Here is a 144,179-nt window from a genome sequence, read left to right as displayed (position 1 = left end):
TCATCATGAATGCTACTATACTCATGGTGTTAATAGAAAATTAATGGCAAGTGCAGTACCTACAATATTTCCATCAATAATGTCAAATTCTGGAACTATATTACCAAGTTCCTCACAACATACAGATGTATCTGAAGTTGTACCCGAAGCTTCTACTTCATCCTCTATTAATTCCTTTTTAATTAAAACTAGACCACGTATTGACATCTGCCATGCATGTGGACACCAACGTAACATTACAAAATCAGACACATCAACTAATACGGAAATTATAATTACCCAAGATGAATATACTCAATTCAATCCTTATTATGGTACTTTGAGTGCCAGTGTTCAAACGGCAAAAAATTTAGGAAAGCATAGCAAGAGTACTTCATCTCATGATTTTGTTAAAAAGAATGAAAAATATACATGGACAATGGGAGATTAGTCCTCTGAAACTATGATTCAAGACAGTACTGGATTTGGAACAACACAAACCAGTCTAAATAAGGCAGATAACATATTTTAGTGATATTGATGTAAACACTCAATCTGGACAAAAAGAATAGTTAGACAAGGAACAAGATATACTTAATAAATATGTAGTTGCCAGATTTTCAGGGTTGGATAAATGTATTGAAAGTTTTTTTTAATCTTTCTCTTTATTATTTTGCCACAGGACAAGCATAACTGAAAATAACAATGTAAGTCTAGGTGGAACTTAAACTATACTTAACATATAATGTCTCAAATAACAGATTACACATAACATAATAAAAAGAAGCAAAGAAACACTTTTTCATTCATATATTTAACATATATTTAACATAGAATTTATCATCTCTGTAAAATCTCTTTATTTACTGAAATAGAGTTCCATGGAATAAGCAGGGGGAAACAAACCATCTTAATTTCCAGTCCATACCTCTGGGAACCTGCCATTGAAAATATTTTGTTGAAAATTAGATTTACGGAAAATGAGGATCAGTTGAATCTGTGTCCCGATTGTCATATTTTGGATGACTCCCTGCCATTTCTCAAAGAACTGTTTTACCTGTGTGACCTTATAACTATTCAAATTAAACTGTTCTATTATTATCTGAGTCTATATCTGTTTAATAAACTCTGAAATGTTTGGAGCATGTTTAGTTTTCCATGTTCTTAATATCAGTTTAAGATCTACCAGTATTGCCGTGTTGATCAATTTATTATTGGCGAGGTTGCCTTCCGCTTTAAATAAAAAAATATGTTTGGCCTGAAGTTGTGGTTTGTGTTCCAAAAATATATTAAGCCAGAATTCAACTTTATACCAAAATTGTAAAATCTTTGACAGGACCAGAAACCATGCAAGATGCCTAATTTGATTTGCATCTCGAACATACTTTATCTTTTTTCTGTACCATTTTGCAATTTTATAAGGGGGTTAAATATACAGTATATACTAATTTTATGTGCGACTCTTTCCATGTCGTTGGAGTATTAGTTTTATCCATCAGTTTAAGACTTTGCTTAAAGGGACAGTCAACACCAGAATTATTGTTGTTTTAAAAGATAAATAATCACTTAATTACCCATTCCCCAGTTTTGCTTAACCAACAGTTATAATAATACACATTTTACCTTTAACATAGAGATTGGAGTTATCCACATATCCAATTTGTTTTTGCATTCCTCAAAAAAAACATGGAAAATGTATATATAAATGTAGTATATACCACTATACAGTTTTTTTTTTTACTAAGTTTAATACCCAAACATTTGATTTGATCTATGTTACGGGAACTTCCCAGACACAAAGATATAAGCAAATACTTTTATTATATATGTCAAATACCAGGTTAAAGTACATACACCTAGATTACGAGTTTTGCAGTAAGATGAAAAAGCAGCGTTAGCCGGGTCTAACGCTGCTTTTTCACTACTGCTGGTATTACGAATCTTGCAGGTTTAGGGTCCCCGCACACTTTTTTGGCCTTACTGCAAAACGACTTATGTAAACTTTGTAAACCCTTTTTTTTATGGGACTTCCATAGCGCTGGTATTAAGAGTCTGTCCTGGGAGGCCAGAAAGTGAGCGGTACACCCTATACCTCCAAGATTCCTAACGCATTCTAAAGTCAGTAGTTATGAGTTTTACACTATAACGCCGTAGCATAAAACTCATAACTAAAGTGCTAAAAAGTACACTAACACCCATAAACTACCTATTAACCCCTAAACCGAGGTCCTCCCGCATCGCAAATACCAAAATAAATTTTTTAACCCCTAATCTGCCGCTCCGGACATCGCCGCTACTATAATAAACATATGAACCCCTAAACCGCCGTACTCCTGCATCGCAACACTAGTTAAATAGTATTAACCCCTAATATTCTGTCCCTAACCTCGCCGTCACCTACATTATACTTATTAACCCCTAATCTGCCGCCCCCAACGTCGCCACCACTATTCTAAATGTATTAACCCCTAACACCCTCTAACTAAAATATAATTACCATAAATCTAAATAAAAATTAATATTATTACCTAAATTATTCCTATTTAAAACTAAATACTTACCTATAAAATAAACCCTAAGCTAGCTACAATATAACTAATAGTTACATTGTAGCTATCTTAGGGTTTATTTTTATTTTACAGGCAAGTTTGTATTTATTTTAACTAGGTACAATAGTTATTAAATAGTTATTAACTATTTAATAACTACCTAGATAAAATAAATACAAAAGTACCTGTAAAATAAAACCTAACCTAAGTTACACTAACACCTAACACTACACTATAATTAAATAAATTAACTAAATTAAAAACAATGAAATAAATTAAATTAGCTAAATCACAAAAACAAACAAACACTAAATTACAGAAAAAAAAAATAAATTACAGATCTTTAAACTAATTACACCAAGATGGTGTCCCTTAGATTCCGATTGGCTGATAGAATGATTGGATAGAATGATTGGATCAGCCAATAGGATTTTTTCAACCTTAATTCCGATTGGCTGATTTGATCAGCCGATAGGATTGAACTTCAATCCTATTGGCTGATTGGATCAGCCAATAGGATTTTTTCAACCTTAATTCCGATTGGCTGATTGGCCAATCAGAATCTAAGGGACGTCACTTAAAGGTACCTTCATTCAGTAAGATGACTCCGGAATGAAGAGGATGATCCGCGTCGGATGTCTTGAAGATGGACCCGCTCCGCGTCGGATGGATGAATATAGAAGATGCCATCTGGATGAAAACCTCTGCCCATCTGGAGGACCACTTCGCCCGGCTTGGATGAAGACTTCTCCCGGCTTCGTTGAGGACTTCGGCCCGGTTGGATGAAGACTTCTGCCGCTTCCTTGAGGATGGTTGTCCAGTCTTCAGAACAGTAAGTTGATCTTCAGGGGGTTAGTGTTAGGATTTTTTTTTTTTTTTTTCAAATTAATTTTTATTAAGAATCCATAATACAGAGAAACCAGCACAATATACATACAAAGTTATACAATAACGGGCATTTGGACAGTGCTGCGGGGGGATACAGGGTCACCCCGTGTTTGAAAGGTTCAACAGTAGAAATCATGTATCTTGGATTCTCATTTTAAACTTTTTCTTCTTCTTAACACAAGAAATAAAAAAAAAAAAAGAGAAAAAAAGAAAATGATAAAAATTAATAATAAAGATAAACAGTGTAATTCTAGTAATTTCAAGCAATTTCAACCGCCGTTGTGCCTTAGTGCCTCGCTCATATATAAACAGCTCCATTTAAAAAGAAAACTAAGATAGAAGTATAATCATGAACTGTACACCTAAGAGGGTCCTCCCTGTGTATGTGGCAAATCCTATATCTCTAATCGTTATCAAGTGGCGTGTGTTGGTATTTGATGCTATTAATATAGGTTTCCCAGGTCGCTTGCAATTCAATGAATTGCTCACGTTTATCATGTAGGTAAGAACCATATTCTTCTAGTTCAATCAAATCCGTGTATGGAGGGAATTTCTGGTGATCTCCAATTTTGTGCCATCAGTATTTTCAGACTGTTTGTCATAATTTTTAGAAGGGGTTTATGGTGGGAGAGGGGCAGTTTGATTGGTTTGTTTAGTAGCCATATTAGTGGATCAAGTGGGAGAACAATATGAAAAATGGATTCTATCTCACTGATTATAGATCGCCATAGCATATTCGTCCGGGAACACCACCACCACATGTGACCCATACCACTGCCTACATGGCCACAACGCCAGCATCTGTTGGATGATTGTGGATAGAGTTTGTGTAACCTTTTGGGGGTCAAATACCATCCATGTAGTATTTTATAGTTTAGCTCCTTAATGGATGCTGATGTGGAAGCAGATTTGGTGTTATGGAAGATGTTTGCCGCCGTCTGTGGGGTAATGACTATCCCAAGCTCCCTCTCCCACATCTCAATGGAACGTGGGAGGTTGCCTGGTGGCAGCTGGGTGAGAATATTGTAAATATGTGAAAGGCTATGTTTAACTGGTGGTAAGGTGGTGTATACTTTCTCAATGTTGGTTAATGACCTAGTCATGTTTATGGATTGTTGGTGTGTTGTGATGTAGTGATGTGTCCGTCTGTATGTATACCAATTTTTAGCCCAGCTGTAGCCTGCATCTACTAATTGTTCTTGGGATCTTATTTGTTCGTCACTAGTGAGTTGCATGAGTAGGACCTCTTCGTCTTTTGTCTGTATTTCTGTGTTCCTGACTGAGGATAATAGAGAGAACTCGCTGTTATGAATGAGTGATGTCAGTGGGCCTGGACAGGAGGACAAATATGGATTGGTCTTATTAGTAGAGTCCCAAATTCTTAATGTTTCTTGTGTAATTGGGTTAGTAATTTGTTTACAGATTAGGTGGAACATAGGGTTCCAGCAGATAGAAGGAAGGTTATGGCTCATATTTAGGCTCTCTTCTAGAGAGATCCATCTCTTGTGATCTCTGTGGATCCTCCAGTCCAGAATTCTTTGGAGAAATATGGACCTTCGGTATGAGTCGATATCTGGAACTCCCATTCCACCTTGGGTTATTGGTCGTGACATTATGTTTTTGTTTATCCTAGGGGGGCGTCTGTTCCAAATAAATGAGCTAAACAGCTGTTGCATCTGTGTAATGTATGTACTAGGTAATTGGATAGGAAGTGTCTGCATAATGTACAACAATCGTGGGAAGATGTTCATTTTGATTGTATTAATCCTCCCTAGCCAAGATAAAGGTTTCCTGGTCCAAGAAGAAAGGTCTCGCATTAGGGCATTTTTAATGGTGGCATAGTTTAATTTGTATAGCATATCAAGATTATCTGCCAGGTGAATCCCTAGGTATTTCAAGGAATTTTTCTGCCATTTGAACGGGCATATTTTTGTAATTGCATCTTCCATTTGGGGGTTTATGGCTACACCTAGCATTTCAGATTTACTCTGATTAATTTTGAAATTGGAGAGGTCGTGAAATATCTCTAGTTCCTCCAACAGGTGGGGTATAGACTTCCCTGGTTCTGTTAGGGAAAAAAGGATGTCATCTGCGAAGAGTGACATCTTGAATTCATCTCCATTTATTCTTAGACCATGGATATTTTTATTTAATCTGATTTTAGTCGCTAATGTTTCAATGAGGCAGGTAAAAAGCAAGGGAGACAAGGGGCATCCATGCCTTGTACCGTTTGTGATTTGGAGTGGGGGTGACAGGATTCCATTAAGAGCAATTTTGGCGCTGGGTTTGTTATATAACGCAAATATTCTATGAATTGTTTTTTCACTGAGGCCAAAGGTCTGTAATGTCGCCTGTAGAAAAGGCCATCCGACTCTATCGAAGGCCTTTTCAGCGTCAGTGGAAATCCAAATTGAGGGGGTTTGGGTCGTTTTAGCATGCCATAATAAGTGTAGGTTTCGCACCGTATTGTCTCTCGCCTCACGGTAAGGTACGAAGCCCACTTGGTCTTGATGTATAAGTTCAGGTAGGATTAAATTTAGTCTATTGGCTATGAGCTTAGCATAAATCTTAATATCGGAATTCAGAAGGGATATCGGTCTATAGTTTGGGATTGATGTACTAGATTTGTTTGGTTTCGGAATCAGCGATATGGTAGCCTGTAATGCTGGGGGGGGGAAGGGTTTATCTTGATCTATACTATGGAAATATGCCAAGAGATGTGGTATCAAGAGGTCTTTGAAAGTTATATAGTAAGCATTACCAAACCCATCTGGCCCCGGGGATTTCCCAGCTTTCAGTGACTTAATCGCTAGTTTGATCTCTTCTGCTGAAAAGGGTGCATCTAGTTTGGAACTTTGTTCTTCACTAATTTTAGGTAGGCTTAATTGTTCTAAGTAGTCCTGAATAGCTACACTCGTCGGTGGAGGTATGTCAGTAGATAGATTGTATAGAGAATTGTAGTAGTTCCTAAAGCTATCCGCTATGTCTTCAGATGTATGTCGGTCTTTCCCTCTATCGTCTCTAATATGTAAAATGTACCTGTTAAGAGTTTTCTTCCTGAGCTGTCTAGCCAAAAGTTTACCCTGTTTGTTAGCCCCCTCATAGTATGTTTTTTTGAGGAAAAGCGCCTTGCGTTTGGCCTCCTTCCCTAGGTAGCAGTTGAGTTGCGAACGTTTATGTTCTATGCTTTCAAGTAGAGAGTGGTCTTTAGGGAACCTTTTGTGTATGTCTTGTAACTTAGTTAAGTCTGTGAGTAGGGAGGCTAAGTAATGTTGCTGTTGTTTCAGTTTGGATGCTTTCAAAGCAATCAATTCACCCCTGAGAACACATTTATGGGCATTCCAGACATGCTGCTGGCAGATATCAGGTGTACTGTTTGTTTTAAAGTAGTCTTCAATAGACTTTGTTAATTGGATGTGTGTCAGTGGGTCTTTTAAGAGGGATTCATCCAATCTCCATGTTCTTGAGTTGGGGGCATGTGTAGGGAAATCAAAGGTGCAGCTGATCATGGTGTGGTCTGACCACGTTATGGGATAGATGATTGAGTTTCGGGCATACGCTAGACTAGTGACATCTGTCAGCAAATAATCTATTCTGGAATAGTTTTGATGTGGATGGGAATAGAAAGTGTAATCTTTTGTAGTTGGGTGATGGAGTCTCCAAACATCATGTACAGCTAGGGAAGTTAGTTTGGATTTAATTAATTTCAGAGTCCCATTGGGAACCGATGACTTTCCAGTGGAGCAATCCACTGCAGGGTCTAGGGCGACATTAAAATCGCCGCCCACGATCAGGGTACCCCCGGGACACTCCAGGAGCTTATTACAAATCTGATGGAAGAAACCAGGATCACCTACGCCAGGGGCATAAATATTAGCTAAAGTTATATGTTTATGCTTCCAGGTCCCTGAAATTATCAAGTATCTCCCTATTTTATCTTTATGGACCGATGTCACATGGAATGGGACGTTTTTTCCTATCATTATGCAGACTCCATTGCGTTTGGAACTATTAGAAGAAAAGTAAACAGTGCCAAATTTCTCAAAGGAGGCACGGGGCTCCCTTCCTATTCTAAAATGAGTCTCTTGTAACATTACAACATCACAGCAGAGCCGTTTATAATCTTTAAAGGCAACGGATCTTTTTTGTGGGATGTTAAACCCTTTGACATTGTGAGAAAGTATTTTAAAGTTAGACTTATCTTTCATCTTTAACGGATTGTGGTAGAAATGAAATTACAGATGTCATGTACAGATCAGTTATGTAGGTCATAGCAGTTATGAGCGGTAACAACAAATAAAAGGCATGAGGCATTACACATACGGCAGGTAGAATCACATCAACAAAAAAAAAAAAAAAAATTATAAACAAAACTAACTGAAAGTGTATTTCTAAAACTATACACCTTGACTAGGGAGTACCTGTAGTTGCATAGTGCTCTTGATGGTTATACGCATGTTATTTAGAGGTTTCTGGTAGAGACCTGTAGGAGGAGGGTTAAAACGGCGGGAAAGATAAGGGGGAAGGGGGGTGGGATGAGGGTGAAGGTAGGTAGGGATAGGACTGGAGCTTATCAGACATATGAAAATGAAACAGTGCCTCTCTATCATAAATCTAGTGTTCCAAGTTGGTATTAACTGTTATCAATTTAACATACTTTATGAGAATTAAACCTAAAGATGTCCAGTATCAATGATACTGGCTCAAACAGTCTAAACAGCAATAGTGAGTCAACAGTAGCAGCTGCTATTCATCAGCTTTCTATTTCTTACCCAGCACCCACGATCTGGAACAGTCCAAGAAAAATAAGGTTAAGGGTGTCATCTCAGCAAGAAGTCCCAGCAGCTGAGGGACTATATCTAGACCCAGATGGTCAAATAAGGTATGTCAAGTGTCCTGCGGGCACGAGGGGCCCGGGGAAGGAGCATCTGTTTTCCTTCTTTTAGGTTGAGCTCTATTCCATTTAAGCCGTTGCTCCCTGGGATGTTCTTGCATGGTATCTGAGTGTCTTGTTGTGGACTCTAAGATGTTGTCAGCTGGGGGTTCAATGGTGATGTTCAATTTCTTTGTCACGGTATCCAGGTCTTGGAAATTCTTGTATATGATCTGTGTGCCATTGTGGTTGATAATCAAGCTGAAGGGGTAGCCCCAGCGATATCTGATGTCATGTTCTTGTAGGGCTTTAGTGAGGAATCTAACCTCCTTTCTCCTCTGTATGGTCTGTGGGCAAAGGTCTTGGAATATTTGTAGGGTATGATCCTTAAATGAAATGGATCTTCTTGTTCTCGCCACTTGCCAAATTTCTTCTTTAGTTGTGAATCTTAAGAACCTCATGATCACATCTCTGGGTGGGGCTGGAGGTTTGGAGGGTGGTCTAAGTGCTCGATGAATCCTTTCAATGTCGTCTTGTTGCAGAGGGGATGATCTGGGGCGCAGGGATTGGAACAGCTCTCTGACATATGATTTCAATTGCTCTGGAGATACCTCTTCAGGGATTCCCCTGATCCTAAGGTTGTTCCTTCTCCCTCGGTTGTCTAGGTCTTCTAATTTTTCTTGCAGAGACTGCACCATGGAGTCTTGTATGGAGAGCTGTTGTGTATTTGTGCTGACTATAGAGTTAAGCGTCTCTTGCCCCTCCTCTATGTAGTCAATTCTGGAACTCATGTCGTTTAAGTCTTTCTTTAGCTCCCTCATCTCTCCTTTAATAAAGGATTTTAGCGATTCAAAGTCTGATTTGGAGGGGAGATCCGCTATTTGTGACGGCAAGGCCAATAGGGATTTGTATTGTGATGTTGAATAATCTAATTGCGTCTCAAGCTGAGACTGTTCTTGTGATTGGGAAGTCTCTGTAGAGTTAGGATCTGAGGGGTGGAAAAAGGTGGTCACAGATGGTGTGGACATTGGTAATTTGGCTGCCTTATCTGGTTTAGGGCCTTTACGTTGTGACATTTTATAAGCCTCTGGAGATTGCAGATTAGAGCCGCCTAGAATCTCCTCTCTTTCTAGCAGCACTATAATGTAGGTATTAAGTGAGAGGCTCTTGTTCAATGTAGCAAGTTAATCAGCCTTGATGTGTATTAAAGTTCTAAGTAGCTTTATAGTGAGCTACGTGTTATCCTCTGTTCTTCAGGCCTTCTCAAATTATAGGTCTAAACTGGCCTCTGTCTCGTATATGTTTTATAGTGAATAGTCCCCAGTGTATTTAGGCTTGATTCTTACCCTCCGGTTTTCATGCACAGGGTTTATGTAGTCTCACCTCTGTGTTGCGGCAGGCTTTTCTCTGTTAATTGCAGGTCCCACGTGTGCGGTACACACGCAGCGCAACAAAAGCGCTTCCAGGTCTCCCCTGCAATCCGACACTCTAACCGACCGGGTCCACCGCAAGGTCCCTTGAATATATATGCAGGCTTTTAGGTACGATGTGTGTCCGGTTAGGCTCAGATAAATGGAGCCGTCACTTAAGATGTATCGCTGTCCAAGATGGCGACCGGGACCTTGTTAGGCACTTGGGTTCCTTCTTTTTAGGCAGGCGGGAGGTGGGTAATGCCACAATGAGAGGGTTTACTCTGCTCCGGGTCTCCTCCAGGTTATAAAAAAGGTGTTGTTAGGTAAGGTCGGGGTCTCTACCATATCTCTATTAGTTAGTTGAGCTGCAACTCTAACGGAGCTTTACACAAATGCAGCCATGTCCCAGCACGGCTTGGCTCCGCCCCACAGTGTTAGGATTTTTTAAGGGTGTATTGGGTGGGTTTTATTTTTAGGTTAGGGTTTGGGCCTGCAATAGAGCTAACTGCCCTTTTAAGGGCAATGCCCATCCAAATGCCCTTTTCAGGGCATTTCTGTAATTTAGTGTTTTTTTTTTGTAATTTAGCTATTTTAATTTATTTAATTGTTTTAATTTAGTTAATGTATTTAATTATAGTGTAGTGTTAGGTGTTAGTGTAACTTAGGTTAGGTTTTATTTTACAGGTAAATTTGTATTTATTTTAGCTAGGTAGTTAGTAAATAGTTAATAACTAGTAACTATTATACCTAGTTAAAATAAATACAAACTTGCCTGTAAAATAAAAATAAACCCTAAGATAGCTACAATGTAACTATTAGTTATATTGTAGCTAGCTTAGGGTTTATTTTATAGGTAAGTATTTCGTTTAAATAGGAATTATTTCGTTAATTATAGTAATTTTATTTAGATTTAATTTAATTATATTTAAGTTAGGGGGTTGTCACGAAAACCTCAGGATTTAGCTAAGAAGGGGTTAATTCTGTGAACTCAAAAACAGTTATTTGTTTTCAAGAAGAATTGTAACTTTTGTTTTCTTTGAACTGCCAGGCGTTGCCTAACTAGCCCACCAAATGTTAGTGTGTATGCATTGAGTCATAAAGTCACTGAAGCTCTTAGTCACAGAGATACACAGTATAAAGTTTATGGCTTAAGCTGTCAATAGAATGCTTGATGCAAAACAGGCCCTTCATTACAAAAACTGACCAGGTCACAGACAGGACATTGGTATATTATGTACATATGTGGGTTAAAACTGTTATAACCGCAAAGGAAGGTAAATATGACAACCTATGGCATATTTGATATCAAACCGATTCTCCCAATAAAACTAAAAGGTTTTAGATATGTAAATATAGAAATTTCTTACCTAGCAGAAATTATACTGGATTGTATAATTTCAGGCAAGAAATTTAGTCTATTGAAGGTCATAAAGACAGGGGGGTTTCTTAGCCTGCCCAGGAGGGTGTGGTTAAGCAACCTGATCTCTGAAAAATAGGTTTAAGAATCTTATCTCTTAACAATAAGATTGTCATTCTTACAAGGGGAGCTGCTGTACAGAAGTAAGGAGCCATCATTTTCCTGCCATCCCCGGGCACAGAGCTTGAATCTAGTAAAGTATTCAATTCTGTTTTTCTCCTTTTTATTTTAAAACACTGTTTGCGTGTGTAATTTTATTTGTAACAACTTTTTATTAATAATGCATTGTGCATAATATTTTTGGCATAATAAATAATTCCTTTATTAAGTTTGGCCTTTGTCTAATAATTGAACCACGTTACTGAAAGAGACTGGAATATTAGAACTGTATAATTTAGGTTATTTTCTGCTAAATTGTATTTCTAGAGTTAATGTGTAAAGTCTGGGTTTTTCCTTAGGATTTTCCCTTTAATAAATTTTAAGTTGTGGCAGTATTGGAGCTATAGGATTTATAGTTTATTGTGGGTGGCATTAAAAGGGAGTGTTGGGCATTTCTCTTACGTCTAGTACAGATTAAGGGAGTGCGGTTAACTCTTGCACTCACTAAACTGAATCACAAGCTTGCCTGGTGTGGCTAGATTGTGACCTATTGGTGGCCGAGAGGGGGGCTGATAACCCTTTCTGTGCCAAATAAGTGACTGGCGCAGGGTTCGATAACCTTAGTGCTTGTGGATTTGCTAGTGTGAAAATCCCGGTACTAAAAGAAATTGTTTCTTACAATTTCCAAAGGCTAAAACTCAGTGCATTATATAGTCACACATTGCAAACATCCCTATTCTCTGTTTTTCTTTTCTATTTTATTTTTGCTATGGAGGCATACGAGCAGCGATCTAGAGAGACACTTATACTCCTATGCCAGGAGCGGGATATTCCAATACGTTCAAAGAACAAAGATTTACTAATACAAGCTCTTTTTGAATATGATAACAGCCAAATCACACCAGTTAAAGTCCCAGGAGAGATGTCTGCAGCTGTGGGCGGTGATTCATCAGGATCTGGGGATCCATTGGACTGTTATTTGCAAACTGTTCTTAAACATATGGGCTCAGTGGATGCAAGTTTGCGCATGGAACTGAGTTTTATGAAAGACAGGCTGCTGAACGACAGTCTGCTGTGGCTGAGAGACAGGCGTCTCTGGCAGCTGAGAGACAGGCTGCTGAAAGACAGGCTGCTGAACGACAGGCGGAGAGAATCGGCTACAGCTTGCACGGTTGGAGAGAGGGATGGTCTCACCTGTTGTTAGTGAACCTAGAGACCCCCCTGCTCCCAGAGTGCGTGCAGAGAATTTTCCCACCCTGGAGAAAGATGGAGATGTGGATGTATTCCTGCGTAGCTTTGAGAAAGTTTGCAGACAATTCCAGTTGCCAAGGGAGCAGTGGGCCAAGTACCTTACCCCTGGCCTGAAAGGTCCTGCACTGGAGGCGTTTGCTGAACTACCCCCAGAGTTTGATCAGGACTATGATTCCATTAAAGCTGCACTACAGTGGAGATACAATCTTACTCCTGAGGTGTACAGAAAGAAATTCCGTTCTCTGCAGAAAGGTTTGTCAGAGTGCTATATTACAGCTGTTGGGAACTTGATGACAGCCTTTAAACAGTGGGTCAGAGTATTAAACGTTGCCACTATGGAGGAGCTGGAAGATTTGATGGTGAAGGTGCCCAGCCGGAGTTCAAGAATGGGTTTTAGATCGGAAGCCCATAACAGCATTGGAAGCTGGCGAGCTGGCTGATTTTTACACAGCTAACAGGTCTCCAGAGAATGGGAGGAAATCCTTTTCTAAGGGGGGATCCACCTGTAAAGGAGCTGCTGCACGACCCCCCTTCACAAAGCCTGCTGTGCCTTTATCCAGTGTGTCTGCTCCCTCTGGGAAAGAAGTGGCGAGTGCTGCATCTGGGCAGGGGGATACCCGCAGATGTTTTGTTTGCAACAAAGTGGGCCACATCAGCTCCACTTGCCCAGAGAGGATTAACTTGGGGCAATCAGCTGGAGGGAGTAATCCCTCAGAAGTACCAGCATCGGTTTTGTTTGTTACCTGTCCAGAGGAAAACAACCATGAGAACTTGCAACCTGTGACTGTTGGAGATAAGGTAACCTTAGGGCTAAGGGACACAGGTGCAGAAGTGACTATGGTGCATCCAAAGCTAGTGAACTCTGAGAACATTATCCCTGGAAAGACTCTAGCAGTTAAAGGGATTGGGGGAATGAAACTTGCAGTGCCTATGGCACGTGTATATATTGATTGGGGAGTGGGGAGAGGTTTAAGAAATGTGGGGGTATCTGAAAATATTCCTAATGATGTTTTACTGGGTACTGATTTGGGTAGATTGTTATCTCTTTATGTGCCTGACAATGCTACATGTGACCTAGTGACATTAGTTGCAGACCCTTATGTGGAAAGGGCTGTGTGTAAAAATGCTCAGAGACATTATGACCAGGAGGGAGGACAGAGTGCATGTGTGCGCAGGGCTGTGCCTGAACTGGGGGTGTCTGTGCAGAGAGGTGAATCTGTACAGGGTGAGACTGATGGGGGAGAAAGGCAGATAGACTGTGTGGGTCTGTCTGTGCCTGAACCAAGTTTAGCTGTACGGGAAGAACTTGTCTGTGAGATAAAACAGATGAGGGGTGCGTGTCTGCCTGTGATTGAATCAGTGGATTCTATAGAAGGAGGTGAGATTGACGGGGGGAGAATGACTGGGTGACTGGGCCGCTGGATGTGTGCCAGTCTCTGCCAGGGACAATTCCGTACCCTGTGAAAAGACACAATAGTTGGGATAAATGGCAGAAGGAAGATGTGTGCTTGTCTGCACCAGTTTCAAAAGGATCCCAGATTCTGTGTGATTATGCAAAGTGGCAGACTGACTGTGAGAGAGAGCAGGGGGGCAAACTAGCCCACTCTATGACAGAAGCAGCAAAGCCACAGATTTCAGAGTGTGTGGGGGAGGAGGGTACAGGATACTCTTTGAGGGACCCCCAGAGTGAGTGTGAAAGATTGTGGGTGACAGAGACCCCAGTAACCTCAGCTGTGACCTATAAACACAAAGCACAGGCTAGGGGACAGAGACTGACACAGACTGCAGGCACAGGGGGGAGTACAGAGAAGTGTATTTACACAGCCCCACAGTGCCATTCAGCAAATACACTGATAGATGTGCAGCATCAGTGTCCCCAGCAGGCTCAGCAGTTAGAACCCACAGTGAGGAGGAGGGGGGCTGTTAGTCAACCCCCTACCAACCATAACAGAGTGCAGGAGTACAGGAATTCTACTCCAGTGGGAGGGCAAAAACCTATGGTAGTTAAGCAGCAACTGACAGCACACAATCGGCCAGATTTAGAGTTTGGCGTTAGCCGTCAAAACCAGCGTTAGAGGATCCTAACGCTGGTTTTGGGCTACCGCTGGTATTTAGAGTCGTGTAGGTAAAGGTCTAACGCTCACTTTGCAGCCGCGACTTTTCCATACCACAGATCCCCCTACGCCAATTGCGTATCCTATCTTTTCAATGGGATCTTTCTAACGCCAGTATTTAGAGTCGTGGCTGAAGTGAGCGTTAGAAATCTAACGACAAAACTCCAGCCGCAGAAAAAAGTCAGTAGTTAAGAGCTTTCTGGGCTAACGCCGGTTTATAAAGCTCTTAACTACTGTGCTCTAAAGTACACTAACACCCATAAACTACCTATGTACCCCTAAACCGAGGCCCTCCCGCCTCTATTAAATTTTTTTAACCCCTAATCTGCCGACCGCACAACGCCGCCACCTACGTTATCCCTATGTACCCCTAATCTGCTGCCCCTAACACCGCCGACCCCTATATTATATTTATTAACCCTTAATCTGCCGCCCCCAACGTCGCCTCCACCTACCTACAATTAATAACCCCTAATCTGCCGACCGGACACTATAATAAATGTATTAACCCCTAATCCGCCTCACTCCCGCCTCAATAACCCTATAATAAATAGTATTAACCCCTAATCTTCCCTCCCTAACATCGCTGACACCAAACTTCAAGTATTAACCCCTAATCTGCCGACCGGACCTCACCGCTACTCTAATAAAAAAAAAAATAATAATTTTCAAAACAAGCTTTATTGATTTGTAAAAATAAAAAAGCAACATTACATAGGTATAGCAATTTTCACAAAGGGTACATTACATTGGGAAGATACTTTCTGACAAAAACCAAATTAACCCTTCTATATTCCTTGAACTTCTAAGTGCTAATATTTATCATGACTGGAGCAGGATATTCCTATCTGCAAATTGAATGTCTTCGACTTCTTTCAGTATTGTTCTTGAGTTTGCTCCAACGAGTAGAAAGACTTGTTGCATATATATAAATTCACAACTTTGGTATAACATGTTCATTGTAGCTTAACCCCTTAATGACCACAGCACTTTTCCATTTTCTGTCAGTTTGGGACCAAGGCTATTTTTACATTTTTGGGGTGTTTGTGTTTAGCTGTAATTTTCTTCTTACTCATTTACTGTACCCACACATATTATATACCGTTTTTCTCGCCATTAAATGGACTTTCTAAAGATACCATTATTTTCATCATATCATATAATTTACTATAAAAAAATGATAAAATATGAGGAAAAATGGAAAAAAACACACTTTTTCTAACTTTGACCCCCAAAATCTGTTACATATCTAAAACCACCAAAAAACACCCATGCTAAATAGTTTCTAAATTTTGTCCTGAGTTTAGAAATACCCAATGTTTACATGTTCTTTGCTTTTTTTGCAAGTTATAGGGCCATAAATACAAGTAGCACTTTTCTATTTCCAAACCATTTTTCTTCCAAAATTAGCGCTAGTTACATTAGAACACTAATATCTTTCAGGAATCCCTGAATATCCCTTGACATGTATATATTTTTTTTTAGTAGACATCCCAAAGTATTGATCTAGGCCAATTTTGGTATATTTCATACCACCATTTCACCGCCAAATGCGATCAAATACAAAAAATCGTTCACTTTTTCACAAATTTTTTCACAAACTTTCGGTTTCTCACTGAAATTATTTACAAACAACTTGTGCAATTATGGCATAAATGGTTGTAAATTCTTCTCTGGGATCCCCTTTGTTCAGAAATAGCAGACATATATGGCTTTGGCGTTGCTTTTTGGTAATTAGAAGGCCGCTAAATGCCACTGCGCACCACAAGTGTATTATGCCCGGCAGTTAAGGGATTAATTAGGGAGCTTTTAGGGAGCTTGTAGGGTTAATTTTAGCTTTAGTGTAGTGTAGTAGACAACCCCAAGTATTGATCTAGGCACATTTTGGTATATTTCATGCCACCATTTCACCGCCAAATGCGATCAAATTAAAAAAAAACGTAAAATTTTTCACAATTTTAGGTTTCTCACTGAAATCATTTACAAACAGCTTGTGCAATTATGGCACAAATGGTTGTAAATGCTTGTCTGGGATCCCCTTTGTTCAGAAATAGCAGACATATATGACTTTGGCGTTGCTTTCTGGTAATTAGAAGGCCGCTAAATCCTGCTGCGCCTCACACGTGTATTATGGCTAGCAGTGAAGGGGTTAATTAGGGAGTTTGTAGGGAGCTTGCAGGGTTAATTTTAGCTTTAGTGTAGAGATCAGCCTCCCATCTGACACATCCCACCCCCTGATCCCTCCCAAACAGCTCCCTTCCCTCCCCCACCTCACAATTGTCCCCGCCATCTTAAGTACTGGCAGAAAGTCTGCCAGTACTAAAATAAAAGGGTTTTTATGCTACTGTGTAGGATCCCCCCCTTAGCCCCCAACCTCCCTGATCCCCCCCAAAACCGCTCTCTAACCCTCCCCTCTGCCTTATTGGGGGCCATCTTGGGTACTGGCAGCTGTCTGCCAGTACCCAGTTTGCAATAAAAAGTGTTTTTTTTTTCTTCTGTAGTGTAGCTTCCCCAACCCCCCCCCCAGACAAACCCCCACCACCTTGCTGATCGTATTTTTTTTTGACATTTTTGACATTTTTTATTTTCAGCATTTTCTGTAGTGTAGCGGTTCCCACCCGCCCCCACCCTCCCGTGCACGTGCGCACGCCCGCCCGTGCACGCCCCAGCCACCCCCGCCCACGATCCCGCCCCCCTTCACATAACCAAGGCCATCGATGGCCACCACCCGCCTCCCGGTCCGGCTCCCACCCACCAACGCAGCAAGCCACCGATCTCCGGTGCAGAGAGGGCCACAGAGTGGCTCTCTCTGCACCGGATGGCTTAAAAAGGTTATTGCAGGATGCCTCCATATCGAGGCATCACTGCAATAACCGGAAAGCATCTGGAAGCGAGCAGGATCGCTTCCAGCTGCTTTCCACACTGAGGATGTCCAGGGTACGTTCTCAGGCGTTAACTGCCTTTTTTCTGAAGACGTACCCTGCACGTCCTCAGTCGTTAAGGGGTTAACATCAGAATTAAATTGTCTTAACATTAAAGCACTCAGCATTTTTACCACATGCTGCTGAGGTTTGGAGGTTTCTGACGTTATGACCCAGATGGGCTTAAAAAAAGAGGGTAAACGGAGAAGTATTGACGGTAGAGAAAAGGAGAGTTGTGGGTAGGAGAAGTAAGAAGAGAGACAAGAGGGGAGGGAGAGAAAAAAAAAAAGGGGGGGGGGAAGGAAGACGGGGACGACGGAGAAGGGCAGGACCATGTGTTTTAAGGATTCTGGGGAGAGGGGGGAAAGGAGGGGTGATGGTTAGTTACAAGGGAGTGGAGATATGAACCAATGAGGTGGGGATACCAGGCCTAGGGGCAGGCTCCGCCCCCGAATGATTTGGGCAGTGTTCCTATGTGCTAAACTTTTGGTTTCCTTTAAAATTTCGTTAGAACCCTTTGCCCGACCATGTCAATGTCATGATCTCATGTGTGGCTAGTCTGCCTGTCTTAAGATAGTGATATCTTTCAAGCTTCAACAGTTCCTCTTCCCTAGCCCTCCACTCTCGTATATCTGGCACCTGGGTTGTCTTCCAGTGCCTGGGTATTAGGCCCTTCGCACTGTTTAGCATGAGCAGCAGAAGTAGGTACTTATCCTCTCCCGTCACTTTAGGGAGTCCATGATAGATCAAATAGGATGGTTTTGGAGGGATAATGACCTTTAGTACTCTGCTCATGTCTCCCAACACCTCCTCCCAAAAAGATTGTATTTGTGGACAGTTCCACCAGATATGCAGGAGGGTTCCCTCCCCACCACAGCCCCTCCAGCAGCCCCCACTTGTGTGCGGATAGATTCTTTGTAGTCTATGAGGGGTCATATACCACCTGCTGAGCAATTTGAAGTGGGCTTCCTGTATTCTCATTGACACTGAAGCTCTCCTGGCCCTATCAAAGATCTTGAGCCATTCTCTATATTCTATCTCCTGATCTAGGTCTACCTGCCAGGCCTGAGTGTAACTCGGGAGAGAAGATTCCCCTTTCAACAAGAGTATTTTGTATATCAGAGATAAGATGGGTCGGGGTTTGGGACATTGTGCAGAGAGTTTCAAATAGTGTCCTTTGCCTCGTGAGCAAGGCTCTCTCTTTGTGTGTTTTGAAGTAGTGTGTTATCTGTGCCATTCTAAACCAGGAAGCAAAAATATCTGGGGCCCATTCCATCAACTCTGCATGTGTTTTGAGCCTATCTTGATGTATTATGTTGGACATGGAGGCTTCCTGGAGAGTGTGGTGCGCTCCCGGAACATGTGGTGTGTTTTCTATTCCCAGATCTGGGTTGTCTCGAACTGGAGTGTTTGGTGAGTGATGGGAAGAAAGCTGCGGGTTTTCGCTAAGTAGTCTGTCCCATGTCGCAAACACCTCTTCCATCAGGGGGTACCTCTGTACTGCAGGAGGGCGGTTTTTAGCAGAGACCCACGCCAGGGCTCCCGTGTTGTTGCGGTTCAAGACCTCATTGTCCATCTGGACCCAGGCCTTACTGCGTAAGTTCTGGGTCCACTCGACTATCCTCTGAAGAGAGATAGCTCTCTGGTATTCCTTCAGTAAAGGCCCCCCCAGCCCCCCCCCCTCTCTCTGGGCAGATAGATGGTCTGCTTTCTGATTCTGGGTTTCACCCCATTCCAGATATAAGACTCCATGGCTGTTTGTATTTGTCTAATGTATGGTGTGGTTGGGTGAATCGGGACTGTCTGCATCACATACAGCACCCTCGGCAAGATGTTCATCTTGACCACCCCCACCCGTCCCATCCATGAGATTGTTTTATTTTTCCAGTTGTTTAAATCTCTGATTATGTCTTCACAGATGTGTTTATAATTAGTTTCTGATACCTCGCAGATGTCAGAGGAGATTAAAATCCCTAGGTATCTGATGGACTGTTCTGCAACTTTGATGGGACAGTCCGCATAGTGAGCAGCGAACACCGTGGGTTGTTCTGTAATGTTTAATATTTCTGATTTCTGGGGGTTAAGCAGAAAGTTGGATACTTCTCTGTAGGCGGAGAATTCCGACAGTGCCTCCTTAAGTGACCTAGGGGAGTCGGTGTCAGGATTTAAGTCTTGCCGTATCCTGTAAGGCAAGGAATTTATTTTCAAGAACCTCAACTGCTGAGTTAAAAGGAATAAACTTAAAATAGTATGTGTGTTGTTCAAAGAATGCTGGGAATTATCATTAATTACTATCAGAGTAAAAGATAGTCCCAGACATCATAGTTCAGTTATTAGCAGGGGTTAATGGTGATTACACTACAGCTGCCACCTGTGAGTAAACACTAAACAATTGCAGCAGTGTAACACATAGAAACCCCAGTATGGATACATAGAAAAATATAATTACAAACTAGTTTGGAATTTCAGTAGTACAGGCAATAAAAAGAGATCAGGCAAAAGGCAAAATAATAAGTAACTAACTTTAGTGAGTATTTTAAGATAGCTAGTTAAAGTTGGCTCAGATAGATTTAGCAATTGCAGATATATATGATAAACAAGAGTCTGGTATGCTCATATTTGATTTGAGTCACAGGAGAGTGAATGTTAAGAGCAGGTCTTACTTGAGAAATTATTAGAGGGTCCGCAGGAATTAGGAACTTGCAAGTCCTGGCAGTCTGGGAGACAGTGCAGCTGAACTGTGTGTTGCTGCTGTGTGAAGCAGGATGGCGTGTGACGTCACCGCTCTGTGAAATCCGGAACTGACAGGCAAAAAAGGCAGAGGCAGACACAGTTTGCAGAGAAGATAGGCTTGGCTGTAGCAGTCCTATAGCATAAGACTCCAATACTAAGCAACTAGGAGAGTGTGGTAAGGAGTTATATAGGGCTGAAGCAGGATAAACACTCCCATATTTAAAGGGACATGACAGTCGGATAGCGTCAACAGAATATCATCTGCATACATCGAAAGTTTATGCTCCGTCCCCCCGATCCTTAATCCCTTAATGGTCGAGTTGGCTCTTATTTTGCTCGTCAGGGCAAACAGCAATGGCGAGAGGGGGCATCCCTGCCTAGTTCCGTTTTGGATCTGAAAGGTGTTCGATAGCGTACCGTTGACCCTAATTTTGGCATTAGGTGCCGAGTAGAGTGACATAATCACATTTATTATGCTGGGTCCGAATCCAAACTTCTCGAGGGTATGACGCATGAAGGGCCAACTCACCCGGTCAAATGCTTTTTCTGCGTCCGTTGAGACCAGGGCGAGTGGCTGTTTATGGTTGTGGGCGTACGTGATCATCTGAAGGGTTTTGAGAGTGTTGTCTCTCGCTTCTCGGGCAGGTATAAACCCTACTTGGTCAGTAGAGACCAGGTTTGGCAAGAGCTTATTAATTCGCGATGCTATAACCTTGGCCAGAATCTTCACATCTGAATTTAAAAGGGATATAGGCCTGTAATTTTCGGGTTTGTCGGGCGGTTTCACGGGTTTGGGGATTACCGTAATGTAAGCTTCTAACATGGAGCGTGGCAGGATTGGGGAGTCGGATAGCGTGTTAAACAGTTTCATCAGAATTGGGGCTAAGATATCTGCATATTTTTTGTAATACTTGAGTCCAAACCCATCCGGTCCGGGGCTTTTACCGGTGGGGAGGTCTTTGATCGCTTTTTTGATTTCCAGTGTGGAAATGGGAGTATCCAGTGCCTCCCTGTCCCCCTCTGTGATCTTGGGGAGGGCTACCTCCTCAAGGTATGCTATGATTTTCCCCTCCTCCCGTCCCCCTCCCTGGTGTGCCTCCGCTTCTCCATGTACTTGTTTGAGGTTGTATAATGAAGCATAGTACTGTCTAAAGGTGTCTGCTATCGAGTCTGCGTCTGATTTGATATTACCCTCTTTATCCACTATCTGATGCACATGAGATTTAAGCTGTTTGCGAGCTAGTGCCCTGGCGAGTAGCTTTCCTGCCTTATCCCCCTGCTCGTAGTAGAGTTGTCTCAGCTTTAGTGCTTGATTCTGGTACTCTTCCTGTAGGAATTGCATGAGTGTCTTTCTAGCTGTGGTCAGTGTTTCGGTATGTGCCTCATCTGTTGGCTGTGCTTTGTGGTTTGTTTCAGCATTGGCTACTTGTGTCAGCAGATTTTGGTAGTGTTCCTTTCTAGCCCTTCTGAGTCCCTATCTCCTTTTGATGAGGAGGCCCCTGATAGTACACTTGTGTGCTTCCCAAATAGTGGTAACTGGTAATTGGTCATCGGTGTTGTGACGAAAGTACTCCAGGATAGCTCCGCTCAGTTCTATGCCAAACAGAGGGTAATCCAACAGGGTGTCCTCTAACCTCCACATATAAGGTGTCACTGGCACAGTGGGCCATAAGATTGCGCACCCCACCGGAGCGTGATCCGACCATGTGATCTGATGTATGTTACTACTTCTAGTGATTGTTAGCCCTATTGTGTCTTTGAAAAGATAGTCTATCCTGGAGTACTTCCTGTGGGGGTGTGAATAGAAGGTGTAGTTCTTGGCCGCGTGGTGGTGTGTCCTCCAAACGTCATATAGACCTAGTTCTGTCAGTGAGGTATTGATGTGCTTCAGTGTCTTGTGGGGGGTGCTGGAGAGGCCATCAGAGGTGTCCAACAAGGGGACAAGTGATGCATTGAGGTCCCCTCCCACATACAAAATGCCCACCTTAAGCTCTTGTATTTTTCGGATGACTTTTGGCAGAAAGAGGTGCTGAGAGTGATTGGGGCAGTAGATATTGGCTAGGGTGATAGGCCTATGATATAGGAGCCCCGTGACCACTACATATCTGCCTTCTGGGTCTTTGTATGCCTGTATGACCTGAAATGGCGTTTTCGCGCTGAACAATATTCCCACCCCGTTCTTTTTTTTGGGACCTGACGCGAAAATAGCCATAGGGTAGCGGTGAGAACACCACTTTGGTTCATGACTGACTGAAAAGTGCGTTTCTTGTAAAAGTATAATATCCGCACCCATTCTGTGCATATCCCTAATGAGTATGGATCGCTTATTAGGACTGTTCATCCCCTTTACGTTTATTGTGACAAGCTCTATAGGGCGCGGTCTATTCTGAGTTTGTGCCATGGTGTGTGTGTAGGTTTGCAATTGTTCAGGGGGCCTGGAGGGGTAGGGAAACGAGATGGGAAGGGAGGTGAGGGTCAATGAGAGAGAAGGAAAAAAAAATTAAATGGGAAGGGGGAGAGGGAAAAAGTGAGTATGAAATGAGGTGAGGGGGCAGAGTAGAGGAGAAGAGTGGGAGAGGGTGTGAGTTAGTAGAGAGTCTGGGATGGGGGAGGTGAGGAATTAGCAGTTTAGGGGGTTAGTTCCCTTTGTTCTGGAGAGAAATTGGCAAGAAAAAGGAGGGGGAAAGAAAAGAAAGGTGTACTGTGCCAGACGTCAATAGATAATTAACTGACTCTAACTAAACAGTTACTTCAATAGGTCGGGGGGTAGTTGTCCCTGTGCTTTCGCTATAAACATAAACATTTATAATTAACTTAGTAAATTAACGTTCTCTAGTTACGCAATCATAAACAGCATATCAAACCATAACAGTAAACGGCATATGAAGAAAGAACTCCAAGCAGCAAATATTGAAACATTGCCTTACATAACCTGTTTAAACCTATATCCCATCGACAGGCCCGCATCCGCACATCTTGTATCACTCCCTCCCCAAACTACTTCTATGTATATCCTCACTGATAGCTCTGCCCTCCCAGCCCCCCGCACCCAATCCAGCGCTGAGGGCTGCGAGGGCAGGCCCCCCATCTCTGTTTTCCATGTTATATAGGTGGGTGCGCTTATGAGGAGGAGGTGTGTTAGGTCATGAATCTTCTGCCTGTTCCCTGTTAATTGACTGGTTACATTGTAAGTATATATTTTATCTGATAATACATACCCATGCTATCTAGTTCTAAGCATAGTTATAAATATGAAACATCAGATAAACATTGACATCTCTTATCATATGTGCCACATACGACCTGCAAGCGATCCAGGCAGCACCAGTTCTGTCGCTACAGGTTACTTATGTCTTACAGCTAAGAATTCTTCTAGTCTCTTTGAGTTTTGTTCACTGTGCTAGTGGCTGGCGGTCTTCAAAGAGGGGCCTCCTCTGGGCCCTGCGGTTGTCATCACCAATGTACTGTGGAGGGGCAATGTGGATGCCCAAGGCTTGGTTAAAGCTGGGTAAGTCTTCTATAGACTTAAGGACATGTGAGATATTGTTCTTTGTTGCTATCAGACAGGTGGGGAAGCCCCACCTATATGGGATCCTATTGTCCTTAAGGACTGCTGTAATAAACCTCATGTCCCTTCGTTTTTGCAGGGTTGTTGGGCAAAGATCGGAGTATACCTAAGATTTCGGATCCTTTGAATTCTATCGGGTGTTGTGTTCTGGCGAGTCTTAGAATATCCTCTTTGTCCTTAAACGACAGCATTTTCATTATGATGTCCCTGGGAGGGGCTCTGCTTGGTGGCTTAGGCCTCAAAGCTCGATGTGCTCTTTCTATCTGTACATCTGAGGCAGAATCATCCCTTTTTAGGTGCCTGACGAATTCCTGTATGTAGCTCTGCAGGGCAGGAGGGTCGACAGCTTCCGTTACTCCCCTGAGCCGGAGGTTGTTCCTCCGGCTCCTGGTCTCCAGATCCTCCACTCGGTCCATGAGAGCCTGCACAGTGCCATCCTGGGCCTGCAGACAGCTGTTCTGGTGTTGCAGATCTGAGCTCAGCGTTTCCTGTTTCTCTTCTATCATAGTGACCCGCTGATCTACAGCTTCTATGTTCCTTTTAAGTTCTCCAAACATAGATTTAAAGTCCATCATGGCCTCTTTAATATCCTCTTTAGAGGATAGATGTTTTATATCTTCTTTTGTGAGGTAGGGGGAGCTGTGTGCCTGCCCCTCGGGTTCATGAACCTGTGCCATTGTTACCTGTCTTGCTGTGCTCTGACTCCCACCTCCAGCTAATGTTGTAGAATCAGATGGGGTGAAATAGTTCTCCATAGCTGAGGACTGTGCACTTTTTGGTAATTTGGCGGACCTTTTGCTTGACATCTCTTATTGCAATGCTGTGTCTTTATCTTTGTCTTTAGTTAGGCCTGAGTCCCAGTGATCCCATGCAGCTCTGAGTGAAGCAAGTCTCAATGCGCCCCCGTTAGGTATTTTATCTTGTCTTCTGTATCAAGGCAAGATGGCCTTGTCTATATTAATTTGCTTGCGGTATGTTGGGGCTTCTAAGTTATGCCCTGTAAAGCACTGCAGTCTTTCCTCCCCAGCCTACGCTTGTGTACTGTTAGTTCTTGGCAGTAGTGCAATAATTTTAGTTATAGTTATTAGTGGCCTTAGGTATCTGTAGTGTATAATAGTTAGTTTGGCCTTTCTTACATAAATTGCCCACTGATGAGTGCCTCGCTCTCTGCTCATGTTCTCCTCTGCCCCCCGTGCAGCGTGTGGTTGCGATGCGCTCTGGTCCGACCACGTGGGTGCGGCCTAGCGGTGCGGCACTTCGTTGCGTCTGTGTTCAGATAGCCTTTTGAATTGGTGGCTCAAGGGACCGCAGCCGTGTAGGGGCAGGAGCGCCAGATGTGCTGCACAGGTGCACTGCAAGTCTCCCGGTTCGCTCCGGGCACTTTAGGCTGTAGCGTTTGCGGCGTATGCCGGGGTGAGGGCTAACTTGCTGATCCGCTTGCTGTTCACTTCAATTTAGGGTCCCGGTTGCCCCTCTGTTAGATCTGCTGCTATTAGCTTTTGTTTAGGTCAGCATGAGAACGTTAATTTTGAGCGAAATTTTTAGGGGACTACAGAGCTCTAAAGAGATGCTGCCATCTTGGATCGCGGCTAAGCTCCGCCCCCACTCTAATAAATTTTTTAACCCCTAAAGCTAATTCTAACCCCAACACCCCCTAAGTTAAATATAATTTAAATCTAACGAAATAAATTAACTCTTATTAAATAAATTATTCCTATTTAAAGCTAAATACTTACCTGTAAAATAAACCCTAAAATAGCTACAATATAAATTATAATTATATTGTAGCTATTTTAGGATTAATATTTATTTTACAGGCAACTTTGTAATTATTTTAACCAGGTACAATAGCTATTAAATAGTTAAGAACTATTTAATAGCTACCTAGTTAAATTAATTACAAAATTACCTGTAAAATAAATCCTAACCTAAGTTACAATTAAACCTAACACTACACTATCAATAAATTAATTAAATAAAATACCTACAATTATCTACAATTAAACCTAACACTACACTATCAATAAATTAATTAAATACAATACCTACAAATAAATACAATTAAATAAACTAACTAAAGTACAAAAAATAAAAAAGAACTAAGTTACAAAAAATAAAAAAATATTTACAAACATTAGAAAAATATTACAACAATTTTAAACTAATTACACCTACTCTAAGCCCCCTAATAAAATAACAAAGCCCCCCAAAATAAAAAAATGCCCTACCCTATTCTAAAATTAAAATAGAAAAGCTCTTTTACCTTACTAGCCCTTAAAGGATTACTTTCTGTTATAATTTTTAAGCTAAACAACTAACATATTAAAGTTAATAAACATTAATTAAAACCTACTGACCTATATTTTCTCCAAAACGAAGTTTCATAACGTTCTAAAAGTTATGTTTTATTCGCCGATGATGTCACGTTATCCTGCCCACTATTTTCAGCACTGAGTGTTCAAAATACTTAAACCAATAACTTTGTGTTTAAAGCGCCATTTTGGAACCTAGGTATTGTAAACGGATTGGTACAGAGCAAAGGATACCCACGGAGTGGGTTTGGAAAACAATTAAATTTGCAGACAAGATTTCTGATATACGGTAGAGATATGTTAATGAAATGCTATTGAGAAAAAGCGTATTTGGGGTAGTTAGTTAGTAACAGGCATAGAAAATATTTACTTACAGTTGCCCTTTAAAAGGGCCCTTTGCGGGGCATGCCCCAAAGAATTCAGCTCTTTTGCCTGTAAAAAAAAACATACAATACCCACCCAACATTACAACCTACCACCCACATACCCCTAATCTAACCCAAACCCCCCTTAAATAAACCTAACACTAAGCCCCTGAAGATCTCCCTACCTTGTCTTCACCACGCCGGGTTCACCGATCCGTCCACCGAAGTCTTGATCCAAGCCCAAGCGGGGGCTGAAGAGTGACGTCCATCCTCCGGCTGAAGTCTTGATCCAAGCGGCGGCTAAATTCCATCTTCGGGCAGAAGTCTTCATCCTATCCGGGCAGAAGAGTAGATCCGGACCGGCAAACATCTTCAACGAAGCCGCATCTTCTATGTTCTTCCATCCGATGACGAGCGGCTCCATCTTGAAGACCTCCGGCGCGGATCCATCCTCTTCTTCCGACGACTAGACGACGAATGAAGGTTCCTTTAAGGGACGTCATCCAAGATGGCGTCCCTCGAATTCCGATTGGCTGATAGGTACGTGAGACATCTAGAGATCCCCCCCCAGCTGCCTTTTCTGCAAACACTTGTAACCCTTCTCCTCCCCGCTCAAAGTGTTAATAGCACCGCACAGGGAAAAAAAAAAACGTTATCCCTGCTGCGGTCTGCTTGTGAAGACTGTTAGCTTAAAAGAGATGTGTGTGGGCGGAGTTCCGGGAATTGCCGATTCCCATTTTTGAAAATCAATCACCATTGCCAAATTAGACACACAACCAACCAGTATAAGCTTTCACAGTAGTGTTGTAAAAAAAGAACATGAAGGGTGAAGCTAGCGCGTGCACATTCACAAAATTTTTTTTACAGCCTGGGCGTGGGCTTCAGTAGAGAGGGGGGGACCGCCTCAGTTTTCAGCAGCGCTAGCTTCAGCCATCATGTTCTTTTTTTTAAAACACTACCGTGAAAGCTTATACCGGTTGGTTGTGTGTCTAGCCGGGGAGGAGAAGGGTTACAAGGGTTTTTCTGCTATTATTAACGTGCATCCCTGGCTACACACTTACCTCAGTCGCAGAAGCAGACGTTCTGGCGGCTAAAAGTAACAAATTAAGTTATAAGCAAAGCATCTAATATAATGTTTCAATTTGATGAGCAGCAGCCAATAATGTGAAAGTAAAAATGTGCCGGTTGCTATGCATAATAATAATAATAAAAAAAAAAAACCTGTTGAAGAAAATGAACTGGCCATTCTTTCTGCGATATTATCGCAGATCGCACTATGTTCTGCCTTGGGGGTAAAAACAGACAAAAAATGTCAAATGATCAAAAAAGTCTCCATTGCAATGACTAATTACCACTCAGTTGACACTAGCACATTCAAATCAGTAAACGAGGACTGCTGGAACCCTGTACAGCAGACATGTTTCGTGCTTCGACAGCACTTGTTCACTATATATATATAAATATATATATATACACACACACACATATATATATATATATATATATATATATATATATAGGAAGTGTGCAGCTGTTGCTGGATCATATATTGTCTTGAAGAAGGGCCACAAATGGGTCGAAACGTTGACATCTACAATTAATGTGTAATTGACTTGGAAATAAAGATATACTGTTTGTTGCTACTATACAAATCCTGTGAGTGCCCTCCTACTTTTGTACATTTCTATAAAGTTATTTGAGGATAGCACCCAGGACGTGATTGCACCCGTGTGGAAGGAGTGCTGCTACACACACACACACTAGGAATATATAAATATTGACTTTTAAATTTTAAGTCGGTGACAGTTATAAAGTATAGAAGCTCCAGCTCTGACAGTGAATAGGTGAGTGACACTAACACATCACATGATACGTTCTGCAATACAGCACAACCCAGGTATTAACTCAATAATAATATACTGTATCTGCTCTGCATTACACAATGCATAAGGTTTCAGTCACCAGTCTTTAAATAATTACAGACTGCACCAGGCAGTATTAGAGACTCCGCCCTGTACGTGCCATTTCATTTACATGAGAAGCAGAGAGAGTGAGTCAGTGACACACAGTGACAGAAGAGTGGATAGTCTGCAGAATGTGGTGCAGTAAGTTAACGTGACATAGTCATGTATACACCATGTGCAGGCCTGTGCTATGTTGTTTTCTAATTAACAAATGAGTGCTTAATCATGTCAGTCACTGTATTCCTTCCTTGGTCAGACAGTGCAGGAGTGTTTGTCCCTTTCTCATTTTAAGTGTAAGTTGTCATGATTAACAGATTTTTTTTATTGTGTTAGATGTTGCAAAAAAAAGAAGGAAAAATTAAATGTATAAAAAATTTTGCAGGGGGGGGGGGGAAGAGGGGCCCTTCATGGATTCTTGCACCGAGGCCCTGAGGTTTCTAGGTACGTCTCTGCCTAGGTAACTTTACGTATGTGAGCTCCATGTTATCTATATGAAACACATGAACTAACTCCCTCTAGTGGTGTAAAACTGTCAAAATGCATTCAGAGGTGGCCTTCAAGGTCTAAGAAATTAGCATATGAACCTCCTAGGTTTAGCTTTCAACTAAGAATACCAAGAGAACAAAGCAGAATTGGTAATAAAAGTAAATTGAAAAGTTGTTTAAAATTACATGCCCTATTTAAATCATGAAAGTTTTTTTGGACTTTATTGTCCCTTTAAAGGGACACTGTAGTCAAAAATAATTTGGTCATAGTTCAATAGCATACATTGAAATAAACACATTTGCAATGGTCATCACGTTTTAAATATAAACCGTTTATAATATATTAGGCTATGAAATTGTATTTTTTCCAAACCCACTTACTTTCTATCCGTTACCGATTTCCAATCCTGGATGACAACTCCAGTTGGAAGATGGCGACTCTTCGATGCGATGCGCATGCACGAGCTACAGCAACATCATTGAATACATCACCATATTATTTTCAGTTAAGGGTAAGAACACACGCTCAATCGATAGTGGATCCGAAGAACTTGCTGCGCAGTACACATAAGTAGCTAGCGTGTGAGCTCTTCGAGAATCTCCCTAGAATTAATGAGCAACTAAGAAAACAATTTTAATGTATACTTTGTAACACACAATTCGATATACTTTTATAATAATTGAACAGTATAATAAAACAGAATCTCCCTATAATGGACAAGCAAAATATATGATTTATACCAATCAGCTAAATCTTGAAATAATTCTATTAAAATATATATTCTCATATTGATGTGAAAAATATTTTTAATATTAATTATTACAAAATGATCAATAACTGCATTAATCAATTTTTTTAATAAACAATTCAATTGCAGAGTAATATATTGAATGTAATGGGGAAATTTTGATATTTTACAAATAGCAAACTAATACTGGACCGCTAGCATTAGAAAAAAGCCGAGAAGTGAAAATACTCAGAATGGCTGGAATATCTATCTAATCAATTTTGATTTAAAATGCGCATGTGTTATTTAGAATCATGTGTCTGTAATGTCGGCTTCTGTGCTGCAATATGCACATGCGAGAGTACCCAAATCCAATTGCGCATGCAAATATTAATGAGATGCAAATACTAGCCATCTGATTGGCAAGTGTGTTATAGCGTGGACGGCCCTTATTTGAGGGTTGGATGAGGTGATGTCATGGGGATAAAATAAAAATGTATTTTACTAATAAATGGAGCTTCGTTTCAACACAGAATAAGGTACATTTGTTTTGTTTTAAAACTGTAATGTGAAAAGTATGGTCCGTTTTGCATAAAAAAACTAAAAGTTAGTAATTCTTTAAGTATGAAAATCTCCAAAAATAGTTGTAAAAAACGTTTTCTTGATATGTTAAGTTATGTACAACTTGTTTTACATTCTACTTTGGTGTAAAAGCGATAAAACAGAATTTATGCTTACCTGATAAATTACTTTCTCCAACGGTGTGTCCGGTCCACGGCGTCATCCTTACTTGTGGGAAATATCTCTTCCCCAACAGGAAAAGGCAAAGAGTCCCAGCAAAGCTGGCCATATAGTCCCTCCTAGGCTCCGCCCACCCCAGTCATTCGACCGACGGACAGGAGGAAAAATATAGGAGAAACCATATGGTACCGTGGTGACTGTAGTTAGAGAAAATAATTCATCAGACCTGATTAAAAAACCAGGGCGGGCCGTGGACCGGACACACCGTTGGAGAAAGTAATTTATCAGGTAAGCATAAATTCTGTTTTCTCCAACATTGGTGTGTCCGGTCCACGGCGTCATCCTTACTTGTGGGAACCAATACCAAAGCTTTAGGACACGGATGAAGGGAGGGAGCAAATCAGGTTACCTAAACGGAAGGCACCACGGCTTGCAAAACCTTTCTCCCAAAAATAGCCTCCGAAGAAGCAAAAGTATCAAATTTGTAAAATTTGGCATAAGTGTGCAGTGAAGACCAAGTCGCTGCCTTACATATCTGGTCAACAGAAGCCTCGTTCTTGAAGGCCCATGTGGAAGCCACAGCCCTAGTGGAGTGAGCTGTGATTCTTTCAGGAGGCTGCCGTCCGGCAGTCTCATAAGCCAATCGGATGATGCTTTTAAGCCAAAAGGAAAGAGAGGTAGAAGTCACTTTTTGACCTCTCCTTTTACCAGAATAGACAACAAACAAAGAAGATGTTTGTCTGAAATCTTTTGTAGCCTCTAAATAGAATTTTAGAGCACGGACTACGTCCAAATTGTGTAACAAACGTTCCTTCTTTGAAACTGGATTTGGACATAAAGAAGGTACAACTATCTCCTGGTTAATATTCTTGTTAGAAACAACCTTTGGAAGAAAAACCAGGCTTAGTATGCAAAACCACCTTATCTGCATGGAACACCAGATAGGGCGGAGAACACTGCAGAGCAGATAACTCTGAAACTCTTCTAGCAGAAGAAATAGCAACCAAAAACAAAACTTTCCAAGATAGTAACTTAATATCTATGGAATGTAAAGGTTCAAACGGAACCCCTTGAAGAACTGAAAGAACTAGATTTAGACTCCAGGGAGGAGTCAAAGGTCTGTAAACAGGCTTGATCCTAACCAGAGCCTGAACAAATGCTTGAACATCTAGCACAGCTGCTAGTCTTTTGTGTAGTAAGACAGATAAAGCAGAGATCTGTCCCTTTAGAGAACTTGCAGATAATCCTTTCTCCAAACCTTCTTGTAGAAAGGAGAGAATCTTAGGAATTTTTATCTTATTCCATGGGAATCCTTTGGATTCACACCAACAGATATATCTTTTCCATATTTTATGGTAAATCTTTCTAGTTACCGGTTTTCTGGCCTGAACCAGAGTATCTATCACAGAATCTGAAAACCCACGCTTTGATAGAATCAAGCGTTCAATTTCCAAGCCGTCAGCTGGAGGGAGACCAGATTTGGATGTTCGAATGGACCCTGAACAAGAAGGTCCTGTCTCAAAGGTAGCTTCCATGGTGGAACCGATGACATTCACCAGGTCTGCATACCAAGTCCTGCGTGGCTACGCAGGAGCTATCAAGATCACAGAGGCCCTCTCCTGTTTGATCCTGGTTACCAGCCTGGGAATGAGAGGAAACGGTGGAAATACATAAGCTAGGTTGAAGGTCCAAGGTGCTACTAGTGCATCTACTAGAGTCGCCTTGGGATCCCTGGATCTGGACCCGTAGCAAGGAACCTTGAAGTTCTGACGAGACGCCATCAGATCCATGTCTGGAATGCCCCATAATTGAGTTAGTTGGGCAAAGATCTCCGGGTGGAGTTCCCACTCCCCCGGATGGAATGTCTGACGACTCAGATAATCCGCTTCCCAGTTTTCCACACCTGGGATGTGGATCGCAGATAGGTGGCAGGAGTGATCCTCCGCCCATTGAATTATTTTGGTCACTTCTTTCATCACCAGGGAACTCCTTGTTCCCCCCTGATGATTGATATACGCAACGGTCGTCATGTTGTCTGATTGGAATCTTATGAATCTGGCCTTTGCTAGCTGAGGCCAAGCCCTGAGAGCATTGAAGATCGCTCTTAGTTCCAGAATGTTTATCGGGAGAAGAGACTCTTCCCGAGACCATAGTCCCTGAGCTTTCAGGGATTCCCAGACCGCGCCCCAGCCCAATAGACTGGCGTCGGTCGTGACAATGACCCACTCTGGTCTGCGGAAGCTCATTCCCTGGGATAGATGGTCCAGGGTCAGCCACCAACGGAGTGAATCTCTGGTCTTCTGATCTACTTGAATCATTGGAGACAAGTCTGTATAGTCCCCATTCCACTGTTTGAGCATGCACAGTTGTAATGGTCTTAGATGAATTCATGCAAAAGGAACTATGTCCATTGCTGCAACCATCAACCCTACTACTTCCATGCACTGCGCTATGGAAGGACGTGGAACAGAATGAAGAACTTGACAAGTGCTTAGAAGTTTTGACTTTCTGACCTCTGTCAGAAAAATCCTCATTTCTAAGGAATCTATTATTGTTCCCAAGAAGGGAACTCTTGTTGACGGAGACAGAGAACTTTTTTCTATGTTCACCTTCCATCCGTGTGATCTGAGAAAGGCCAGAACGATGTCTGTATGAGCCTTTGCTTTTGACAGGGACGACGCTTGTATTAGAATGTCGTCCAAGTAAGGTACTACTGCAATGCCCCTCGGTCTTAGAACCGCTAGAAGGGACCCTAGTACCTTTGTGAAAATCCTTGGAGCAGTGGCTAACCCGAATGGGAGGGCCACAAACTGGTAATGTTTGTCCAGAAAGGCGAACCTTAGGAACTGATGATGTTCTTTGTGGATAGGAATATGTAGGTACGCATTCTCTAGATCCACGGTAGTCATAAATTGACCTTCCTGGATAGTGGGTAGAATTGTTCGAATGGTTTCCATCTTGAACGATGGTACCCTGAGAAATTTGTTTAGGATCTTCAAATCCAAAATTGGTCTGAAAGATCCCTTTCAGACCCATTCCTTGTTCCTTTATTGGAACTGGGTGTATCACTCCCATCTTTAACAGGTCTTTTACACAATGTAAGAACGCCTGTCTCTTTATTTGGTTTAAGGATAAGTGAGACATGTGGAACCTTCCCCTTGGGGGTAGTTCCCTGAATTCCAGAAGATAACCCTGAGAAACTATTTCTAGTGCCCAGGGATCCTGAACATCTCTCGCCCAAGCCTGAGCAAAGAGAGAGAGTCTGCCCCCTACTAGATCCGGTCCCGGATCGGGGGCTACTCCTTCATGCTGTTTTGTTAGCGGCAGCAGGCTTCTTGGCCTGCTTACCCTTCTTCCAGCCTTGCATCGGTTTCCAGGCTGGTTTGGGTTGTGAGGCATTACCCTCTTGCTTAGAGGATGCAGAATTAGAGGCCGGTCCGTTCCTGAAATTGCGAAAGGAACGAAAATTAGACTTATTCTTGGCCTTGAAAGGCCTATCTTGTGGAAGGGCGTGGCCCTTTCCCCCAGTGATGTCTGAGATAATCTCTTTCAATTCTGGTCCAAATAGAGTTTTACCTTTGAAAGGGATGTTAAGCAATTTTGTCTTGGATGACACATCCGCTGACCAAAACTTTAGCCAAAGCGCTCTGCGCGCCACGATTGCAAACCCTGAATTTTTTGCCGCTAATCTAGCTAATTGCAAAGCGGCATCTAAAATAAAAGAGTTAGCCAACTTAAGTGCGTGAACTCTGTCCATAACCTCCTCATATGGAGTCTCTCTACTGAGCGACTTTTCTAGTTCCTCGAACCAGAACCACGCTGCTGTAGTGACAGGAACAATGCACAAAATGGGTTGTAGAGGGTAACCTTGCTGTACAAAAATCTTTTTAAGCAAACCCTCCAATTTTTTATCCATAGGATCTTTGAAAGCACAACTATCCTCGAAAGGAATAGTAGTGCGCTTGTTTAGAGTAGAAACTGCCCCCTCGACCTTAGGGACTGTCTGCCATAAGTCCTTTCTGGGGTCGACCATAGGAAATAATTTCTTAAATATAGGGGGGGGGGGGACAAAAGGTATGCCGGGCTTTTCCCACTCCTTATTCACTATGTCTGCCACCCGCTTGGGTAAAGGAAAAGCGTCGGGGTGCACCGGAACCTCTAGGAACTTGTCCATCTTGCATAATTTCTCTGGAATGACAAGTTGTCACAATCATCCAGAGTAGATAACACCTCCTTAAGCAGTGCGCGGAGATGTTCTAATTTAAATTTAAATGTCACAACATCAGGTTCAGCTTGTTGAGAAATTTTTCCTGAATCTGAAATTTCCCCATCTGACAAAACCTCCCTCATGGCCACTTCAGATTGGTGTGAGGGTATGACAGAACAATTATCATCAGCGCCCTCCTGCTCTTCAGTGTTTAAAACAGAGCAATCGCGCTTTCTCTGATATGTAGGCATTTTGGATAAAATATTTGCTATGGAGTTATCCATTACAGCCGTCAATTGTTGCATAGTAATAAGCATTGGCGCGCTAGAAGTACTAGGGGCCTCCTGCGTGGGCAAAACTGGTGTAGACACAGTAGGAGATGATGTAGTATCATGTTTACTCCCCTCATCTGAGGAATCATCTTGGGCAATTTCATTATCTGTGGCAGTACTGTCCTTACTTTGTTTGGACGCTATGGCACAATTATCACACAAATTTAAATGGGGAGACACATTGGCTTTCATACATATAGAACATAGCTTATCCGAAGGCACAGACATGTTAAACAGGCTTAAACTTGTCAATAAAGCACAAAAAACGTTTTAAAACAAAACCGTTACTGTCTCTTTAAATTTTAAACAGAAAACACTTTATTACTGAATATGTGAAAAAGTATGAAGGAATTGTTAAAAAATTACCAAAATTTCACCACAGTGTCTTAAAGCATTAAGAGTATTGCACACCAATTTTCAGAGCTTTTAACCCTTAAAAAAAAAATTTAACCCCTATACAGTCCCAGCTATAGCCTTTGCTGTGACCTAACCAAGCCCAGAGGGGAATACGATACCAAGTGACGCCTTCTAGAAACTTTTCCAGCTACTTTCAGATCCTCACACATGCATCTGCATGTCTTGCTCTCAAAAACAACTGCGCAGTAATGGCGCAAAAATGAGGCTCAGCCTACAACTGGGAAGGCCCTCCCTGACTGGAAAGGTGTCTAACATAGTGCCTGCCGTTAAAAAACGTTCCCCAAGTTTATAAATGTGAATTATCAGCATAAACATGTATAAAATGCCCAAATAAAGCAATCGATTTAGCCCATAAAAGTGTCTACCAGTTTTATAGCCCGTATTAAGCCCTTTATTCTGTTTGCTTGACTAAGAAAATGGCTTACCGGTCCCCATGAGGGGAAATGACAGCCTTCCAGCATTACATGGTCTTGTTAGAAATATGGCTAGTCATACCTTAAGCAGAAAAGTCTGCTAACTGTTTCCCCCAACTGAAGTTACTTCATCTCAACAGTCCTATGTGGAAACAGCAATCGATTTTAGTTACTGTCTGCTAAAATCATCTTCCTCTCACAAACAGAAATCTTCATCCTTTTCTGTTTCAGAGTAAATAGTACATACCAGCACTATTTTAAAATAACAAACACTTGATAGAAGAATAAAAAACTACATTTAAACACCAAAAAACTCTTAACCATCTCCGTGGAGATGTTGCCTGTGCAATGGCAAAGAGAATGACTGGGGTGGGCGGAGCCTAGGAGGGACTATATGGCCAGCTTTGCTGGGACTCTTTGCCTTTTCCTGTTGGGGAAGAGATATTTCCCACAAGTAAGGATGACGCCGTGGACCGGACACACCAATGTTGGAGAAACATGGATTAGTCTCTTTCTTTATTTGCTGAAGAATGTAATGCCATGAATGTAATGTCATAAGTATTTGTTAAAAATTATTTAAAAAAAGAAAATGAATGCATAGTACAAAATAGTTTTAATTCACATAATTTAACATTCTATATTACAATCTTTAAATGTTTAATGTCCTTTTCACCCCTATGCTGCTGAACCATTTCACACCCTGTGCTGAGCTGTTTCTGAGCTTTTAGATGCTGCTCACATTTAATCACTACTGAAAGTTATTTTCAAGTGAGACACCCACAAACTATATATTGTTTTTTTCCCAGCAGATTTAAACTATACTATTATTTTATGTATTATGTATGTATATTCCATGATGTGTGAGAAATCAAGAACAAAATGTGTGAACAAATGCATATCTTTATTAAAATTTTAATAAACATAGTTGTAAACAATACAATATGAGTTATTTCTGACCTGTATAGTCAAAACTTTTGTGGATCTATAATTGTATTAGGTAATCTTTCTAAAATAAGCAAAAATACATATTAATTCAGTGTTTGTTTATAGAAATTAATAACTGAAAATCGTAATTAAAAAATAAATATACTTTTGTTATATTTTAGGGTAGGAGCTAATCAGCAGCGGACTTAGAGCCCTAGTGCAAAATAGTTTTGGGACCCCCCCAAAGATAACTCAGTAGTAAGCCACAGTTATAATATACATGCTGCTCTGTATAAAGATTTTGAGGATATTTATATACAATTTGCACTTATAAAAGGCTCCTCTGCATTAGTATTCTGCAAACACCTATTTATAGACCGGCTACTATGATGCCACCGCCGCCACTCCTGAGGCTTATCCTAATCCAGATAAGGCTTTTGGAGGAACTACTGATATTAACACAGAGGCTCATCTTGAACAGCTACACACCTGGTCAATGTAACTTCCAGCTAGAAAAAAACCCTGACATCCCAGTGATCATCTGACAATAATTATTTCTACAGCATCTACATTTTAAAGAAGGATTTATTAACATATAAATAAGGGCCTTTGAGGATATTTCTACTGCTTTGATTTGCACATGAAACTCAAATAAATGCACATTTAATTTGTGCCATATCACTTGACTACTCAAACCTATATAGGGACCCCAGATACCCCTGTGGATGAAAAACACTCAGTACCACCTCATAACCACTTGAGATGCAGAAGGATCTTTAAACAGCGTCAAGAGCTTGTAGACCAGAGGACCAGAATCATCACCAGCCTTATAGACATTGTACGGATGATGACTTTGTCTCTGCACTTAAGAGGTTAAGCTCTGATTTCCTTTAATATACATTTTTTGATGTCTAATAAGATGTGATTTCTGAATAAAACATTTTCCACAGTGAGAACATGAAAATGCTTACTTTCATGTATGAATTTTTTGAAGCTTAATAAGATCCATTTTCCGAGTAAAACCTTTCCCACAGACAGAACATGAAAATGCTTTCTCTCCTGTATGTGTTTTCTGATGCATAATAAGATTTGCTTTAGAAGTAAAACATTTCCCACACTCAGAACACGAAAATGCTTTTTTCTCCTGTGTGAATTTTATGATGCTTAATAAGAGATGATTTCCGAGTAAACCATTTGCCACATTCAGAACATGAAAATGCATTCTCTCTTGTATGAGTTTTTTGATGATCGATAAGATTTGCTTTCCGATTAAAACATTTTCCACAGTCAGAACATGAAAATGCTTTTTCTCCTGTGTGAATTCTGTGATGCCTAATAAGATCAAATTTCTGCACAAACCATTTCCCACACTCAGAACATGAAAATGCTTTCTCTCCTGTGTGACTTCTGTGATGCTTCTTAAGAGATGATTTGTGCGTAAAACACTTCCCACATTCAGAACATGAAAATGGTTTCTCTCCTGTATGTACTTTTTGATGATCAACAAGATTTGATTTCCAAGTAAAACATTTCCCACAGTCAGAACATGAAAATGCTTTTTCTCCTGTGTGAATTTTCTGATGCTCAATAAGACTTCTTTTCCGAGTGAAACATTTCCCACATTCAGAACATGAAAATGCTTCATCTCCTGTATGAATTTTCAGATGATCAATAAGACCACGTTTCCGAGCAAAACATTTCCCACAGTTAGAACATGAAAATGCTTTCTCCAATGTATGAATTTTCTGATGATCAATAAGACTTTTTTTCTGAGTAAAAGATTTCCCACAGTTAGAACATGAAAATGCTTTTTCTCCTGTGTGAATTTTGTGATGCATAATAAGAGATGATTTCTGTGTAAAACATTTCCCACAGTCAGAACATGAAAATGCTTTTTCTCCTGTGTGAATTTTGAGATGCGTAATAAGAGTATATTTATGAGTAAAACATTTCCCACAATCAGAACATGGAAACGCTTTTTCTCCTGTGTGAATTTTGTGATGCTTAATAAGATTTGATTTCTGAGTAAACCATTTGCCACATTCAGAACATGAAAATGCATTCTCTCCTGTATGAATTTTTTGATGATCAATAAGACCACGTTTCCGAGCAAAACATTTCCCACAGTTAGAACATGAAAATGCTTTCTCCAATGTATGAATTTTCTGATGATCAATAGGACTTTTTTTCTGAGTAAAACATTTCCCACAGTTAGAACATGAAAATGCTTTTTCTCCTGTGTGAGTTTTGTGATGCTTAATAAGAGAGGATTTCTGAGTAAAACACTTCCCACATTCAGAACATGAAAATGTTTTCTCTCCAGTATGCATTTTTTGATGATCAACAAGATTTGTTTTCCAAGTAAAACATTTCCCACAGTCAGAACATACATTTCCCATGTGGCTACTTTGATTTTTAAAAAGACTGAAAGAAGCATTTGCAGTCTGACCATCAATAGAATTACTGCAGTTTGTGAATTCACCTGTTGATAGGAAATATGAGAGTAAAGTTATTTATTATTGGCATATTTTTTTTTCTTTTGAGAATAATTTAACTGTTTTGAATAATCATCTGCCACAAGGGTAAAAGACAGGTTATGACCCTAGGCCTTTTTTTCAATCTTCCATGCTAAGGTGTAAGGGAAGTTTACTGGACATTAGGGTCTATTTTTAAGAATGACTCTGCATTCTATATTTGTCAATCCCTAAAATAAATAGAAATTTATGTCATTATTTTTTATCTATTATTTTCTTTAAATGCATGTAGAGCTTTTAAAATTGTGTTCATAGATAATGTTAGTAATGCAATTATTTCAAATCCAAACCTATTCTTTATAGCTATTGCTTATGTGCGCTTTTTAGAATGTTGGCTTTATACCACGTCCTTTACCTGTAATAAAAATCAGATTTTCATTTAAAAATTAATGTATAATATTTAAAATAACTATGTAGTGAACATGAACAAATAAATATTTCTGGAATTAATTTATTAATTTTTTGGAATGCAATTAAAAAATCATGCTGTTAAAATGATGTTCACATAACATGTAATTAATAAAATCCGTCACAAAAGTATATTATAAATAAATTATAACTAGTTATGGAAAACAGATAACCAATATGTATTGTCCTACTTGAATGATTCAAAAGCAAGAACCAACAATACCCATAGGGGAATTTGGTGCAGACCCTTAACGAGCAAATAAAAAATTTGGTAAAAGAACATTCAAAGAGGGTACACTACCCCTCTTCACAAAGTAAGGGGATTCAGCAAGAGTATATAGTCTAAAATTATTTGTTTTACAGAAAATACCTCCAATACAAAATATGGGTGGTACCACCATGCCTTTTAGATAGATATATTACAAGCATACCATAGATAACGAAACACATACCAATATATCACTTTTAGTTCTCAAACAAACCTAAGCGTCCATATTTAAAGCCATTATAGAGCGTAATGTTGCAAAGTCCCACTTCAGGGAAATGCTATGAGAGAAAAGCATTCCAAGTAGAATATATGTAAATGCTTTCATGAGCCAAATTGTGTATAGTGAACATATCCCAATCACTATGCAGGTATAAACTGACCGCAGTTATCACTGCTCATAAAGTGCCAACTGCATATTCAGCTGAAATCCTTATCTTACCGTCCCAAGTAATGTGCTGCTGCCTTTACCATACCTCCGAACATTAAGAGAGAACTCCTCATCTGGTCCCAGGTGATTACAGCCTCAAACACATGGAGGGTCTGCCCCCTTAGAGACGCATGGCCAGCTGTTTACATCCAGCCGAAGCATCAGTGTAACAGGATATTCTTCTTATCCATACATGCCTGCTACTGCTCACTGTGTTCTAACATGCTTAAAGGACCAGTGAATACAGTAGATTTGCATAATCAACAAATGCATGATAAAAAGACAATGCAATAGCTTTTAGTCTAAACTTCAAAAGAGTAGTTTTTTTCTGCCAAATTTCAAAGCTATGTATATTTCCACTCCTCCTGTATCATTTGACAGCTATCAGCCAATCACAAATGCATATACGTATATATTCTATGAATTCTTGTACTTACTCAGTAGGAGCTGGCAACTCAAAAAGTGTAAATATAAAAAGACTGCACATTTTGTTAATGGAAGTAAATTGGAAAGTTGTTTAAAATTGCATGATTTATCTGAATCATTAAAGGTTAATGTTGACTTGAGTGTTCCATTAAGCAAATAAAGGTGATCACCCATAGTAATTTGCAATCCACAAATGATATCGCCAATGTGACGTGCATTTCACTACATCACAGTATCCATACTGGAGCTTTATCAGAGCTAATACTAGAAAGTTCATCCTCATTATTTAAACCCTTTTCCTCTTCCTGCAATTTCCAATGTTCTGCCATTTAAAGTGAAAGTACATATCCAAAAGGAGGCTTACACAAAGTTTACAAATGTTAAATATTATTTTATTCAGACATTGTGGAGCTTACTTTTTCATCATATTATCAAGACAGGCAATTGCCCATATCTAAATAGATACACCAAAATCATGAAAGAACGCGCATGGTTCAACTTGTCATTTAAGCTTACAAGATCTAGTTACCGAATTAAATGCCTATCTAGCCTCTTTTTGTAAGGCACCCGTCCATACTGTTCCCTTTTTAATCTTAGGGTCTCTAGTAACAATTGCTAATATTACCAAACAGACAGTAATTTGCCCGTATCTAACTGCATGGCAGAATTATAAGAAACATGCATAATCCAGCTTATCATTTAGACCTAAAGAAGACCTAGTTCTTAAGTTAAATATCTATCTTGCTTCTTTTTGTAGCAGACATTACCCCCCTTATTATTAGGGTCTCCAGTATCAATTGCTGCAAATTTTAAAGAGACAGTTTCACTATGATAAAAGGTAGTCTAACCATATTAGTGTCCCTTTTATGTTTAATGTCATCCCTATGTTCTTGAATCCTATATTACATGCAAAATTTGTTTCTTCCTACATAGACGCAAGGTCAGGAACAGTGCAACAAGTATACTACCCCTATAGAATTACAATTAAAAAAGTGTCATATCATTTCTCAATGCTCTAACAACCATTCTTTGTGTAGGTGGTCAGGGTTGGGTCTCTCTGTAGATCTTCAAGGCAGTATCAGTTCTTCTTATATACCCAACTATATCGCACTCCGCCAGAAAAAATTCCAGGACCCGGCGGCAGCTAAAAAGACTGTTCTAGATCATTTTTCTCAGTCACGTAAGGTGTCCAATCCCGAGAGGAAGGATGTCAGTGAAAGCCTTGCTGAACAAATTTCCCAGCTCGAGTTAAAGTTAGCAGATGTAGAGGACAGAGCCAGAAGGAACAATGTTCGGTTTAGAGGTATCCCAGAGACGGTCACCACGCTCTTCTAGGCCCCTTGGAGGGAAATATCCACGCCATGGAAAGGGCCCACAGGGCTCTTAGACCATGATCAGTGTCATCCGACAGACCAAGAGATGTAGTGGTATGTTTTCATCACTTTACCTTTAAAAATCGCTTAATGCAGGTGGCCTACAGTAAACCCACTCTTCCTGACACCTTGAGACATACAGCTCCTTCCGGACCTCTCCTCCCACACTCTTCAGCAACGGAAGCTCTTCGCCCCAATCACTTCCCAACTTAGGAAGGCTGGCATTAAGTACAGATGGGGTTTCCCCACTAAACTTATTGTGACAAGGGACAACCAGACTCACATAGTGCCCTCCCCCTCCATGGGGGGGTACTCTCCTTGCTAATTGGGGACTCCAAGCTGCCCCGGAAAATCAAGAAGGAGCCCGCTCCAGGTTGTGGGTTTCGGCCCCGGAGTGGTCTATCAAGGAACAAAGGCCGAAGCGCCCAAAACCTAACCCCCCGACCACATTCAGAGGCCCCAACCCTCACCCACCTGAAGTTGTGTAGATACCATTTTTTGTTGGTTACATGTTAAAATACCGTTAGATTGCTTGTCTGATGTTATGTAACAGTCTTAGTTAGAGTTTATACATTCTCTAGTTTATTGTATTTCATAATTTTTTCTGTGTAAAGAGAGCGGGGCTGTTCACACTGACCCCACCGTTGTTTAGGTTGTGTTAGCACCCCCCCCCCCCAACATTTGGTGCCCATTCTAGGGCCCTTCATAAGCGGACTATTTTCGCCTGCTTTTCCCCCTTTTCCTCCCATATCCCTCTGCCCAGTCCCTAATCCCTCCTATACTCCCCCCGCAAAAGAGCGGTAAATGGCCTCCCCCAGGTTCCTGACCCATAACGTCAGAGGTCTGAATACTGTAGGTAAGAGAAGCCTCCTACTTAGATCCCTATGCCATCATGGGGCTGATGTGGCTTTCCTGCAAGAGACTCATCTCCTGGTTGACTCCCCCCCTATACATACTGGTAGAGACTTCCCAGTTTTTGAGGCTGCCTCCTTTACTAAGAAAGCTAGGGGAGTGGCTATCCTCGTCCACAAGAGGGTGGCTTATGAGCCCCTTCTCGTGCTCAGAGACCCTCAGGCTAGATACCTCATTCTTGTATGCAATTTTGATCATGTCACATACGCCCTAGTTTCAATTTACCTCCCGAACTCGTTACAACCAAGGTATTTAAGGAAAATCCTTTTACAAGTAGATAAGGTCAAACAGGGAAATGTGATCCTGGCAGGTGATTTGAATATGGTGTGGGACGGGAAGCTAGATAGGAAATTGAGATTGCCCAAGAGAAGCTCTAATAACCACGACCCGATTAGTCGCGGATTTAGAGTGCTCATGACCCAGTTTAACTATTTTGATGTTTGGAGGTCCCCCAAGGATAATGGAAAATACAACCATACTCAGAGGATACAGCTGTTCTCACCCATGTTAAATTGTACCTGCTGAGACCTAATTCACATTCTCAGTTGAAAAGACTGTTGGCTCAGATAAACAGCACATGAGAAGCAAGATCTCAGCTAAACAAATTATGTCCAAATCCTCATCCTTAAAATACACAGATCATATTAAAGACATCTATGTGTATATATATTTATATATACTGTGTGTATATATATATATATATATATATATATATATATGTGTGTGTGTGTGTGTATGTATGTATGTATGTATAGATATGAAACAGTAACATATTAGATACATATTTGCTGAGGTTAATGAATAAGCTGTATGGTAGCTGTATGGTAGACATATAAATGTTGTTTCAAAATGGTAACTTTTTTTTTTTATCTTACAGACAGCAAGATGTCCTATGAATATTAATCATAAACACAGATATATAGGGATATTTCCTATTTTAACATAGAAATTGATAAAATACTGATGTTTCATATTAAAATAATCAGGATGAATAGTATGACATGGTCCAATACACATGGAATATGTGACTTATTAATACTATATTATGTTGAATATAAACAATATAAGGAGATATTTGAATGTAGCAAAAATGAATGGTAAGACTATATTGCTGGTTGTCTGCTACCTAGGGGATTGGAATTGGTATGACAGCCAAATAAATTGTCTATTAGAACACATGCAGATCCAAATAGCCAATCAAATGCTCAAATCCGTTAAGGACGGACCAGGGACAAGCTCCAAGGGCCAATCCAAGACAAGCACCGTGGTCGTAACCAAAAACAGATCACCAATGAATAGATATAAGAAAAGCTGAATGCAAGGAGAAAGGACAGTCTTTTTTTTGTCTGCTTACACTGGTGATTGAATAACTGGCTGCCATACTTGGGGACACAATCACTTTAAGTAAAAAGCTAAGACTAAATTCTTGATCTATGCAATAACCTTTCTCCATATGAGGTGATCTGAAAATACATGAAAAAGATTGGAATACTAAGTTGGCTCATGTTTGTAATGTATGACTGTTTTTTATCTTAAATATTTTAGGCAAAGGTATTCTAAGACTATACTCAAATTGCAGTTAGTAATTTTAAAAGGGTACTTTGTATTTTAGCTTGCATTCATAGTCCTGTATAGTTTTAAGCTTGTCTTTTGTATGTTAAGTCATTTATCTTTGCAAATATATATATATATATATATATATATATATATATATATATATATATATATATTAGAATTTGTCTAAATTGTAAATGATTAAGAATTTATTTTAGCTTAGATAAATTGGCATAGGAGTTGGTTGTTTGTTCAAATAATATATACAATTTCTGATGTTTTAAATTGTAGTTATATAGGATTAGTTGGGGCTAAATAGTTTAAGCATATAATTCTGGAGGTTAACAAATCCTAACCTTGGCATCTCATTGTGATATTTAAATGCAAATCTGATTTGGGAGATTATTGTGAATAAGGTAATTTTTATGATCTTTGCATAGCATATTATAACAGTTTAAACATGTATAGTTTGATTCATATCTGGTTTTCTATAAATATAATCCAATGTGTCTATAAATTTTAACTAATATAAAGAATTTACATTAATTTTATTTTTTTGTATATGCATTTTTATTGGGGGTTTATTTTAAAGAATAATTATTAAATATATTGTATTATAACCCAGCCATATACTGACAGTCCTAAACGCACAGTAGCTGACCATTTTAATAGCAAGTTCCAGATAGACAGAGATGGTTCAGATCAGGATTCTAGAGACTCTCAGTTTTCTTGCATAGGTCAAGCAGATTTTGAATCCAAGTCAGCTCATAAACCTGCGGGATGAGGCTTATCTGTGATGGAATCTTTAAAAGAATTATCTGCCAAAATGGACATTCATTATTTTTCTCTTAAAAGTGAAATTTGGAATTCTGCTGCTAAGCTTGAAAGAGACCTCAATGTTCTTGGAGAAAGGACAAGCACCATTGAGAAAAAGCAAGAGGATCTTGCAATTGATCTCGCCAATTTATTATTGTATGCTTAGACATTAGCTGAAAACATCTCCGATATGGAAACAAAATTGACGGACCTGGAAGATAGGTAATGCCAAAACAATATTAGAATTAGAGGGATTTCAGAAGAAGTGTCTGCTGCAGATCTACCTTCACATCTCCTAGGTCTATTCAAAGCTTTACTAGGGTCCTTTCAGGATATAGAGCTGTTAATTGATAGAGCCCACAGGGCTTTGAGACCAAGATCAGCACCTGCAGATGCACCAAAAGACATAATAATTAGGTTGCATTACTACACATTTAAAGAACGCATCCTGGGAGCAGCCTTCACTGCTAAAGAACTTCCCGAGGTATACAAGGATATACAAGTTTTTCCAGACCTTTCTTCACATACGTTGTCTAAAAGAAGATCGTACATGCCTATTACTCAAAGTTTGAGGAAAAATGGAGTTAAATACAGATGGGGATTTCCTGTTAAGTTGTTTTTCCAATATGATGGTAAAGTGTATACCATCACCAGCTTAAAAGCTGGTCTGAAACTGCTGGAATCGTTAGGCCTACACAAAGCTCCTTCTAATAATGCAACTTTAGCCAGTGAAACGACAGGTCTGAGAGTAGCAGCTTCTGAATGGCAGCCTTTACCTGAAAAGAGCTACTACTAATCCCAAAAGAAGAGGCTCCCCACAGTTACAGAGGGATAACAGCAATGGGCCTAACGTTTGTGTGTCAGATGTCCATATAAAAGTATAGTAATTTCTGGCCTCAATCTGTGACTCTTTTCGAACAGTGACACATAGCCAGATAATATGCTCACTTGTTTATTAGGCTCTAGTTAGTACCATGTTTATTATGTTTAAAGTAATTTAGTTTTTTTTTCCTTCCCTAGGATAATGGACATTCTATTTTAGTGCAAAGACTGCAAGAAGCTCCGAAAATAAGTTAACCACATAGTAGATTTATTTTTGATTATAATGGCACAGTATTCACATGAGATAATAAATGCAAACACAAGGTGCGGTGATTTTGAAAAGTAAAATATAATTGAATTCTATGTTCTTACAAAGATGTCAAGACATTAGGGAAAGGATTTATTTGATAAGTAAATAAGTAGCTGTTTATTTCTTTTAGAGGTAGCGTAATCTGAAAATTATAGTTTTGACATCTCAAGGTGCTCCCCTATGCAAATTCCCCCTATTTATCTTATTAGTCTAATCTTCTGTCAGACGACGATTCTGCTAAGGTCCAAATTAGAGTACAATTTCCACATTTTTTTTTTTTTTTTTATTTAAATCCTCCTCTCCCCCATTATTATTACTCTCACTATATATTACACAATTATAATTTATATTTTATTATTAGTATCAGTTAGGCCCAGTTAGATTGCTGGGTAAATTTCCTAGCGGCTCATGCCCGCTGAATTTAATATTTCATTTCCTAGAGGTATTCCGAGGTTTCATTTGTCTCGTTATTTAGGAACTTAAAGGGACAGTTCACCCAAAAGATGTTTTATTTTTAATTCAAAGTACGTGATTAGTTAACTATGACAGTCAGAAACAATAAATACAAATGTTTACCTTCAAAAATATTTTTTTTAAAAATAAACTGAATTTCAACAGGCTAGTCTATACCCTTTCTTGCTGTTTTAATATGTACGTTTAGCCCTAAGTTGCCTTGCTGTTGTGACCCGCCCTCAAAATGATGTCACCCAGCAGTGTGAACACAGACGAGCACTGAATAAAAGCGCGTCAGTGTTCTTCTTTGCATAGTAATTTTGCTTGTGCCCAGAATTTTGCGCAGTCTCAGAAGGCACCCCCCTGCACTTCAGTATCATCTTTATTCTGAAGGTAAGATGATCACTGTTAGTAATGTGTATTGAAACGGTCAGCAGTGTATTGGGAATTACGGGTATAAGTGTATAGTAAATTACGATGAGCAGTGTATAGTAAATTACTGTCAGCAGCAGTGTATAGTGAATTACTGCCAGCAGCAGTGTATAGTGAATTACTGCCAGCAGCAGTGTATAGTGAATTACTGCCAGCAGCAGTGTATAGTGAATTACTGCCAGCAGCAGTGTATAGTGAATTACTGTCAGCAGATGTGTATAGTGAATTACTGTCAGCAGCAGTGTATTGGGAATTACTGTCAGCAGCAGTGTATAGTGAATTACTGTCAGCAGATGTGTATAGTGAATTACTGTCAGCAGCAGTGTATAGTGAATTACTGTCAGCAGCAGTGTATAGTGAATTACTGTCAGCAGATGTGTATAGTGAATTACTGTCAGCAGATGTGTATAGTGAATTACTGTCAGCAGCAGTGTATTGGGAATTACTGTCAGCAGCAGTGTATTGGGAATTACTGTCAGCAGCAGTGTATTGGGAATTACTGTCAGCAGCAGTGTATTGGGAATTACTGTCAGCAGCAGTGTATAGTGAATTACTGTCAGCAGCAGTGTATAGTGAATTACTGTCAGCAGCAGTGTATAATGAATTACTGTCAGCAGCAGTGTATAATGAATTACTGTCAGCAGCAGTGTATAGTGAATTACTGTCAGCAGATGTGTATAGTGAATTACTGTCAGCAGCAGTGTATTGGGAATTACTGTCAGCAGCAGTGTATTGGGAATTACTGTCAGCAGCAGTGTATTGGGAATTACTGTCAGCAGCAGTGTATAGTGAATTACTGTCAGCAGCAGTGTATAGTGAATTACTGTCAGCAGCAGTGTATAATGAATTACTGTCAGCAGCAGTGTATAGTGAATTACTGTCAGCAGCAGTGTATAGTGAATTACTGTCAGCAGCAGTGTATTGGGAATTACCGACACAGCATGCAGGTTTTCTCTCATAGCCCCCACGTAACGCTACTTATGCCCAACCTGGAGAGCTGTTGCTTATACATGGTGTACTTTTATTGTTGATACTTAGACTAGCGGTGACTTAGATAGAGATAGATATTGTCAGAAAACCATCAATAAAACAAAAAACCCTTACATATTCCTTCTTAGTAATGTGAAACATACGGTCAGCAGTTTATTGTGAATGTCATACACAGCTTGCAAGTTATTTTATCTCACAGCCCTCAAGTAACGCATAAAGCCCTCTGAGATGAATGCTGTGCTTTATTGAGGTGGAATGTACTTATGACATGCAGGTCAGTGTCAAGAGTTTATGTGCAAAGCAATGAGCAATTCCGGAGCAGCATACAGGAACGATTGCTGGAGATTTATGCATTTGTGTTTTGCACCCCTTGGAAACTCTGTTCACTTAATAAGAACACTTTCTTTTAATACGGCATTGCAATGCCTGGTCAGTGTAAGAAAGTGCATGCATTTATTGTGTGACAGGAACTTGCAAGGGACACAATCGTTATTGTTCTGCAAAGTGACTCTCTGTGCTTTATGCTGCTCTGATATAAGTTACATTGCACATCCTCTTTGATAGATGACACAGACCTGGCCATAAGTACATTTCACAGGGTCCTGAAACACTGTACTAAAAACCTCTGCAGATGGCTATGTGGGCAACATGTAAGCTCTGAAGGCAGAAGGAGGCTTTGCTGTCACCTACACACACAAATACATACTTATACAAACACATACACACACACACATATACATACACACAAATACATACATATACAAACACATACATATACAAACACATACACACACACACATATACATACACACAAATACATACATATACAAACACATACATATACACACATACATACATATACAAACACATACATATACACACATACATACATATACAAACACATACACACACACACATACACACACACATATACACACATACATACATATACAAACACATACACACACACATGCATACATACATATACAAACACTCACACACACATACATACACACACATACAAACACACACACACACACACACAAATACAAACACACACAAATACAAATACATACAAACACACAAATACATACAAACACACACATGCCCTATATTATGTTTAATTAAAAAAACAAAACAAAAAAAAAACAATATTTTCAAAGTATATTTATAATCTCATCATAGCTATGTAATGAAATTGAAATATTTGTTATACTTATGTTTTATATACTGCACAGTTAGAAGGTGACCATTCTGCTATTTGTATGGTAATACAAATTATACACCAATGGCTAATATTCAAATCAGGATTATTATAGTCCCATCCCTAATAAATAAATTGTGCATTATTGGACAGGGGTTAATAATAGAATAATGCCAAATACTGTGAAAAATATACTAATATAATGTTAATTTATTTATTATCATTTCAATGGCAATGGATGATAATAGAAGCAGGATAATTGTTGTAACAAATATATAAAATGTGCATTGCTGGTGCACATAACAGAATCAGGCTTATTATTGTGCTGTGTCTCATAAATAAAATGGAATTTTTAGGCTAATGTGTAGTGTGCATTGTAGAATACTTGTCGTCTTTTCACCCTTTGTCTATGTCCCTACTGTTTCAGTTCACACACTGCTTTCCTATTGTGTAGTGTTGAATCAATTCAATCAACATTTGACAAAGCCAAACTTTGTGTCTGGTTACAAAAATGTCTATTCACCTTAGGCCCTAACATGTCTGGACTTCAGAATATTGTGTCTCTATACTTATAGGTGATGTTTTATAAATGGGCATGACTGGATATTGGCTACTGATACAATCAAGCAACTTACTGTCCCTGCTGTAATCAATAAAAATGGGCCTTACTGTGAAATAGCTAATAATGCAATGGCTTGTTACTAATAAATAATAAATAATATGGGCCTTACTTGGAAATAGCTAATAATGCAATGGCTACTTGCTGTCCCTTCTGTAATAAATAAAATGTGCCTTACTTGGAAATAGCTGATATTGCAATGGCTTGTTATTGTCCCTTCTTAATTCATAACAACTTTATAGTACCAATAGAAGCCACTTGATTACTGTTTACTGTGCAACATAACAATGTATAATAGCATATTAGTCTGAGTAAATGCAAAGTAGTAATGATAAACACCATATGATAGATGCGACAAGCAACCAGCTTACAAGCTTGAATGAGAGTAAAAATAACTCTCTCAGAAAACCCTCTCTTGGCTAAGCGTTCAATCTTCACGCAGTCAGCCTCAGAGAATCTAGACATGGAGGATATTATGACATCCCCACTAGATCCGCAAACCATATCCTTTGCGGCCAAGACGGAGATATCAGTAGAACTACACGAGGAAGTAGTTGTAACAGCTAGAAAAGATAAATTAGAATGAACCTCCAAGGCACCGCTAATGCATATTTTAGCTCCACCTGAGGATCCCTGTATCTCGACCCATACCTGGGTAGCTTGATATTGAGACGTCATAAGATCTTCCTCTTGCAAATTTCTGCAAACACTCGGGATGGAGAGACCATTCCCCCGGATGAAAGGATTTTCTGCTGAGGAAATCCGTTTCCCAGTTGTCCACACCCAGGATGTGGATCGCTGACAGCGAACAAACGTGGGTCTCTGCCCACTCCAGAATTCGAGATACTTCCCTCATAGCTATTGAGCTTCTCATTCCCCACTGATGGTTGATGTAAGCCACCAAGGTTATATTGTCTGATTGGAATCTGATAAACTGGGACGAACCCGGCAGAGGCCAAGCCTTCAGAGCATTGCATAATGCCCGAAGATCCAAAATGAGATAAGGAGGGAGTCCATAGGCCCTGTGCTTTCCTGGCACCCCAAAGCTCCCCATCCTGACAGACTCGCAATCGTAGTCACAATCACCCAGGATGGTCTTAAGACGGACATCCCCCGGGACAAGTGATCCGGACAAAACCACCAAGAGAGCAATTCTCTCAATCGGTTGTCCAGAGAAATCTGTTGAGACTGATCCTAATGATCGCCGTTTCACTGCTTCAGCATGTGCAGTTGTAACAGTCTGAGGTGAAACCTGGCAAGGGAAATGATGTCCATGATTTTCACCATGAGACCAAACACCTCCATACACCGAGCCACAGATGGCCTTAAGGAGGTCTGGAGGGCAAGATGTTAAAGTTAGCCTGCAACGTCTCTGGTCTGTTAGAAATATTCTCATGTCTATGGAGTCCATTATAGTACCCGAGAATTCTACCCTGGTACTTGATACAAGAGAACTCTCTCTAGAGTTATCTTCCGTCTATGAGATTGAAGAAGACATAGGAGAGATTCTGAATAATCCACTCTTCAAAACATTTCTTGGAACCGTAGCTAGACCAAACAGAAATGCAATAAACTGGAAGTGCTGGTCTAGGAACGCAAACCTTAGGAACTGGAAGTGGTCCTTGAGGATTGGTAAATGAAGGGAGCATCATTCAGATCTATCGTGGTCATGAACTGCCCTTTTCGAACGAGGGGAAAAATGGACCTTATTGTCTCCATCTTGAACGAGGAGACATTTAAAAAACTAGTTTAAAGGACCACTGTAAGTTCAATATATTTTTTTAACCTTTATAAACATATTTGTCATAGGATGACTTTATGAATGTCCTACCTGATCGCTGCAATTCTATTTCTAAAACATTTATGTTTTCCTAGCCAATCCGGTGTGCAAACTACAGTTTGAAGATGGCTGCCGAATTGCGAGATTGCGCAACGTCATCCACAACATCACTCCCTTCCAGACCTGCTCCGACACAGAGCGTTATTCCCTATGATGTGCTGGAAATTGCAGCGTCATTAAGACACAATGCGCAAATGCTATTTGGCCCATTTTTGTGCGCATACGATTGTGTAGAAATTAGTATTTTAACAACAAGCAAAAGCGGTTAAAACAATTGGTTGATTGTTATATACCTGTAGGGGCTAAAATAGTGGGCTGGATTAGATGACGTTATAGACGAAAAACAGAATTTATGCTTACCTGATAAATTTCTTTCTCTTGTCATGTATCGAGTCCACGGATTCATCCATACTTGTGGGATATTCTCCTTCCTTACAGGAAATGGCAAAGAGAGCACCCACAGCAGAGCTGTCTATATAGCTCCTCCCTTAGCTCCACCCCCCAGTTATTCGACCGAAGGCTAGGAAGAAAAAGGAGAAACTATAGGGTGCAGAGGTGACTGAAGTTTTTTAAATAAAAATATACTACCTGTCTTAAATAAACAGGGCGGGCCGTGGACTCGATACATCACAAGAGAAAGAAATTTATCAGGTAAGCATAAATTCTGTTTTCTCTTGTAAGATGTATCGAGTCCACGGATTCATCCATACTTGTGGGATACCAATACCAAAGCTTTAGGAAACGGATGAAGGGAGGAACAAGACAGGTACCTTAAACGGAAGGCACCACTGCTTGTAGAACCTTTCTCCCAAAAATAGCCTCCGAAGAAGCAAAAGTATCAAATTTGTAAAATTTAGAAAAAGTATGAAGCGAAGACCAAGTCGCCGCCTTACAAATCTGTTCAGAAGCCTAATTTTTAAAAGCCCATGTGGAAGCCACTGATCTAGTAGAATGAGCAGTTATCCTTTCAGGAGGCTGCTGGCCAGCAGTCTCATAAGCCAAACGGATGATGCTTTTCAGCCAAAAAGAAAGAGAGAGGTAGCCGTAGCCTTTTGACCTCTCCGCTTACCAGAGTAAACAACAAACAATGAAGATGTTTGACGGAAATCTTTAGTTGCTTGTAAGTAGAATTTAAAGCACGAACCACATCAAGATTGTGCAAAAGACGTTCCTTCTTTGAAGAAGGATTAGGACACAGCGAAGGAACAACAATTTCTTGATTGATATTCCTATTAGAAACAACCTTAGGAAGGAATCCAGGTTTGGTACGCAAAACACCTTATCTGCATGGAAAACAAGATAAGGGGAGTCACACTGCAAAGCAGATAACTCAGAAACTCTTCGAGTCGAAGAGATAGCTACTAAAATCAGAACTTTCCAAGATAGAAGCTTAATATCTATGGAATGCATAGGTTCAAATAGAACCCCTTGAAGAACTTTAAGAACTAAGTTTAGGCTCCATGGCAGAGTGTAACAATCAACTCACTTGTAATTGTAACAACCAAGATATCATGTAAAATTGAGGATGTGTTACAAGAGTTGAGGATGACAGTACACTACAGGGAGTGCAGAATTATTAGGCAAGTTGTATTTTTGAGGATTAATTTTATTATTGAACAACAACCATGTTCTCAATGAACCCAAAAAAACTCATTAATATCAAAGCTGAATAGTTTTGGAAGTAGTTTTTAGTTTGTTTTTAGTTATAGCTATTTTAGGGGGATATCTGTGTGTGCAGGTGACTATTACTGTGCATAATTATTAGGCAACTTAACAAAAAACAAATATATAACCATTTCAATTATTTATTTTTACCAGTGAAACCAATATAACATCTCAACATTCACAAATATACATTTCTGACATTCAAAAACAAAACAAAAACAAATCAGTGACCAATATAGCCACCTTTCTTTGCAAGGACACTCAAAAGCCTGCCATCCATGGATTCTGTCAGTGTTTTGATCTGTTCACCATCAACATTGCGTGCAGCAGCAACCACAGCCTCCCAGACACTGTTCAGAGAGGTGTACTGTTTTCCCTCCTTGTAAATCTCACATTTGATGATGGACCACAGGTTCTCAATGGGGTTCAGATCAGGTGAACAAGGAGGCCATGTCATTAGATTTTCTTCTTTCTTGCCAGCCATGCTGTGGAGTACTTGGACGCGTGTGATGGAGCATTGTCCTGCATGAAAATCATGTTTTTCTTGAAGGATGCAGACTTCTTCCTGTACCACTGCTTGAAGAAGGTGTCTTCCAGAAACTGGCAGTAGGACTGGGAGTTGAGCTTGACTCCATCCTCAACCCGAAAAGGCCCCACAAGCTCATCTTTGATGATACCAGCCCAAACCAGTACTCCACCTCCACCTTGCTGGCGTCTGAGTCGGACTGGAGCTCTCTGCCCTTTACCAATCCAGCCACGGGCTCATCCATCTGGCCCATCAAGACTCACTCTCATTTCATCAGTCCATAAAACCTTAGAAAAATCAGTCTTGAGATATTTCTTGGCCCAGACTTGACGTTTCAGCTTGTGTGTCTTGTTCAGTGGTGGTTGTCTTTCAGCCTTTCTTACCTTGGCCATGTCTCTGAGTATTGCACACCTTGTACTTTTGGGCACTCCAGTGATGTTGCAGCTCTGAAATATGGCCAAACTGGTGGCAAGTGGCATCTTGGCAGCTGCACGCTTGACTTTTCTCAGTTCATGGGCAGTTATTTTGCGCCTTGGTTTTTCCACACGCTTCTTGCGACCCTGTTGACTATTTTGAATGAAACGCTTGATTATTCGATGATCACGCTTCAGAAGCTTTGCAATTTTAAGAGTGCTGCATCCCTCTGCAAGATATCTCACTATTTTTGACTTTTCTGAGCCTGTCAAGTCCTTCTTTTGACCCATTTTGCCAAAGGAAAGGAGTTGCCTAATAATTATGCACACCTGATATAGGGTGTTGATGTCATTAGACCACACCCCTTCTCATTACAGAGATGCACATCACCTAATATGCTTAATTGGTAGTAGGCTTTCGAGCCTATACAGCTTGGAGTAAGACAACATGCATAAAGAGGATGATGTGGTCAAAATACTCATTTGCCTAATAATTCTGCACTCCTTGTATATGCTTTTAGTGAACTGTATAACACTTGTTGTTAATTTTGCCGGACAGCTAGCTCCCAGTAACTGGAGTGTCTATTAGTGGGAGTTGACTTTGGCAGGTATTCGTAGCAATGGATATACAGAGATAAACAGTAGTGCAGAGGTTAATTATATATCAGGATGCAGTTAGTAGAAAGAGACCAGGGTTAAATGCAAGCAGCTTCAGTCTACAAACAGTAATGCAGTGGTTAATTGTATTTCAGGATGCAGTTAGTAGAGAGAGTTCACGGTTAAATGCAAGCAGCTTCACTATACAAATCTTACACTTGTAGTATGTTTAAGAGTACTTCAGAAGAGAGTTGCACAGTGTGTTTATGAAAGTTTATACAGCACCTGTCCAGAAGTCGCTGAATGAGATTTCCCCTTTAAGCAAACTGCAGCTTCTGTGAGTGCGATGAGTGCAGCACAGAGATCCGGTCCCAATGAGCTTGGTGAGCAGTGTGAACGCTGTGGTCCCTGCGTTTCCTGTTTGCTGAGTGGCGTGTCACGCCAGGTTTTTAGGAATACTCACAAGCAGACCCTGTATGGGGGAGGTGTGGAGTGAAGTCCTGCTGCAGATATGTAATGTCAGCTCCGGCTGAAGTAGAGGTATGCTGATAGAAAAGGAAATAAATACACAGTTTAAATCCTGTTATGCTGTAGAAAAGGTAAGGACTGGAACTGTAGCTATTACACTTCAATAAACCAGCAAAGGACCATGGGAGGAAGCAGGTTTATATTGGGTTCAGGTAGGAAGTTAACAAGATGTAAAGGTGGTATATAGTATTTGCTTGACACATTTAAGGTGGAATAGGAGGATCATGACACAGAGCAACGGGTTTAAACATAGGCTTGATTCTGACTAAAGCCTGACTAAACACCTGAACATCTGGGACATCTGCCAGACATTTGTGTAAAAGAATAGACAAAGCAGATATCTGTCCTTATAAGGAGCTAGCAGATAATCCCTTCTCCAATCCTTCTTGGAGAAAAGACAATATTCTAGGAATCCTAATCTTACTCAATGAGTAACCCTTGGATTCACACCAATAAATATATTTGCGCCATATCTTATGATAGATTTTCCTGGTGACAGGCTTTCTAGCTTGAATCAGGGTATCTATGATGGACTCAGAGAAACCAAGCTTTGATAGAATCAAGCGTTCAATCTCCAAGCAGTCAGACGCAGAGAAGTTAGATTTGGATGCTGGAACGGACCTTGGATTAGAAGGTGACATGTCCACTAGATCTGCATACCAAGTCCTGCGTGGCCACGCAGGTGCTATCAGAATCACTGAAGCTCTCTCCTGCTTGATTCTGGCAACCAGACGTGGGAGGAGAGGAAACGGTGGAAATACATAGGCCAGATTGAAGGACTAGGGCACTGCTAGAGCATCTATCAGTACCGCCTGGGGATCCCGGGACCTGGACCCGTCACACGGAAGCTTGGCGTTCTGACGGGACGCCATCAGATCCAATTCTGGTGTGCCCCATAGCTGAGTCAGCTGGACAAATACCTCCGGATGGAGCTCCCATTCCCCCGGATGAAAAGTCTGACGACTTAGGAAATCCGCCTCCCAGTTCTCTACCTCTTGGATATGGATTGCTGAGAGATGGCAAGTGATCATCCGCCCATCGGATTATTTTGGTTACCTCCATCATCGCTAGAGAACTCCGTGTTCCTCCTTGATGATTGATATAAGCTACAGTCGTGATGTTGTCCGACTGAAATCTGATGAATTTGGCCGCAGCTAGCTGAGGCCATGCCTGAAGCACATTGAATATCGCTCTCAGTTCTAGAATGTTTATCGGGAGGAGAGTTTCCTCCCAAGACCATAAGCCCTGAGACATTCCCTGAGACAGGTGGTCCTGAGACAACCACCAGAGAAGAGAATCTCTGGTCTCCTGGTCCAGATGCAGTTGAGGAGATAAATCTGCATAATCCCCATTCCACTGTTTGAGCATGCATAGTTGCAGTGGTCTGAGGTGTAGGCGGGCAAAAGGAACTATGTCAATTGCCGCTACCATGAGTCCGATTACCTCCATACACTGAGCCACTGATGGCCGAGGAATGGAATGAAGAGCTCGGCAAGTGTTTAAGAGTTTTGAATTTCTGACCTCCGTCAGAAATATTTTCATTTCTACCGAGTCTATCAGAGTCCCTAGGAAGGAAACTCTTGTGAGAGGGAAGAGAGAACTCTTTTTTATGTTCACCTTCCACCCGTGAGATCTCAGAAAAGCCAACACTATGTCCGTATGAGACTTGGCTAGCTGGAAAGTCGATGCCTGAATTAAGATGTCTTCTAGATAAGGCGCTACTGCTATGCCCCGCGGTCTTAGAACCGCCAAAAGGGACCCTAGCACCTTTGTGAAAATTCTGGGAGCCGTGGCCAACCCGAAGGGAAGGGCCACGAACTGGTAATGCCTGTCCAGAAAGGCGAATCTGAGGAATTGATGATGATCTCTGTGAATAGGGATGTGTAGATACGCATCCTTTAAGTCCACGGTAGTCATATATTGACCCTCCTGGATCAACGGTAGAATAGTCCGAATAGTCTCCATCTTGAATGATGGTACTCTGAGGAATTTGTTTAGAAATTTGAGATCCAAGATTGGTCTGAAAGTTCCCTCTTTTTGGGAACCACAAACTGGTTTCAAATTATTGAAAGGGTCCATACACCTAGGAGAGGGGGTGATAAAGAAAATATTCTAACCAGGAGGGAAACATACTGGATTAATGAATTATGTACTCTGTGGCCAAAAGGCTTAAATAGGGAATGCAATTGGACTGCCTTTTGGTAACTTAATAAAATAGAATGAAAAATTTATTTATAGTATTGTACTGTTAAAATCATGTATTGATGAATGTGCAAATATATGTAGATATTAATATGAGATTTGATGTCTCTGGAAATCTGCAAATGAATGCCCTAGTTGAATACCCAATATTGACTAGATATGTAGGTGTGTCTGTCTCTTGATGGATTGTGACTCGTGAGTTAAGATATTATAAAATTGAGTTAACTGATAAAAATAATTTATCCATCTAGAGCTAGACACACCAGACACATATATATGTTTTTAAATTTAAAATATTTTGATTATTGGAAACAATGATTAATTCAATTATGATAAATTTATGATGCATTTTTAAACTTGTATTAATGTAGAAATTTATGTCATTTATATATTGATGAAATGTTTAAAACATTTATTATTCTTAAATATATGAATTTTCACATATGATATGAAATCTATATATTGGTTAGATAACATGATGATTCACTAGGTGGCAGTATCACAGGCCATCAAAATGCACTTTAAAGCACATTTTTGTATGTTATATTATTGCTCGCCATTAGAGGGCAACATTGTATCACTTTTAATCACAATATTTGGCGCCAGTATGGCTATTTAAATGTTTGTTCACTAATCTATTGTCAAGCTTGAGAAAGGGCCAAGTTTGGGCCTGAAACGTTGCTTGTTGATCCCTGTTTTGCACATTAAAAGTCTTATTTTGCACCAGCTAGAACAATTTGATTTCTTTGTATCGATGCTGGGTTTGGTGAGCCTGTTCCTGGCTGTGCAGTGAGTGCTGTGCTTCACGCTACATTGTTGCAGTATTATCCTGAGGGAAGGCATAGCCTTTCCCTCCAGTGATGTCTGAGATAATCTCTTTCAGTTCAGGCCCGAATAGGGTCTTTCCTTTGAAAGGGATGTTCAAAAGTTTAGATTTTGATGACACATCAGCAGACCAGGACTTAAGCCATAACGCCCTGCGTGCTAAAATGGCAAAACCTGAATTCTTTGCCGCTAATTTAGCCAGTTGAAAAGCGGCATCTGTAATGAAAGAATTAGCCAACTTAAGGGCCTTAATTCTATCCATAATATCCTCTAATGGAGTCTCCATCTGAAGAGCCTCTTCTAGAGCCTCGAACCAGAAAGCAGCTGCAGTAGTTGTAACGGTACCAACCGGATACCAAGGGTTAACACCAGGGAACAATGTCCTGCATAGGGAATCAGCAGTTCACAACCCAGCCAGTTTTCAGGTTTTAAACAGAATGAATTTTATTAAGGCTCATATGCCCAGTATTTATGCAGGTCTGACCCCCCCCAGAAGGGGGGTTGAAAGAATGTTGTACATTAGATGGAGGGAACACGCCCTTTTACATGATACAATAGAATACCTTGCTCAAGCTGATAACAATTTAAACACAGACACACACTTGGCTTTCCTTATCATCTAGGGTCTGCTCTCTGAGGTTGATTAAACAATGGACTGTGTATCAATAACATTAATGACAGTGCATAATAGCTGAGGCTAAAGCTGAACACAGTTAACTCTTTCAGTGCTGACAGAAGGGTCTGTCACATCTACATAGCACAATATACAGCCTATAGACAACCTTTCTTACGTTATAGTCCAGAAGTGGCTAGGTTTGCCACAATGCTCCCCCAGAACCAAGCCGGCATACACAGTCTGATCCCAACGGATCGGCTTGGGGATGTCCGGGGCAACAACTTTCGGCTCAAGTAAGCTACGGGGTGTTCTCCGCCATCTGCTCCAACTTGGCTCAGTACTGCCCCCACCCCAAACATGGAAGCGTCTCTTCCCGGAGGGACTGGGCTTGGGTAGTCACAGGGTTAACATCAGCGGGATCCATGGGAGCATAGGCAGAAACAAGGGGGGCCAAGTCATTTCCAAGGAGAACATCAGCAGGTAAGTCCTTCTTGACCCCCACATTCACAAGTCTAGCGCCCACTCCCCAATCCAAATGTACCCTGGCAACAGGTAGGCGGAACACAGTGCCCCCTGCTACCCTCACAGCCACAGTGTCTCCAGTGTGCTGTTTCTCAGGCACCAAGTTCTCTTGAAGCAAGGTCATGGTAGCACCAGTATCCCGTAGACAACTGACCTCCTTCCCATTCACTTTAACCCGTTGCCGGTTATTCCGGTGGGCAGCTTGCACGGGGTCTGCTTCATGTAGGCTGCCCCAGCATTCTGGCGCCTCTACGTAGCAGGCCACAGGCTGAGGATTATGTGGGATTCCGCTAGCGGGTCTTCTCCAGGACTGTGCTTGATTCGCTGCGTTTAGGGGACACTCTGGTCTTTTGTGCCCTAGTTGCTTACATCCAAAGCACCGAATAGGTTGTGAGTAGCCCCGCGAATTGAACCGGGCTCTCTGAGGGTAGTTCGTGGCCGGAGGCCGTGTGGTATAGCGGTGCGCCGGGGGTTGGTAACTGGCAGCTGCTGGGGTGACTGGGGGTCTGTACTCCACTCTAGCAGTGGGCAATCGGTATACTGCTCCCCCTGCCCCTCGTACTGCCACGGATCCGCCAGTGGGTGCTGTATCCGGCACCAAATGGGGAGCTATCAGGGTTAAAGTAGCTCCCGAATCCCGAAGTCCCCGGACCGACATCACCTCATGCAGAATTCCCAGGGGTTCCTCGGCTTGGGTGCTCAACACCTCATGAGCGGCTGGCTCCGTTTGGTAATGGTGAGCAGCCGCCCTTGGGGCCAGGTTCTGTCTGACCTGGTTCCAAGCTTGTCTGCTCCGATTTTGGGTGCACTCACGTGCCATATGTCCCCACTGCTTGCAGGTGTGGCATTGTATATTAGCCCGTCCGTTGTTAGGCTGTAGTCCATGGTGCCTCCTGGCATCAAAATGCTGGTCTGCTAATCTGGCTGCTTCGGTTAAGGTGAGGGGTTTTCGATCTCTCACCCATTCTTGGGCTTCTGGGGACAAGCCGTTAAAGAATTGCTCCAACAGCATCAGTTGTCGCAATTCTTCCATGGTGGTAGCTTGGCTGGCCTGTATCCACCCCTGAGATGCTTGATCCAGCTTGTGGGCCCACTCTGCATGGGAATCTCTTTCTGGCTTGCGCAGGCCTCTAAACTTGCGCCGGTATGCCTCTGAGGTAATGGCATATCTTTCCAAGATCGCTCTCTTCACTTTAGCGTAATCCTTGCTGTCCTCCCTGGGTACAGCGCGATACGCTTCCGCTGCCCTACCGGCTAGCTTGCCTGCCAGCACCGGCACCCATACGGACTGCTCCAAATCATGTAACTCGCACAGTCTCTCAAAATCCTGTAAATACCCATCAATCTCATCCTTCTCCTCACAAAACATTTTAAATGCATGGTATGGGATTTTGGGTCTTACTGGGTTGCTGAGTGCGTCCAAAATGGATTCTGCTCGGGAGGATGCATTCCGCGGACTGTGTGCCATCACGTACTCCTGCACATCTGCCATTACCACGGATAGCATATCCCGTGGTACAGGTTGGGGTAAAAATTCCAGCCTGGTCCTCATTTCCCTCTGGTATAGGGTCTCCTCCATGGCTGCTGGAGGCGTAGCGCTGCGAGCTCTGTCTCCCTCCATCAGCTCAGCAATTAATATAGCCTTGGGTTTGCTGCTGCCTATCTTTCCCCTGGCTTCTAGCAGTTCCTTTTACGTTTGTCTCTTTAGCTTAGAATAATCCATCTCCATTCACTTCGGTCCCTGGTACTCCTTCCATCTTAGTCAGTATTGTAGTAATCCCCCTCTTCCTGAGGTTACTGGCTTGTGTAGTTGCTCTTCTGGGCGATAAGGTTCATTCCGTCGCTTGCCACCAATTGTAACGGTACCAACCGGATACCAAGGGTTAACACCAGGGAACAATGTCCTGCATAGGGAATCAGCAGTTCACAACCCAGCCAGTTTTCAGGTTTTAAACAGAATGAATTTTATTAAGGCTCATATGCCCAGTATTTATGCAGGTCTGACCCCCCCCAGAAGGGGGGTTGAAAGAATGTTGTACATTAGATGGAGGGAACACGCCCTTTTACATGATACAATAGAATACCTTGCTCAAGCTGATAACAATTTAAACACAGACACACACTTGGCTTTCCTTATCATCTAGGGTCTGCTCTCTGAGGTTGATTAAACAATGGACTGTGTATCAATAACATTAATGACAGTGCATAATAGCTGAGGCTAAAGCTGAACACAGTTAACTCTTTCAGTGCTGACAGAAGGGTCTGTCACATCTACATAGCACAATATACAGCCTATAGACAACCTTTCTTACGTTATAGTCCAGAAGTGGCTAGGTTTGCCACAGTAGTTACAGGAACAATGCACGCAATAGGTTGGAGAAGAAAACCTTGATGAACAAAAATTTTCTTCAGGAGACCCTCTAATTTTTTATCCATAGGATCTTTGAAAGCGCAACTGTCTTCGATGGGTATAGTTGTATGCTTAGCAAGAGTAGAAATAGCTCCCTCCACCTTAGGAACCATCTGCCCCGAGTCCCGCATGGTGTCAGATATGGGAAACATTTTCTTAAAAACAGGAGGGCCTGGTCTATCCCACTCCTTAGTAACAATATTCACAATCCTCTTAGGGACTGGAAAAACATCAGTGTAAACAGGAAGCTCTAAGTATTTGTCCATTTTACACAATTTCTCTGGGACCACTATAGGGTCACAATCATCTAGAGTCGCTAATACCTCCCTGAGCAATAAGCGGAGGTGTTCAAGCTTAAATTTAAAGGCCGTCATATCAGAATCTGTCTGAGGGAGGGGTCTTTCCTGAATCAGAAATGTCTCCCTCAGATAACAAATCCCTTACCCCTACTTCAGAACATTGTGAGGGTATATCGGATACGGCTACTAAAGCGTCAGACGGCTCAGCGTTTGTTCTTAACCCAGAGCTGTCACGCTTTCCTTGTAAACCAGGCAGTTTAGATAAAACCTCTGTGAGGGTTGTATTCATAACTGTGGCCATGTCTTGTAAAGTATATTAATTTGATGCACTAGAGGTACTTGGCGTCACTTGTGCGGGCGTTACTGGTTGTGACACTTGGGGAAAGCTAGAAGGCAAACCCTCATTTCCTTCTGTCTGAGAATCATCTATTGCTATATTTTTAAGTGCTAAAATATGCTCTTTATAATTGATAGACATATCAGTGCAAGTGGGACACATTCTAAGAGGGGGTTCCACAATGGCTTCTAAACACATTGAACAAGGATTTTCCTTGATGTCGGACATGTTAAACAGGCTAGTAATGAAACAAGCAAGCTTGGAAAACACTTTAATCAAAGCAAATAATACTTAGAAAAAAACGGTACTGTGCCTTTAAGTGAAAAAAAGATGCACAAACTCTGCAAAACAGTGTAAAAAAAGCAGTAAACTTTACGAAATTTTTACAGTAGCATCATAAAGCTTTAGTAAATTTGCACAGCTAAACAAATAAACGATTAACCCCTTAATGTAAAAACCGGATTGACAAAACGTCAAAAAACTGTAAAAAACGTTCAGCACCTTGCCACAGCTCTGCTGTGGTGCCTACCTGTCCTTTAGGAAAGATTTGTGGGGGAAAAAACTTCTTTTAAGCTCTCAAACACAACAGGACCCTCTGGAGAAGCAGCTGGATGTCTCTGAGTAAAAGAAACTGCGCAACTGAGGCGCGAAAATAGGCCCCTCTCACCTCACTCAATGTTATGGGGCCTAAAAGAAACACACCAGAGTGTTTCTAAACTAGCCATGTGGGTTAATAACCCTTAAACAAGCCACAATGACCCCTTAAAGTCCCTCAAAAGATTTTATGTTTGCAATAAAAAAACGTTTTTTCCTATCAGTGTCACCAGTAACCAATGAGCCCTTTATGCAAGCTGGGATTCTTACTAAGTGTCTGAATACAGCTTACCCTTCCCTCATGGGGATATTGTCAGCCTTTTCTAGAATTATCACAGTCTGTCTAGAAAAAAATAGACTGAACATACCATAATGCAGCTTAGCAAGCAAACCGTTCCCCCAACTGAAGTTTTCCTGTACTCTTCAGCCCTTGTGAGAACAGCAGTGGATCTTAGTTACAAAGTGCTAAGATCATTATCCTCCTTGCAGAAATCTTCATCCCTTTTCTGCCAGAGAGTGAATAGTACACACCGGTACCATTTAAAATAACAAACTTTTGCTTGAGAAAATAAAAACTAACATTTTGTCACCACACTCACTTTACCTTCCTAGTACTTAGCGTAGGCAAAGAGAATGACTGGGGGTGGAGCTAAGAGAGGAGCTATATAGACAGCTCTGCTGTGGGTGCTCTCTTTGCCACTTCCTGTAAGGAAGGAGAATATCCCACAAGTATGGATGAATCCGTGGACTCGATACATCTTACAAGAGAAAATTTAAAACGGATTTACAAGTTAATGAGGCTTCGTTTTGAAAGAGTTTGAGGTTGGTAATTTTAATTTCATAAATGTAATTTAAAATGTGTTTTAAATCAAACAAAAAAATGGTAAAAGTTTGTAATTCTTTAAGCACTTTAGGTCCAGAATCGGACGGAAAGTTCCCTCCTTTGGGACCACGAAAAGATTTTAATAGTATCCAAAACCTCTGACTGCGATAGGCACCGGGACAATAACTCCTAAGAGGACACATTCCATACACACCCCAGAATGGCTTCCCTCCTTTTTGGTCAGGAAGACGGGAGAGAGAGAGGAGGAATCTGCCCTTGGGTGGCTGAGACTTGAAACCTATCTTGTAACCCTATGCTATGACCTCCAGGGCCCATAGATCCTGCACGTCCCTGAACCAAGCGAGTAAAAAGAGCAACAGTCTGCCACCTACACGATCCATAAGAGGACCGGGGACTGCTCATTCATGCCGACAGACTCAGTCGGCTTCTTTCTCTGCTTAGATTTATTCCAGGACTGTGCTGGCTTCCAAGAGTTCTTGGTTTGCTCTGGCTTAGCGGAGGACTGCTGACATGGGCTTTATTAGAACAAAAATTTCCCTTAGACTAGTTCATATTCTCTTGCGGTAGGAGGGCACCCTTGCCTGTGACCGTGGTGATAAGGTAGTCCAGCTTGGACCAAACAAAATCATTCCCTTAAAGGGGAGGGAAGGAAGTCTAGACTTAGAAGTCATATCCGCAGACCATGACTTAAGCCAGAGCCCAAAGGGCCTGAACAGAAAAAACAAAAGCCTTAGCATTCAGGCGAATAATCTGCCTAATAGCATCACAAATAAAAGAATTAGCAACCCTCAAGGCCGTAAATCTTTCCTGAGTAACGTCTAGGGGACCCTCCACGCCGATCAAATCCTATAAGGAGTCACACCAGAAGGTAGTTTCTCCAGCAACCGTGGCAACAGCCGCCGCCGGTTGAAACAAATATCCTGTATGTTGAAACATCTTTCTTAACAGAGTTTCCATCTTTTTTCCATGGGCTCTTTAAATGAAGAGCTTTCCTCAAGCGGGGTAGTAGTATCTTTAGCAAGAGTAAAGATAGCACCATCCCTTTTAGGAACGGACCCCACAACTCCATTGAGAGTCCAGGACCGGGAACAATTTGTTAAAGAGAGAAGAGGGGAAAAAGGAATCCAATCCTGTCCCATTCATTCTTAATAATGTTCGCCATCTAACAGGTGAAGGGAAGGATAAGGTACCACCCTGTCCTCAAACTCTATCCAATTTAGGAATCAAAGGTTCATCAGGCAATTTGGCCTCTGGGACATCTGAATTCGCCTAAAATGTCCTTTAGAAGAGAGCGCAAATTCCTAAAACTAAAGTCTAGTTCCTCCGCAGCCGGAGGTTTAGAGGCAGCAGACTCCGACCCAGAATGTTCATACTCTGAAGTCTCAGAAAGAACTTAATCCTTGGATAACCCTATCCGTTAAATCCAATAAATTATCTGATGTATTCTGGGAAGGAGTGCAATATGTAACCTTTCACTTGTGCTTAGCAGGGCGAGGTAAAGCATTAAAGGCTGCAGGCACCGCCGTCTGAACTTCGCAGAAATGTCTGGTGAAAAAAAGGCCCCCTCCAGATGGAGGATAAGCAATGCTATGGGAAACTGCATGTGTAGAGAGATCAGAATGTAGGGTACGCACCTCACTGGACGACAACTACTCAGAGGTGGACAGCTCGGTGGTATCAAACATGTTTGATATTATCACGGCATATGGAACATAATTGAGAAGGCGGACCTAAGGCCTCCTCACAATATAAACAGGAATTACTCTTTAGGAATAGAGGGAGTACCTTCTAAAGTAACAGAATCCTCCATCGCTAGTGCAATAACCGGAGAACTATAGAAATAAAACAATCTTATTTTATTGAAAAAACGGCACCTTTATACCCCAATGGCTGTGGCACTCATCACCTCCTATGAAACAGACTCTAGTGAAACACTCTCTCCGTCGCCACACGGTCAGGAATACAGAAATGGAGAACAAAAACGTGACCACGCCCAGTCACAAGGCTGGATTGAAGACTTCTGCTGCTTCCTTAAGGATGGATGTCCAGTCTCCAGAACTGTAAGTCGATCTTCAGGGGGTTAGTGTTAGGTTTTTTTTAATGGTGTATTGGGTGGGTTTTATTTTTAGAGTAGGGTTTGGGCGGAAAAAGAGCTGAATGCCCTTTTAAGGGGAATGCCCATCCAAATGCCCTTTTCAGGGCAATGGGGAGCTTAGGTTTTTTTAGTTAGTTTTTTTTTTTTTGGTGGGGGGGTTGGTTGTGTGGGTGGTGGGTTTTACTGTTGGGGGTGTTTGTATTTTTTTTACAGGTAAAAGAGCTGATTTCTTTGGGGCAATGCCCCGCAAAAGGCCCTTTTAAGGGCTATTGGTAGTTTAGGCTAAGGGTTTTTTTTTATTTTGGGGGACTTTTTTTATTTTGATAGGGCTATTAGATTAGGTGTAATTAGTTTAAATATCTTGTAATTTGTTTTTTATTTTCTGTAATTTAGTGGGGGTTTTTGTATTTTAGCTAATTGTATTTAATTTAGATAATTGTATTTAATTTATAGGTAATTTATTTAATTGTATTGTAAGGTTTGGTGTTCGTGTAGAAAAGGTTAGGTTTTATTTTACAGGTAAATTTATAATTATTTTAGCTAGATAGTTATTAAATAGTTCATAACTATTTAATAACTATTCTACCTAGTTCAAATAAATACAAACTTGACTGTAAAATAAAAATAAACCCTAAGCTAGCTACAATGTAACTATTAGTTATATTGTAGCTAGCTTAGGGTTTATTTTACAGGTAAGTATTACGTTTTAAATAGGTTATTTATGTAATAATTGTAAGGTTTATTTAGATTTATTTTAATTATATTTGTTAGGGGGTGTTAGGGTTAGACTTAGGTTTAGGGGTTAATAAATTTAGTATAGAGGTAGCGTCGTTGGGGCGGCAGATTAGGGGTTAATAAATGTAGGTAGGTGGCGGCGATGTTAGGAACAGCAGATTAGGGGTTAATAATATTTAAATAGTGTTTGTGATGCGGGAGTGCAGCGGTTTAGGGGTTAATATGTTTATTCTAATGGCAGTGATGTCCGGATCGGCAGATTAGGGGTTAATATTTTTATTTTAGTGTTTTGATGCGGGAGGGCCTTGGTTTAGTAGTTAATATGTAGTTTATGGGTGTTAATGTACTTTTTAACCCTTTAGTTATGTTTTATGTTACAGCTTTGAAGCGCAAAACTCATAACTACTGCTTTTGGAATGCGTTACGGATATTGGCGGTAAGGGCTGTACCGCTCACTTTTTGGCCTTCCAAAACAAGCTTGTAATACTGGCGCTATGGAAATCCCATGGAAAAAAATCCTTACGGAAATTGCGTAAGCTGATGTGAGGTATTTTCAGGTATGGCCAAAAAAGTGAGCGGTACAGCCTTTTTGCCAAGGCTTATAATAGCAGCGGGCGTTAAAAAGCAGCGTTATGACCTGATAACGCTGCTTTTTACATTACCGCAAAAACTCATAATCTAGCCATAAATATGTTACCACATAATAGTCCTAACTGTCCATTTTATTAGGAGAGAGGAACAAAAAGAATACCATCAGGTATCAGGAGAGGTCCTTTATTTCTGTCCATCCTTCTTAAAAGGAAACAACTCTTTGTTGGTGAGTGCTATTAGGGTGAGCCAAGATATTTGGTCCACAGCAGATCAAGTTACTAAACAAGAAATGTTACTTTATAGTAAACTGTCACTGTAGGAATTTACTACTCACCTTTGGTAATTGGAAAACTGCTCACATACGGCTCCTCTCTATGCTCAATCTTTGTAACAAGTAAAGGTTTCATATGAACATATCCTGTATGGACAGAAATAACAGGTTATGCGAGACAGAAATCACTATATGGAGTCAGTAAAAGTCAGTAAAAGTATCAGTAAAAAGAATTTTTAACCGCAAATAACTTTTGAGTAAAAGAAAAATGTATAGAAAAAAAAATACATTTGCAATTATGCTTCCCACACCTAGAACTATTATGAAGAGCCTATGACTGGGCACTCACTGTGTATTATGACATCACACACAGTACACAAACAGAAAGAGAAGCAGTCTGCCAGGAACAAACAACCGCTCAGTCGTTTGTTCTATGGCCCAGTTACCACCTGAGTGTAGCTTCTTTTAGCCCAAATTGTGCTTTTCACAGAGAAAAAAAGATCCTGCCTAACAAGGTCAGTCCAGCCCTGAAATACCAGGCAATTCTCCTCTGAATAAGGGAAATGGCAACCCCAGATGATTGTTTTAGCTTCCTTTGAGCCTCATCAATGAGGTGCAGCCATATCCCTTTGAGCACAAGGAGTCCATGTCTCGTTTCTCCCATCGCCCTTAGTGAGACTTTGCCCAGGGTCATAATACTAATAAATAAGAAAGAGAAGCATCTGCCACACACATGCATGACAGGATCACTATGGGCCAGTAGCACAGTGTGTGATGTATAAATGGTTATGGGACCTCAGCTAGATGAGCAAGCAGGGAGCAGTGCAAGGGAGGGTTACACAGGGCTGTAGATCTCATGAATAATTTTATTAAGCAACAAATCCATGTTATAACCAACTCACAGATTTTATAGATAACAAACATAAACAGGGGCGTCACATGACCAAGTACAGTAGGATCTGGACTATTAGATGATATAACATAAATTAATGCAGTCACATGTAATGTTGCACCAAAAGCGAAACGTGCAAATCAGGCAGGCTGGATTCTCACAGTCATCTAGCAGACTGATCTACTGCAAAACACCAATAACGTTGTCAGCAATCCCCCAGCAGACTCGTGTTTCAGGGGAACTATGAGTATACAGCAAGTTTTAAAATCAAAACTACATTTATTGAAAGCAATGAGGTAAAAAAACTAGCTGTATACTCATCGTTCCCCTTTTCACACACACAAGTCTGCTGGGGGATTGCTGACAATGCTATTGGTGTTTTGCAGTAGATCAGTCTGCTTGATGACTGTAAGAATCCAGCCTGCCTGATTTGCACCTTTGGCTTTTGGTGCAACATTAAATGTGAGTGCATTAATTTATGTTATATCATCTAATAGTACAGATCCTACTGTACTTGGCCATGTGAGCCTCTGTTTATGTTTGTTATCTACAGATTACTGATTTTGGGAGATGAACCTTATCCCACTACAGTGAGCAGCCTGGGCTTGGACTCATCTTCAAACTTATAAGACTCTGCACATTTTATACTCAGCCCACTGACGCATTAGACATTGTTTGCTATCGCTATTGGGACGGTTTGCTTTTGTAACCATAAGCTTATTTCTTGCTTTCTTCTTATGAGGGCGCCCTATAATTTTGCTTGTTTGTACCCAGATTGTATACCTGTTTAACACAAGCCCAGCTTATGTGTCACTTATGTGTTTTCCTCTTTGTCCCATCCCCTGTAGAGTTATATAAATTATTACCTAGAGACCTGAGGGTCTGGTAATTCTCCATCATCACATCCTTATAAAGCTCTTTTTGTTCTTCAGCTAAACAGCCCCACTCCTCCTCCGAGAAATAAACTGCAACTTCATCAAACTCCATTTGTTCCTTAAAATAAAAAAATCTCAAACCATAAAAACAGGATTTATATTGTAAAGTATAAACCACACAGACTGTGTCAATGACCAAATCCAGAGATTGTCTGATGACCCTGGGGTATTGCTGTGTGTGTTGTATAAAGGTCGCTCAGCACCAGACGATCACCCATATACGCATAAGGCAATTTCAGTGGTGAAACAGTCAATAGAGAACAATCTGAAGAATCACAGACAAGAACCAGGAGAAATGTTTGGGGATATCAGAAATGTAGAAGATCAGATACAGGAAACTCAGACAGGAATTTAAATAATGATATAAACAGAAGAGGACAGATGGGAGAAGCAATTAGGCCAACTTAAGTTATTGGGGTCTCAAGGAACAAAACAGGAGAGTAAGAGAAGAAATTGAGTTTCTAAAGAAACAGCTGACAGAGTTGGAGTGCTCAACGTAAATAAAAAAATGTAAGCATGTTTGTTTGCACTGCATTTTTATTATGTAATGTGTACTTTTAGTTTTAAATACAATGACTATTTTTAAGTTGTTTAATAATTAAAGTGAATGTCAATTTTTATGAATTAGTGCCCGGTTTTTAATAATCCTATTAAAAACAAGGGCACTTTAATTCATCAAAATTGACATTTCACTCGTTTTCTTCGAAAACTTACCTTTTATTCCTGGCAGCTGCTCCACCACTTCCTCCGCCCGTCGAAAGCCGTCTTCGCGGGTCAAAAAGGACGAATCCTGCTTCCTCCAATCACGGCGTTGCAAGATTCCCCTGGGGTAGTCGTGATTGGAGGAAGCCGGATTCGTCATTTCTGACGTCGCAGAGGCTTACGTCTAGGGGAATCGCTGGAGCAGCTGCCAGAATTAAAACATACGTTTTTGAAGAAAACTAGTGAAATGTCACTTTTGATTAATTAAAGTGCCCTTGTTTTTAATAGGTTTATTAAAAACCGGGCACTAATTCATCAAAATTTACATTCACTTTAAGTTTTAAATATGCCAATATTTAGAATGCATAGTTAAAGGGACACTAAACCCAAATTATATCTTTAATGATTCAGATAGAACATGCAATTTTAAGCAAATTTCTAATTTACTCCTATTATCAATTTATCTTCATTCTCTTGCTAATGTTTTTTTAAAAGCAGGAATGTAAAGCTTTGGAGCTGGCACATTTTTGGTTCAGAACCTGGGTTTTGCTTGCTTATTGGTGGCTAAATGTAGCCACCATGAAGCAGGATCTATCCAGGGTGCTGAACCTAAAATGGGACGGCACTTAAGCTTTACATTTCTGCTTTTTAAATGGTTAAGTGTTTTTTACCATAGACTAAAAATATAAGTAATATTACATTCAAAATTCCAGATACATTAATAGCCACACACAACAGCAGATAGGTTACAATATGACGTATCATCCTCACCTCCCCAGTCAGCATGTACAGTAGATCTCTGAGGTTTGGTTCTTCTCAGTCGTCTTCTTGTTGGTCACACATGAATTAGCACCAATGCTCCAGTAACTGGTTTTGATCCTTAATGACACTGAACAACAGGTATTCACCTTGTCAATGAGAGTAACACTGACCTATAACTAGAGGAGGGTGTAAATGTTACATATTAATGCACAGATCTGTTTCTACATCTCTCAAACCTCACTTATGTCTCAATAATTCAGGAAAACTGCAGAATGTGTGACGTACAGGTTTAATTTCCTTTTTAATGACATTTCTGTAGATTCTGTAAGACTCGAAAATCCTCTCTGCTCTCTCTAACGTATATTGTTTAAACTTTATTACAAGAAAAGGCTAATAAGCTCTCACATGTCCTGATCCCTGCTACGCCCAATGAGTTCTCACAGTATTAACAAGGTGAGGCCAGATGAGACAGTCCTAAACCCCTTAATAAAGGGATCAGTGAGAAAAATGTTATACCCTGAGTGGGTTTTATTGACCTCTGAGACACTCAGCACTCACCCCAGTAGCAACAGTGTGAGTGACCCTAATAAACAATTTACATACACTGGCAGGGTCTAAAAATACTGTGGTGCTCGGTATTCTGGTTACACTAAACCCTAAAGGTTTATACCCCAATGCCCGATACACACTGTATAAGCACACTGTGTATGAGGCAGAGGGTACCTCTCTATAATATTATATATCTGTACACAGTCCCCTCCCCAGTACCTTATATATAGATATATAATTATAATAGAGAGGTTCCCTCTGACACACACAACACACCCCTCCCCAGTACCTTATACATAGATATATAATATTGTAGAGAGGTTCCCTCTGCCTCACACATAGTCCCCTCCCCAGTACCTTATATATAGATATATAACAATACTGCAGTGTTTGTGTCTCCAGGAACATAAAGGGGAGCCATATTTTGGGGTATAAAGTCCCTGCTTTCCCCATAGACTTTTCCCAGCCTGCTCTGCTCACCTACATGGGTATATTACATCAAACCCTCAGCCTACAGGTCTTTATACATTTGTAACTGTTTACTGTACACAGACACTTACAGTAGCCCTGTCATTACCTACTGTACAAACTGTTGAGAAAATAATGTTCCCACAGCACAGCCTTAAAGGGACAGTCTACACCAAAATTGTTCTTATTTAAAAAGATAGATAATCCCTTTATTACCCATTCCACGTTTTTGCATAACCAACACAATTATAATAATATACTTTTTACCTCTGTGATTACCTTGTATCTAAGCCTTTGCAGACAGCCTCCTTATCTAAGTGCCTTTGACAGACATGCAGTGTAGTCAATCAGTGAAGACTCCTAAATAACTTCACGGGAGTGAGCACAATGTTATCTATATGACACATGTGAACTAGCACAGTCTAACTGTGAAAAACTTTTAAAATGCTCTGAGCTAGGAGGCGATTTTCAACTGTTTAGACATCTTTTGAGCCTAGCTAGGTTTAACTTTTCAAAAATACCACCAAGGGAACAAAGCAAATTTGATGATAAAAGTAAATAGGAAAGTTGTTTAAAATTGCATGCCCTATCTGAATCATGAAAGTTTAGTTTTGACTTTACTGTCCCTTTAAAGGGCAGCTCACTGCGTGGTCACACAGTCTTAAAGTGACAGGCAAAACCCCACACAGCCTTTAAATGGTCAACTAGCACCACATACACACCGTCTTAAAGGGATAGATCACAGTAATCTTCACACAGCACAGTCTTAAAGGGCAGCTCACCGCCTGGTCACACAGTCTTAAAGGGACAGGCAAAAAACACACAGCCTTCAAAGGGTAAACTAGCACCACATGCACAGACAGTATTAAAGGGACAGATCACAGTAATGTTTACACTGTGCAACCTTAAAGGGCAGCTTGGCACCTGCTCACACAGTGTTAAAGGGGCAGGTACACACAAACTTATTGGGTAAACTCACACCACACGCACAGTCTTAAAGAGGCAGGCACACACAACCTTTAGTGGGTAAAGTCACACCACATGCTCAATCTTAAAAGGACCAGTAAGTACCGTAGATTTGCATAATCAACAAATGTATGATAAAAAGGCAATACAATAGCACTTAGTCTGAACTTCAAACGATTAGTTGATTTTGTTTTGACAAATTTCAACATTAAAGGGACACTCAGGTCAAATTAAACTTTCATGATCCAGATACAGCATGTTATTTTAACCCTTTGAGTGCTAATGACGGCTCTGAGCCGTTAGAGTTTCCCACTCTGGTGCACACGCTCAGCACCTTATACACAGACATATAACACTACAGAAAGGTACCACCTGCACACGCTCAGCACCTTATACACAGGCATATAACACTACAGAAAGGTACCACCTGCACATGCTCAGCACCTTATACACAGAAAGGTACCACTTGCACATGCTTAGCACCTTATACACAGACATAACACTACAGAAAGGTACCACCTGCATACGCTCAGCACCTTATACACAGACATATAACACTACAGAAAGGTACCACCTGCACATGCTCAGCACCTTATACACAGAAAGGTACCACCTGCACATGCTCAGCACCTTATACACAGAAAGGTACCACCTGCACATGCTTAGCACCTTATACACAGACATAACACTACAGAAAGGTACGACCTGCATACGCTCAGCACCTTATACACAGACATATAACACTACAGAAAGGTACCATCTGCACATGCTCAGCACCTTATACACAGACATATAACACTACAGAAAGGTACCACCTGCACATGCTCAGCACCTTATACACAGACATATAACACTACAGAAAGGTACCACCTGCACATGCTCAGCACCTTATACACAGACATATAACACTATAAAAAAGTACTATCTTTCACACACACACAAACACCTTATACACAGACATAACACTGTGGAGAGGTACCATTTGTCTCTCACACACACAACACTGTATACGCAGACATATAACACTTTAGAGAGGTACTATCTGTCTCACACACAACCCCTTATACACAGACATATAACACTATAGAGCAGGGGTCGCCAACCTTTCGGGCCTCAGGGACCACTAAACTCACCATTTTGAATCCCGTGGACCACTAACATTACTTTTTTTTTTATATATATATATACATACACACACATACTGTACATAACTAGTATAACCATAGCTAAGTTTACATTATGAATATATTTACACATTTTTAAGAATTATTTTTTGGAATTAACTAACTGAATGACAGAACTGAGAATACTTCCAAATGACAGATGAAGGGTGAGTGACAACTTTTTAGCTGGAAACAGAGAGGCAGAAAGTGGGGTAAAAGAATGTTTAAAGGACCACAAGACTTCCAAGTCACCTCCCCAGTTAGGAATTATTCAAAACTACTTATGATCATGGACAGACATTGGAGTCATAAATTAAGTTTATATCAGAAAACTCTCAATATGGATGTGAGCTAACCACGACTGATGTTACTGGCAATTACTATAATACTGGTGGGATATGGCTGATCAGCTGGATGGCAATTAGTGGAATTCAGGTGGAATGGCTTTGTGCGCTGGAAAATTATTAGAATGAAAAATAATTAATATTAAATAAAAAAAAAAAAGAAGATGGAGGGTAGGAAGACAAACAGTGATGTAAGTCTATCTGAAGGAATTAGGAAAACTACTACAAAGAGACAGGTAAAGGGAAGAAAATAAATGAAATATGAGAAAACATTTTTAAGATTTTCTTTTTTTATAAACTTTAATTCCACTATTTCAAGCCAAGACTATACCAACCTCTGCTGGACTTAGAATGGAAGCATCTTTCTCTGAACAGTGCGCCGGGCAGGAGGAATTAAAAACACAATCTATTTGCGCAGTACTATGCAATGTGCGTAGGGAGATTGTAATTTAACTCCTCCTACGTCGGTTTTCACTGATGTCCAGGCAGGTACTGTAGGGAGTTGCGGCATGACAGGGGTGACACCATCAGAGTAGATTAATTCCTGCTTGATGGTGTCAAGGACCACCAACATCTTCTCGTGGACCACCAGTGGTCCATGGACCACTGGTTGGCGACCGCTGCTATAGAGAGGTACCATCTGCCTCACATACACAGCTCCTCCCCAGCACGTTATAAACAGACACATAACGCTATAAACAAGTGCACCATATGTTACACACACACACAGCACCTTATTCACAGGCAAATAACACTATAGAGAGGTACCATCTGTCTCAAACACAGCACCTTATACACAGATATATAACACTACAGAAAGGTACCACCTGCACACGCTCAGCACCTTATACACAGATATATAACACTACAGAAAGGTACCACCTGCACACGCTCAGTACCTTATACACAGACATATAACACTACAGAAAGGTACCACCTGCACACGCTCAGCACCTTATACACAGGCATATAACACTACAGAAAGGTACCACCTGCACACGCTCAGCACCTTATACACAGGCATATAACACTACAGAAAGGTAGCACCTGCACACGCTCAGCACCTTATACACAGACATATAACACTACAGAAAGGTACCACCTGCACACGCTCAGCACCTTATACACAGGCATATAACACTACAGAAAGGTAGCACCTGCACACGCTCAGCACCTTATACACAAGCATATAACACTACAGAAAGGTACCACCTGCACACGCTCAGCACCTTATACACAGACATATAACACTACAGAAAGGTACCACCTGCACACGCTCAGCACCTTATACACAGACATATAACACTACAGAAAGGTACCGCCTGCACACGCTCAGCACCTTATACACAGACATATAACACTACAGAAAGGTACCGCCTGCACACGCTCAGCACCTTATACACAAGCATATAACACTACAGAAAGGTACCACCTGCACATGCTCAGCACCTTATACACAGACATATAACACTACAGAAAGGTACCATCTGCACACGCTCAGCACCTTATACACAAGCATATAACACTACAGAAAGGTACCATCTGCACACGCTCAGCACCTTATACACAAGCATATAACACTACAGAAAGGCACCACCTGCACACGCTCAGTACCTTATACACAGACATATAACACTACAGAAAGGTACCATCTGCACACGCTCAGCACCTTATACACAAGCATATAACACTACAGAAAGGTACCATCTGCACACGCTCAGCACCTTATACACAAGCATATAACACTACAGAAAGGCACCACCTGCACACGCTCAGCACCTTATACACAAGCATATAACACTACAGAAAGGTACCACCTGCACACGCTCAGCACCTTATACACAGACATATAACACTACAGAAAGGTACCACCTGCACACGCTCAGCACCTTATACACAGACATATAACACTACAGAAAGGTACCGCCTGCACACGCTCAGCACCTTATACACAGACATATAACACTACAGAAAGGTACCGCCTGCACACGCTCAGCACCTTATACACAGACATATAACACTACAGAAAGGTACCGCCTGCACACGCTCAGCACCTTATACACAAGCATATAACACTACAGAAAGGTACCGCCTGCACACGCTCAGCACCTTATACACAAGCATATAACACTACAGAAAGGTACCATCTGCACACGCTCAGCACCTTATACACAGACATATAACACTACAGAAAGGTACCATCTGCACACGCTCAGCACCTTATACACAAGCATATAACACTACAGAAAGGTACCATCTGCACACGCTCAGCACCTTATACACAAGCATATAACACTACAGAAAGGCACCACCTGCACACGCTCAGTACCTTATACACAGACATATAACACTACAGAAAGGTACCACCTGCACACACTCAGCACCTTATACACAGGCATATAACACTACAGAAAGGTACCACCTGCACATGCTCAGCACCTTATACACAGACATATAACACTACAGAAATGTACCACCTGCACATGCTCAGCACCTTATACACAGACATATAACACTACAGAAATGTACCACCTGCACACGCTCAGAACCTTATACACAGGCATATAACACTACAGAAAGGTACCACCTGCATACGCTCAGCACCTTATACACAGACATATAACACTACAGAAAGGTACCACCTGCACACGCTCAGCACCTTATACACAAGCATATAACACTACAGAAAGGTACCATCTGCACATGCTCAGCACCTTATACACAAGCATATAACACTACAGAAAGGTACCGCCTGCACACGCTCAGCACCTTATACACAAGCATATAACACTACAGAAAGGTACCACCTGCACACGCTCAGCACCTTATACACAGACATATAACACTACAGAAAGGTACCGCCTGCACACGCTCAGCACCTTATACACAGGCAAATAACACTACAGAAAGGTACCACCTGCACATGCTCAGCACCTTATACACAGACATATAACACTACAGAAAGGTACCACCTGCACACGCTCAGCACCTTATACACAGGCATATAACACTACAGAAAGGTACCGCCTGCACACGCTCAGCACCTTATACACAGGCATATAACACTATAGAGAGGTACCATCTGTCACATACACACACACAGCACCTGATACACAGACATATAATGATATAGAGAGGTACCATCTGTCTCTCACACACACATAACACTATAAAGAGGTACAATCTGTCTCTTAGACAAACAGCACCTTATACACAGACATATAACTCTATAGAGAGGTACAATCTATCTCACACAGCACCTTATACGCAGACACATAACACTATAAAGAGGTACCAACTATCTCTCACACACACATCACCTTATACGCAGGTATGTATCTTATAGATAGATAACATCTGTCTCACACACACACAGCACCTTCTACACAGATATATAACACTATAGAGGGGTACCATCTGTCTCACACACACACCCCTTTACCACCACCTTATAACAGACATATAACACTATAGACAGGTGTCTCACACTCAGACCAGGGCGCTCCCCAGTACTTGATACACAGACATATAACACTATAGAGGGGTACCATCTGTCTCACACACACACCCCTTTACCACCACCTTATAACAGACATATAACACTATAGACAGGTGTCTCACACTCAGACCAGGGCTCTCCCCAGTACTTGATACACAGACACATAGCACCTCTCTAAAGTGTTATCTATCTCACATACACATACCCTCACTAGCACCTTATACACAAACATATAACACTATAGAGAGGTATCATTTGTCTCAAACACAGCACCTTATACACAGACATATAATGATATAGAGAGGTACCATCTGTTTTACACATCACCTCTCCCCAGCACATTATACACATTCATATAACACTATAGAGAAGTGCCACCTGTCTCACGCATAGCCCCTCACTGGACCTTATACACAGACATATAATACTATAGAGAGGTACCATCTATCTCAAACACACACAGCCCTTTATACACATACATATTACACTATATAGAGGAACTTTATGTCTCATACACACAACCACTTATACAGACATATAATACTACATAATGGTACAATCTATCATACACACCGCCTCTCCCCAGCACCTTATACACAGACATATAACACTATACAGAGATACCATCTATCTCACACTCACATTACCTCTCCCCAGCACCTTATACAAAGACATATAACACTATACAGAGGTACCATCTATCTAACACTCACATTCCCTCTCCCCCGGCACCATATACACAGACATATAACATTGTAGAGAGGTACCATCTATCTAACACTCACATTCCCTCTCCCCCGGCACCTTATACACAGACATATAACATTGTAGAGAGGTAGCATATATTACACTCACATCCAACCTCTCCCCAGCACCTTATACACAGACATATAACACTGTAGAGAGGTACCATCAATCTCACACTCACATCCCCTCTCCCCAGCACCTTATACACAGACATATAACACTATACAGAGGTACCATCTATCTCACACTCACATCCCCTCTCCCCAGCACCTTATACACACACATATAACACTGTAGAGAGGTGCCATCTATCTCTAACACACACAGCCCTTTATTGACATATACCAAACACTATACAGAGGTACCAGCTATCTCACGCTCCCACACCCTCTCCCCAGCACCGTATACACAGACATATTACACTATAGAGAGCTACTTTATGTCTCATACACACAACCACTAATACACAGACATATAATGCATCATGATACAATCATACACACCACCTCTCCCAAGCAACTTATCCACAGACATATAACACTACACAGAGGTACCATCTATCTCACACTCACATCACCTCTCCCCAGCACCTTATACACAGACATATAACACTGTAGAGAGGCACCATCTATTTCACACTAACATCATCTCTCCCCAGCACTTTATACACAGACATATAACACTATAGAGAGGTACTATCTATCTCATAGTCACATCCTCTCTCCCCAGCACCTTATACACAAACTATAACACTGTAGAGAGGTATCATCTATCTCAAACACACACAGCCCTTTATACACATACATAAACACTATAGAGAGGTACTTTAAGTCTCATACACAAAACCACTTATACACAGACGGCAGTGTATAAGGTGATGGGAAGAGGTAATGTGAGTATGAGATAGATGGTACCTCTTTATAGTGTTATATGTCTGTGTATAAGGTGTGGGGAGAGGTGGTGTGAGATAGATGGTACCTCTCTATAGTGTTATATTTCTGTGTATAAGGTTCTGGGGAGGGAGGTGTGTGTGATAGCTGTTACCATTGTGTAGTATTAATATGTCTGTGTATAAGAGGTTGTGTGTATAGACAGTACCTCTCTATAGTGTTATATATGTGAATAAAGGGCTGTGTGTGTTTGAGATAGATGGTATGGCTCTATACTGTTATATATCTGTGTATAAGGCCCTGTGAGGGGCTGTGTGTGAGACAGATGGCGCCTCTCTATAGTGTTATATGAATGTGTATAAGGTGCTGAACACAGGAATGGACTGCACTCACAGACTGGACACACATCCTAAGCCACTGACAGCCCTGAACACTGACAGACAGCTGCACATTTGTCAGAAACCCAGGCAGTCAACCCCTGAGTGTTGTGTATAAGGTGCTGGGGAGTGGTGATGTGTGAGACAAATGGTACCTCTAAATATTGTTATATGTCTGTGTATAAATTACTGTGTGTGAGACAGATAGCACCTCTCTATAGTGATATATGTTTGTGTATCAATTACTGGGGAGAGCTTGTCTGAGTGTGAGACACCAGCACCTTATACACATACATATGACTCTATAGAGAGGTGCCATCTGTCTCACACACAGCCCCTCACAGGGCCTTATACACAGAAATATAACACTATAGAGAGGTACCATCTGTCTCACACCACCTCTCCCCAGCACCTTATACACAGACATATAACACTATAGAGAGGTGCCATCTGTCTCTAAAACACACAGCACCTTATACACATACATATAACACTATAGAGAGGTGCCATCTGTCTCACACACAGCCCCTCACAGGGCCTTATACACAGATATATAACAGTATAGAGCCATACCATCTGTCTCACACCACCTCTCCCCAGCACCTTATACACAGACATATAACACTACAGAGAGGTGCCATCTGTCTCTAAAACACACAGCACCTTATACACATACATACATACATCTGTCTCACACACAGCCACTCACAGGGCCTTATACACAGATATATAACAGTATAGAGCCATACCATCTGTCTCACACCACCTCTCCCCAGCCCAGCACCTTATACACAGACATATAACACTACAGAGAGGTGCTATCTATCTCATACTCACATCACCTCTCCCCAGCACCTTAAACACAGAAATATAACACTATACAGAGGTACAATCTATATCTCTCACACACACAGTGATTTACACACATAAGCTACACTCTGTGAATTACACATATCACATCATGTACTTACCACGCTATAAACACACCAGGCAAGAAGGAACAAAGCTGCTGAATCAAATATCTCCACCCACTCCCTTCCCTGTACCATGTGACACATTTAGGTCCTTTAGCTTTATGGGAACTAGCTGCTACCAGACAACTGTGTGTGTGTGTCGTGTATAGTGAGACCTTATAAGTTATTTGAGTTAGCGGCTGTGTGTGACACATGAAGCGGCGTGACGGACAGGTAACGGCGGCAGCTGAGCTTATTGTCTGAGGGTGAGGAGGGGGCTTTTTGTGAGGGAAAGGGGTTAAAGGGTGAGGAGGGGGTTGTTAGAGGTTGAGGACTAGGAGAGAGGTGTGTGTGAGGGGTCTTGAGGAGGTGAAGATGCAGTTGTGTGTGAGGTGGAGACTGTGTGAGGGATAGGGGGATTAGAGGTTGAGGGGGGTGGGTTAGAGGGTGAGGAATAGAAGGGAGTTGAGGATGCAGTTGTGTGTGAGGGGGGCGGGAGCTGTGTGTGAGGGAGGGGGTTTATGGATTGGGGGCTGTGTGTAAGAAAGAGGGGGAGGGGGCTGTGTAAGGGATTTTACCAACCTCTCTATAATATTATATATCTGTATATAATGTACTAGAAAGGGGTCTCGGTGTGCATGAGACAGATGGAACCTCTCTATAAAATTATATATCTGCATAGTTGCCAACAGTCCCTGATTTCCAGGGACAGTCCCTGGATTTTGCTGTATGTCCCTGGATTTTTTTTGTCCCTGGAAATGTCCCTGAAAATCTCTTTTGCACAACATTTGTTGTTTGCATATATATATATATATATATATATATATATATATATATATATATATATATATATATATATACACACATACATATATACAGATAGATAGATGATAAATAGATATAGTGTATTATTTAAATATAATTCATTCCTAATGGAATATTGTTATTATTATTGAATGGGTTCACATATTATTTGTCTTTCTAATTTTGATGCTGTGTTGTAAAAATAACCATATGCCCAGAATATGTTCCAGAGACTGGGTAGGTGTAAGAGCTTGGTACTGTAATCTGTATAATAAACTATGGATAAGCCTTAATTATACTATTAGTTTCAAATGGGTGCGTTTTGATTGCAGAACTGAGTGGGCGGAGCAGTTGAACAGTAGGTCGTTAATACTCCAGTAACCCGCTGGCTTGCTCTGCTGCAAAGTGTCCCTGGAATTTTTTTGGAAATGTTGGCAACTATATATCTGCATATTAAGTAATGGGAAGGGGGCTGTGAGGGGGATGATCTAAAAGGAATGACAAAATAGAATGCCCATAGACTTTAATGGGATGTAAAGTTAAAAGTGATATAGCAATAAAACTATGAGACATATCAAGTAGATATTTACCAGATATGTTCCCTAAAGTAGATATTTACCAGATATGTTCCCTAGATACAGTAGCATATTCTGAAAGTGGGATTATTGCTGATTTCGATGGAATGACAAGGGTGAATGACAAAATTAGATGTCTATAGACTTTAATGGGTTGTAAAGTTAAAAGTCATTCTATAGAAAGCATCTAAAATCCCACATAATCTCACTTTCAGAATATGCTACTGCACACAGGGAATATATCTGGTAAATATCTTCTTGATATCTTCTAATAGTTTTGTTGCTATAGCACTTCTAACTTTACATCCCATTAAAGTCAATGTGCATTCCATGTTGTTATTCACCCTTGTTATTCCAAAGAAAGCAGCACTAATCCCACATATCACTTTCAGAATATGCTACTGTACTTGGGGAACAGATCTGGTAAATATCTATTTGCTATATTGTATGGCTTTGTTGCTATAGCACTTTTAAATAACTTTACATCCCATTGAAGTCTATGGGCATTTCATTTTGTCATTCACCCTTGTCATTCATTTTAGAACATCCCACATAAAGTGCTGAAGGTAGAGCTGTGTATAAGTGAGACAGAGGGATGGAGCTGTGTATGAGTAAATTAGAGGGAACCTCTCTAATATTTCTCAAGGTACTATGGAGGGGGCTATGTGTGAGGCAGAGGGAACCTATCTATAATATTATATATCTGTATATAAGGTATTGGGAACAGCTGAGTGTATAAGGCAGAGGTAACCTCTCTATTATATGTATCTGTATATAATAATGGGGAAGGGGTTGTGTTTGTGAGTAATTAAATGGAACCTCTATATTATCATATATTACATATGTGTGTATATAAGGCACTGGGGAGCCTGAGGGACCCTCTTTCTAATATTAAATATCTATATATAAGGTATTCAGGATGGGACTGTGTGTGTGAGGTAGAGGGAACCTCTCTAATATTATATATATTTATATACAGTACTGGGGAGGGGTTGTGTTTATGAGTCAGAGAGAACCATATAATATAATACATTTGTGTATATGGTACTGGGGAGGGGTTTGTGTGTGTAAGTCTGAGGGAACCACTCAATAATATTATATCTATGTATAAAAGGTACTGGGGAGGGAGCTATATGTGTGTGAGTCAGAGGGAATCTCTTTAATATGCTCATATAGAAGGTACTGGGGAGGGGGTGTGAAGCAGGAGAAACATCTCTATATTATTATATATCTTTATATAAGGTACTGGGCAGGGTGCTTTATGTGTGAGTCAGAGGGAACTACTTTATAAATTATATTCCTGTATATAAGGTACTGGGAGGTAGCTGTATGTATGTGAGTCAGAGGGAACCTCTTTAATATGCTCATATAGAAGGTACTGGGGAGGGGGTATATGTGTGAAGCAGGAGAAAAATCTCTATAATATTATATATCTTTATATAAGGTATTGGGGAGGGCTCTTTATGTGCGAGTCAGATGGAACTACTTTATAATATTATATTCCTGTATATAAGGTGCTGGGTAGGGTGCTGTGTGTGTGTGAGCCAGAGGAAACCGCTGTATAGCTTTAAATGTGTAAATATAAAGTGCTGGAGACATATGGCACCTCTCCATAGTACTGTATATCTCTACATAAGGTAAGATAGGAAAGGTGGTGTATGTGAGGCAGAGAGAATCTCTCTATAATGTTAAGTGTCTGCATATAAGGTGCTAGGGAGGAGGCGTGTGGGAGAGGCAAATAAAGGGGATGTAAAGGACATTAGTGATAGAAGTTGTGGATAAATACATTTATTAGTTATATAAAGATTCATTAAAAATGTTTTATACAAACAACACCAATGTCTCCTATACCCCCTGCAGTTCATCAGCTTTTAGTTTAGTTCTACAGTGTAGCAATGAATAATTAGAGACAATGTGCTGCAATACTAACCATAAAGCCTGATGTGCTGCAGAGGATGATGGGAAATAATAAAGATTTAGTTATTTCTAGTGTCACCCACTGCAGTGTAATGTACAGCTGTATGAGCACAAAATATATTTTTTTAAAGAGGATTATCACCAATTTGGACACGTGCTTTCAAAAAAGATTCACTGCCCTTGAGGAAATAACTCCTGTTCTATTGCATATTATGTACGTTAGTGAAAAATGACTAAAAAATCAAACTTTTTTCTATAAATGCTCGGTCTGAAAAAACTGCTTATAATTTGTGTGGGTAATTCACAAAAAATAAAACACTGGAATTGATATTTAAACATAAAAATGTGCAAATTGTTAGCAAAAGCTTCAACTCAGGGGTGTCAAATGGCTCAGAAAAGAAAGCAATAAAGATCTGCATTTAGTGACATAAATAAAAACTATTTAATTGTTAGAACACTTTGTGTGTGTGTGTGTGTGTGTGTGTATGTATATATATATATATATATATATACCATTATTTATACTTTTTCTTTTTTCTTTTACATGGACAATCACTGTCACCTGTTGTATTCAATTTAATCTCTTTATGACTAAATTGAGTGATTGTTGTATCTTAGTTTGTGTATGATGCTCAGACACAGGTATTTGTCACCCATAATGCACAGCATCTTCCCCCTATGATAATGATCAGTACAAGAGACCTCTCTCCCTGTCTCTCTCTCTCTGTGTAGGCTCCTGTTACTGTGAAGATCAGGTACAATACACGTCACTGCGTTTGTCAGTAAAGGAGAAACATTATAAGAATATCTGACAAATCAAGTTCTGCTGAACAAGACAATGTCTGAAAAGACTGAGACCCAAACCTCAGACCATCCTGATGCACATGGAGGTAAGCAGGACGTCACGTGCATGTCACCTGGTTTTGCTGTATATATGGCAGCAGTGCTTGTCATGAGAGCATACTGAGGTAGGCACAGGAGTGTGCTGTATATATGGCAGCAGTGTTTGTTATGAGAGTATACTGAGGTAGGCACAGGAGTGTGCTGTATATATGGCTGCAGTGCTTGTCATGAGAGCATACTGAGGTAGGCACAGGAGTGTGCTGTATATATGGCTGCAGTGCTTGTCATGAGAGCATACTGAGGTAGGCACAGGAGTGTGCTGTATATATGGCAGCAGTGCTTGTCATGAGAGCATACTGAGGTAGGCACAGGAGTGTGCTGTATATATGACAGCAGTACTTGTCATGAGAGTATACTGAGGTAGGCACAGGAGTGTGCTGTATATAAGGCTGCAGTGCTTGTCATGAGAGTATACTGAGGTAGGCACAGGAGTGTGCTGTATATATGGCAGCAGTGCTTGTTATGAGAGCATACTGAGGTAGGCACAGTAGCGTGCTGTATATATAGCAGCAGTGTTTATCACAAGAGCATACTGTGGTAGGCACAGGAGCGTGCTAAATATATGGCAGCAGTATTTGTCATGAGAGCATACTGAGGTGGGCATAGGCGTGTGCTGTATATATGGCAGAAGTGCTCATCACAAGGGCTTACTGTGGGAGACTCAGGAGTGTGCTTTATATATGGTAGCAGTGCTCATCACAAGAGCATACTGAGGTAGGTTGTGGAGCGTGCTGTATATAAAGTAACAGTGCTCGTCACAAGAGCATACTGAGGTAGGCACAGGAGCGTGCCGAATATATGGCAGCAGTATTTGTCATGAGAGCATACTGAGGTAGGCACAGCAGTGTGCTGTATATATGGCAGCAGTGCTTGTCACAAGAGCATACTGAGGTAGGCACAGGAGTGTGCTGTATATATAGCAGCAGTGCTTGTCATGAGAGCATACTGAGGTAGGCACAGGAGTGTGCTGTATATATGGCAGCAGTGTTTGTCATGAGATCATACTGAGGTAGGCACAGGAGTGTGCTGTATATATGGCAGCAGTATTTGTCATGAGAGCATACTGAGGTAGGCACAGGAGTGTGCTGTATATATAGCAGCAGTGCTGGTTACAAGAGCATACTGAGGTAGTCTCAGGAGTGTGCTTTTATATATGGCAGCAGTTCTCGTCACAAGAGCATACTGTGGTAGACTCAGGAGCGTGCTTTATATATGGCAGCAGTGCTCGTCACAAGAGCATACTGTGGTAGACTCAGGAGCGTGCTTTATATATGGTAGCAGTGCTCATCACAAGAGAATACTGAGGTAGGTTGAGGAGCAAGCTGTATATATGGCAGCAGTGCTTGTCATGAGAGCATACTGAGATAAGCACAAGAACAAACTTTATATTTGGCAACAATGTTTATCATGAGAGTATACTGAAGGAGGCTGAGCAGTGTGCAGTAAATACAGTGCTCCAGACACGTGCACGCTTCTGAGCATACTTAGATATTTTGTCATGGGAAGGAGCTAAATTTAAACAAAGGATACTAAGAGAAAAAAGTAAATGTAATAACATAAGAAGCATTGTTTGTTTTTACCTAGCTGTGTGCGTCTACAGACAACGTCACTATGTGCAGCACTGAGGCAGCTAATATTCTGTTACCGCTGGTTACATAAACTTATTATATACAATATGGTGCAGCTCTTCCGTGCGTAGCTGGGGGCAGAAGTATGTGCGGCACTGAGGCAGCTAATATTCTGTTACCGCTGGTTACATAAACTTATTATATACAATATGGTGCAGCTCTTCCGTGCGTAGCTGGGGGCAGAACTATGTGCAGCACTGGGGCAGCTAATATTCTGTTACCGCTGGTTACATAAACGTATTATATACAATATGGTGCAGCTCTTCAGTGTGTAGCTGGGGCAGAAGTATGTGCAGCACTGAGGCAGCTAATATTCTGTTACCGCTGGTTACATAAACGTATTATATACAATATGGTGCAGCTCTTCAGTGCGTAGCTGGGGGCAGAAGTATGTGCAGCACTGAGGCAGCTAATATTCTGTTACCGCTGGTTACATAAACGTATTATATACAATATGGTGCAGCTCTTCAGTGTGTAGCTGGGGGCAGAAGTATGTGCAGCACTGAGGCAGCTAATATTCTGTTACTGCTGGTTACATAAACGTATTATATACAATATGGTGCAGCTCTTCAGTGTGTAGCTGGGGGCAGAAGTATGTGCAGCACTGAGGCAGCTAATATTCTGTTACCGCTATTTACATAAACATATTATATACAATATGGTGCAGCTCTTCAGTGTGTAGCTGGGGGCAGAAGTATGTGCAGCACTGAGGCAGCTAATATTCTGTTACTGCTGGTTACATAAACGTATTATATACAATATGGTGCAGCTCTTCAGTGAGTTAAAGAGGAACCCCGAGGGGAACCGAGAACGGGGTGCGCTATAAAATGAAATGAAATAAAATCAATCGAAACTATGCACCAACCATGAACCTTCGTGAAAACGGATGGTGCTGGCTAAGTAATGTACAACCAAATGTACAGGCGGCAAAGCTCCTCTGGTCCTCGGAGTGAAGATTTCTGTAAATTAGAAGTAGAAAAGAGGGCGCCACATAGCGTGATACTGTTGACTCAAAGCAATGAGGGTGAATAATAATATAGGCTTACCGAAAGGTTATGCACCGTATTGTAACCGGTGCTAGCAGGCAGACTAACACTCTCAGTGGTTAGCACACTGGGTGGCCTCAGGTGTACTGCATACAGGTGATACTCTGCGTGGCTTAATTGGAAGTGCAAGAACGTCTGTGCAGCTTGTGTGTCAAAGACTGCGTGTCAAAGACTGCGTTCTTGCACTTCCAATTAAGCCACGCAGAGTATCACCTGTATGCAGTACACCTGAGGCCACCCAGTGTGCTAACCACTGAGAGTGTTAGTCTGCCTGCTAGCACCGGTTACAATACGGTGCATAACCTTTCGGTAAGCCTATATTATTATTCACCCTCATTGCTTTGAGTCAACAGTATCACGCTATGTGGCGCCCTCTTTTCTACTTCTAATCTTCAGTGAGTAGCTGGGGGCAGAAGTATGTGCGGCGCTGAGGCAGCTAATATTCTGTTGCCACTGGTTACATAAACTTATTATATGCAATATGGTGCAACTCTTCAGTGTGTAGCTAGGGGCAGAAGTATGTGCAGCACTGAGGCAGCTAATATTCTGTTACCGCTGGTTACATAAACGTATTATATACAATATGGTGCAGCTCTTCAGTACGTAGCTGGGGGCAGAAGTATGTGCAGCACTGAGGCAGCTAATATTCTGTTACCGCTGGTTACATAAACGTATTATATACAATATGGTGCAACTCTTCAGTGTGTAGCTAGGGGCAGAAGTATGTGCAGCACTGAGGCAGCTAATATTCTGTTACCGCTGGTTACATAAACTTATTATATACAATATGGTGCAGCTCTTCAGTACGTAGCTGGGGGCAGAAGTATGTGCGGCGCTGAGGCAGCTAATATTCTGTTACCGCTGGTTACATAAACTTATTATATACAATATGGTGCAGCTCTTCAGTGCGTAGCTGGGGGCAGAAGTATGTGCGGCGCTGAGGAAGCTAATATTCTGTTACCGCTGGTTACGTAAACTTATTATATACAATATGGTGCAGCTCTTCAGTGTGTAGCTGGGGGCAGAAGTATGTGCGGCACTGAGGCAGCTAATATTCTGTTACCGCTGGTTACGTAAACTTATTATATACAATATGGTGCAGCTCTTCAGTGTGTAGCTGGGGGCAGAAGTATGTGCAGCACTGAGGCAGCTAATATTCTGTTACCGCTGGTTACATAAACGTATTATATACAATATGGTGCAGCTCTTCAGTGTGTAGCTGGGGGCAGAAGTATGTGCAGCACTGAGGCAGCTAATATTCTGTTACCGCTGGTTACATAAACTTATTATATACAATATGGTGCAGCTCTTCAGTGCGTAGCTGGGGGCAGAAGTATGTGCAGCACTGAGGCAGCTAATATTCTGTTACCGCTGGTTACATAAACGTATTATATACAATATGGTGCAGCTCTTCAGTGTGTAGCTGGGGGCAGAAGTATGTGCGGCACTGAGGCAGCTAATATTCTGTTACCGCTGGTTACGTAAACTTATTATATACAATATGGTGCAGCTCTTCAGTGCGTAGCTGGGGGCAGAAGTATGTGCGGCTCTGAGGCAGCTAATATTCTGTTACCGCTGGTTACGTAAACTTATTATATACAATATGGTGCAGCTCTTCAGTGTGTAGCTGGGGGCAGAAGTATGTGCAGCACTGAGGCAGCTAATATTCTGTTACCGCTGGTTACATAAACGTATTATATACAATATGGTGCAGCTCTTCAGTGTGTAGCTGGGGGCAGAAGTATGTGCAGCACTGAGGCAGCTAATATTCTGTTACCGCTGGTTACATAAACTTATTATATACAATATGGTGCAGCTCTTCAGTGCGTAGCTGGGGGCAGAAGTATGTGCAGCACTGAGGCAGCTAATATTCTGTTACCGCTGGTTACATAAACGTATTATATACAATATGGTGCAGCTCTTCAGTGTGTAGCTGGGGGCAGAAGTATGTGCGGCACTGAGGCAGCTAATATTCTGTTACCGCTGGTTACGTAAACTTATTATATACAATATGGTGCAGCTCTTCAGTGCGTAGCTGGGGGCAGAAGTATGTGCGGCTCTGAGGCAGCTAATATTCTGTTACTGCTGGTTACATAAACGTATTATATACAATATGGTGCAGCTCTTCAGTGCGTAGCTGGGGGCAGAAGTATGTGCGGCGCTGGAGGTGCTGCTAATATTGTGATGGTGTCTAGCCGGTACTTCCTGTCACTAGTATCCTGCTTGTCTGTCTGATCTCTCTGCTGCGCACAACACGCTGACTCCTATTTGTCTCTTTTATGGAGTTCTGAGCCGGCCTTTCCACCTTTTTTGAATGGCACTAATTTTGACTAATTCTCATACGGTGTTATTAGCTATCCAGCTTCCCGGGCTTACTTCATGCTGACTCCTCTATTAGGATCACCTGCTTAGCCCTGTAATGTGTATATCACAAACCACAACTGTTACGTGGGTACAGATACAAAAGTAAATCATGCAGCAAGCTCTTCCTTTAGGTTTATTTGTGTAGCTTTTATTATATCACTCATGTAAAACCTCACAGTGCGCTGCTATAGACTCTCTCATGTGAGGTCATTTACCAGAGAGTGTGAGATCAAGGAGTTACATACAAAATAACTACACTTATCCAAGATGCTGGTTTATTTTTACCCATAGCTGGTTCCTGTTAACTTAAAGGGATATGAAACCCAACATTTTTCTTTTTTAATTCAGAAAATACAAGTTTAAAAAAAGTTTCCATTTTATTTTTATTTTCAGAATTGTTTTGTTCTCATGATTTTCTTTGTTGAAGAGATACCTATGTAGGTGACTGGAGCACTTTATGGCAGGAAATAGTGCTGCCATCTAGTGCTCTTGCAAATAGATAACATTCTTGTAAAACTGCTGCCATATAGTGCTACAGACACAAACGCACCCCTGATTTATTTATTTGTGTGATGCTATTAGCTAAATGATTAGGTTTTCACTAATTGTGTAATAAACTAAATCATAAAGTACAAACTGCTGTTATATAAGTTTATGTTACACCCTGTACTGTGCTCTATCAGGTAAATTCCTGCTGTAATTACAGGGCGTCTAGAGGAAAACCCGGGCACTGGGCTATTAAATGTGAAGGAAGAGGATGAGACAGATGCCGGTGAGTAGTAATACGTGAGAGTCTGCCGGGGCTGTGCACACAGTTACTTACTGCTCTCCCTCCCTGCCGGTGAGTAGTAATACGTGAGAGTCTGCCGGGGCTGTGCACACAGTTACTTACTGATCTCCCTCCCTGCCGGTGAGTAGTAATACGTGAGAGTCTGCCGGGGCTGTGCACACAGTTACTTACTGCTCTCCCTCCCTGCCGGTGAGTAGTAATACGTGAGAGTCTGCCGGGGCTGTGCACACAGTTACTTACTGCTCTCCCTCCCTGCCGGTGAGTAGTAATACGTGAGAGTCTGCCGGGGCTGTGCACACAGTTACTTACTGCTCTCCCTCCCTGCCGGTGAGTAGTAATAAGTGAGAGTCTGCCGGGGCTGTGCACACAGTTACTTACTGCTCTCCCACCCTGCTGGTGAGTAGTTATATGTGAGAGTCTGCCGGGGCTGTGCACACAGTTACTTACTGCTCTCCCTCCCTGCCGGTGAGTAGTAATACGTGAGAGTCTGCCGGGGCTGTGCACACAGTTACTTACTGCTCTCCCTCCCTGCCGGTGAGTAGTAATACGTGAGAGTCTGCCGGGGCTGTGCACACAGTTACTTACTGCTCTCCCTCCCTGCCGGTGAGTAGTAATACGTGAGAGTCTGCCGGGGCTGTGCACACAGTTACTTACTGCTCTCCCTCCCTGCCGGTGAGTAGTAATCCGTGAGAGTCTGCCGGGGCTGTGCACACAGTTACTTACTGCTCTCCCTCCCTGCCGGTGAGTAGTAATACGTGAGAGTCTGCCGGGGCTGTGCACACAGTTACTTACTGCTCTCCCTCCCTGCCGGTGAGTAGTAATAAGTGAGAGTCTGCCGGGGCTGTGCACACAGTTACTTACTGCTCTCCCACCCTGCTGGTGAGTAGTTATATGTGAGAGTCTGCCGGGGCTGTGCACACAGTTACTTACTGCTCTCCCTCCCTGCCGGTGAGTAGTAATACGTGAGAGTCTGCCGGGGCTGTGCACACAGTTACTTACTGCTCTCCCTCCCTGCCGGTGAGTAGTAATACGTGAGAGTCTGCCGGGGCTGTGCACACAGTTACTTACTGCTCTCCCTCCCTGCCGGTGAGTAGTAATACGTGAGAGTCTGCCGGGGCTGTGCACACAGTTACTTACTGCTCTCCTTCCCTGCCGGTGAGTAGTAATACGTGAGAGTCTGCCGGGGCTGTGCACACAGTTACTTACTGCTCTCCCTCCCTGCCGGTGAGTAGTAATACGTGAGAGTCTTCCGGGGCTGTGCACACAGTTACTTACTGCTCTCCCTCCCTGCCGGTGAGTACTAATAAGTGAGAGTCTGCCGGGGCTGTGCACACAGTTACTTACTGCTCTCCCTCCCTGCCGGTGAGTAGTAATACGTGAGAGTCTGCCGGGGCTGTGCACACAGTTACTTACTGCTCTCCCTCCCTGCCGGTGAGTAGTAATACGTGAGAGTCTGCCGGGGCTGTGCACACAGTTACTTACTGCTCTCCCTCCCTGCCGGTGAGTAGTAATACGTGAGAGTCTTCCGGGGCTGTGCACACAGTTACTTACTGCTCTCCCTCCCTGCCGGTGAGTACTAATAAGTGAGAGTCTGCCGGGGCTGTGCACACAGTTACTTACTGCTCTCCCTCCCTGCCGGTGAGTAGTAATACGTGAGAGTCTGCCGGGGCTGTGCACACAGTTACTTACTGCTCTCCCTTTTAGTTTACTGTCTGCTTTATAAAGCGCAGATAACACAATGTTTTTTGTTTTTTTTTATTTATTGAGGTTCTTTTCAAAACAAACAATGGGTAATTGTCAATACAAAATATAAGGTAAAACAAATTTTTAGAGAATATGTTACCAAGCAAATCGGATAAAAACACAATATGGGTAAATGACAAATTACATTCTCAAAGCAAGTAATAAATGTTGCTCAAACAGTATACCCACAATATGATTGGAACGGCCACTCATGGACCATACAATTGCAGTAAGCATAGTACAAAGTAGGTAGACATTAATGTGGAAGGGCCACTCCTGGACCCTAAATGAAGAACCTTTTTTACCTTTTAATGTAATATTTAGGATAAGATGCTTAAAACCTTAAATTCGAAGTATATGGAATGTTGAATAATCTCGTTAAGCTTAAAAAGAGAACAAAAGGTTAACAATAAAGTGTGCTGCATATATGAAAAGGATTAAGGGTGCGGTATAGACTAGAAAAAACGCGTATTGAATTCACCTAAACTAGGTGGTATATTATTGCGTGTGGGTGGGGAGGTGGTCGGTTAAACTATGGTTTCACAGCTCGAGGCTGACAAGTTGTAATAAGACGGAACAACATAGCTATATATCACAAGTGGATACACAGAAATGAGCTAATTCTTGCTAGGGTAATGTTATACTTAACATATTAGAGTCTAGGAAGCTGCTAAACTAGGCATATATTTGGGAGGAGAAACTATACCCAAAGGTTACAGTGCAGGTCCAGCCTGCAGTAAAAAACATATCTAATACTTAGCAGGAGAGCTGCACACTACAGTAAAGCAATGGTCGTAGCCTCAAATTATGAGCTATGCACTCAATGATACACCCTGAAAGTAGAGAATCCAGGACATGTATGTATATCCGCTGTGTCTCAGTAAACTTGAAAAGTAGCCAAGCATCTGAGCATTAAATGATTATATTCCTGCACTGGGTATGGAGTCCCTAATCTATATAGTCCATCAATCATGATTTCAAATAGAAGAGTGAGAAGGCTCAGACCTCCCGGCCGCTAACGCCTAAGCCCTTAGGGATATTCCAAAAATAACATTGTTATGAAGATACCCAGCGAGGAACATCCTTCCGAATATACTCAAAGGGGATAATACAATATGCTAAGCTTGGTCAGTCTTATACATTATTATAGAGGGTGTGATGGATACCATGGCAAACATTCTCATAATGTATAGACGCAGCAAATAGATTCACAGGAGGGGGCTCACAATATCAATATTCATTTACTAGATTATAAGCTAGAAATGCTTTGCCCCTAACATAATTTCCATGTCCATAAAAGCAAACAAATAGATAAGTAATAGAATAATACAGCAACCACAGGAAAGTTATATCTTTTAAAACTAGTAACTTCTGTAGGGAAAGCTATAATGGGGTTAACCGCCCTAGACCCCAAAAGCTTACCAACCAACAAGTAAAAACAAAATAAGACAAGTTTCTACCGGGATTCAGTGAGTTATTGTTTGCTTTGAAATATAGAATGATAGCTGCTCTGTCTCATTAATATATGGTATTAGAGCTATGTTTCTTTAATCATGAGCAGCTCAGAGCTTATAGGAGGAACCCATATATAAAAGTCTTGATATAGTGTAAGGTATATTTTTAGGCTAAATAAACCAAAAAGAAAAAAGTTTGTGAGTAATCAGGAAAATTAAGTGCTAAGGCTGCAAACAGTATTGGATTCAACATTGGAACACACCTTAGTCACTTGATAAACAGTTCCAGTTAGCATTCTATGGGATAGAGCCCTTTATAACAATAGAACAATATAGTGTGTAATGAATAAAACAGAATGCAATACATATTAACCTATCTAGATAGCACAAAACTGGGGATATTTAAGACGACTAATCAATAGTGAGCAGGCTGTAGGGGAGTTGGTAGCCACCAGAGCAATACCTAGGGGAACAAACAAATATTTCCAACCTGTGTTTATCGTAAAATGGCTGTTATATTATGGAAAGCAGTCAAAACAACAAGGTGCATTCTTTCTAAACCTCACATCTAACAGGAAAGCTGTACTATAGAATAAGAACAGTTGGGGTTAAAGTAGAAGAATGATACGTGCTTTTGCTGTAAAACACACTGGTATAAATACAGTCACATATTACCTTATCTATGTGGTGCAGCACTTCATGAATGCTCACTATCTACCATTATATAGTTACTTGTACTGTGGGAGGTACTCTCCACAAATGTGACAGATTATGACTGAAGTTTAATTTAGTGAAACAAAGAGGCTAGAATCTCTATAGATTAAGATTATAACAAAAGACATCTGACCAACACCGAGAGCAGAATGGGCCTCTATCGCTTAGTGTGGGCTAAATATGGTAAAACAAACAACTCCTTAAGCAATTCCATTCATAACCTCATGAAATAGTTATATATAATGATCCTCATTTTGTGCTATTAACATTTTTAAGGTAACATAAAACTAAAAAGTAAGCAAGTGCATAGAGAGATGTCTAGAGACTTGTTAGAAAATTCTATAGAGAGGGTAGACAGTGCAAATCTAAAACGCTCCCAGAAATAGTGTTACTGTGAGGTTATCAATGTACGGTATCGCAAGAAATATTTAGACATAGAGTGGGACCCAGAGTAGGAAACGATCAAATAGACAATATAAATCAACCAGTCACAGGCATATTAAACAGTATAAACATTAGAAATAAAGTTAAGGTATTGCCTCAGAGTTAACGCATTAAAAATAAGATTATACACTGAATTGTTGCAGCTTAACCTAACATGTAAATACACACACATATATATATAGGGATCAAATCCTCATGCCCTAGTTAACAAAGGTATGATATATGAGCAAGATTGAACTGAAAATAGGGCACTAACTGAGTAAACTAACCAATATTTTTCGAGCATTATCTTGTCTAGAGACCTACATATAAGTGGTTTGTGAAAGACTGCAGGCATAGAGTTGTCTGTTGTTTGTTCCATAATAATGATACTATAACTAGCACTAAATAAAATAACCTGAACACTAGTCAAGTTAGACAGGTGCATAAACTTAAAGTGAAATGTCTCTTATTACAAGCAGAGAACGGCTAATACCCAACTTTGCTACAATGATGTCCATGAGTTGGAGAACAGTTATCAGTCCAAGTCAGAATTTATGCTATAGATTTAGCATGAGGAGTCTGTCCTAGAGACACCGCAAATTGCCATCCTAGCCCACTCCTAACCGCACTTTTAGGGCTGAAGGATCCAGCAGCCATTCCAAATCAGCATAAGGGTCGCAGATTAGATTCCTAGGAGGGTAGGTTAGTAGTAATAGTTCAAAATTTCTTAGTAGTAGGTCTATATTTTTCACCGCATTGCAATGAACCTGCAGCTGGGCCAGACAAAAATGCGGAGCAAAGCGAGCCCCAGGATCTATTTCATGGGTGCGCCATGTGGTTTTCTTTGGGGTTAACACCAGGCTATAGTGCTCCTCTGGACTGTCCCCTCCACGGAAAGTCACTGTGTGATCAGTGTCTACTGTTTCATAAGACACCAATATTCCATGTACCGTAGCTGTAGATGATTGAGGTGAGTTAGGTGTACTTGGGTCCTCGCTTCCACAAACACCACCAAAGGCCTCTAGCAAAACTCCAGTTTCGAGAAGTTCGCTTGTAGCATCTGTGCAATATTTTCTTTCAACGCAGTAAGGGGCATGGTGGTCACCTGTAATGTCATCAGTGTGTTGTGAGCCATCTGTAGTTGAGCTGAATGCGTAGGCAATCAGTATGCTATGGCGGCATCTCACTGCGCGTTGCAATCTGCTCCGGTATAAATATTCAGTGCACCTTAGTTCTCCGGACACCACAGTCACCACTTAGTGTGTACCAGACTCCCCTGGGCTATTTCCAGTCCTCCGTATATAATTTGTTCCATTTATAGGCAGTAATAAAGTACATTAGATTACTTGTAGCTCAGAGCTCCCATGAGATGCGACCATCTTGGTCGCTAGTTGGCTCCGCCTCCCCATAACTCAATGAGTTTAACCCTTGTTTAGTTCATGTTGTAGTTTTATACTGGATCATAGAGGCTCACAAAAAAATAGGATGAGAGGTGAAAGGAGGAGAATGTGTGAATTTGGTGCTATTGTCTGTCAGGGAAATAAACAAACTGTTTTATGGTAAAGTTATAAAAAAAACTAGATCATGTGATATAAAAACTGAATCTGCTTTATTTGTACAGATGAAGATAACGCTGATATAGTGAAAGTTGAGATAACAGAAGATCTGTGTGTGAGGCATCAGCTAGAAGCACCAGATGAGGAAACCAGGGACAGTATCAGTCAAGGTGAGTGTGCACGTGTGGTGTGTCTGAGGGACACAGGATACAGATGAGTGTGCTTGTGTGTTAAGTCTGAGGGACACAGGTTACAGGTGAGTGTGCACATGTATTGTATGTAAGGTAAGTGAGTTACCGGTGAGTGTGCACATATATTGTGTGTGTGAGGTATGTGGGTTACAGGTGAGTGTGCATAGTAAGTGTGATAGTCTACTAAATAATAGTCATTTTTGAATCATCACATGATTTGTATTTATATATAATGAGAGAGAAATTTATATATCCCATGAGCACTACAAATAACTTACACATATGCATGTGTATTCTTATTGTACAGGCCATATGACTGTGACACCTTCAGATGGCTCAGCAGTTGAGTACGGAGCAGAACCATATGTGTGTGATCACGTGAAGACTGAGGAGGATGAAGTTCCTATCAATATGGCTACAGGTGATTTGCACTAATTAACTCATTACCCTCAAATATCCGCCGGATATAGCGCAGGTCTTGCCTCCGGTGAAGCTGCGCTAGTTAAACCCTTAATGACCATGGACGTACAGGGTACGTCTGTCATTAAGGGGTTAAGTAAAGGGAATATTCTGTGATGGTGACATTTTGTCTCATGTAAATAAGTTATATTTCTCAGATGGTTACACAGCAGACACAAGTCAGTGAGCAGCTCATGTATGAATAACTAAGGGCTAGATTACAAATAAAGCCCAAAAATATAATCACTACTGAGTGCTAACACTGCTCAAGTTAAATCCATAGTGCTCCTATTCTTGTACTCGTATTACAAGTTTAAAGTAAAATGTTACAGCAATAGCCAAAGCGTCAGGCACGGTAATATCTAGCGGTTGGATATTGTGACCTCGCTGAGTCCCTTTCCCCATAGACATCTGTATATTTATACATATTTAAATAAAAACACACACATATATACACCTTTGTGCACCAGATCATAGACCATATCCCTTTAAATCACTGTTAGAACATTGATTTCAATAATAAACCTTGTTTTGTGTTAAATATGTATAACTATGAGTGAAATAGTTGATTTTAATATATTATACTTGTTTTATTGTACATATAAACATTTTAAACATACGTTTTAAAAAACTATCCAATTTACTTCTATTATATAATTTTCTGTGTTCTCTTGGTATCCTTTTTTGAAAAGTATACCTAGGTAGGCTCAGGGGCAGCAATGCACTACTAGCTAGCTGATGCTTGGTGTCTGCACATATATGCCTCTTCTCATTGGCTCACTAGATGTGTACAGCTAGCTCCTAGTAGTGCTTTGCTGCTCCTTCAACAAAAGATAACAAAATATGTTTCATTCTCTTGGTATCAGAAGTACATTGTAAAGTTGTATAAAATTACTCTCTGGAACCCTCGAGGCGGGAAAACTCTGCATGTCGACCCAAAATGGAGTTTATCCCACGCCACTGCCAACAGACAACTTCCGACACCGCCACAACACACAGGGATGTGTGGGGAACCAGCTTCTACAAGCGACAGAAGCAGGGATACACTGTATTTGCGGCTGTAAGTGCATCTAGTTTCCTGCCTCAAATAACCCATCCGAGCAAGACCCCGGACACCGCATTCTATGAAGGAGGACTAGCTATGAAGCCGGGCATTACACCTGATCTATACTCCAAGATGGCCCTGTGTGAGCACCCGGACATGAACTATACTAACCAGGGGAAAAGATGTGTTGATGATACACCGCACATTAGTATGGCGGTCACAGAGGTTGATTTACCCTTTCTGTCACATTTTGAAGGGGGCTAATTTTTTCATGAGGGCTGGCTGGGTACGGACAAACATCGATAAAAGAAAATGACAAAATAAGTATTAATCAAGTTTGTTTTCTTTGTTTACGTGTCCTTTCTAAAATATAATTGTTAAGAGTTGTTATGCATGTATTTATTTAGACACTAGCTGCGTGGTTTGATAAATATTCTTCCTTGGGAGGCGCTGAAATGTTAGCAACACTGTTCTGTGACCCTGAATGCTATCTCCGGGGGAAGGGGAGGCCCCCATAGGGACTTTAACAGCCTGAGAGGGATCACATATGCAGAATATAGCCTTGGCTGGGGCTGCTCCTGGGTTCACAGCAATAAACTTTACACTTGTAAGGAAAGGAGCCAAACACTGTTGGTGCACCTTAGGAAAAACTGCTTAGTTCTGGCTCAATATAAAACACTGCCTGGAATCTTGACTCAGAAATAGCGCACTACTTTTTACATGTAGAATATAAACATAGCTAATTTAAAGCATACAAAGCAGCAGGATAAGGGAGATGCAGCTACGGTCTCCTTGTTGATTATCTGTATGTCTTAAGAAGTTACGAAGGCCATACAAATGTTTATGTGAGAGTCTAGTTAAAATGTGGAGACCAGCTCCGGTTTATGCATCTATAATATCAAAAGATGTTATGCTTTATATACTTTTTCTATTTTACTTAAGATGCATATTGTTTTCTGTTTGTTTTTTGTTTTTGTTTCTCTAGTGTTATGTAGGTATAATATAACCCCCTGGACATTCGCAAGAAAGCAGAAAGGGTCCAAAAGCGGTCTGTAATGATGGTATTAGGGGTAGAAAAATGAGGATTAGCATTATTCTTGTACATCAAATGATTGCTATATGGTTGACTTTATATGTCCTGTACACACTTGTATACTTATTTTTTCCTCAATAAAAAAATTGATATTAAAAAAAAAATAAAAAAAATTACTCTCTATCTGAATCATGAAAGTTTAGTTTTTTACATTTTACTTCAGGTCTCTAAAAGCACTAAGTTTCCAGTGCTATTTTGTAATGTGCTCGAGTGTAACACTTATGTCGCCAATGTAATATGAGCGTTAGTAGCAAATCCTGCGCTCTTCATTCAAAGTATAGGCTCTGCTAAATAAATGTCAGCCTCGTTAAAGGGACATGAAACCCTTCATTTTCTTTCATGATTCAGAGATAGAGGGGTAGTTATCAACATGTCTACTTTTCCTGCCTTCGCCGGCCCAATACGCCCGCCTAAGCTTGCCTCACATCGCCACCACGGACCTGCAAAAATTCGCCTAAGTTATCAAAAAAGCTGTCAAAAAGCCGCGCACCAAGTACGGGGCGATGAGCAGCGGACTGTGAGAGTTATCACTCATCCGATCTCGCTGCTCTTCGGCTTTTTTACAGCTTTTTTGCTAGCCTGTCACTAAGCACCCACACTATACTATACTGTTCTACCCCCTATACCGGCGCCCCCGGAGCCTCCCGCAACTAAATAAAGTTACTAACCCCATAACCGCCACTCCTAGACCCCGCCGCAAACTCTTATAAATGTGTTAACCCCTAAACCGCCGCTCCTAGACCCCGCCGCAACTCTTATAAATGTATTAACCCCTAAACCGCCGCTCCCGGACACCGCTGCCACCTACATTATACCTAGTAACCCCTATCCTGCCCCCTTATACCGTCGCCCTCTATAATAAAGTTATTAACCCCTATCCAACCGATCAGCCAATAGAATGCAAGCTCAATCTGATTGGCTGATTGGATCAGCCAATCGGATTGAACTTGAATCTGATTGGCTGATTCAGTCAGCCAATCAGATTTTTCCTACCTTAATTCCGATTGGCTGATAGAATCCTATCAGCCAATCGGAATTGAAGGGACGCCATCTTGGATGACGTCCCTTAAAGGAGCCTTCATTCGTCGGTAGTCCGTCGGTAAAGAAGGATGTTCCGCGTCGGCGGGATGAAGATTGAAGACCCGGCTTGGAAGATGACATCGCCCGGATAGAAGACTTCTTCAGCGCCTCTTGGAAGATGACATCGCCCGGATGGAAGACTTCTTCAGCGCCGCTTGGAGGATCACTTCATCGGATGGAAGATTTCTTCAGCGCCCCTTGTATGATCACTTCTGCCGCTCCGGATGTCCTCTTCGGTTCCATCGCTGCTCGGCTGAGTGAACACGACTCAAGGTAGGATGATCTTCAGGGGATTAGTGTTAGGTTATTTTAAGGGGGGTTTGGGTTAGATTAGGGGTATGTGGGTGGTGGGTTTTAATGTTGGGGGGGTTGTATTTTTCTTTTACAGGCAAAAGAGCTGAATTCTTTTGGGGCATGCCCCACAAAAGGTCCTTTTAAGGGCTGGTAAGGTAAAAGAGCTTTGAACTTTTTAAATTTAGAATAGGGTAGGGCATTTTTTTATTTTGGGGGGCTTTGTTATTTTATTAGGGGGCTTAGATTAGGTGTAAGTAGCTTAACATTGTTGTAATATTTTTAAAATGTTTGTAACTTATTTTTTTTATTTTTTGTAACTTAGCTTTTTTTATTTTTTGTACTTTAGTTAGTTTATGTAATTGTATTTAATTGTAATTATTTACATTAACCCCTAAACCGCCGCTCCTAGACCCCGCCGCAACTCTTATAAATGTATTAACCCCTAAACCGCCGCTCCCGGACACCGCTGCCACCTACATTATACCTAGTAACCCCTATCCTGCCCCCTTATACCGTCGCCCTCTATAATAAAGTTATTAACCCCTATCCAACCGATCAGCCAATAGAATGCAAGCTCAATCTGATTGGCTGATTGGATCAGCCAATCGGATTGAACTTGAATCTGATTGGCTAATTCAGTCAGCCAATCAGATTTTTCCTACCTTAATTCCGATTGGCTGATAGAATCCTATCAGCCAATCGGAATTGAAGGGACGCCATCTTGGATGACGTCCCTTAAAGGAGCCTTCATTCGTCGGTAGTCCGTCGGTAAAGAAGGATGTTCCGCGTCGGCGGGATGAAGATTGAAGACCCGGCTTGGAAGATGACATCGCCCGGATAGAAGACTTCTTCAGCGCCTCTTGGAAGATGACATCGCCCGGATGGAAGACTTCTTCAGCGCCGCTTGGAGGATCACTTCATCGGATGGAAGATTTCTTCAGCGCCCCTTGTATGATCACTTCTGCCGCTCCGGATGTCCTCTTCGGTTCCATCGCTGCTCGGCTGAGTGAACACGACTCAAGGTAGGATGATCTTCAGGGGATTAGTGTTAGGTTATTTTAAGGGGGGTTTGGGTTAGATTAGGGGTATGTGGGTGGTGGGTTTTAATGTTGGGGGGGTTGTATTTTTCTTTTACAGGCAAAAGAGCTGAATTCTTTTGGGGCATTCCCCACAAAAGGTCCTTTTAAGGGCTGGTAAGGTAAAAGAGCTTTGAACTTTTTAAATTTAGAATAGGGTAGGGCATTTTTTTATTTTGGGGGGCTTTGTTATTTTATTAGGGGGCTTAGATTAGGTGTAAGTAGCTTAACATTGTTGTAATATTTTTAAAATGTTTGTAACTTATTTTTTTTATTTTTTGTAACTTAGCTTTTTTTATTTTTTGTACTTTAGTTAGTTTATGTAATTGTATTTAATTGTAATTATTTGTAGTTAATTTATTTAATTAATGTAATGATAGTGTAGTGTTAGGTTTAATTGTAACTTAGGTTAGGATTTATTTTACAAGTAATTTTGTATTTCTTTTAGCTAGGTAGTTATTAAATAGTTAATAACTATTTAATAACTATTCTAACTAGCTAAAATAAATACAAAGTTACCTGTAAAATAAATATAAATCCTAAGATAGCTACAATGTAATAATTAATTATATTGTAGCTATCTTAGGGTTTATTTTACAGGTAAGTATTTAGTTTTAAATAGGAATAATTTATTTAAGTATAGTGTAGTGTTAGGTGTAATTGTAACTTAGGTTAGTTTTTAGTTTACAGGTACATTTCTCTTTATTTTAGCTAGGTAAGCTATTAAATAGTTAATAACTATTTAATAGCTATTGTACCTAGTTAAAATAAATTGAAAACCTGTAAAATAAAAATAAATCCTAAGATAGCTACAATATAATTATTATTTATATTGTAGCTATATTAGGGTTTATTTTAAAGTTAAGTATTTAGTTTTAAATAGGATTAACTTAGTTAATAAGAGAAATATTATTTAGATTTATTTAATTAATATTCAAGTTAGGGGGGTGTTAGGGTTAGTGTTAGACTTAGGTTTAGGGGTTAATAAATTTATTACAGTGGCGGCGGTGTAGTGGGGGGCAGGATAGGGGTTAATAAATGTATTTTAGGTGGCGACGGTGTAGGGGGGGCAGATTAGGGGTTAATAAATTTAATATAGGTTGCGGCAGGGTCCGGGAGCGGCGGTTTAGGGGTTAAACTATTTAGTTGCGGCGAGGTACGGGATCGGCAGGATAGGGGTTAATAACTTTATTATAGAGGGCGGCGGTATAGGGGGGGCAGGATAGGGGTTACTAGGTATAATGTAGGTGGCGGTGGGCTCCGGGAGCGGCGGTTTAGGGGTTAATACATTTATTATAGTTGTGGTGGGCTCCGGGAGCGGCGGTTTAGAGGTTAATATGTATAGAGTAGCTTGCGGTGGGCTCCGGGAGCGGCGGTTTAGGGGTTAATATGTATAGAGTAGCTTGCGGTGGGCTCCGGGAGCGGCGGTTTAGGGGGTAATAACTTTATTTAGTTGCGGCGGTGTAGGGGGGACAGATTAGGGGTGTTTAGACTCGGGGTACATGTTAGGGTGTTAGGTGTAGACATCTCCCATAGGAATCAATGGGATGTCTGGCAGCAGCGAACTTGTACTTTCGCTATGGTTAGACACCCATTGATTCCTATGGGATCCGCCGCCTCCAGGGTTGCGGTTTAAATACCAGGTACGCTGGGCCGTAAAAGTGCCGAGCGTACCTGCTAGTTTTTTGATAACTAGCAAAAGTAGTCAGATTTTGCCGCACTTTTGTGCGGAACATCTGTAGTGACGTAAGAATCGATCTGTGTCGGACTGAGTCCGGCGGATCGAAGTTTACGTCACAAAATTCTACTTTTGACGGTCTCTAGCCTTTGATAACTAAGGCGAATCAGCCTCGCCACAAATACGTTGCGGAATTCCAGCATATTTGAGGTTGACGGCTTGATAACTAGGCCCCATAGAATGAAGAACAGAACTGTTAACGTTACCCTTAGTGTGACCTTGTGCACAATCATCAGACACATGAAATTTTCAGATAGTTTTAGAGAGAATACAATTTTAAATAACTTTCCAATTTACTTCTATAATCTAATTTTCTTCATTCTCTTGTTATCAAAGGATACCAAGAGAACAAAACAAATTAGATAATAAAAATAAATTAGAAAGTTGTTTAAAATTGTATTCTCTCTGAATCTATCTGAAAGCTTCATGTCTCTAATGATGATTCTGCACAAGATCACACTAAGGGTAACGTTAACAGTTTTATTCCACTTGTGCTTCATGAATGCAGCGCACAGGTGAGTGTACGTGTGTGATATGTCTGAGGGATACAGGGCACAGGTGAGTGTATGTGTGTGATGTGTCTGAGGGATACAGGGCACAGGTGAGTGTATGTGTGTGATGTGTCTGAGGGATACAAGGCACAGGTGAGTGTACGTGTGTGATGTGTCTGAGGGATACAGGACACAGGTAAGTGTACATATGTGATGTGCCTGAGGGATACAGTCCACAGGTGATTGTACTTGTGTGATGTTTTTGAGGGATACAGGGCACAGGTGTGTGTACGTGTGTGATGTGTCTGAGGGATACAGGGTACAGGTGAGTGTACATGTGTGATGTGTCTGAGGGATACAGGGTACAGGTGAGTGTACATGTGTGATATGTCTGAGGGATACAGGGCACAGGTGAGTGTACGTGTGTGATGTGTCTGAGGGATACAGGGCAGAGGTGAGTGTACGTGTGTGATATGTCTGAGGGATACAGGGCAGAGGTGAGTGTACGTGTGTGATGTGTCTGAGAGATGCAGGGCACAGGTGAGTGTACGTGTGTGATATGTCTGAGGGATACAGGGCAGAGGTGAGTGTACATGTGTTATGTGTCTGAGGAATACAGTGCACAAGTTAGTGTACGTGTGTGATGTCTCTGAGGGATACTGGGTACAGGTCAGTGTACGTGTGTGATGTGTCTGAGGGATACAGGGCACAGGTGAGTGTACGTGTGTGATGTGTCTGAGGGATACAGGGCACAGGTGAGTGTACGTGTGTGATTTCTCTGAGGGATACTGGGTACAGGTGAGTGTACATGTGTGATGTCTCTGAGTGATACTGGGTACAGGTCAGTGTACGTGTGATGTGTGAGGGATACAGGGCACAGGTGAGTGTACGTGTGTGATGTGTCTGAGGGATACAGGGTACAGGTGAGTGTACATGTGTGACGTGTCTCAGTGATGCAGGGCACAGATGAGTTTACATGTAATGCATCCAATATAAGTAGAGCACAGGGGCGTGTATGTGTGACGTGTCTGAGGGATGTCGGGCTCTGGTGAGGTGTACATGAATTATATGTCTTGGGCACGCAGGATAAATGTGAATATATGTTTATGATGTGTCTGAGGGATGCAGGGTACAGGTGACTGAGGGGTGCAGGTGAGTGTATGTTGTCTGAGGGGTGCAGGGTTATTATTTTATATATAAATTATAGTTTATATATAACCCTGTCATGTTTCTGAAGCTTCTATTAAAGGCACATGTAAGTGTATTCATGTGAGGTGTCTGAGCAAAGCAGGTCACAGGTGAGTGTAAGTGTGGTACATGTCTGAAGGTTGCAGAGTACAGGTGAGTGTACGTGTGTGATGTGTCTAAGTGATACAGGGTACAGGTGAGTGTACATGTGTGATGTGTCTGAGTGATACAGGGTACAGGTGAGTGTACGTGTGTGTGTCTGAGGGATACAGGGCACAGGTGAGTGTACGTGTGTGATGTGTCTGAGGGATACAGGGCACAGGTGAGTGTACATGTGTGATGTGTCTGAGGGATACAGGGCACAGGTGAGTGTACATGTGATGTGTTTGAGGGATACAGGGCACAGGTGAGTGTACATGTGTGATGTGTCTGAGGGATACAGGGCACAGGTGAGTGTACGTGTGTGATGTGTCTGAGGGATACAGGGCACAGGAGAGTGTATGTGTGTGATGTGTCTGAGGGATACAGGGCACAGGTGAGTGTATGTGTGTGATGTGTCTGAGGGATACAGGGCACAGGTTAGTGTACGTGTGTGATGTGTGAGGGATACAGGGTACAGATGTGTGTACGTATGTGATGTGTCTGAGGGATACAGGGTACAGGTGAGTGTACGTGTGTGATGTGTCTGAGGGATACAGGGCACAGGTGAGTGTACATGTGTGACATGTCTGAGGGATGTCGGGCTCTGATGAGGTGTACATGAATTATGTGTCTTGGGCACGCAGGATAAACGTGAATATATGTTTATGATGTGTCTGAGGGATGCAGGGTACAGGTGACTGAGGGGTGCAGGTGAGTGTATGCTGTCTGAGGGGTGCAGGGTTATTATTTTATATATAAATTATAGTTTATATATAACCCTGTCATGTTTCTGAAGCTTCTATTAAAGGCACATGTAAATGTATTCATGTGAGGTGTCTGAGGGAAGCAGGTCACAGGTGAGTGTACGTGTGGTACAGGTGAGTGTATGTGTGTGATGTGTCCAAGGGACGCAGGGCGCAGGTGAGTGTATATATGTGTGTGTCTAATATTACAACTTTCTTGTGCAGTGCTAAACTGTGACCATATTTATACGATTTTAAGACTGAAGTCACACTTAATACGGACCAGACTAATGACCTGGATGCTCTGAAGCAGGAAATCAGTGACAATATCAGAATTGGTGAATGTACATGTGTGATTTGTCTAAGGGGCGCATTGTGCAGTTGAGTGTACGTGTGTGATGTGTCTGAGTGGTGCATGGACCAAGTGAGTGTATGTGTGTGATGTGTCTAAAGTATGAAGGTCACATGTGTGTGTCTAATATTACAACTTCCTTGTGCAGTTTTAAAAAGCTAAAATGGGACCATATTTATATAATCTCTGCAGGTGATGTTAAGACTGAAGTTACACTTAATGCTGAACAAACAAATGATCTGTATGTAAAGAGTCCACTGGAAGCTGTGAAGCAGGAAATCAGTGACAATATCAGTACAGGTGAGTGCACATGTGTGATGGGTCTGAGAGATCTAGATCATCTGCCTCATCTCTTTCCAGTAAAACACACAGGTGAAAACGTCCCTGTTATTTGTAGGTGATTGTGATATAATTTATATATGACTGAAATCCCAGTCTAAATTATTAAAGAAAAGTAAATATTTTTGTCTGAACTTTATTAAATCCCTTAACATGTTCTGTCATATAACTGTGTTCTATTCTCCCCCACTAGTAACACGTCAACATAACTTAACCCTTTGTTGTTTTTTTATTTTATTTAAATAATAAATTATAGTTAAGAAACTCTGTCATGTTTTAATAGCTTCTATTAAAGGGACATAAAACCCAAACTTTTTCTTTCATTATTCAGATTTAGCATACAATTTTAAAAAGGTTTCCAATTTACTTTTATTATCAAGATTGCTTTGTTGAAGAGATATCTAGGTAGGTAGCGTACACATGACTAGAGCACTTCATGGCTGTAAAAGAAAATGTGCTACCATCTTGTGCTCTTGCTATAATATTCTTGCTAAACTGCTGCCATATAGTTCTGCAGACTCGTGCACGCTTCTGAGCTTACCTCCCTCCTTTTTTAAAAAAAGAATACGAAGCGAACAAAGAAAATGTAATAATAGAAGTAAATTGGAACGGTGTTTAAAATTGGATGGTGTGTCTAAAATATGAAAGAGAACAATTTTAGAGGTTTAATATCCTTATATAATATGTGTAATGTATTTGTAAAAATGTTGTTGGATCTGTGCACAGTATACAAGGTGTGATAAAGTGATGGGAATAAAGACATTTCTAGGTACTCACAATATTGCAAAACAATCTCACAATTAATATAATCAAAAATATATTTACAATCTTCTTTGGACCAATACCCAAGTTAGCATACTGTAATATGCTTATTACTATGATGTGACGTGCAGAAACAAAAAAGGCAACAAAACAATTGTCAAACCGTCCAAATACTAAGAAATATCAGTAGACTCTTCTCATACTCTCGAAGCTCTTGGCTCATGCCTGACGTGCGTTTCACCAGTCAGAGCTTTCTCAAAGCCACCTTTGAGAATCCTAAGTTTATTGGATTTCACAGAATCATAGTGCTAATGGTATAGGGAATGTCCCCCGGTAGACTGTTTGTGCAGTAAACTTTGATATGTGATTAAATGAAGACCAGACAACTTTCCCTTTTATTGTCAATAGACTCAAAATAATTGCCTGTTAATTATTTTGTAGTTTGGTTATTTTAATTATTGTATTTTAAAATGTGTTGTGTTATCATTTTTATAGCTCTATTAATTAAAAGTTAAAGGGACATGAAATCCAAATGTTTTCTTTTGTGATTCAGATCGAGCATACAGTTTCTTTCTTTCATGTAATTGGCAAGAGTCCATGAGCTAGTGATGTATGGGATATACATTCCTATCAGGAGGGGCAAAGTTTCCCAAACCTCAAAATGCCTACAAATACACCCCAACCACACCCACAATTCATTTTTACAAACTTTGCCTCCTATGGAGGTGATGAAGTAAGTTTGTGCTAGATTTCTACGTTGATATGCGCTTCTCAGCATGCTGAAGCCCGGTTCCTCTCAGAGTGCAGTGAACGACAGAGGGATGTGAAGGGAGTATTACCTATTGAATACAATGGTCATCCTAACGGGGATCTATTTCATAGGTTCTCTGTTATCGGTCATAGAGATTCATCTCCTACCTCCCTTTTCAGATTGACGATATACTCTTATATACCATTACCTCTACTGATTCTCGTTTCAGTACTGGTTTGGCTATCTACTTTATGTAGATGAGTGTCTTTTGGTAAGTATGTTTTCTTTTATTTAAGACACTCTCAGGTATTGTTTTTGCACTTTATATGTAAAGTTCTAAATATATGTTTTGTACTTATATTTGCCATGATTCAGGTTAATCAGTATATTTCCTTCTTGCAGACTGTCAGTTTCATTTTGGGAAATGCAAATTAAAAAAAAAAAAAAAATTCTTACCTGAAATTTTTCAAATTGACTCTCTTTTCTAAATTGCGGGCTGTTAGGCTCGCAGGAGCACAAAATGCTATAATTTATTGCATCATTCTTGGCGTGAGACTTTTTTTGGCGCGAGAATAACGTTTATTGACATAATTTCGTCATTTCCGGCGTCTTAGTTGGCGCCGAGAGTTTTCACGTAGTTGCGTCATCTATGACACTCGTGTGTGTTGCAGACATTCTTGGCGCCAAAAAATATTTTGTCAGTTGTGGGCGTCATACTTGGCGCCAGATTTTTGACATTATTTAAGTCTTTATTTCATTTTGCTTCTGGTTTCCAGAGGCTTATTTTGTTTGCATTTTTTCCCATTCCTGAAACTGTCATATAAGGAAATTGATAATTTTGCTTTTTATGTTATTTTTTCTATTACATATTGCAAGATGTCTCAATCTGACCCTGTCTCAGAATCTACTACTGGAATCCTGCTGCCTGATGTCGGTTCTACCAAAGCTAAGTTCTTTTTGTTGTAAACTTGTGGTAACTGTTCCTCCGGCTGTAGTTTGTGTTAGTTGTCATGTTAAACTTTTAAATACAGACAATATTTCCATTAGAAGTAATCCATTACCTGTTGTTTTTCCTTCAACATCTAATGCTCTGGATATTGCTGTTAATGTAAGAGAATTTGTTTCTAATTCCATTCAGAAGGCTTTGTCTGTCATACCACCTTCTAATAAACGTAAAAGGTCTTTTAAAACTTCTCATAAATTCAATGAATTTTTAAATGACCGACAGCATTCTGATTTATCTATCTCTGATGAGGATCTATCTGGTTCAGAAGAGTCTGCCTCAGATATTGACACTGACAAATCTTCATACTTATTTAAAATGGAGTATATTTGTTCCTTATTAAAAGAGGTGTTGATTGCATTAGATATGGAGGAGACTAGTCCTCTTGATATTAAAACCAGTAAACGTTTAAATTCGTTTTTTAAACCTCATGTAGTTATTCCAGAGATTTTTCCAGTTCCTGATGCTATTTCAGATGTAATTTCTAGGGAATGGAATAGACTGGGTACTTCTTTTACTCCTTCTTCAAGGTTTAAGAAACTGTATCCTTTGCCGACTGATAGATTGGAGTTTTGGGAAAAGATCCCCAAAGTTGATGGGGCCATCTCTACTCTTGCTAAACGTACTACTATTCCTACGGCAGATAGTACTTCTTTTAAAGATCCTTTAGATAGGAAACTTGAATCTTATCTAAGGAAGGCTTATTTATGTTCAGGTCATCTCCTTAGGCCTGCTATTTCTTTGGCTGATGTTGCTGCTGCTTCAACTTTTTGGTTGGAAACTTTAGCACAACAAGTACCAGTTCATAATGTGTATAGCATTGTTAAGCTAATTCAACATGCTAATAATTTCATTTGTGATGCCATTTCTCCTGTTAAGTGTAGTCAGTCCACGGGTCATCATTACTTATGGGATATTAACTCCTCCCCAACAGGAAGTGCAAGAGGATCACCCAAGCAGAGCTGCTATATAGCTCCTCCCCTCTACGTCACACCCAGTCATTCTCTTGCACCCAACTAATAGATAGGATGTGTGAGAGGACTGTGGTGATTATACTTAGTTTTTATATCTTCAATCAAAAGTTTGTTATTTTAAAACAGCACCGGAGTGTGTTGTTCCTTCTTAGGTAGAATTTGAAGAAGAATCTACCTGAGTTTTTGTATGATCTTAGTCGGCGTAACTAAGATTCATCTTGCTGTTCTCGGCCATTCTGAGGAGTGAGGTAAACTTCAGATCAGGGGACAGCGGGCAGGTTCACCTGCAAAGAGGTATGTTGCAGTATATTATTTTCTGAGAAATGGAATTGACTGAGAAAATACTGCCAATACCGATATAATGTAAGTTCAGCCTTAAATGCAGTAGTAGCAACTGGTATCAGGCTGTTATGTATATATGTTTACACTTCAGTATTCTGGGGAATGGCACTTCACTGGGACAATACTGTATGCATATAACTTTTAGCCTAACTTGCAGTGGGAACGACTAGCAGCAGGCTTTTAATGACATTTCATATTATTAGATTTTAAACGTTTGCTGGCATGTTAAATCGTTTAATTATCTGAGGTACTGGGTGAAAAATTGTTTTGGGCACTTTTTTTCCACTTTGCTGTCGTTTATTTTAAATTAAGACAGTTCACTGAACTTCCCTCACTGTTGTGTGTGAGGGGGAGGGGCCTATTTTGGCGCTTTTGCTACGCATCAGAAATTCAGTCACAAGTCTGTTTCTCTCCCTGCATGATCCGGATCGTCTCTACAGAGCTCAAGGGTCTTTAAAAATTATTTTGAGGGAGGTAATCACTCACAGCAGATCTGTGAGATTGTGCATTTGACTGTGATAAAAAACGTTTATATTTTATACATTTTTTCTGCTATTAAGGGTTAGTTATCCATTACTAATGGGGGCAATCCTTTGCTAAATTTATGCCTTTACTGGGAAAAATTTGGTTTTTATAACTTCTCCGGTTCATTGTTATTCAACTGTCATAGTTTTTTGCTGTGCTTCTTAAAGGCACAGTACGTTTTACATATTACTTGTAAATTGAGTTGAAAAGTATTTCCAAGCTTGCTAGTCTAATTGCTAGTTTGTTAAACATGTCTGACTCAGAGGAATATCTCTGTGCTATATGTGCAAAAGCCAAGGTGGAGCCCAATAGAAATTTATGTACTAATTGCATTGATGCTACTTTAAATAAAAGTCAATCTGTACAAATTGAACATCATTCACCAAACAACGAGGGGGAAGTTATGCCGACTAACTTGCCTCACGTGTCAGTACCTGCATCTCCCGCTCGGGAGGTGCGTGATATTGTAACGCCGAGTACTTCAGGGCGGCCATTACAAATCACCCTACAGGACATGGCTAATGTTATGACTGAAGTTTTGTCTAAATTACCAGAACTTAGGGGTAAGCGAGATCACTCTGGGGTGAGAACAGAGTGCGCTGATAATAATAGGGCCATGTCAGATACTGCGTCACAATTTGCAGAACATGAGGACGGAGAGCTTCAATCTGCAGGTGACGGATCTGATCCAAATAGAGTGGATTCAGACATTTCAAATTTTAAGTTTAAACTAGAAAACCTCCGTGTACTGCTAGGGGAGGTGTTAGCGGCTCTGAATGATTGTAACACCGTTGCAATCCCAGAGAAATTATGTAGGCTGGATAGATACTATGCGGTACCAGCGAGTACTGACGTATTTCCTATACCTAAGAGGCTTACAGAGATAATTACTAAGGAGTGGGATAGGCCCGGTGTACCCTTTTCCCCCCCTCCTGTATTTAGAAAAATGTTTCCAATAGACGCCACCACACGGGACTTATGGCAGACGGTCCCTAAGGTGGAGGGAGCGGTTTCTACTCTGGCTAAGCGTACCACTATCCCGGTGGAGGATAGCTGTGCTTTTTCAGATCCAATGGATAAAAAATTAGAGGGTTACCTTAAGAAAATGTTTGTTCAACAAGGTTTTATATTGCAACCCCTTGCATGCATTGCGTCTGTCACGGCTGAGGCCGCATTTTGGTCCGAGTCTCTGGAAGAGACTCTTGACTCAGTAACTATAGATGAGATTTCAAATAAGCTTAAAACCCTTAAGCTAGCTAATTCATTTATTTCAGATGCCGTAGTACATTTAACTAAACTTACGGCTAAGAATTCCGGATTCGCCATTCAGGCACGTAGAGCACTGTGGCTAAAATCCTGGTCAGCTGATGTTACTTCTAAATCTAAATTACTTAACATACCTTTCAAGGGGCAGACCTTATTCGGGCCCGGTTTGAAAGAAATTATCGCTGACATTACAGGAGGTAAAGGCCATGCCCTGCCTCAAGACAGAGCCAAACCTAGGGCTAGACAGTCTAATTTTCGTGCCTTTCGTAACTTCAAGGCAGGAGCAGCATCAACCTCCTCTGCACCAAAACAGGAAGGAGCTGTTGCTCGCTACAGACAAGGCTGGAAACCTAACCAGTCCTGGAACAAGGGCAAGCAGGTCAGAAAACCTGCTGCTGCCCCTAAGACAGCATGAATTGAGGGCCCCCGATCCGGGAACGGATCTAGTGGTGGGCAGACTTTCTCTCTTCGCCCAGGCTTGGGCAAGAGATGTCCAGGATCCCTGGGCGTTAGAGATCATATCTCAGGGATATCTTCTGGACTTCAAGACCTCTCCCCCAAAAGGGAGATTTCATCTTTCAAGGTTGTCAACAAACCAAATAAAGAAAGAGGCGTTTCTACGCTGTGTACAAGATCTTTTACTAATGGGAGTGATCCATCCGGTTCCGCGTTCGGAACACGGACAAGGGTTTTACTCCAATCTGTTTGTGGTTCCCAAGAAAGAAGGAACCTTCAGACCAATCTTGGATTTAAAGATCCTAAACAAATTCCTAAGAGTTCCATCGTTCAAAATGGAAACTATTCGGACAATCTTACCCATGATCCAAAAGGGTCAGTACATGACCACAGTGGATTTAAAGGATGCCTACCTTCACATACCGATTCACAAAGATCATTACCGGTATCTAAGGTTTGCCTTCCTAGACAGGCATTACCAGTTTGTAGCTCTTCCATTCGGATTGGCTATGGCTCCAAGAATCTTCACAAAGGTTCTGGGCTCTCTTCTGGCGGTGCTAAGACCGCGAGGAATTTCGGTGGCTCCGTACCTAGACGACATTCTGATTCAAGCGTCAAGCTTTCAAACTGCCAAGTCTCATACAGAGTTAGTACTGGCATTTCTAAGGTCGCATGGGTGGAAGGTGAACGAAGAGAAGAGTTCTCTCTTTCCACTCACAAGAGTTCCCTTCTTGGGGACTCTTATAGATTCTGTAGAAATGAAGATTTACCTGACAGAAGACAGGTTAACAAAGCTCCAAAATGCTTGCCGTGTCCTTCTTTCCATTCAACACCCGTCAGTGGCTCAATGCATGGAGGTAATCGGCTTAATGGTAGCGGCAATGGACATAGTACCCTTTGCACGCCTGCATCTCAGACCGCTGCAATTGTGCATGCTAAGTCAGTGGAATGGGGATTACTCAGATTTGTCCCCTACTCTGAATCTGGATCAAGAGACCAGAAATTCTCTTCTATGGTGGCTTTCTCGGCCACATCTGTCCAGGGGGATGCCCTTCAGCAGGCCAGACTGGACAATTGTAACAACAGACGCCAGCCTACTAGGTTGGGGCGCTGTCTGGAATTCCCTGAAGGCTCAGAGATCATGGACTCAGGAGGAGAGTCTCCTTCCAATAAACATTCTGGAATTGAGAGCAGTTCTCAATGCCCTTCTGGCTTGGCCTCAGTTAACAACTCGGAGGTTCATCAGGTTTCAGTCGGACAACATCACGACTGTAGCTTACATCAACCATCAAGGAGGGACAAGAAGCTCCCTAGCGATGATGGAAGTATCAAAGATAATTCGCTGGGCAGAGTCTCACTCTTGCCACCTGTCAGCGATCCACATTCCGGGTGTGGAGAACTGGGAGGCGGATTTCCTAAGTCGTCAGACTTTTCATCCGGGGGAGTGGGAAATTCATCCGGAGGTCTTTGCCCAAATACTTCGACGTTGGGGCAAACCAGAGATAGATCTCATGGCGTCTCACCAGAACGCCAAGCTTCCTTGTTAGGGGTCCAGGTCCAGGGACCCGGGAGCGGTCCTGGTAGATGCTTTGACAGCACCTTGGACCTTCGGGATGGCTTATGTGTTTCCACCCTTCCCGATGCTTCCTCGATTGATTGCCAGGATCAAACAGGAGAGAGCATCGGTGATTCTAATAGCGCCTGCGTGGCCACGCAGGACCTGGTATGCAGATCTAGTGGGCATGTCATCCTGTCCACCTTGGTCTCTGCCGCTGAGACAGGACCTTCTGATTCAGGGTCCTTTCAAACATCAAAATCTAATTTCTCTGAAGCTGACTGCTTGGAAATTGAACGCTTGATTTTATCAAAGCGTGGATTTTCGGAGTCAGTAATTGATACCTTAATACAGGCTAGGAAACCTGTTACCAGAAAGATTTACCATAAAATATGGCGTAAATACTTACATTGGTGCGAATCCAAGAGTTACTCATGGAGTAAGGTTAGGATTCCTAGGATATTGTCTTTTCTACAAGAAGGTTTAGAAAAGGGTTTATCTGCTAGTTCCTTAAAGGGACAGATCTCAGCTCTGTCCATTCTTTTACACAAACGTCTGTCAGAAGTTCCAGACGTTCAGGCTTTTTGTCAGGCTTTGGCCAGGATTAAGCCTGTGTTTAAAACTATTGCTCCACCATGGAGCTTAAATTTAGTTCTTAACGTTTTACAGGGTGTTCCGTTTGAACCCCTTCATTCCATTGATATCAAATTGTTATCTTGGAAAGTTCTGTTTTTGATGGCTATTTCCTCGGCTCGAAGAGTCTCTGAGTTATCGGCCTTACATTGTGATTCTCCTTATCTGATTTTTCATTCAGACAAGGTTGTTCTGCGTACTAAACCTGGGTTCTTACCTAAGGTAGTCACTAATAGGAATATCAATCAAGAGATTGTTGTTCCATCATTGTGTCCTAATCCTTCTTCATAGAAGGAACGACTTCTACACAATCTGGATGTAGTCCGTGCCCTGAAATTTTATTTACAGGCAAATAAAGATTTTCGACAAACTTCTTCCCTGTTTGTCGTTTATTCTGGACAGAGGAGAGGTCAAAAAGCTTCTGCTACCTCTCTCTCTTTTTGGCTTCGTAGCATAATACGTTTAGCCTATGAGACTGCTGGACAGCAGCCTCCTGAAAGAATTACAGCTCATTCTACTAGAGCTGTGGCTTCCACTTGGGCCTTTAAGAATGAGGCCTCTGTTGAACAGATTTGCAAAGCTGCAACTTGGTCTTCTCTTCATACTTTTTCCAAATTTTACAAATTTGACACTTTTGCTTCTTCGGAGGCTGTTTTTGGGAGAAAGGTTCTTCAGGCAGTGGTTCCTTCCGTATAAAGATCCTGCCCGTCCCTCCCGTCATCCGTGTACTTAGCTTTGGTATTGGTAACCCATAAGTAATGATGACCCGTGGACTGACTACACTTAACAGGAGAAAACATAATTTATGCTTACCTGATAAATTCCTTTCTCCTGTAGTGTAGTCAGTCCACGGCCCGCCCTGTTTTTTATGGCAGGTCTAAATTTTTAAATCATACTCCAGTCACCACTGCACCCTATAGTTTCTCCTTTCTCGTTTGGTTCTCGGTCGAATGACTGGGTGTGACGTAGAGGGGAGGAGCTATATAGCAGCTCTGCTTGGGTGATCCTCTTGCACTTCCTGTTGGGGAGGAGTTAATATCCCATAAGTAATGATGACCCGTGGACTGACTACACTACAGGAGAAAGGAATTTATCAGGTAAGCATAAATTATGTTTTTTGATATCATTAGAATTGATGTCAGATATATGTCTTTAGCTATTTTAGCTTTATGGCTTAAGAGCTTTATGGCTTAAATCTTGGAATGCTGATATGACTTCTAAATCAAAGTTGCTATCTCTCTCCAAGGTAATAAATTATTTGGTTCTAAGTTGGATTCTATTATTTCAACTGTCACTGGGGGGAAGGGAGCTTTTTTGCCTTTCGTCAAAATAAGGAACAGAAACCTGACCCTTCCCCTAAGGGAATGGTTTCCAATTGGAAGCCTTCTCCAGTCTGGAACAAATCCAAGCCATTTAAAAGATTAAAATCAGCCCCCAAGTCTGCATGAAGGTGCGGCCCTCATTCCAGCGCAGCTGGTAGGGGGCAGACTAAGATTTTACTAGGATGTTTGGATCAATTGAATCCAAAATCATTGGATTCAGAACATTGTTTCTCAAGGGTACAGAGTAGGTTTCAAAGCAAGACCGCCTGTGAAAAGTTTCTTTCTCTCACGCATTCCAGTGAACCCAGTAAAGGCTCAGGCTTTCCTGAAGTGTGTTTCAGACCTGGAGTTATCTGGGGTAATTGTGCCAGTTCCTTTTCAGGAACGGGGTCAGGGGTTTTATTCAAATCTGTTCATTGTTCCAAAGAAGGAGAATTCTTTCAGACCAGTTCTGGATCTAAAAATTTTGAATCGTTATGTAAGAATACCAACATTCAAGATGGTGACTATAATGACTATTCTGCCTTTTGTTCAGCAAGGGCATTATATGTCCACAATAGACTTACAGGATGCATATCTTCATATTCCGATTCATCCAGATCACTATCAGTTTTAGCAAACAAACGAAGACAAGTGTACTCACTGGGAAACTTCTGTAATGAAATTAAGCTTGTAATAAATCCTGCAGCGTTGTTGTTCCAGGTAAGCATGTGAAGTCACAGTTTTAAGTGATCAGGAGTTGGTTGTTGTTTCAGCGTTGTCTCAGCAGGTGTGCTGTTGGAGTTGAAAGACTTGTGCTGTGATAGAGAAAATACTCTGTTAATTCTGTTACAAAAGATTTAAAGGCTTGTATCTTTTAGCTAGGTGCTTGCAGGAAACTCCCTAGTTGCTCAATACTAAAGCAGTGTGGAAAGGGGCGTGTCCAGGTTATATAGACTTGGTTCAGGTAAGTTGAGAATTTAAAGAGACAGCGTCTAGTAAACAAAAGTATGTGCATGATAGCAAAGATAGTGAAATGAATAAGAGTCATGACAGAGTGTAAATAAGTTTTTTTGCAGATTCAATTTCTATTCACAATCATGCTGTTACTTTACACCTGTTTTTAGTGGTATTAGAGGGAATAACTTCCTCAAAACAAATCAGTAGAGAACTGAAAAAAGAGTACAAATATAGCACTCATAACGTTTGATAGAGATATAGTATGATATGCTAGAAGCAAAATATTTGAAAATTATAAAACTTAACTTTTACTTAGTATCTTAAAAACAAGGGGTACAAAAAATTCATGCATTTAAAATAAGCATATGCCTGCTAAGGTAGAACAAGGTCAGATCATAATTTGGAACCAAAATAATCAAGGAACCCCTAAATGGTATAAGACAGAAAGTCCCACTAAGTGTCCATTGTCTAATAACTCTGTAGGAGTTTCTAAGACCTATATAATCAAGTTTGTCAGATATATTAGATGGAAGAGCATATCTGTCTATGTATATTTATGAGTGGATATCTCTCTGGAAATACCAGAGTTACCAGAATATGTAAGGGTGGATACCTCTCTGGGAATCACCTGATTTGAATAAAAGTCTTGGAGATAGAATCTCTATCTGTTATAGAAGATCCAGAAACCTCAAGGATCGATTAGTCCAAAGTCATTTTGTTCAAAAAACAAAACAAAAATTACATATCCTGGTAACTATCCTTGTAGCAATAGCACTTATTGTTCTCATGCTGTTCAAACTGACCAAATCATAGATAGATTTTGTAAAGTACGCAAAATAAAACAACACATCACTTGTAACACCTGTGGCGTTATATACGCACTAAAATGTAATTGTGATTTGTACTATATTGGCATGACCACTCGACCACTGAAGAGAAGAGTAGGTGAACATATGAGCAATATAAGAAATGCAGAATCTGACTCACGTAAAGGCAAAAAAATCACACAGGTAGCCAAACACTTCTTGCAAAAACATAGATCCAATGTTGAGGCTTTATCATATTTTGGTCTAGAGAAAATTTCACTTGGCATCTGGGGCGGTGATTTAGAGCAGGCATTATTACAAGCAGAATGTAAATGGATTTATTTCCTAAACACTGTCAATCCCAATGGATGAAATGAAAATAATAACTACTACGTATTTTTACCTAAATAAGTACTCATATTTATTCAAGCATTGCTAAAACAACATTGCCATAAATATTTTTAAAAAATTCTAAAGTCCAAATTTAATTAAGGATCATCAGGGACAACAAACATATTAATAGTTAACCATACTTGTTTTTGGGAATATAGGGTTCTTTGTCAATAATATTTATATGAGGATATTTTCTCATCACTTATAATTGATGTTTTCAAGAAGGTTGTGCTATATTTGCACATTCCTTTTTCTTATGAATATTTTTATGTAATATTTTTTTATCACCACTTGTAATTGATGTCCTCCAACATATGTGGACAATATCTACACTCACTTTTCTTCTATCATGTTCACAAAGCATTTCAGATTTATTCCAAGATTCACAAATTATGAATACACAACATTAGAGGATTATCATTACATTATAACCTAAATACACACATTTTGACACATTGTTTCTACTCATTTTTATTTTTTGCACTTACATTACTTCAGCAGTACATTTGAAATATATCACCATGTACAGGCTGTGTAATTTTTTAGTATCAGCACATACACCAACATTGTTTTTTCACTTCTTTTATATCTTCTACCTAGTTAATTTGTTTTAATCACACACATTGGTATTTTTTCTTCTCCTTTTTATTTTCTCCATGTCCTCCATGACTGATTTTTTTCTTGTCTGTTCTCTCCCCTTTTTTTACTTACCTGAATTTTGTATATCACACGCTCACTTCATAACAATAGTCATCCAGCTATATAGCAATTCTTTATATCAATCACTATGATTGACAGCAGCAAGACCAATAAAAAACAATGATACTCCAAAGAATAAAGGTGAGATATATATTTAATATACTTCTTTTTCCAAGTAGTATGTTACATACACATATACCCCTTACACATATCGGTCTCATTTTTATTTTTATTCCACTTTCGGTAGATTGTGTATGTATAAAATATAATTTGGGATGGTAGGGTTATCTCAGCCAATTACAGAGGACTAAGATGATTGAAAGCTAAAACGCTCCAGTAGGAACAATGAATGACAAGTATCTGCACCAATGAGAACGGTTCTCATACAAATATTGATTATTTGGAGTTTATAGTCACCACACTATTCACTGTTAACCGATAGGCAATATTGCTACGCAATGCTGATTTTGGCATATATATATATATATATTTCTGTCGTTTAATCGTTACTACACAAGATTGCATGATTACGTCATCTAATCACAATGTGCTACCATGATTGACATGTGTCTTATCCAATCCCTGTGTCAATGACATGCATGACAGGTGATAAATCCAGCCAATCCTGATCAATCTTAGGGTATATAAATCCCACGAGAAGTAAGTGAGATTGCCCTTTGATACAGCCACTACGGCGAAACATTTAATTTACATAAATGTGAAAAAAGAGAAAGAGAACAGAGTGCTGTTCTCTTTCTCTTTTTTCACATTTATGTAAATTACTCTTGGGTCTCCCTAAGAGTAATGGGTAAGCCAGACGTGGAGCCCGTGCACACATGCCCTTAGAGAGATACAACTGCACCTCACTGACGAGGCCTACAGAAGGACGAAACGATCGTCTGGGGTATTTGCTTCCCTTGTTCAGAGAAGAATTGCCTGGTATTTCGGCGCTGGACTGTCATTGGGCAGGATCAGACTGATGTCCTACAGGATATTTTTTCTCTGTGAAGGGGCATAGTGTGCTAAAAGAACCTGCACCCTGAGTTGCAAATATAAATGAACAGGCATGGAAGTTATTCTAGCTTTTGTTCTATCTCAGGAGTGCTGTTCTCTTTCTCTTTTTTTCACGCATATATATATATATATATATATATATATATATATATATCTCAATTAGTGGTTCAAGTGAACAGAGGCACTCGCCGTGTATACATATATGCCTTATTACATGATAATTTAAAGGCATTACTGGGTAAACTAAAAGATTTCTGGCATTTCCAGAGTAAGAACGACTTTGTTTAACCTTGATCATTTTATATATATATACACATATGCCTTATCACTTGATATACTTAAAGGCATTACTGGGCAAATTAAAAGGTATAGGTCTCGGGTAAACTAAAAGGTATAGGTCTCTGGTATTTCCAGAGTTACAACTATCAGCCTTAACTACTTGCTCTATTATTTGGCATATTTTTGAGTGTCTTTTGGCAAACCTAAGGCACAGGCTTATGGCATAGATCTCCGGTATTATTCTGTAAACTAAAAGGTATAGGCCTCTGGTATTTCCAGAGAAACCACTATTTTGATTCAGCCTTTGATAGTGTTTTATATATATATATATATATATATATACCTTATTACTGGTTAAATTATTGGTATAGGTCTCGGGTAAACTAATAGGTATAGGTCTCTGGTATTTCCAGAGTTATAACTTTTTGCCTAAACTACTTGCTCTATCTTTTGGCATACTTTTGAGTGTCTTTTGACAAACCCAGGCACAAGCTCATGGCATGGATCTCTGATACTACTTGGTAAACTAAAAGGTATAGGTCTCTGGTATTTCCAGAGAAACAACTATTTTGATTCAGCCTTGATCTTGCCATATATATACATATATGCCTTATCACTTGGTAAACTAAAAGGCATTATTGGGTAAACTACAATGGTATAGTTCTCGGGCAAACTGAATGGTATAGGTCTCTGGTATTTCTATAGTTGTAATTCCCTGATTTAACCACATGCTCTATCATTTGACATACTATACAGTGTTACTTGGTAAACCAAGGTACAAGATACATATATGCCTTATCACTTGATAAACTAAGAGGCATTATTGGGTAAACTAAAATGGTATGATCTCGGGCAAACTGAAAGGTATAGGTCTCCGGTATTTCCAGAGAAACCACTATTCTGATTCAGCCTTTGATCGTGTCATATATATACATATATGCCTTATTACTGGGTAAATTATAGGTATAGGTCTCGGGTAAACTAATAGGTATAGGTCTCTGGTATTTCCAGAGTTACAACTTTTTGCCTAAACTTCTTGCTCTATCTTTTGGCATACCTTTGAGTTTCTTTTGGCAAACCCAGGCACAAGCTCATGGCATGGATCTCTGCTACTACTTAGTAAACTAAAAGGTATAGGTCTCTGGTATTTCCAGAGAAACAACTATTTTGATTCAGCCTTTGATCTTGCCATATATATACATATATGCCTTATCACTTGGTAAACTAAAAGGCATTATTGGGTAAACTACAATGGTATAGGTCTCGGGCAAACTGAATGGTATAGGTCTCTGGTATTTCTATAGTTGTAATTCCCTGATTTAACCACATGCTCTATCATTTGACATACTATACAGTGTTACTTGGTAAACCAAGGTATAGGCTCATAGTATAGGTTTCTGTTATGTGTATTTTTTACATTTGCAGAACAAGACTATACATTCATATATATTCATATGCTATTATTTGGTTAATAACTGAGTATTATCTGGTAAACTAAAAGGTATAGGTCTCTGGTATTCCCAGAGAGGTATCTACCCTTACATACTCTGGTATTTCTAGAGAGATATCAATATATATATATATATATATATATATATAAAGAGAGAAGTGCACTCACAGGAACTAACAACTGGCTCAATAACATTGTTAGCCTGTTTTATGGCGATTTACCACCTGGGTGCAACTTTTTAGCCCAGTAATGCTTTTCACAGAGTAGAACTTTCCTGTAGTATATCAGTCTGATCCCGCCTATTACGGTCAGTCCAGCGCCGAAATACCAGGCAATTCCTCTCTGAACAAGGAACACAGCAACCCCAGACGATCGTTTCGGCCTTCATTGGGCCTCGTCAGTGAGGTGTAGCTATATTCCTCTAAGCACACTGAGCAAGGAGTCCACGTCTGGTTGCCCCTTTTTCCCATATGGAGACTAAATACATACAGAGAGAAGTGCACTCACAGGAACGAACAACTGGCTCAATATACATTCATATATATTCATATGCTATTATTTGGTTAATAACTGAGTATTATCTGGTAAACTAAAAGGTATAGGTCTCTGGTATTCCCAGAGAGGTATCTACCCTTACATACTCTGGTATTTCTAGAGAGATATCAATATATATATATATATATATATATATATATATATATATATACATACATACATACAGATATGCTCTACCATCTAATATATCTGACAAACTTGATGATAGGTCTTAGAAATTCTTACAGAGTTATTAGACAATGGACATTTAGTGGGACTTTCTGCCTTATACCATTTAAGGGTTCCTTGATTATTTTGGTTCCGAATTATGATCTGACCTTGTTCTACCTTAGCAGGCATATGCTTATTTTAAATGCACAATTTTTGTACCCCTTGTTTTTAAGATACTAAGTAAAAGTTAAGTTTTATAATTTTCAAATAGTTTGCTTCTAGCATATCATACTATATCTCTATCAAACGTTATGAGTGCTATATTTGTACTCTTTTTTTTTTTTTCAGTTCTCTACTGATTTGTTTTGAATTAATGACCAGTACAAGCACATCCCTTTGTAATTATTACTATTAAGTAATCACAGCTATGGGAACGTTTGTTTAATCATAAGTAGTGCCATTGACATTTTCTTGATAAAGGGAATAACTTCCTACCACAACTCCAACGTTATATCAAAAAGGGGTATATCAGTACAAGTTTAGCATATGACATAAAATTTAATCAGAAATGCCTTGTTTGATAACCCTATCCGATGAAAACATATATATGTCAATAGTGTAACATCACAATTGATGAACACTGATCATGCAGGGAGGTAAGAAAGTTGCTGCAGCAATGCACAAATAGGCCTCTTCAAACAGCCTCTTACTTCACTTTATAAACAGGAGGGGAGCTGCTTACCGGTCGGTGAGAGTGTACAATTCAGTCTTCTGTAGTGGTATGGGCTCTATTTCTTAACCCCCGCAGCTTCTCTTACCCTCCAGCGTTCTTCACACTGTGTGCCTAGTGATGAAAACCGGAAGTCCCTCTGGGAACAAAGAATCCTTGATCCGGTGCCTAGGACTAAGGGAGTCCCACCATGGCTCCCAAGCGAACAATGCAGCCACACAGTCAGAGAAAATCCCAGCACACAGACTTAGAAAAGAACATGCTCAATCCAAAAAATAGCTGATAAAACCAAAGCTATTTATTCCATGTTAAAAACAAATCAATTCCATAGGTGAGCAGAATAATAGTCAAACGCGTTTTGTCATTTATAACATACTTTCTCAATGACTCATAGATGTTAACACTGACTAAGTAACTTATATAGGCTATAAACACACCCCGTTCACATTAATTACTTTGTTAACCCTTAACATCCAAATATAGTATGACTCTTCATTGTCAAAAAGAAAACTTATTGAATCTTTGATATCTCATATATTTATACATATATTTAAATGCCTAAAAAGCTTTGTGATATTTGTTTAGACAATACATAGTTTCATGTTTGTGGTCAATTTACTTGTTGATTATTGATTCCCCTATTAAGCTACTTAAAGAGAGCTAACAGATAGCAATAAAAACAGGACAATATACACATACACACACATATATATATATATATAAATATAGGTGTCTCCGCACTACCTGAGTGTTAATATACCTAAAGAATGCAGTGACAAAGGTATATATCTTAGAGAACAACATTTCATATATGATGCATAATCAAACAAAGATGCAAATACAAAAAAAAACCCACAAAAATACTGGGCGTCCCCAGTCCTAGAAAATAAAATGTAAACGTCAGTCCAACCTATATGGTAAGCCAAGCCCATAGGCTGAAGAGTTCCATTATCAGGTTATATATGTTAAAGAAATATAAGCAAGCTGTGGGTTAAGAAGCAAATGCATGTACATTATCACTCTGCTCATAGATTTACTAGATACCTTCTTTAAAATACTTTCTTTGTGTAACTGTTCTTTTTCAGTGCAAGTACCATCACTGCGTTTCGTTGTTAACAGCTTTATCAAGATGGTTTGTTCAGTCATAGAGGCCTATTTATCAAAGGTCTGTCGGACCTGATCCCACAGTGCAGATCAGGTCCGACAGACATCGCTGAATGCGGAAAGCAATACGCTCTCCGTATTCAGCATTGCACCAGCAGCTCTTGTGAGCTGCTGGTGCAACGCCGCCCCCCAGCAGATTCAAGACCAATCGGCCGCCAGCAGGGGGGTGTCAATCAACCCGATCGTACTCGATCGGGTTGAATTCTGGTGATCACTTTCCGCCTCATCAGAGCAGGCGGACAGGTTATGGAGCAGCGGTCTTTAGTCTGAAGACTCGCCAGAAACACGGGCCCTCAAGCTCCATTTGGAGCTTGATAAATGGGCCTCTAAAGTTTTAAATTTATACACTCTCCTTAAATATTATTTGTTGATTCCAAACTTGGCTGATGTTATTAAGGTGGTATAGTCCACTTTATTTCTACTATACTTGATTCTGAATTATTAGCTCCTTTGATGCTACAAATCCAAAGGTGATTATAAAGAAATGTGATGTGTAGACAACAACTCTGCAATAACTCTGCAGGGAAAGTAAAACATACAATATATTGCAAAGCATAAGAACTCTATATGCATAAAAACAGTATACAAAAAAATAATATTACACAAATCATACACAAACGATAAAATGAAGATGTATAAAAATACGTAGATATATTAGGAAATCATCATATTAATCTATACTCATATGTTTCATGCAGTAAATTGATATAGATATCATAATATCTTTACTTTAACATATTACAGTATAGGAGCTTATATCTTTTCGATATGCACCCTTCTTGAATTTATGGTAATACAAAAGGATTCAAATTTAATTCTGAGTTTAACCCCAAAGGATATGTTTTTAACTCAGCAATTCTTTCAGCATCTTTCTTTAAAAGTTTTCTTTCAATATCTTCAAAATAAATAATTATCTTCTTAATAACATTAATACCATTGTATTTCTTATCAACAGGTAATTTTACAAACTGCAGTAATCCTAGTCCTAGCCATGGTGAAAATACAGATACTCGTTTCAATCTTCTTCAAAGAAGCAATGTGGGAAATTTATGTTCTGAATATGGGAATTTTTTTACCAGGAAATCAAATCTTTTAATACTTCAGAAAACTCATACAGGAGAGAAAGCATTTTCATGTTCTGAATGTGGGAAATGTTTTACTCGGAAATCAACTCTTACTGCACATCAAAAAATTCATACAGGAGAGAAAGTATTTTCATGTGCTGAATGTGGGAAATGGTTTGTCGTGAAATCACGTCTTATTACACATCAGAAAATTCATACAGGAGAGAAAACATTTTCATGTGCTGAATGTGGGAAATGTTTTACTGACAAATCAAACTTTACTATGCATCAGAAAATTCATACAGGAGAGAAAGCATTTTCATGTGCAGAATGTGGGAAATGTTTTGTCGTAAAATCACGTCTTATTACACATCAGAAAATTCATACAGGAGAGAAAGAATTTTCATGTGCGGAATGTGGGAAATATTTTGCTCTGAAATCAACTCTTACAACACATCAGAAAAGTCATACAGGAGCGAAACCATTTGCATGTTCTGAATGTGGGAAATGTTTTGCTCTAAAATGTAATCTTAATTTACATCAGAAAACTCATGAAGTAAAGAAAGCATTTTCATGTTCTGAATGTTGGAAGTGTTTTGCTGTGAAATCATCTCTTATTACACATCAGAAAATTCATACAGGAGAGAAAGCATTTTCATGTTCTGAATGTGGGAAATGTTTTATTCAGAGATCAACTCTTATTAAACATCAGATAATTCATACTGGAGAGAAAACATTTTCATGTTCTGAATGTGGGAAATGTTTTGCTCTGAAATCTCATCTTATTACACATCAAAAAATTCATACAGGAGAAAAAGCATTTTCATGTTCTGAATGTGGGAAATGTTTTATTCAGAAATCGACTCTTATTAAACATTGGAGAATTCATACAGGAGAGAAAACATTTTCATGTTCTGAATGTGGGAAATGGTTTGCTCAGAAATCAACTCTTACTAAACATCAGACAATTCATACAGGAGAGAAAGCATTTTCATGTTCTGAATGTGGGAAATGTTTTGCGCTAAAATCCCATCTTATTATACATCAGAAAATTCATACAGGAGAGAAAGCATTTTCATGTTTTGAATGTGGGAAATGTTTTATTCAGAGATCAACTCTTATTAAACATCAGATAATTCATACAGGAGAGAAAGCATTTTCATGTTTTGAATGTGGGAAGTGTTTTACTCAAAAAGCAACTCTTATTACACATCAGAATGTTCATACAGGAGAGAAAGCCTTTTCATACTTTGAATGTGGGAAGGGTTTAACTAAGAAATCAATCTTATAACACATCAGAAAACTCATACAGGAGAGAAAGCATTTTCATGTTCTGAATGTCGGAAATGTTTTATTCAGAAATCAAATCTTGCTACACATCAAAAACTACATACAAGAGAGAAAGTATTTTTATGTGCTTAATGTTGGAAATGTTTTGCTCTGAAATCAATCTTATAAGACAGTAGAAAATTCATACAGGAGAGAAATCATTTTCATATTCTGACTGTGGGAAGTGTTTTAACGAGAAATCAATTCTTATTAGACATCCGAAAAAATCATACAGGAGAAAAAGTATTTTCATGTTCTGAATGTTTTACCAGGAAAGGAAATATTGTTACTCAACAAAAACTTTATACAGGAGAAAAAAGATTTCCATGTTCTGAATGTGGGAAAAGTTTTGTTCAGAAGTTACAACTTATTGTGCATCAGAAAATTCATATGGGAGAGAAAGTGAACTCCTATGTGAACATCAAAATTGCAAGAGCCTTTCAAAAACCCTTGTCTGGTTTAGGATAATCCCCCTAGCTGCATAAAGTGCAGTTTTCAATTATAACAAAAAATATATTATTATTTTTCTTATGAATTCCAATTAATATTTTTTTAAATAAACACTGAAATATTGTCTATTTCTGCTTACTTAAGGAAGGTTACCTAATATGTTTATAAATGTTTTAACTATATTTGAGAGAAAAAACTCAATAATCTTGTGCATTGTAGTTGTAATAAAATTATGATTTCTTTCATACAGGTGGTGAGAGTCCACAATCCATTTGTTTCTTCAGTGAGAGGGGTTCTCAGACCGAATTGTGTCCCATTTCCCTCAGATTACAGTGATTTTTGGAGGGATGTATTTGGAGTATAGGTAGTGGCATATTTTTCACCTATTGGGATTTAGTCACAAGCCTTTCCTCATGTGTCACAGGGACATAACCCTTTGCGTCTTCCTGTTGGTTTGTTAATATACTCCTTTCTCTGCTGTTATATTTTAGCACTGGTTTTTGCTTCCTACTGATTTTCTCCAGTAGTTGGGTGCCTAAAGGAACATTAAACAATTTAAAAAAAAAGTTTCCAATTTACTTCTATTATTAAATTTGCTTTGTTCTCGTGTTATTCTTTGTTAAAGGGATACCTAGAATAGGTAGTGTGCACATGCCTGAAGCATTACATGACAGGAAATAGTGCTGCCATCTAGTGCTCCTGTTAATGTGTAACATTGTTGGAAAATGGCTGCCATATAGAGCTGTAGACACGTGTACACTTTTCCAGTTTTTTAACAAAGGATAACAAGAAAATGAAGAAAATTTGATAACAAAAGTAAAACGGAAAGTTGTTTAAAATTGTATTTTCTATCTAAATCATGAAAGAAAAATTTTGGGGTTTTTATGTCCCTTTAACCCTTTCACTACTGGGACTTTTGGACAAAAACTTGCCCAAAATACCAGAGAATTTTTAGCATTTTTGCTATCACTCCATTTAAACAGAAACAGGGCCTTGCTTTTTTATTTACCTGTCAAAAAAAAATAATATATATATATATTTAATACAACACACATAGAAAACCCAGCACTCACTTACAAGCTCTCAGCTAAGATTTAAAAGCAAAAATGGAAAGGTTAGTTACCGCATCTGACCATATGGGACAAGCTCAGGTACCACGTCAAGGTCCTTTCCAATACCTGAGACCCTAAAACAGCCACACAATGCAAGCTTTCAAATCCAAACTGAAAACAAGGGAAGGGTGCACATGAATATGTAATCACCCTAGACATATACAAAACACGGAAGGGAACTGCACTCTCATACCGGACCGGGTACACATCCCATGACCCTGCAACATGCTCAGCCCTGGGTGCCACAGGCACTCACAGGAAGCTGTGCTGTCCCCAGAGCCACAAGCAGATAACCCCAGACAGGTCTGGGTGCAAGAACCATAGGGAAAATTACAAAACAAATTAATACAACACACAGAGAAAACCCAGCACTCACAAGCTCTCAGCTAAGATTTAAAAGCAAAAATGGAAAGGTTAGTTACCGCATCTGGCCAAATGGGACAAGCTCAGGTACCACGTCAAAGTCCTTTCCAATACCTGAGACCCTAAAACAGCCACACAATGCAAGCTTTCAAATCCAAACAAACTGAAAACAAGGGAAGGGTGCACAGGAATATGTAATCCCCCTAGACATATACAAAACACGGAAGGGAACTGCACTCTCATACCGGACCGGGTACACATCCCATGATCCTGCAACATGCTCAGCCCTGGGTGCCACAGGCACTCACAGGAAGCTGTGCTGTCCCCAGAGCCACAAGCAGTTAACCCCAGACAGGTCTGGGTGCAAGAACCATAGGGAAAATTACAAAACAAATTAATATAACACACAGAGAAAACCCAGCACTCACAAGCTCTCAGCTAAGATTTAAAAGCAAAAATGGAAAGGTTAGTTACCGCATCTGGCCAAATGGGACAAGCTCAGGTACCACTATATTTAAGTAGACAACCCAAGGTATTGATGTAGGCCCATTTTGGGATATTTCTTTTATATAGGTGGCGAGAGTCTATGAGCTAGTTTCTGATGGGATATACATTCCTACCAGGAGGGGACAAAGTTTCCCAAACCTCAAATGCCTAGAAATACACCTCCCACCTCACTCATACCTCAGTTTTAAAAACTTTGCCTCCTTAGGAGGTGGTGAGGCATGACGTGCTTGATTTCTTCAGTGAAAGTCGCTTCTAAGCATATTGAAGCCCAGTTCCTAAGTGCAGTGTTTGAGGGATTGCTTGATGTTACCAAGTTTTTGCCTATGGGAAAGCTTTACATAAGGCTCTCTGTAAATCGGTGGCAGGGATTCATTTGCTGCCTCCCTTTATAGATCAACAATATACTCTTGTACCATTACTTCTGCTGATATTTTTCAGTACTGGTTGAGCTGTCTGCTATATTGGGATGGGTGTCTTACATGGTAAGTATATATTTTTATTATATAAGACACTCAGCTATGGATTGGGTGCTTTTTAAGTAAAGTTGTTAGATATTGTTTGTATACATGCCTTGAGTCAATAATTCAGTGCTCTTTTTTAGCGACTTTATTGGGCTAAATATTTGTCAAGGTTGGTAGAGTCTGAAACATACAGGGTTTTTTTTTGAGCTAGTAATTTGTTTATAAATTAGGATGCTAAGTATGTTAGTCTCATGGAATGTTGATAATCACTAATCACATTTTATACAGCTATATTAAAATAATCCATTAGGCTTTATTTAGTTACATTTTGTATATACAATCAAAATTCTTACCTGCTTTTTAAAGAGATAGATGTATTAGAAATCCACTACAGCTTTGCATGTTGTGCATGTAATGATGCTTTTTATGTCATAGCATGACGTGTCATAATTTTGTGCCTTTTTTTGGCACCAAAACATTCCAGCCAAAAATTTCCAGACAAAATTGATGTTATAAGCTCTGCCCCCAGCTAATTCAGTGTTCTCAGAAAACACTTAGAGAGCTTTCATGTAGCATTTTATACATCAGTTTTCTTTTTTTATATACATTTTCGCTCTGTTTCCCATTCTCTCAAGCCTGTTATATACAGTATATCATTCATAGGAGCATGGATATAAATTTGCAGAATTATTATTTTTTTTAATTTTGTTTTTTTGCAATTATGTCTCTTACTGAACCCGCCTCTGATATAACCATAGGATTTGAGCTGCATGAACACATATCTACAAAGGCTAAGTGTGTTTGTTACAATAAAGCTAAGCTAACTTCTTCAACTCAATTAGGTGGCTCTTGTTTTGACAAATTGTTAAACGCTGATAATATATCTATAAGTACAAATGAACCCACTTTTATTCCATCTCAGTCTAATGTACATAGCCTTACTGCAGAAATTTAAGATTTTATTGCTGCAGCTATATAGAAGGCAATGGCTGCTATTTCTCTTGTAAGATGTATCGAGTCCACGGATTCATCCATACTTGTGGGATATTCTCCTTCCCTACAGGAAGTGGCAAAGAGAGCACCCACAGCAGAGCCGTCCATATAGCTCCTCCCTTAGCTCCACCCCCAGTCATTCTCTTTGCCTACTCTAAGTACTAGGAAGAGCAGAGTGAGTGTGGTGACAAAAATGTTAGTTTTTATTTTCTCAAGCAAAAGTTTGTTATTTTAAATGGTACCGGTGTGTACTATTTACTCTCTGGCAGAAAAGGGATGAAGATTTCTGCAAGGAGGATGATGATCTTAGCACTTTGTAACTAAGATCCACTGCTGTTCTCACAAGGCCTGAAAAGTACAGGAAAACTTCAGTTGGGGGAACAGTTTGCAGGCTAAACTGCATTGAGGTATGTTCAGTCTTTTTTTTTCTAGACAGACTGTGATTATTCTAGAAAAGACTGGCAATATCCCCATGAGGGAAGGGTAAGCTGTATTCAGACACTTAATAGGAATCCTAGCTTGCATTAAGGGCTCATTAGTTACTGGTGACACTGATAGGAAAAAACGTTTTTGTTTTTTATTAAAAAAAATGCAAATATAACGTTTTTTGAGGGACTTCAAGGGGTCATTGTGGCTTGGTTAAGGGTTATTAACCCACATGGCTAGTTTAGGAAACACTGTTGTGTTTCTTTTAGGCCCCATAACATTGAGTGAGGTGGGAGGGGCCTATTTTCGCGCCTCAGTTGCGCAGTTTCTTTTCCTCAGAGATATCCAGCTACTTCTCCAGAGGTTCCTACTGTGTTTGAGGGCTGTAAAGAAGTTTTTTCCCCACAAATCATTTATAAAGGGCAGGTAGGCGCCACAGCAGAGCTGTGGCAAGGTGCTGAACGTTTTTTACCGGTTTTTGACATTTTGCCAATCCGGTTTTTACATTAAGGGGTTAATTGTTTATTTGCATAGCTGTGCAAAGTTACTAAGGCTTTATGATGCTACTTTAAAAAAAATTTTTGAGTTTACTGCTTTTTTACACTGTTTTGCAGAGTTTGTGCAGCTTTTTTCTCTTAAAGGCACAGTACCGTTTTTTATTTGATTTGATTAAAGTGTTTTCCAAGCTTGCTTGTTACATTACTAGCCTGTTTAACATGTCTGATACCAAGGAAAATCCTTGTTCAGTGTGTTTAGAAGCCATTGTGGAACCCCCTCTTAGAATGTGTCCCACTTGCACTGATATGTCTATAAACTATAAAGAGCATATTTTAGCACTTAAAAATATTGCAATAGATGATTCTCAGACAGAAGGAAATGAGGGTTTAACATCTAGCTCTCCCCAAGTGTCACAACCAGTAACGCCCGCACAAGTGACGCCTAGTACCTCTAGTGCTTCTAATTCATTTACTTTACAAGACATGGCCACAGTTATGAATACAACCCTCACAGAGGTTTTATCCAAACTGCCTGGTTTACAAGGAAAGCGTGACAGCTCTGGGTTAAGAACAAATGCTGAGCCGTCTGACGCTTTAGTAGCCGTATCCGATATACCCGCGCAATGTTCTGAAGTAGGGGTAAGGGATTTGTTATCTGAGGGAGAAATTTCTGATTCAGGAAAGACGCTCCCTCAGACAGATTGACTGATATGACGGCATTTAAATTTAAGCTTGAACACCTCTGCTTATTGCTCAGGGAGGTATTAGCGACTCTAGATGATTGTGATCCTATAGTGGTCCCAGAGAAATTGTGTAAAATGGACAAATACTTAGAGGTTCCTGTTTACACTGATGTTTTTCCAGTCCCTAAGAGGATTGTGAATATTGTTACTAAGGAGTGGGATAGACCAGGCATTCCGTTCGCTCCCCCTCCTGTTTTTAAGAAAATGTTTCCCATATCTGACACCATGCGGGACTCATGGCAGATGGTCCCTAAGGTGGAGGGAGCTATTTCTACTCTGGCTAAGCGTACAACTATACCTATCGAAGACAGTTGTGCTTTCAAAGATCCTATGGATAAAAAATTAGAGGGTCTCCTGAAGAAAATTTTTGTTCATCAAGGTTTTCTTCTCCAACCTATTGCGTGCATTGTTCCTGTAACTACTGCAGCTGCTTTCTGGTTCGAGGCTCTAGAAGAGGCTTTTCAGATGGAGACTCCATTAGGATATTATGGACAGAATTAAGGCCCTTAAGTTGGCTAATTCTTTCATTACAGATGCCGCTTTCCAACTGGCTAAATTACCGTCAAAGAATTCAGTTTTTGCCATTTTAGCACGCAGGGCGTTATGGCTTAAGTCATGGTCTGCTGATGTGTCATCAAAATCTAAACTTTTGAACATCCCTTTCAAAGAAAAGACCCTATTCGGGCCTGAACTGAAAGAGATTATTTCAGACATCACTGGAGGGAAAGGCCATGCCCTCCCTCAGGATAGAACAAATAAAATGAGGACCAAACAAAATAATTTTCGTTCATTTCGGAACTTCAAGGGTGGTCCCGCTTCGGCTTCCCCTGCGGCAAAGCAAGAGGAGAATTTTGCCCAATCCAAGTCAGTCTGGACACCTAACCAGGCTTGGAAAAAGGGTAAACAGGCCAAGAAGCCTGCAGCTGCCTCTAAGACAGCATGAAGGGGTAGCCCCCGATCCGGGACCAGATCTAGTAGGGGGCAGACTCTCTCTCTCTTCGCTCAGGCTTGGGCAAGAGATGTTAACGATTCCTGGGCCTTAGAAATTGTATCCCAGGGATATCTTCTGAACTTCAAAGACTCTCCCCCAAGGGGGAGATTTCACATTTCTCAATTGTCTGCAAACCAGACAAAGAGAGAGGCGTTCTTACGCTGTGTAGAAGACCTACATACCATGGGAGTAATCCACCCAGTTCCAAAAGCGGAACAAGGGCTAGGGTTTTACTCAAACCTGTTTGTGGTTCCCAAAAAAGAGGGAACTTTCAGACCAATCTTGGATCTCAAAATTCTAAACAAATTCCTCAGAGTACCATCATTCAAGATGGAGACTATTCGGACTATTCTACCGTTGATCCAGGAGGGTCAATATATGACTACCGTGGACTTAAAGGATGCGTATCTACACATCCCTATTCACAGAGATCATCATCGATTCCTCAGATTTGCCTTTCTGGACAGGCATTACCAGTTTGTGGCCCTTCCCTTCGGGTTGGCCATGGCTCCCAGAATTTTCACAAAAATGCTAGGGTCCCTTTTGGCGATGCTAAGGCCACGGGGCATAGTAGTGGCGCCTTATATAGACGACATCTTAATTCAGGTGTCGACTTTCCAACTAGCCAAGTCTCACACGGACATCGTGTTGGCTTTTCTGAGATCTTACGGGTGGAAGGTGAACATAAAAAAGAGTTCTCTCTTCCCTCTCACAAGAGTTTCCTTCCTAGGGACTCTGATAGACTTGGTAGAAATGAAAATATTTCTGACGGGGGTCAGAAAATCAAAACTCTTAACCACTTGCCGAGCTCTTCATTCCATTCCTCGGCCATCAGTGGCTCAGTGCATGGAGGTAATCGGACTCATGGTAGCGGCAATGGACATAGTCCCTTTTGCCCGCCTACACCTCAGACCACTGCAACTATGCATGCTCAAACAGTGGAATGGGGATTATGCAGATTTATCTCCTCAACTGCATCTAGACCAGGAGACCAGAGATTCTCTTCTCTGGTGGTTGTCTCAGGACCACCTGTCTCAGGGAATGTGTTTCCGCAGGCCAGAGTGGCTCATAGTAAGACAGATGCCAGCCTGTTAGGCTGGGGTGCAGTCTGTAACTCCCTGAAAGCACAGGGCTTATAGTCTCAGGAGGAAACTCTCCTCCCGATAAACATTCTAGAACTGAGAGCGATATTCAATGCGCTTCAGGCATTGCCCCAGCTTGCTGCGGCCAAATTCATCAGATTTCAATCGGACAACATCACGACTGTAGCTTATATCAATCATCAAGGAGGAACACGGAGTTCTCTAGCGATGATGGAGGTAACCAAAATATTCCGATGGGCGGAGGATCACTCTTGCCATCTCTCAGCAATCCATATCCCAGGAGTAGAGAACTGGGAGGCAGATTTCCTAAGTCGTCAGACTTTTCATCCGGGGGAGTGGGAGCTCCATCCGGAGGTATTTGCCAAGCTGACTCCGCTATGGGGCACACCAGAATTGGATCTGATGGCGTCCAGTCAGAATGCCAAACTTCCTCGTTACGGGTCCAGGTCCCGGGATCCCCAGGCGGTACTGATAGATGCTCTAGCAGTGCCCTGGTCCTTCAATCTGGCCTATGTATTTCCACCGTTTCCTCTCCTCCCACGTTTGGTTGCCAGAATCAAGCAGGAGAGAGCTTTGGTGATTCTGATAGCACCTGCGTGGCCACGCAGGACTTGGTATGCAGACCTAGTGGACATGTCATCGGTTCCACCGTGGACTCTGCCAATGAGGCAGGACCTTCTAATCCAAGGTCCATTCACACATCCAAATCTAATTTTTCTGCGTCTGACTGCTTGGAGATTGAACGCCTGATTCTATCAAAGCGTGGTTTCTCTGAGTCGGTCATTGATTCCCTGATTCAAGCTAGAAAGCCTGTCACCAGGAAGATCTATCATAAGATTTGGCTCAAAATATTTTTATTGGTGTGAATCCAAGGGTTACTCATGGAGTAAGATTAGGATTCCTAGAATATTGTCCTTTCTCCAAGAAGGATTGGAGAAGGGATTATCAGATAGTTCCTTAAAAGGACAAATATCGGCTTTGTCTATTCTTTTACACAAACGTCTGGCAGATGTCCCAGACGTTCAAGCGTTTAGTCAGGCCTTGGTTAGGATCAAGCCTGTATTTAAACCTGTTGCTCCGCCATGGAGCCTAAACTTAGTTCTTAAAGTTCTTCAAGGGGTTCCGTGTGAACCTATGCATTCCATAGATATTAAGCTTCTATCTTGGAAAGTTTTGTTTTTAGTAGCTATCTCTTCGGAGTTTCTGAGTTATCTGCTTTACAGTGTGATTCACCTTACCTTGTTTTCCATGCAGATAAGGTGGTTTTGCGTACCAAACCTGGGTTTCTTCCTAAGGTTGTTTCTAATAGGAATATCAGGAGATTGTTGTTCCTTCACTGTGTCCTAATCCTTCATCAAAGAAGGAACGTCTGTTGCACAATCTTGATGTGGTTCGTGCTTTAAAGTTCTACTTACAAGCAACTAAAGATTCCCGTCAAACATCTCCATTGTTTGTTGTTTATTCTGGTAAACGGAAAGGTCAAAAGGCTACGGCTACCTCTCTTTCCTTTTGGCTGAAAAGCATCATCCGTTTGGCTTATGAGACTGCTGGCCAGCAGCCTCCTGAATGAATTACTGCTCATTCTACTAGAGCAGTGGCTTCCACATGGGCTTTTAAAAATGAGGCTTCTGTTGAACAGATTTGTAAGGCGGTGACTTGGTCATCGCTTCATACTTTTTCCAAATTTTACAAATTCGATACTTTTGCTTCTTCGGAGGCTATTTTTGGGAGAAAGGTTCTACAAGCAGTGGTGCCTTCCGTTTAAGGTACCTGTCTTGTCCCTCCCTTCATCCGTGTCCTAAAGCTTTGGTATTGGTATCCCACAAGTATGGATGAATCCGTGGACTCGATACATCTTACAAGAGAAAACATAATTTATGCTTACCTGATAAATGTATTTATCTTGTGATGTATCGAGTCCACGGCCCGCCCTGTTTATTTAAGACAGGCAGTATATTTTTATTTAAAAACTTCATTCACCACTGCACCCTATAGTTTCTCCTTTTTCTTCCTAGCCTTCGGTCGAATGACTGGGGATGGAGCTAAGGGAGGAGTTATATGGACGGCTCTGCTGTGGGTGCTCTCTTTGCCACTTCCTCTAGGGAAGGAGAATATCCCACAAGTATGGATGAATCCAAGGACTTGATACATCACAAGAGAAATAAATTTATCAGATAAGCATAAATTATGTTTTTTCCTTTAAATAACCGTAAAAGGGTTTTGCAACATTTCCTAAACCTAGTGAATTAAGTTCTGACCTTCAGCATACTGATGTATCCTCTACTGATGGGGTTTCCTCTGATTCAGAGGATGCTACGTCAGAGACAGATATAGACATCCTTTTTTTTATTTAAGATATAATAATATATTTGTTCTCTCTTAAAGGAAGTTTTGTTTACTTTGGGTATTGAGGAGTCTAAATCCCATCATGGTAAAGTTAGTAATTGTCTAAATTCTGTATTTAAGACTACTGTTATTACTCCTGAAGTATTTCCTATTCCTGAAGCTATCGTTAATGTGATTGCTAAAGAATGGTCTAAGCCTGGTACCTCTTTTAACCCTTGTTCTAGGTTTAAGAAATTGTAGCCTTTACCTGTAGCCAATTGCAGAGAGAGCCACTCTGTGGCCCTCTCTGCATCGGCCATCAATGGCTATGTTCGTTGGTGGGTGGGAGCTGATCCAGGGAGGTGGGTGTGCGGCCATCGGTAAAGGAGGGGGGGTGCGTGATCGCGTGTGGGTGCGAGCACACAAGCGGGTGGGAACCCTACACTATGGAACAAGTGTAAGGAGGGACAAGGTGGGACTCGGTGGGAGAGAGGGTGGGAATAAAAAGTATTAAGCGATCTGAGAGAGGGTGGGTGTTGGGTGTTTAGGGGTGGCAGCTACACTACAGAAAATTTGATTTCAAACTGGGTAGTGGTAGGCAGCTGCCATTACCCAATATGGCACACAATAAGGCAGGGGGGTAGAGAGCTGTTTGGGGGGTGGTCAGGGAGGTTGGGGGCTAAGGGGGGATCCTACACAACAAAATTATTATTAAAAAAAAATCCCCCAAAATGTTTTATTTTAGTACTGGCAGACTTTCTGCCAGTACTTAAGATGGTGGGGACAATTGTGGGGTAGAGGAGGGAAGAGAGCTGTTTGGGAGGGATCAGGATGTGTGATGTGTCAGATGGGAGGCTGATCTCTACACTAAAGCTAAAATTAATCCTGCAAGCTCCCTAATTAACCCCTTCACTGCTAGTCATAATACACGTGTGATGCGCAGTGGTATTTAGCAGCCTTCTAATTACCAAAAAGCAACGCCAAAGCCATATGTCTGCTATTTCTGAACAAAGGGGATCCCAGAGAAGCATTTACAACCATTTCTGCCATAATTGCACAAGCTGTTTGTAAATAATTTCAGTGAGAAACCAAACGTTTGTGAAAAAGTGAACAATTTTTTTTATTTGATCGCATTTGGCGGTGAAATGGTGGCATGAAATATACCAAAATGGGCCTAGATCAATACCTTGAGTTGTCTACTAGACTAAAGCTAAAACTAACCCTACAAGCTCCCTACATGCTTCCTAATTAACCCCTTCACTGCTGGGCATAATACACATGTGGTGCGCAGTGGCATTTAGCTGCCTTCTAATTACCAAAAAGGAACGCCAAAGCCTTTTAAGTCTGCTATTTCTGAACAAAGGGGATCCCAGAGAAGCATTTACAACCATTTGTGCCATAATTGCACAAGTTGTTTGTAAATAATTTCTGTGAGAAACCTAAAGTTTGTGAAAAAAATTGTGAAAAAGTGAACAATTTTTTTAATTTGATCGCATTTGGCAGTGAAATGGTAGCAAGAAATATACCAAAATGGGCCTAGATCAATACTTTGGGATGTCTTCTAAAAAAAAATATATACATGTCAAGGGATATTCAGGGATTCCTTAAAGATATCAGTGTCCCAATGTAACTATCGCTAATTTCAAAAAGAAGTGGTTTGGAAATAGCAAAGTGCTACTTGTATTTATTGCCCTATAACTTGGGTATTTCTAAACTCAGGACAAAATTTAAAAACTATTTAGCATGGGTGTTTTTTGGTGGTTGTAGATGTGTAACACATTTTGGGGGTCAAAGTTAGAAAAAGTATGTTTTTTTCCATTTTTTCCTCATATTTTATAATTTTTTTATAGTAAATTATAAGATATGATGAAAATAATGGTGTCTTTAGAAAGTCCATTTAATGGGGAGAAAAACAGTATATAATATGTGTGGGTACAGTAAATGAGTAAGAGGAAAATTACAGCTAAACTCAAACACCGCAAAAATGTAAAAATTGCCTTGGTCCCAAACGGACAGAAAATGGAAAAGTGTGGTGGTCATTAAGGGGTTAAATGACCCAGTAACGCTCTCTATCGATACTCAAGCTCTGATATTGAAATTAGCAGAAATGTTCTCCCCTCAATTTGAGGCAATTAAGAAAGAATTAGGTACTATTTCTACTGAAATAGGTGCATTGTCCACTGAAGTTAAACAATTCTCCACCAGGATATTAGAGTCAGAGAGCAGAATTTCGGATCTAAAAGATCTGGTTAATGTACATGAGAATAAAATTCTAAAACAAGATGCAAAAATAAACAACATACAGCTACGCCTGGTGGATCTAGAGGATCACTCTAGGCGTAATAATATTATACTAGTGGGTTTACCAGAATTGCCAGAATATGATGATTTAATAAAATTTACCTCTACCACACTCCCCCAGGCTCTAGGTATGCTATTACAGCTCCTACCACTTGTTATTGAGAGAGCACATAGAATTGGGCCCAAAAGAAATCTCTCTCAGATGGGTCTACAAAGAACAGAATGTGTATATTTAAACTTTTAAAATTTCAAGATAAGATAGAATTACTGAAATTATTTAAAAAAGCTGACCCACCAGTATTTAGAAAAAACTGGGTTCTAATGTTCCAAGATTTCTCCAGTGAGACTTTATCTAAAAGGAGGTTAATGGCCCCGTACTGTACTCAACTGATTAATAAAGGTATAAAAGCACGATTGATTTATCCAGCCCGAATTATAATAGAAGATAATGGTGCGTGTCTCTCTTTTAATGATGTGGCCGAAGTTAAAAAAATGTATAATTCCAAATAATCATGTGAATGGTAATGTGGTGAATCATGGGCCTAAGATAATCAAAAGGAAGATGTTCCAATGATAGCTATTATAGATATATATTTGTATATTGATGGGCTTTTTCTGACATATGTGCTATTCCTTCTTTTTGTTTTTATTCTATACATTTTTTTTCTCCTTGTTCATGCTTTCTCTTCTCCTCTTTCCCCCGGTCTCTCTCCTGCTCTTACCCTCGCTTCTCCTTCCACTTTTTCCTTGTTTAGAAACATTATTATGTCCTAAAATACAAGATGTTTATCCATCGACATGGATTGTTAATTTTGGTGAAATTCATTAAAGGAAGGATGTATAGTGGGTGAGGGGCGGGGGGAGAGAGAGTCTGAGAACATTTTGTTACACCCTTTTTTTCTGGTGTGCTTTTAGCAATCTTTCATGAAGGTTTTCACTTGTGATATAAAAAATAGTGTTCGATGTAGGGTAACTAATATATGTCTAGTACATAATGTATTTCCTGGAACTGTGATCTCCTAGAGTTAAGGATTAAGATAAATACTGTAGAGATCTCTAGGTCAGAAATGGTTCTTTTTTTTCCTTTTCTTTTTTTTTTTTTTTTTTTTACTGTTTTATTTAATTTAAAAAATCCCAACAGTGTAATAAGGAATTGCCTGACTTAAGTTTTATCTGAACTATGGTCCAAGCAGGACAGGTTGATACATATTGTTTCTATATATTGTTATGAATATGTCTTGTTTCATTTGTTATGATTTATTTTAATACACCCTGCAAAATCTCATTAAATCAATTTTTCCTCCTTGGAGTCTCAATTTGGTTTGTAACAGGCTTGATACAAATCAAAGCCTGAACAAAACAGTGAATAACAGGAAGATTAACAATCTTTCTATGAAATAATACAGAAAAATCAGAGATTTGTCCTTTCAAAGTATTTACAGACAAAAACCTGTATCCAAACCAACCTGAAGAAACTGTAAAATCCTAGGAATTCAAAAGAATGCCAAGAATAATCATGAGTGGAACACCATAAAATATAGGACTTCCAAACCCTATGATAAAACTTCCTTGAAACAGACTTACAAACCTGTATCATAGAGTTAAATAACTTCTATGACTAAGAACTAAGTGTTCAAATTCCATGTCTTCAAAGTTAGAAATTTGAGATCATAAATGGAAAACTGGGCCTTGAGACAAAAAGGTCTGGTCTTATAAAAAGTGACCAAAGCTGGTAACTGGACATTTGGACAAGGTCTGCCTACTAAAACCTGAGAGGCCATGCTGGTGCTATCAGAAACACATAAGATTGTTCCATTATGATCTTGGAGATCACCTTTGGAAGAAGAACCAGAGGCGGAGTAAGCAGGTAGATAAAGCAGAGAACTGCTAGAGCATCCATCAATTCCACCTGGGAATCACTGAACCTGGAAAGGTATCTGAAGTTTTTGTTCAGACGAGAGGCCAACAGATCTATTTCTAGAAGAAGCCACATCTGTACAAGTTACATCCGCTTCCCAATTGTCTACACCTAAATAGGCATCAGTGTATACCTGAACAACATTTAAACAATATGCTTAGTAATTAAACGTTATTTGCTAAGGGTGCAAGACAATGTACTTAAATATTATAATCAGAGAGAGGGTTTGCACTTAATTTTGTCCATGAATCAATCCACTGGAAAAATAAAGTTATCCAACGATAACTACAAATGATAGATGGTATATCCAGAAACAAAAGTTCCTTTTGAAGCAACAAAGCAAGCTTTATGGATGGTAGAATGCACACTTTTTTTTAATACAGCAAAGGCTTCCATAGCTGTCAAACCATCCTAAAGCTGTAGTAGGTGTATAGTCCAGTATACCAGTGTGCATATATGAAATGCTGAGTGTATTATAAGCAACAGTTTAGCAACAATGTAACTTTTTCAAAAAGGAAACAGTCACCAATTCTCCAGTGAATAGGTTTATTCCCCAAAACAGCTGCACACAACGGTAAGGATTTCTCCACTCACATACCTAGGTGCTGGGGATATCTCAAAGACTTCTGTATCCACGTGAAACTTGAACACCTTTGTTTATTGCTAAAGGAGGTACTGGCTACTTTGGATGACTCAGATTCTTCTGTTACTGTCAACTCTAAGAAATCAATAAGCTTAACAGATACTATGATGTTCCTTCCTCTGTGGAAGTGTTTCCTGTTCCAGACCTTGTGTCGGAGATCATTGCACAGGAATGGGATAAATCAGGGATACCTTTCTCCCCGTCTCCCGTTTTTAAAAAGATGTTTCCTGTTGCTGACTTCATTTGAGACTCATGGCGCACAGTGCCTAAAGTAGAAGGGGCTATTTCTACTCTGGCTAAGAGAACCACGATTCCTATTGAGGATAGCTGTTCTTTTAAGGTTCTCATGGACAAAAAGCTGGAGGCTTATTTAAAGAAAATGTATGTTCATCAGGGTTTACAATGGCAACCTGCAATTTGTGTTGCCACAGTAACTAGTGCAGCATCTTATTGGTGTGATGCTTTTTCTGAATTGATTTTAGAGGAGACTCCATTGGAGGAGATCCAAGATAGGATTAAGGCTCTCAAGCTAGCCAATTCCTTTATCTCTGATGCTAACATGCAAGTCATGAGACTAGGAGCCAAGATGTCTGGCTTCACTGTCCTAGCTCGCAGAGCTTTGTGGCTTTGTGGAGCTTTGTGGCTACTGTCGTTACCTTACAAGGGTCCTGGTCTGGCAGAGATAATTTCTGAAATTACGGGAGGAAAGGGGTCTTTTCTACCACAAGATAAGAAGAATAGACCTAAGGGACATCAGAGTTCTAATTTTCATTCCTTTCGTAACTTCAAAGGTCAAAAGTCTTCCTCTCCCTCCTCCAAGTAGGAACAGTCCAAGTCTTCTTGGAGACCCAATCAGACTTGGAATAAGGGGAAGCAATCTAAAAAGCCCTCAGCTGAGAATAAGTCGGCATGAAGGTTCTGCCCCCTGTCCAGGATTGGATCAAGTGGGGGGCAGATGTTCGTTGTTTCTTCAAGCATGGATACAAGATGTCTCAGATCCTTGGGTTGTGGACATAGTATCTCAGAGTTACAAAATAGAATTCAAATCTCATCCTCCCAGGGGCAGATTTCTCCTCTTAAGATTATTTGCAGATCAGGTTAAAAAGAGAGGCATTCTTAAGCTGCCTTCAAGACCTTTGCTCACTGGGAATGATAGTTCCAGTTCCAGTTAGGGAACAGGGTCTAGGATTCTATTCAAATATGTTTGTGGTTCCCAAAAAAGAGGGAACTTTTCGACCCATTTTAGACCTAAAGTGTCTCAACAAGTTTCTCAGGGTACCGACCATTCTTTCCATTCTTTTCTTTGTCCAAGAGGGTCAGTTCATGATGACCATAGACCTGAAGGATGGCTATCTTCATGTTCCCATCCACAGGGATCATCACCAGTTCCTGAGATTCACTTTTCTAAACAAGCACTTTCAATTTGTTGCTCTTCCATTTGGCGTTGCCACAGCTCCCAGAATATTTTCAAAGGTACTGGGGGCTTTTTTGGCAGTTGTCAGGTCGCAGGGAATTGCAGTGATGCCTTACCTGGACAACATATTGGTTCAGGCGCCATCTTTTCAACAAGCAAACTCTTATACAGAGAGTCTTTTCTATGTTCCCATGGATGGAAACTGAATCTGGAGAAGAGTTCCC

The 144,179-nt window shown here is 40.5% G+C and overlaps 1 protein-coding gene, 1 long non-coding RNA gene and 1 pseudogene across 2 annotated transcripts in view; 2 read left to right on the top strand and 1 right to left on the bottom strand.

The window, feature by feature from the left end:
- The window catches only part of LOC128657065 (uncharacterized), a 76,933-nt gene extending 75,691 nt beyond the window's left edge, over positions 1–1,242 (top strand). The window contains exon 4 of the long non-coding RNA XR_008402083.1: positions 1–1,242. This exon is cut by the window's left edge and continues 228 nt beyond it. This is a non-coding gene — a long non-coding RNA (uncharacterized LOC128657065).
- Positions 1,243–36,650: 35,408 nt separating this feature from the next.
- LOC128657064 (gastrula zinc finger protein XlCGF26.1-like) lies at positions 36,651–81,822 on the bottom strand (annotated as a pseudogene).
- On the top strand, positions 81,534–128,286 carry LOC128657063 (gastrula zinc finger protein XlCGF26.1-like). The gene is made up of 7 exons (XM_053711292.1): positions 81,534–81,631; positions 85,426–85,583; positions 91,341–91,406; positions 97,383–97,487; positions 97,816–97,929; positions 107,401–107,508; positions 126,271–128,286. Exons 2-7 carry the CDS (start codon positions 85,532–85,534, stop codon positions 127,668–127,670), a joined length of 1,845 nt encoding a protein of 614 aa, XP_053567267.1. The 5' UTR covers positions 81,534–81,631; positions 85,426–85,531; the 3' UTR covers positions 127,671–128,286.
- Positions 128,287–144,179: the final 15,893 nt, after the last annotated feature.

This window comes from Bombina bombina, chromosome 4 (genome assembly GCF_027579735.1).
Source record: "Bombina bombina isolate aBomBom1 chromosome 4, aBomBom1.pri, whole genome shotgun sequence".
Classification (NCBI taxonomy): domain Eukaryota; kingdom Metazoa; phylum Chordata; class Amphibia; order Anura; family Bombinatoridae; genus Bombina; species Bombina bombina.
This window is presented reverse-complemented; position numbering and strand designations above follow the sequence as displayed.

Bases quoted from the DNA above. Each gene is read 5' to 3' on its own strand.
- LOC128657063 (XM_053711292.1), top strand. From the start codon at position 85,532: ATGTCTGAAAAGACTGAGACCCAAACCTCAGACCATCCTGATGCACAT. The intron at 91,407-97,382 runs GTGAGTAGTAAT...TTATTTGTACAG, and splicing joins AGAGGATGAGACAGATGCCG to ATGAAGATAACGCTGATATA. The intron at 97,488-97,815 runs GTGAGTGTGCAC...CTTATTGTACAG, and splicing joins CAGGGACAGTATCAGTCAAG to GCCATATGACTGTGACACCT.